The sequence below is a fragment of the Ptychodera flava genome, chromosome 1 (assembly GCF_041260155.1).
Source record: "Ptychodera flava strain L36383 chromosome 1, AS_Pfla_20210202, whole genome shotgun sequence".
Lineage (NCBI taxonomy): Eukaryota > Metazoa > Hemichordata > Enteropneusta > Ptychoderidae > Ptychodera > Ptychodera flava.
In genome coordinates this window covers 38,188,209-38,300,581 of record NC_091928.1, presented here as the reverse complement: position 1 = coordinate 38,300,581, position 112,373 = coordinate 38,188,209, and the positions used below count along the sequence as shown (strand labels likewise).

The window sequence follows — 112,373 nt, the reverse complement described above, 5'->3', positions numbered from 1 at the left end:
AACACATAAACACCCATATATATATATATATATATATATATATATATATATATATATATATATATATATATACACTGCCACCTTTCTTACACTTTAATATGCAAATGTCTTTCAAGTATAAATAAGCCTTGACGTTGTTTTGAAACAATACCCACACTTTGACCATTCGACTTCTGGGTTCGAAGGAAAGCGGGGCAGTTTCCTGCTCGCCTTTTCTGTAAGTTGGCGCCAATTTTTATTTTTTACTTTTACACGTTTTCCAGTCTCTGTATGATTCAATCTATTTTAGCATGTGTATTTTACTTTAAGTTTGTCGTTGTTATTTTATTTCAGATTGTTTTAACCTTGATAAAGTGGGATTACTCCCGCGAAACGTCGGTGTAATAAATTTTATAAATGAAGAGCTTGGTGTCATATATATATATATATATATATATATATATATATATATATATATATATATATATATATATATATATTATATATATATATAATATTATTTCAAGTACAAGGTAACGATATCTGATGTTAGAACTTTGTAAATGAGGGAATTTTATGATGACGACGATCTGTATCGAGTATTTTAATTCGGTTAGAAGACATCTGGATGATTCCGAAACACATTTACCGTATTTTACGCTGTACTATGTGTACTTTACTGGGATACATTTTGCTCCAATATTATCCAAGTAACTTTTGTTTGGAATTTTGGAATTTGTTTTGAAACTCAATATACTTGTATATTTGAATATGATGTTTATATCCCGTTTTGTGTTTTTAATGCGCACTTCCAAGACAAGAAGTTGACCTTTTTAAGCTAACAATCTCCAGTGTTAATAATCTCAGAACCGTCGTAAAAAATATATATTTTGCAAAAGCCTAGTTAATAAGGAAAAATTTTGGTTACCATAGTGTCATTATTGTTTATATATTATATAAACCTTTTAAAAATCGGTTTTCCCTGTGTTTAATTTCAGTGTTTAGAGATATATGGCTGAAATTTGTGTGAGGGCAAGCTGTCCGAAGGCTCTTCCAAAGTGTGTCTCAGAATTTTTTAAACCTCGTTTAACAATTTTATGCCAAAACACTTCCAGAGCGGTGAATTTAACCCTAGTTGATTTCTTTAAAATTGTGCTCCGAAAAAGCTAAGCAAGATATAAAAAATCTGAGACAAACTTTGAAAGAGCGTTGTGACAGCTTGCATTCCAGCAAGTTTGAATCAGATATTTTGAAGTATTGAGACAAAACATAGGGAAAACCGATTTTTGAAAGGTTGTGAAAATTACCTGTCACATGATAGTTATGTAAACAATGGTGACTCTGTGGTTACCAAAATGTTTCCCTATATCTATGCTTTCATAAAATGAATAGTTTACGAGGGTTCTGAGCTTATTAACCACCAGAGAATTGTTAGATTAAAAAGGTCAGTTTCTGTCTTGAAATATTAATTATATTTCGATGAGTACTGGTGAATAATATATCGAGACAACGGCCTTTGTGCCTGCAAATTGGAATAAAAATACATGTACACTCAATGAGAAACAAATATATTTTACTTTTAATCTGGTAGCAACTGTGTGTGATTGTTTGCAATATAAACAAATGAGGGGCATTTATGCAAGAGGATACCTGACTGACAAAAATTTGCATAAATCTCATTAAGGTTATACGTACGTCAAATGCAATCGTTACGTACATGTTTGGTTATTCTTTTTTCAGGGGGATATTTTAGACCAATCTCTCTCATAAGTGATGAAACTCAGAATAGAAATCGAGTCTCACTGCAAACGATTCTACTAGGGCCGAAAGCAGGTCATCTCAATTAAATGTCCGAGTTATTACGAATCAATGTTTTAGCTCCTCCCCTCTTCGCTTTTCACCAAAAACGTGTTTTTTTTTGTTTTTGTTTTTTGTTTTTTTTTATTGGTTTCACGACGAGTTTGTATGAGCTCTGGACGACAAAATTCTCTGTCTGTCTGTCTGTCTGTCTGTCTGTCTGTCTGTCTCTCTCTCTCTCTCTCTCTCTCTCTCTCTCTCTCTCTCTCTCTCTCTCTCTCTCTCTCTCTCTCTCTGGGTGTGTTTGGCCCTACAGCAACTGCATTCAAAAGGTTGTTGGAAGTGGTAAACACATGCCCATCGAATAAAGATACGAAAGTTAAGAAATGTTGTTTATTTCATAAATGGATAAATGAATAGTAGAACTAGTCAAACTGTTTCCTGTGAAGCTACTTCTAAAAACGGACATTGCTTGAAATATTTGGTACATTGTGATGGGAAGAAGTTGTTGCTTCCGTGCTTGAACAATCTCAACTTCGCGCAATCATTGAATACCGTGCACGTATAGCAAGCGAGGCGTGCTTCCCTCACATAAATCATGACACATATAGGTCCAACATTGCCATTGGTGTTCGAGGATGGATGTATTCAAGCTTGCCATGACATCGTCACCTCCGATTAGTTACATAAGTAAACAAATAAGAATCATCTTCTCCACGATTTGAATTCACATACCAAATATACCAACCATTCCGTTGGACACAAATGCTGTTTTAAATTCACATGAATAGTGCAGTACATGGCGGCTAAGGGAACGTTGCAGAAAAGCTCATAGTCCATTCTACCCCTGACCGGTTCGAACTTGTGACCCATGTTATCTCGACCCTTCAACCCTGGTCGTTTCGCACCCCATCCCTTCACAGATTTCCTTCTGTATCAAAGAGACAAACTTTTATCATTGTCTAGTAAGCACGTCACCCATTTTGTTCGATGCTCACAGAGCTCAGAAGGGCTTTACTGAAATCGAATAAGGCCATTTACAGAAAATTCTTAGTCTGCCGTCCTTGGAAAAAGGGAAAAAAGCAAGCCAGCCGGGGAAAACACAGGCAAAAAACATATTAAGTGCATTGTTATAAACTCAATAAGCTCAATTTTTATTTGGTTTCGGTTGGAAAAATAATATTTTTGTTTGTAATAGAGCTAAGATTGTTGTTGGTTTCTTAGTTTTCTCTGAAAGCCTACCAGCACGCGGACGGCAAACAAAGAATTTTATTTAAAGCGCCAGACACCGCAAACACACTACTCTGACCTGCAGTTCAGGCCGGCTTAGCCCAGTCCCAGAGACGCGGCGGTGCATAGTATAAATGCGTTATACCATGGACAGGCCAATCGTTGCCGCGTAAGAGCAGGCGCTAGGCAATAGTAAATGTATTTTGAGTATCACTTCGGTTGAAATTGTTTCTAGCACGAAGAGTTATCACAGAAAGAATTTCTCCCGGTCGAGACGCAAAATATATATAATGTACTGCCACACAACAAGAAAAAATGTAACGAAGTCTTTTCCATGTGACCACGGTACCGAGGTCAAGGTTACAACAACCTGCTTCAAAGGGGTTCTTATTACTTGGATTGAAAGAACAGAGGTCAAAGTGACCTACTACCGTTACCGAATAATCCTGTACTGAATAACTATAACATCATGAAGAACCGGCTGTACACGGTGAATATAGCTTACATAACAATAAGGATTCATTATTATATTAACAGTAGCAATTGTAAATTTCCCGCTGGACTCTTTTTTATTTCTTTTGGACCGCATATTAAATGAAGATGAGCACGGCCTATGAACGACCACGCAATGCTTTCTACAGTCGACTTAAAGAAACTGAACTCTCCGTAAGAGAATACAACCCCCGTTGACGACGACCGACTCCTGGGGTACGGTGCAATTCAACCACACACCAGCTTATCATTTCCATAGAGGCCATCCACAATAGCCAATCAGTACATTTTATTCGCACATACTCAGTCCCTCAACTACGGTGTCTTGTTCGGGGTGGGACCAAACACCCTGATTCAATGACAATGAAAAGGTACTCAATAAAGTTGCCACTCGCAGTCGCAGCGAATGAATGAATGAATGCTTTTACTAAACGTTGTGAAGTACTATTGAAAAGATCCTATTTCAGGCGCTGAATCAAACACTGCAGTAATTTCGATGCGATTTTCAGAGCACCTGTGGAAAGAAAAAACTGGTCCGGTTTCATGGTAAAATTTACTGTAATCTGTGTAGCTTTTAAGATTTTGTAGTTTTCATATCTACATATATCCTTCAAAACGTATAATTACATGTAGATTTTCTGCATCGAGGAAAAATAGCTTGCGAAAAGACTACAAGTTACCTACCTTTGAAATAAGAATCTTAGGGACTGGTCAGTTTCTTAGGCTTGGGGAGCGGTGGATTATTTTTTGCCGACGTCAAAAAGTGGCTGATCCCCTATTTCAAATTTTGAAAACAGGATGACCCCCCATTCCAAATTTTAAAAACCCTTTTATTGGAACTTCTCTTCGCTATGACCTTATGGTAAACCCACAGTCCAACATTTCATAGTCAACTAAGCTCTTTGTTTCTTTTTGAAAACATTTTGATTTGTAATCTTTAAACGCAAAAGTCCCCTACAAAAGGGGGATTTATAATAAGACTATGCAGATGTGAAAAAGCCACGCTATGGGTAAGACGCAAACGATTTGCTCTGAAATTTCCAAAAATTCGACGTGTGAACGGCGTTAATTTCCGTCCAATCTCATACATGATACCTGTGAATGTATACCCACAGGCGGCCCAGTCACTATTAATAAGCTTGATTTTTAGTTTTTCTCACTGTTTTCTCTATCAATTCCTCTCCTTTTCTTTATGCTCTGACTGATCGGAGTAAATAAAATAAATGGCTATGTAACCTAAGGGAGCATTCGTTATTTACGGGGAGGGGGGTTGGTGGAAATCAGGGGGGGTGACTTTTACAAAACCGCTTTTTAGGGGGGGGGGTCAAATTTTACAATCAATGATTGAAGGGGGGGGGTCAAATTTTACAAAGGTTTGTATTGAGTTATGGAAAACAAAATTGACTTTGGAATTTCACCAAAATGTTGCTGTGTAACCGATGTTTCGAGACGGCAGAATAATAACCGACCAAAGCGCAGCCAAATTTATTTCTCTAGCAGCGCAAACAAGTCCGAGACTGGCGTTAACCTCTCTAGAGCAGCAACAGAGCATGTAGCCCTGAGTACAGGTCTGTGTGTTCTTGGCGTATACGGCCTCCATCACAGCCCTGCAACGGTCTGTGGAGATAACTGGGGCCTCTGAAGCGAGATTCAAAATGGGGATCTCCATGGGTAAACAACTTGTCGAGTACGTTATGTTTCAGAAAATGAGCGGTTTTGGACGTTAGGAGAAGTCAATCGCATCTTTTCTGGGATTGGTTAGGAGGTAAAGGTAGGCAGGGAAAGGATTTTGCCCCAATAGAGCAGAATTTTGGCCAAAAAGACCCTTTAGTCTTCATTGCGGTCCAGATTCAGGCCGCAGAGACGTCAAGTCTGTTCAAAGACCATTGCAGGGCTTTGGTAGAGGCCATATAATGCTGGGAACACACGGGCACACACCTGTACGCAGGGCTACACAGCATGGGGCATGAAATGAGGAACCGACACACAGTCATATAATGTAACAAACAACTTCTGTACATATATTGTGTCAAATATCGGGGTCTACATATAAAATAGTAAAACCGTACTTCAAAACTATAAATATTACTCCATGGTAACAGTAACCGTACTGATCGACCTCCCGACGGCAGGAGTCGAACACACTTTCAGAACAAAACTCTGTTCAAACCCTTTCTAAATGTTTAACAATTTCTATGGAAAACTTAACGTTACCGCAGAGGTACCTCAGACTTGACCATGCGGCTGGGAAACACAAATAGTTCACACGCGACTTTAACTAATGTTCGATGGTGAGCACAATTGTAAGTCCCGTGTAATGTCTGCACATGAAAGTCGGCGACAACACACGCAATTCACTGCTAAGCAGCGTCCAGTTCAGCTACCACGGGAGCAGCCATCTTAGATCTTTTGTTTACTTCCGGTCGGGACATGCCGAACTAATCTGAAATTTTCCTCTGCTAACTCCGCGCATCGACAAAAGTTCAGTGGAACGGTCCATAAATAATGTTCTCATGACAATCTCAGACATCTGACTGAACTCATAAACGGAATAAAGTTCACAGTTAACACACAATTTGCTGCAGAAAGATCAGCTTTCAACTTGTGGTGATATTATCATCTTAGCATGCCAGTGCGTATATTGCAAATATACGGCACGGCTTTCACTTGTGTGAGCAATGTTCGTTCCATCGACTAAAGTAGAGGATGGCGTAGGGTTTAAATAAACAGTCCGATCCGCATAAAATTCGATCTCTGCCACTCACCAGTTTCTTTACATATCTGCTGACTTGAGTAAGACTCAAAATAGAGAAATATCTGATTTAAAAAGCACACGCTGACACTCAAACCTTCCAGTGCCAGTGCAGCATGCAACGGAAAACACTCTCTGGAAAGTTCCCGTCTTGGACTCCCTAGGTATACAGTGATAACACACAAGAACTCCCAGGCAAAATAGAAAATACACAGGTCCTCCATACATAATCTATGAGAAGCTATGAATAATTCCTTTTAAATACAAAACTAGCTAAATCTGTGTATTTATAGACTCTTGATTATTGATATTAATGTACTTGATCAGACTAGGGTAGTTACCAGTGCATGTGTGAGCAAGAAATTTGATTTTGGAATTTCACCGAATTGTTAATTCACTATCTTGTCAGAGGAAACTATGAATATTTTTTTTTCCATTACAAACTAGTTAAATCTGTGTATTTATGTACGCTTGATTATTGATATTAATTTACTTGATTAGACTAGGGTGGTAACAAGTGGATGTTTGTGCAAGAAATTTGATTTTGGAATGTCACCGAAATGTTGATTCACAATCTTGTCTATATGGAAACTATGAATAATTTTTTTCCAATATAAAACTAGGTAAATCTGTGTATTTATGAACTCTTGATTATTGATATTAGTGTACTTGATTAGACTAGAGCGATTACAAGTTCATGTGTGTGCAAAAAATTTGATTTTGGCATTTCACCAAAAATGTTGATTCTCTAGTATGTGAGGAAACTTTTTCAGCCCGGGGCCACGGGGTGCGAAGGGTTAATGAATCAAATCTGATGAAATTTTTTTTCATGGGGGGGGGGTCACATTTTACAATTGATGAATTGAGGGGGGGTCAAATGTTAGAAATTTGATTTGGAGGGGGGGCGCTTTTTACGTTTCATTTGTCGCTCAAATTCCACCAACCCCCCCCTCCCCGTAAATAACGAATGCTCCCTAACCTAGCCTCTTGACTGTTTATTCATTTTACACCCCATTACAAGGACGCTTATCTCTCATATACACATCTTGTAATTAATTAGTCAACACAACTAATTATGCTAATTCGTGGATATATCAGGGATTTTATGGGTTGGTCAACATCGCGAAAGATAGGAAAGGTTACTAACTCCTTTTTCATTTACATCTCTATCTTTGCAATGTTGACCAACCCTTGATAACTCTAACTGGGGCTCGTAACGTTTTAGATCAGTTTTACTCAAAATTTCTGCACCCTTTTCTGTGATTTGTTTCGAAATACCTAAATTTACACTGACAATACCAATGGGTGAAGATTTGTTTTGCAAATTCACAAAGTTTTTGTTTCCATGCGTCTTATAGCTGGTTGCAAGCTGCGTGTAACCCGACGTTTTTTTACCGGTGACCGGCTATTATCTACATCACTGCCTACACAAAAAGCCATAAAGCTACAAACAGTAGAAGGTTCTAACTTACGATTGCTTACGATCACAATCTGCTGCCGTCCTTAGAGACTATAATCTATTTGCTAGACTTTCCCCATATTGTTTTTGTCTGATGTGCGCGCTTGTATCGAGCACGAGACGCTCAGGGCTAGATTTGATCTCAATACAGTGTCCGAGGAAATTTTCTCCTGAACTAAGTTTTCTATCTTCCTTTCGAAGCTCGTAATATGTCCATTTCAACTTCCATCACAGCGCCTTCACATTTAAATCACCCGCTGCTGTTGTGAGAAAGTATCCGTTCCGTGTTGAAAGCCAGGGTTGAAACCCGGGAGTTGAAAACCGGGTCCCGTTTGAAATCGCAACAGAATATGCACACATCTACTTAGACGCAAAAAGGTTAGCAGAAATTCAGAGATGTATTGAAAGCCATGCATCGTTGCTGTTTATTGAGTAAATTGTATGATGGAAATTCGTCTCCGAACTCGGCGATACGTTAGCGGCCATTCTGTTTCGCAACTTCCTATATTTCTATTGCATACCAAAGCAGTCATCGCTGTCTATCGAACCGCAAACGACTGTGATTAAAATTCGGTAAATTTTCGATGGGATTCGAACGCACAAAGTACGGCATACAGTCACCTTAGTGGCGAAGAAATCACAGTCGAGGAAGGTCTGTCGGCCAGACCACAGCCCCTCGGCCACTCCACAAACCCTAGTTATAAGGTAGGCTCGAATTGTGTGAACCCTGCACACTTAATATTCAGGCAGAGGTAATAATCGATAGGCCCTTGTGTAAAATATAGTTTATGTTTCTCTGATAAGCCAACGACTAAGCAAGTGTTTAACCATCCCGCCCAGTGTTAGACAACAACCAACGTCACTACGACATTGCCTATTTGCGCCCACGGCGCTGGACTTTGCCCTTTAAGTCTATAATTTGTCAAATCATGTATTGACTTATCTTAGTGAACTGGGAGATATTCCTATGGAACCGTTTCCTTTTCCCTATTCTATTTTTGACTTAAAAGACATATACACCTAGTCTCGGCCTCCCCATGCTTGTTTAATTAGCTTACCTGCACGTTCTATACAGTCGCCCTTGCCCTTACAAGGTTCAAGGATATCAGGAGCACAGGCTGAATATTCAAGTGGGTTTGTTTTTTATGACCAGATAAAATTTATATACCTAGAGAAGATAAAGACCTTGACAGTTGCACGGACACAAAATTATCAAAATTAAGAAAGACACAAAATTAAGGACACAAAATTAAGAAGCTATCACGCTGTTAATGCCGAAAGAATGGCACTTTCTCTTCTGCGCTAGATTTGCTGGGCTCCTATTCCGAGGAACAACCTGTAGTTTGCGCTGATTCACGTTTACGCCACCCCAAGGGTAGAATGATCGCGGTTGGTGTGACTCATAGCTACAGTTGTCGCACGTTTAGAAATCTTACAGAAATTAAGTTTTCTATAGGCAAATATAGTTCGTTATTAATCACTAGTAGCCTTGGGGTCGTCACAGTAAGATATATATGATAGTTAGCATTTTACTACATTACGTATGGATAGAGGCGAGCTCTTAAGTTCACCTTAAAAGGTACTTTCACTTCACACAAGAATAAGTCCGCAGGCTAATTCGTTTTGCAAGTTTTCACAGTAACAGCAAAGACACGATAACTATAAGTGAACTAAATTACCATGGAGACCAAGCGCAAAGGAAGGCGCCGCCGTCGCGTCGTTTTATTTTGTAGTGACATTATCTTATTTTGTAGTGTCATTGTCTTTCCATGGGCAGCAAAAGAGCCGGAAAAAACAGAAACTGTAGCTAGAGGTGTTGTGAGCGTACGTACACGTTTCTGAGAATTTTCAAATGAAATAAAAGTACACAAAGCTGTTCGCAACTGTAAAAGTCCTTGCGCTGCAAAGCAAAATTTCCATAATCACCCTTTTCTACCTGTCCACCTGCTTCCATGTCCGTACGATGGAAACTCCTGGTCGACCCCTCTCACATAAAATACCTTCTACCTCAGTGCCGTTTTCCGACTATACATAAGTTCCCAACAGCACTCACTTAATTTGTCCTAAATTTAGGTTAAGCTAAGCAGACACCCGAGTACGCCCCAACCGCTGATTGTGAAAGTTGCTCACCCAACTATACGAATAACAAATTCCTGTTTACATCATTGCTGGTTGTCCACGTCGTTGTAATATTTACGTATCAATTCAGCAGTGATCGGGCCAGTGGATGTCAGATTTGTGATGCCCATAGTTTGGACATTAAATAATCTCCAAAATCCAGGAAATGACGCCATTTTCGCCGAGACTTCAAATAGCCACAATACTCCCGAGAATACTACCGCGATGTGTTCAGAGATTGGCCGCTTCGTTGTTGGTCGTCAGGGTGGTTTTGATCAGGAAGTGAAAACGAAAGAGAAAAGGGACATGACGACTTACAGAAACATAGGTAAAGTGCGGGCCACCATCAATTATTACGCCCAAGCGTCTTTGTAAGTTGTATTCAAGATGCTCGAATAAACTTTATATTTAATTATTCAATATAGCTGCCAAGAAACCTCTTAAGGCGTTTTAGCTGCGAGGAATGGCCTGCAAATATGAGTGTCGTTGAACTTAAGACTATTAAGACATAAAATAAAACCCTGTTGTACAAGCGATCAATAACTTTCACTTCAGGAATAAAAGAAAAAGGATCATGTCCAAATAGTAATTGCCAACGAGTACTTTACGGACGTTCGCTTTGATATTCAGAACTGACCAATCACTTGCGGTTGCATGTGAAATGCAAAAAATGGTTCAAACTCTATTGTTAGAGCTTTGTATTGTTGGGATACTTTTCTTGGAATCTGATTGGCCCTGGCAACCTGTCAACCTGTCCAGAGTGATAGTGACTTGCGATTGGTCAATTCCATGCGGCACATGAATGTACCCTACCCTTTTATTGCAGGATACTCTGCAAGTTTTCTACAGAATCAGCGACACTTTAAGACAGCCACTGCAAGTTGGTCTCCGTCACCCTTGTGTCCATCTCGAACTCAAAAGGTAAAAGTCTTCTATGTCTATTTTATCATTTTGCAGGCAATTCACCTTATTTGCTTGTCTGTGTGTTTGTTAACTGTTTTTCATAACATAGTGAGTAAAAATCCTCTTATCGACTCCAACCTTTTTTGCTTCTTTGCGTAAGCCTTTGTACAGAGCGATGCATTATGAAAATATCATTTGTCATAACATTATCATTCCTTTGAGGAGATCAACTGGTCGAAAAAAACTTTTCTAGGTGCGCTCTTTTGCAAGATGGTTTTCCTGTTCATATGGATATTTTTGCAGAGGTACAGGTTGTATCCTTGTTCTCCAACAGTGACGTGGCGTGACACGGCATTGTGTAATGCCCGTCAAATTAGATACAAATTATCAATCGGAACATGTAAAGAACGTTTCATATTGTTTTCATGTGAAGCAAGGGGAAAATTTCATTTGTTTTTACGTTATTATCGAAGATTTTAATTTTTCTATGTATCCATACGCTAACAAGGAAATTACGATCATTTTATTCAGAGATGGGCAACGCAACCAGCAAGGCGATCCCCAGGAGACGTGTGGTGGACCACGATCCAAGTCTCCCAACACATCGGAAAGTAGCAATTGTTGGTATTGGCTGCCGCTATGCCAACGGCATTGATGACGCTCAAAAGTTTTGGAAGATGTTGGTGGATGGTATGGACTGTACGTCACCGCCTCCTGATGACAGGTCAGTAGATAACTACCATTTCGTGTTACAATCAGACAGTTATTTTACCCCAACGTACAAACAGGAATATGTTGCCGCCAGCCCGCCGCCTCAACCAGTTATAAAGCCAAAGATAGGGGAGGGTAAAACTTAATGTAACAGCCGATTATTTGCTAAACGAGGAGGTTAATAATCAATGTAACAGCTGGGTGAAAGGCGGTTCTCCTGGGTGGACCACAGGGTATTGCAAGCAATATTCGTCTAGATTTTATGAATATGATCAATAAATGTCATGTATTAATTTTTTTATTATTGACGCCTTACCTCTGTCTAGTGTGTGTCTATTACTTTACCCTAGCGATATTTGTGTAGTATTTCAAAGAAAACAGTCCATATTTGTTAATTGTCCCCCATCCCCTTAATTGATTTATTCTGCCAATCACCAACGAGGGGGCTTATCGCCCAGACCAAATAACTCGTTAGCCGTTCATAAGGTCGGTCTACTACATTATGAGCTGCTAACAAGTTATTTGTAAGGGCGATAAGCCCCCTCGCTGGTGATTGGCAGAACAAATAAATGAAGGGGATTAGGGAGGGCAATTGACAGATATGGACTGTTTTCTTTGAAGTACTATACAGAGATAGCTAGGGTAAAATGATAGGCACTCACTAGAAACAGTTAAGGCTTGTATAGTGAAAAAAGTTTAATACATGACATTTATTGACCATATATTCATAACTTCTTGACGAATAATTGCTCGCAATACCCTGTGGGCGGATCGGGCTGCTGCAATTTACTGCAATTCGAAGCGTCACTTTAAGCTGATACGAAAACGGCTGAAAACAGACTCTATGCCCCGGGCTCTATGCCGCATCTGTTCTCCGCATTCTACCTGCTAAAATGTGTGCGGAAGAGGACTTGAGTCCAATTTACAGAATCGATAGAATGATCTTTCGTTATCAAAATTGGTAGACTTCATGATACATCGACAGGTACTGAAAGACCTGCCGTAAAAACTTCATGGTCTTAAAGGAGAAAAAGCTTGACCCGCAGTACAGGATAATAATCCACCAACCTTCCTGCGTCTACGCTGAACCACAATCTGACCCACAGTTAGTATATAGTATATGGTATTAAAGTTTACGTACATTGTTATTCAGTCTGCTTTTGTCCAAAAAGTCTCGATTGTGAAGGCATACTTGTAAATATCTGAAATTACTCCGAGATGAAATATGATATCTTTTTTCTATCTCTGTGCAACTATTTTAATAGTCCTCACCTACTAAGGCATGGAAAGTGAGGGGTTAGGGTTGTGGCATTCGGCCATTGAAAAATTAGTTTTCAACTGCATGACTCATAAAATGCTCGCGGGCCGAGTACGCATGGTCGTCACACCCCTAAGGAATGCGGATGTTGAAATAACAAACCGGACTTTCTCTTTGTTGTGGCTGTGCACAGTCAGTGTGGGAGAGAAAGCCGCATATAAATGCGGGCTTTGATTGATAACGTCTGGTTCAATTGTTCTAAAGTAGTACCTATGAATGGCCCTCCTTACACCAAACACGAGCTAAAATGGTTGAAAAGAGAATGGAAATTGATTAAACTGATAAGGAGTAGACAGTAAATATGTTTGGCGGATCTAAGGTGCTTTTGTTGCTTCGTAACTGATACTCTTTATCTTGATCTTGAAAGGCAATCGATTTTTGCCATTCTGTGAACCATATCAACACAACGAACTTTCAAAGTCACACTCACAAGGTGCATAATTAAGAGTGGGTGTACGAACTACAAACACTTCAAAGAAATGATGAAAGATCAACATATTTCATTTTAAAGCATTGGTTACTTGTTATAAATTCAACATAAAGTTTGCACTAGGCGAAATCTAGCAAACACTTCAAACTTAACAGTAAATGTGACGCTTAATTTTGATGTGTAAAGTACACTTCGCTTAACATTTTCCCCAATTCAAAATTCGCAATGGGTCCATTTTTCAAGCGCGTTATAGCGCATCTAAACATCTTTGATGAGAAATAATTTTAAGGTAGTATACGCCTCGAAAGTTTTCGACTGTTTCTTGTTTATTCAGCTTTTCACGACACAGTATCTTTCTGCCAAATCAAAAAAAAAAAAAAAAACAAAAAAAAACCAGCGAGAACAGTTAACGTGTTTCGCCATGCCATTCAGGTGCATTTCGGTAATATGTGCACCCAGATATTTGCTCTCTGAATTTAAAAAATTCCCTGAAAAGCTGTTTCGACCAATTCAAACCTGTTGGGAAAATCTTGCTTTGTCGAAATCGATTATGTGATTTCTCCCCAACAGTTAACAGCACCAGGCCTGGCCGTCTGTTACATCTGAACCTGGAGGTAGAATGTACAGCAGGAACTGACATTATGAATCTCGAATCTTTAAATACTTTCTAGTTCACTACCTGTTGAAGTTCATTTTAAAGCTCTTCGAGTACTAAGAAAGATGTACACTGTCATAAACAAGTGGTGTCATATGTCATTCGGATGGAGTACGCTCTTTCACAACTAAATTCACCTCATACGACGTTTTAGCGACGAAGTTACGTAACTGAGGAAGCTAATAAAGTGGACGAGGCAAAAGTGACGTCACATCCGTCAACAGCTTCCGTAAAACTAGTTTGTCACACCACGTGATCACACTGTGCTACGTATATTAACTACCAACATGAAATTACCTCGAGAAGGAAACGCGAGATAGTTGTGTACATAAAATAATAATAAAATGGAAGTTAGAGCGTACTTGTGTGTGTATTGGCCTACATGGAAATGTGATAGACAATCATGCATGTACGTTAGAACGTCTATGCTCGATCAATTTCGAATTGATTTTGTCGTCAGTGTAGGAGACAGGTTCAGCCAACAAACAATGCACTTTTAAAGGGGTCTTTACTATGATAAGATATATTGTGCATGACAAGTAATGTGAACTGTCTAATTTTAAGTCATGAGGGTAATTAAATAGCTGTTCATAATTTGCTCTCCCACTGAAAAGTTTTCGACTTGCCCTCCCACACTCAAACTTCATTTTTACCCTCTCCCCACTTATTTTTGCCTGTTTTCTCTCCCCACGGTCAATTTTTGAAGCTCCCTTGCCCTGTGGCGGAGAAAAACTTGCCGATTTCCCCTGCCCTGCAAAAAATCCCCCCCCCCATTTTGTTATTCAATTTCCCCTGCAGACATGGAGCTACCAAACCCTGTGATGAAAAAACCTGTCGATTTTCCCCTGTCCTGTGAGAAAATTTCCCCTGAAAACACCATGGCTCAACTTCCCCTGGCCTGTTTTAAAATAACTCCCCTCTCCTCATTTTTCGCAAAGCCCTGTCCCTGGGACAACCAACCGATATCTGCCCTGCCCATCAAAAAAACTAAACTTTGCTCCCCTACCACCTAATTTAAAAATATGTCCCCTACCCAAGCAATATTATAATTTCCCCTGCCCTCAAATATTGCTCCTGGAATAGCTTTTTTGATGAATAGCTCCGTTGGCTGCACCTGAGTAGACCTATGAAAACTATCGATCTTGCATTTGTGGTGAGGAAGTCCTTTCTGGGATACAGATACCGTGCACCGTGCAGGTCAAACCCGGAGGTCGAAGCAAATGCGATAGACAATGCTCGATCAATTTTGAAGCTTTTTGTCCTGTCAGTGTAAATTACGAGATTGGTGGACATGTGAAAACTACTGATCTTGCGTTTGTGGTGAGAATATCTTCTCGGGGATATAGTTACCGTGCACCATGCAGGTAGAACTCGGAGATCGACACCTGCTGGCCTGCCGACTGCGTACCGTTACGGTGCTTGAAAATGCGATAGACTATCGACTAGACCCTCCACAGAATGATGTATTTACGTTAGAAAGTCCATGATATATCAATTTTGAAGTTTGTTGTCGCGTCAATGAAAATTACGAGATTTCTGGACATGTGAAAACTATTGATCTTGCGTTTTAAGGACCGTGGTTTGTGGTTAGAATACCGTCGCGGGGATATAGATACCGTGCACCGTGCAGGTCGAAGCCCCACCGGCCGGCCGACTGCTGCATAGGTTACGCTGCTACAATCGTAACGTCAAAAAATGGCTGTTTATTTTGATCCATTTGTCATGAAAATGCATACAGAGATCATACAGTGTGTCACACTCTGACAGGAGTATTCATGTTGTTTGAGAAAAATTGTCCAATAAAGGCAAACAAATTTTGTGTTTGAAACTTTATAGTTAATGCGACGTATTAATCACAATATTTCAATATCACAAAACAACGTTGTGATCATCGCGGTCCAGCTGTTATGAGTAAGCATGTGTACTTGGCTGGGCCCGATCGAGTTCCGCAAAAAATCAATTCACTGTCATGGACAAGCTAAAGTGACGTCTTTCATCAATATATCAATATCCAAAGAAAATCAAGGCTATCAATGACAGGAATAAAGTTTGTATCCCTGCCGCTAAGTGCACTGAAGAGCAACAGTGTTATCAATGACACTATTTTTCGTGAAACAAGATTGATTGTTTGAAGACCTGTGTAATGTTCTTGGTGACTGCCCCCCATGCCTTGTTGCCGAGTTACTGTCAAGGGCGCAGTTATTTCGAACATTCCAGCCTGACATCACGCGCCACGCGGGTCCTCCATTTTGCCTTAAATGTTGGCAAAAGGGCTGGTGCATACCCAGTTCTACCGCTGGTTGCGCTGCAAACGAAAGTCAGGTTTGGTCAGGTATGGGCTATTGTAACCATGGCTATCATTGGTCAATAGTACGAGTGCAGTGATTGTGTTAAAATTTATTTCAAAATTGAAGCTACCTTCGAATTTAGATTTTTGTATATACATGGAGTCATTTTATCACCATGCTTTCCCAAACCAAGCATTCCATTTCGTCATTGAATGAAAAAACGAAAAGTCATTTATTTTTTAGTCATTGCCGTACATGCCAAAGGTCACCATGGTTACCAGGTTATGTCTGAGAAAAAAATCAATGATGATAATCGTCATTTCACCGCTAAATACCATCATAGAAGAACAGAGTCGAAGACTTAAAAGTGAAGTCGTGCAAACAACTTCAACGTTCGATTAAAGTCCCTGTATCCATAGATGGACTGTGGTTCGATGTTTCATTATCTAATGTCCGAGCTTGCCACTGTACAGATGTGCTGATCACATGATCTTGTCAGGCGACTGAGCTCATTAATATGCAGTAAAATTCTGAATGAAACTTTAGCCCATACCTGACACTATTTTCGTTAGCAGTGGAGCCAGCGGTAGAAATGGGCCTGAGAACTAGACTAGGCGTATACCTGACCCATTAACACAGCACAGCCAGTGTAGAAAGGGTGCAGGGAACCAGACCAGTCAAAATGTTCTACAAATTGATAAATTGATTCCCATTTCTTTCCTATAAGGTTTGACACTTCTTACTTCTTGTATCCTGGTGGACCGACCAACAAAGTCGCCGGCAAAATGTACAACCAGCGCGGTGGCTATCTGAAGTACGATGTCTATTCATTTGATAGGCAGTTTTTCAAGATTCCTCCAGGTAGGACGAGTTTTCGAACTGTCGTCTATTTGTCATATTTGTCAGCCTAATCGCATCCTGCGCTGTTTATATTTAACACGGGAGTTGTTCAATTCTATACTTTAAAAAGAATTGCAAAGCATAGCAATAAACAAGTCTGAGATGTGTATTTTCCATGTGCATGCCTTAAATCTATACCAACAGCCAGTTAGTAGTTCACTATCATGATGGCCAATTTCTAAAAAGTCTACAAAGGATGGTATTTTCCTTTCGTTGTCAATTCCCCTTTATGACTTGCAGTCTAGGCATACCTTCAAGTTTAAGCCGGCGAATAACCACTATATATCAGAGTATGTTTCTCTGGTGCAGAAACTTGTTGACGAGTCTCAAAACTATTGAATGTATTCTCAGCTGGCATGATCATTATCTTTGTTGTAGATGAGGCAGAATATATGGATCCCCAGGTACGCCTGCTTCTTGAGGTTGTCTTCGAAGGTTTGGAAGATGCTGGATTACCGCCCTCACACGTTCGAGGTTCCAACACCGGTGTCTATGTGGGCCTTACAGCAAGTGAATATGCAACCCTGGCATCCTACCCTCCTGGCAACGTCAGTCAATATTCAAACTCTGGTGCGAACTCATGCATGGCTTCCAATAGAATATCATATGAGTTCGATTTGAAAGGTCCTAGCTACACGATTGATACGGCGTGCTCATCTTCTCTCTATTCCATACACCAAGCATGTGAAGCTATCAGAAATGGTGACTGTGAGATGGCTGTTGCAGGGGGTGCCAACCTTCTACTCCTGCCGGACACGAGTATTGGTTTTTGTCAGGCTGGAATGCTGTCTCCTGATGGGAAGTGTAAAAGTTTTGATGCCTCCGCAGATGGTTACTCAAGAAGTGAAGGTGCTGGTGTCGTGATCCTGAAACCTCTGGCAAAAGCGGTAGAAGATGGCGATCAGATCTATGCGGTGGTTCGTGGGGGTGCTCTCACTAATGACGGTCGTACACCTGGAATTGCCAATCCAAGCTATGAAGCCCAGCTTGATCTTGTTGATAGGGCATACAAACATGCCCAAGTTAGCCCTCATGATGTCCAATATGTAGAGGCTCATGGTACTGGTACTCAAGTGGGCGACACTACAGAAGCTAATGCTCTTGGAGAGGGAATGGCACGAATGAGACCAAAGCAAAAGAAACCACTGTACATAGGATCAGTCAAGTCAAACTTCGGTCACACTGAAGGGGCAGCTGGTGTTGCTGGGGTGATAAAGATAGCCCTGTGCCTAAAGAAGAAAAAGATTCCCAGAGTTGTGCATTTCCAAGAAGGAAACCCTAACATCGACTTCAAGAAAAATGGTGTAGAAGTACCGGATAGACTGACTGCCTGGCCACAAGTCAGCAAAAGGATAGCTGGTTGCAGTTCATTTGGTTTTGGGGGTGCAAATGCACACATCGTTCTCGAAGAATTCATTTCATCTGATGCTGTCTGCAAAAACGTCGAGATGGAAGTTCAAAGAGAGTTTGCAGAAATTTCAGCACAAATAAACCAAAAAAGCAACATAGACCCCTTTCCAACGCTTTTGATGACATCTGCAGCAACTAAAGAAGGACTTCAGAGACGCATATCTGATTGGATTACCTATTTGGAAAATGACATCGGAGAAGATTTTCAAGAGTTTGCCAATGCCGTGTACACATCAGCCCTGAAAACGCAACACCACAGCCACCGCTGTGCTGTCATTTGTCGGAGAAAGGAAGAGGCTATCAGTGAGTTGAAGGGAAAACTGGAAGGCAGGCCATCAGAAAATTACATTGAGAGCACAGCACGGGACTCTTATCAGTCGCATCTGGTCTTCGTGTTCTCTGGTATGGGTACACAATGGTGGGGTATGACGAGACAGCTGATGATCACTGTTTCATCATTCAGGGAGACTATGAAGGTAACTAATATACTGATTTAACGACAAAGGGTCAATGCTAAGTACGAATCCTCGTCCATTGCAAGCAGTGAATTGTCTTGCAATTCTCTCCATATATGTCTTCATCACTTTTACCATCTATTACAGGTTTTAAGTTAAAGTTTAAAAAAATCCAATCTAATGTTTAGAAAAAAGTGTTAAAGTGCTTTAGCCAATGTGATTACCATTTAACTCTTTGTCTTGCACAGAAAATCGACAAAATTCTTAGAAAGTGTGGTGCAAAGTGGTCCCTGGTAAAGCTGTTGACGGATGAAACAGATAAGGATCTTATAAATAAGACAGGTAAGATTGAAGTTTATTTTCAAACATTGATCTATTGAATTTAAGTGTGCAGCTTGAAGAAAGACACACTACTTTCTGTTCAAACACATTCGGAAGTGAAGTCAGGAAAATTTATTAAAAGGTTTTCGCAACTAAATGCTCCAAATACGAGTGCCAGTTGACTAATTATTTGTTTTTGTTCTGGTTTGCTTGCGCAGAAATTGCGCAGCCATCAATTTGTGCTGTACAGATCGGACTGGTTGAATTATGGAGATTATGTGGAGTTAATCCACATGCCATCGTTGGTCACAGTGTCGGCGAAGTCGCAGCAGCATACACAGCTGGTTTACTGACCCTAGAAGATGCAGTTCGTGTCATTTACAACAGAGGGCGTCAACTAAGGCATACAAGCGGATCGGGTACGATGCTGGCAGTGTTACACCCTGTTGAAGAAGTGAAGATGAAGTTGGAGAAAAGTTCCCTGCAACACACTCTTGACGTAGCTGCCATTAACAGCCCAACACAAATAGTCTTGTCTGGTGAGACATCTGTCATACAGGCTTTCTCTTCCACTCTCAAACAAGAAAATATCAAAAACGTTGTTCTCAAAGTCAACAATGCATTCCATAGCTATCAGCAAGAAGCTATTAAATCTTGGTTTCTAAAGAAAGTCAGGTTTCTTTCAGAGTCAGCTGAGAATGCACAATCAAAATACGGTCCAACAATTCCCATGATGTCCACAGTCACCAACGAATTTATTACAAGGAAAGATGCTTTAGATCCAAACTACTGGTACCGTAATATAAGACAACAAGTAAAGTTTATGCCAGCTGTTCAAAACTTATTAGCAGAGGGATACACTAACTTCCTTGAAATTAGCCCCAACCCAGCACTCAAACCAGCATTGAATGATATATTTGCCGCAAATACATCTCGTCATTCCAAGCCATTCACCACACATTCCCTAAAACGACCACGTGACATCAACACACTGTCTGATGATCTGAAAGATCTTATGCAGTCCTTTGGTAAGCTTTATGTCGAAGGCTGTCAGGTAGACTTAGAAAGTTTGTTCAGTATTGGTCAGTACAAAAAATGTCCCATACCATCCTATCCATGGCAACGTGTAAAGTGTTCATGCGAAACTCCAAGTAGCAGAGATTTGTATAGATTCCCTATGGAGAACCATGCCTTGCTTGGTAAAAGACAGGAATTGTCCCATCTTCTAAACTCTCACTCATCAGTCTGGAAATCCGATATTTCCACTGTCACAATTCCATGGCTGAAGGACCATGTGGTACAAGGAAATGTCATTGTACCAGCTGCTGCATATGTGGAAACAGCTCTTGCTGCAGCTCGAGAATTTTACCCATCTGAAGGAGATATAATACTTAAGAATCTCCAGTTCGAGCGTTTTCTGTTTGCCCCTGATTCTGCCATAGCCACCACAGCACTTGAAACAACAGTACAGGAAGAAGATGGAGAGCGCAAAAAGCTTTTCCTACGAAGTAAGGATGCAAACAGTGGATTATGGGTACAACATTCTACCATGGAGATTTGCTCATCTTCAAACACTGATGAAACCATCATCAACACATTTAAGCCAGAATCCACACTCAATATTGAAAGCATTGAGAAGAAGTTCAACATGGTGTTGCAAACTGAAGACTTCTTCAAGTTAGCAGAAGAGTGTGGTTTTAAATTAGGTAGTTCATTCCAATGTACCACAAAGTTTCAATTCAGTAGTGATAGTGCTGAAAGTATTGTCTTTTCTGAAATGTCTCAAGAAGTACAACGAGAATCAAGAAGGTACATTTTTCATCCGGCTTTTCTGGATGCAATTTTCCAAGGATATGCTGTCCTGAAGTACTTCATCACAAAAAGAAATGCAGAAGCTGCTAACTTGCCATTCAACCTCCAATTTGGTGTGCCAAGTTCGATGAAAGAAATGGTTCTGAAAGGACGGGCACCAAGAAGTGTGGTTTTCTACATCGAATTGACGCAAACTGGTGATGAATTCCTCGCTGATGTAAGTGTTGCAAACGCAAAAACCATGGAAATCTTTTGTGAGATGAAAGGTTTCAAGTTTGCAGAAATACGGTCATCTTCTGACAAACAACTGCTGTGGTATACCGAATGGGATAAAATCTCAACTATTTCAAGTGATGGGCAATACACTCAAGACATGGCAATGCAAAAAAGTTCAAAATTGAGAAAATATCTTATCATTGGAGATGAAACAAATTTCGCATCACATTTCAGATCAAAACTCGATGAAAACGGAGACGAAAACATAGGCATTTCATGCAAATCGCCTACAAATAAATCATGGAAAGCAGAATTTGAAGAAGTCTGCAAGATGTATGGTCCAACTGACATTGTATTTGCTGCGGCACTGACAGGAAATCATGATGCAGAATCTCTTCTTGAGTGGAACACATTTGAAGAAACACAAGGTGTCTGCGGCATTCTGTGTGTCAGTGCATATAATTCACTCACCACTGTCTATAAAGAAAGCTATCCAAACCTATGGTTGATTACCCAAGGGGCTCTTGCGGCTACTGATCTAGAGGAAACACAACCAGCTATGACAGGAGTCACTGCTGTGGGTTCAACAATTCTGCATGAGAATCCAGAGTTTCCTGTCTACATGGTAGATTTGCCTCTGAATCACGATAGTTCAGATTTGGCCATATCCGCCTTCCATTTCCTTTGTAAACCTTTATTGTATGAAAATCAGATCGCCTTAAGACCTTGTGGACACGATGAAGGGGCTTTCCATATGTATGCACCACGCATCAAAGTACAGCCCATGACAAGTTACCACGGAAGTGTCAAAACCCAGGCTTGGAAGCTTGTGGACAATGGAGACACATCATGGAAGATCAAAACACACAAATATGAATACAAAGGAAGACTTCCTGAAGGAAAAGTCGAAGTGGAGGTCATATGTTACATGCCCCTTCTAAACAAGGGTGAAAACAATGAAAGCACAGAAAGTGTCATGTTCATCTTTTCTGGAAGAGTATATGGAAGTGATTTAATGTGGGGCATCCTTCAAGAAGGTGATTTGGTGGTTGGCGTGAGTCACAGTGAACTGACATCAACTACATTGATAGATGCAAACTTCCTCTGCAAAATACCAGAGGCTATTTCAGCAGCTGAAGCTATTACAGCTACAGTCCATTTGCTTGGTCCATTCATAAATATTACAGATGCACCAGACATGGAGGGTGGCCTGAGAGTGCTAGTGTACGTAGATGACACTAATGACACTGTAGGTGAAGCAACTGTAAACTTAGCAAGGTCACTGAGATTAAAAACGCAAACGGTAATGCTTGACTCAAAAGGAGGAGAAAACAAGTCAACAAGTGATTATCACTCTGGCAGTGAAAGATCCAGTCCTATGAGTGAAATGGATGACGAGTATGACGTGATCATTTTCACTGATGCCACAACGGTGAAAAAGAATGAGTTACAAAAGCTATGTTCTAAACTTAAGCCAATGGGAAAAATTGTATTTTTGAAGAGTGAGATGATAAGTGAGAAAACCAGATCTGCACTTCCTCCACTTGCAAATGTGGCTGTCACAAATTCACACACAGTAATGGCAAACCTAGCTTCCTCACGTTTCTTTCAACAGAAAACCACAGAGTTGCTACAGACTCTTTCAAAATCTTCAGAAGACTTTCGCAAAGTCCTAGAGAGGCTCACTGATAAGAATCACATGTCAGAGATTTCGAAACAACGAAGTATCAAATTGAATGAGACAATTGTCACCGTGAACAAAGAAGAGTTCTCAATTCCCATTGACTTTGAAAGTACTGATTTCATCGCAAATGAAAATGCATCATATATTGTAACTGGTGGTACTAAAGGATTCGGTTGTGAGATGATTGATTGGCTGGTAAAATGTGGGGCAAAACATGTCATTATCTTTTCCAGAAACAAGAACCCAGAAGAAGAAGTCCAAAAGCGGTTCACAAAACTGAGACGTTCTGGTGCCAGTATCGAGGTCATGCAGGTGGACGTTTCAAGTTATGACCAGGTTGAAAGAGCATTAAGGAAAATCAAGTCGGATGATGCTACACCACCAGTTGAAGGCATATTTCACTGTGCAGTAGTGTACGCAGACACATTGCTACCGGCATTGAAACCACAAATTTGGAATGATGTTATAGCCGTTAAGGGTTACGGCGCCCTCGTGCTTCATAAACTGACTGTGCAAATGGAATTTCCCATCAAACACTTTGTCCTGCTCTCTTCTATTGTCGCGCTTCTCGGCAATGCGGGACAAGCAAACTATTGCTCAGCTAATAGATATCTTGTCAGTTTGGCTGAGTTGAGGAGAAGTCAGGGTCTTCCTGCTACGGTTCTTTATGGTGGCGTGATAAACAGCACAGGTTTTGCTGTAAGACAGGGCTATGTGAAATTGTGGGAAGATAAAGGGGTGAAAAGTGTCAGTCCCTCTCAACTTCTAGCTGTATTGGGTACAATGTTGACAGCTGATTGCCAGGCACTCGGTCTTACAGCAACATACAACAAAGAGAAATACTTCAGCAAAAATAAACATCTGATTTTGACACACGCCCGAAATGGAGAGGGGCGATTTTCTATATTCAAGGCTCTATTCGCTCTAAAAGAGTTAAATTTGTACTCTCAGGATGATACATTTGCCAACAAACTGCGCTCAGAAGAACCATCAAAGGCACTTGCTGTGATTGAAGATGATCTCTGCAATTCCCTGAAGAAGATTCTCGGCATTGGTGACGAGATTCCAAGAAATTCGTCACCTTTTGCTTTGGGAATCAATTCCCAGAAGTCATCCGAGTTTAGCTTTCTGATTGAAGAGAATTTCGATGTTTTGATTCCACCAGTTGATTTCCTTAATGACCAAGTGACTATCATCAGCCTCAGCGAAATTGTCTATCGAAAGTTGATGAGCAAAGGCAAAGATCAGTCAATAGCGGAGTTGCCAACTACTGAGAAGCAAGGACCATCACTTCTTGTGATCAAAGGCCCAACAGAGGATTACAAAGTGCAACTTGTATGCTTTCCACCTAATGGAGGGGGACTGTCACTTTATCACAACTGGCATGGACCCTTGAACAAACAAGGGGTACAGACTATTGTAGTTCAGCTTCCAGGTTGGGAGGGAAGGGAGAAAGAAAAGCCTCTTGGTCAGTTACGGGATATTGTATCTCTTGTTGCTGAAGAATTGAAGCCAATCCTCATGCAAGGCAGGTTTGCCTTTTATGGTCATAGTATGGGTGGCTTGATTGCGTTTGAAGTGGCTCACTATCTGTTGGAAAAGTATGGTATCTGCCCGGCTCATCTTTATGTTGGTGGATGGTATGCGCCATCAATGTCATATCCCTATCCTAATGACTACAATGTTCCGATGTCCGTGTTACGTACAACGACAAATGTACCAAACACTTTGAAAGAGTACGGGGCAGACTTTAAATTCATTGAGAACGATGTCCTCAATAATCCAGCCGTACTGGCAAGACTCCTTCCCTGTGTTGAGGTCGGCTTAGACATTTGCAAAATGTATCAGGGTAGTAAAACGACACAATTACCCTGTGATCTCACTGTGTTTACTGGCAAGAAAGACGAGTATGTAAAACAGGACATGGTGGAAGGCTGGAGAAAGGAAATCTTCAAGCTAGCAAAGTTCAAACGAGTTGTTGTTTCAGGTCGGCATCTTTTCCTTGCCACCTGTTCACAGACAATAATCAAGGAAATATTGAGTTCTCTTCCCGTTTCTTTCAATGGTGTGGTGGCAGAAAAAAGCCTAACATTGAAATCAGGAAAAGTTGATATGGGGGTCCAAGTAGGAGAAACCTTTGTCAATGGCAGTCTCAGCCAATTTTACTGAACATAGCGCTTGAATGTCAAACGGAATTGAAGATTCAGCGGAAACCATAAACTTATTCAACAGATTTGTTCCCCTGGCAGGTAAAGGCAAAGTCAACCTTCCAATAAGAAATATCGTGAAAAAGATATAAAGTACAACTGTTTGCAGCCAATTTTCATTGATAACGAAATTACTAATCTTATAATACTACAAATAACAATGTATTAAATGATGACTAACGAGTAAATTGTCCAACAAAAGAAGTACCATATAAAGTATTTGCAAACTTCAATTTTGAGATCAATAGATACAAGAAACCTGGTATTTGGATGTTATATCAAAGGAAACATTTAATCGTTTTTTATATAATCATGAATATCATCTCAAGTACTTTGGTGAGAAACGGTCCATATAATGTATGGGAGCAGAAAAAACGACATTAAAAATTTTCAGCTGATATGCAGCTGGCTCGGAATGTTATATCTAATTGGTAGATTGTCACTATTCACAGCAACTTAGGGAGTCTATTGTGTATAACTCAATAATTACGGTAAGATGCACCAAACCAATGGGATAACAGCAACCGAGATGCTGCTCATAAGCCTAGAACTTTTGTCACATTCATACGAATCAACCTTCAAGGTGCTTTTTGACACAAACATTTACGGGTGGAGGAAGTAAGTGTCTTATTAAGCAGATTTATGGCTAATTTTTTATAAGATTCGATAAAACATACAGTGTAGGAATTATGGCTACGATATGCTAAGCACCATGCCCTTTGTATCCTTTATCTTGTGCACGTCATGGCATGATTAAGGTTATTCTCTTTAACAAAAGCTTTCATTTTGTTGAATATATAAAGGAAATTTCAGATGGAAATAAACGATATATAATGCACAATATATTTTGATACTGCTAAACCTGCTTTGCTAAATAACAGGACCAACAAATCATTTATCGCATATCAATGTTGGAATGCTTTTTTGACATTGGGCAATGTTACTGGGAACATTCTACTCGTTTCTCTTGCAAAAATGTTTTCGCATACTCACTGCAGATGTATCCTAAAGACAGTTATCCTTATACGCATCAAACGTTTCCTACTGTTAAAGGTTGTCTGCGCCTCGAAAGTGAAAGACTTAAACTTTTGCTCAAACTTTCCTTATGGAATCTTTCAACCATTCTCTTTCAAAATCAAGAATAAAAATGAAGGGTCACGGTGCCTTCTTTCGTCACAGAAACAAATGACCCACGATATTTAAAATTAAAAATGGCCACCATCCCTGTGTTTACTCTTGAGAAATATAAAATTTTCGAATTTCGAAAAACTAAGCCTGTGAAAAGTTTTCTTACACCAAGAGCTTTAAAATTAAACCCCACAAGTGGTATATCTGAAAAAAAAAATTTCAAAAGTTTGAGAGTCCCAATGTCTTTCCACGAGGTGCATTCTACCTTAATTGGTTATGAAGTCCAAATGTGTTATACGCTGTCCCTTTATGAAGCCTATTTCATTCAAAGCAGTTCACCAAAACGAGACTACAGTATGTATTTAGCTAAATGTATTGCATTGCACATTTGAATTAATCCAGATTCTACTAAGAAATAATAGGATAGGTCAATACAATGCATCAGGATTTGTTAAACACAATGTCAGACTAACACTAAACCTGTATGTTTTCCAGTTTTTGTTTATTAATAGTTCCGTGATCAACAACGAAAATTGTCTTTGATGTGGTTTATAAGAACTGCTTCTTTTGAGCTTGAGGATCCTATCACAATTCAAGCCTCGAATCTATTGTTATATATACTTGAAGAAAGTGTACAAAAATAACCTGTTATATTTCCGTAGATTTGAGCAGATTTGTCATTTTGTTGATTTCCCTCTATTATGTGCAAGTTTGCAAGGGATTCACTTTTTGTGCATCTTGTACTCAATTCCTATTTAGTTACCAAGTTTTTAAAAATATTTCTATACTATTTCAGAGCTAATTTCAATCCATTTAATCATTGTTTTCTCATTATCCATGTTCCTGTGGATTTTCATATCACAGAATGCAGCAATATTTACATAGGCACTTTGTTTACTCGATAAAATTGTAACTTTTCAGTTGGTAGCTGCGTCAGGGTTTTCACTTTTTAGGGCATCTCCTGCTACGCTAAATGTCTCAAACATTAACATCTGTTCAAAGTAATCACCTTCTACCTTATACTAACCTTTTGAGTGCAAGAGTAAACTTTGGCTGCCTTTATGGAATTATATTGCCAACAACTTTTTTCAGATGTAGACATTTTTTCCAGATTTTCCCCAAAATTTTCGGTCAAAAATTGCAGGAAATGTCAAGTTATGGCCATTACGGCCAAAACTATAAAATAAAATACATCATATTAATAGACATTGGTAAAATGTTACACTGACATTTTGGTGGGAAAAATTACAACACTAAAAGGGGTGAATTACAAAGTTTTTCAATGCTATGGGTGAATTACAAAATTTTTCAATGCTATAGAGCAGAAGAGTGAAATATCGGAGCCAATTTAGCGTTCCATGTTAGTGCACATCATCAATAGTGTCAATTTGGTCACATTTTGCGTATATTGGTTGGACACAAATGTGGATATCTTTTTTGGTTGTTGAAAGGTTGATTTTACAACAAAACATCAATAATATAATTTTCAGCACATCAAGTATGTTGAATTTCCAGTGTATATATCATTGTATAGCATCTTAAATGTAACTACTTCACAGACAGACAGACAGACAGACAGACAGACAGACAGACAGACAGACACATACACACAAGCATGCAAGTGTATATGCATTCATGCATTTGTACACAATTACAAATGCAGATTTTACAAAACGTTATTGGAGTTTTCCTCCCTTTCAACACAACTGCTTCTTCTGTGGTGAATATTGAATTATATATCTTTTTGTATACACAATTACCCTGTTACATAACTTGTGGGTGTTGATTTGATGTCAATAAAATTACATTTACAATAAACAATTATTTGATGTGTGAATTTGGCTCAATATAAGGGTATCGGCAATCTTTCAGGATAAGATATTAAATTAAGAAACGGGGTTGGCCTGCGGTGAAGAGTTACACGGGTGAAGGATTTCATGATCCTTGGACCTGAAATTAGTTTGCTGGCTTCAGTCGATGTCATCCTCTGAAACTCAGTTCAGCACCGTATAATGAGGCCGAACAAATTAACCTTTTATGGTGTATGTGTATTTCCGGCCATCATCAAAGGAAGTACGATAACCGCTTTGACATGCAAAAAAAACCCGTTCTTTTTTACCTATAGCATGCAGCAAAGGCGTATTCTTTATACCGATTGGTCTCCGATGCAGGGGGATCATGCATCGTTTTCCCAGATGATCAAATTAGTATAATATCAACTCAGTGAAACACTGGAAAGAACCCTTGGAAATGAAAATGAAAATACAAAAAAAAAAGTATTTTGTTCATTTCATGATATACTTCATATCAAGCCAAGAAGCATTAAAAATAATAACTAAAGTGACTTCCAGTATCAGGGGATGACTTCCTTGGGAATATAATGGAGCAAGACCAACTGTCCCCAAACTTTAAAAATGGCTCATTTGATATGGAAAAGACTCCAAATGTCACCAAACGGCCTCAACATTCTTAGCTAAAAGTAATTTAAATAACAATTGCTCACAGCGCCCTCACAGCGCATTATAAATAACCATTACCGCCAATTTTGAATTGCCACTTTCCATCTGCGCCACACATAAACGGTAAGAATTGTCATATTCTATATCCTTTGTAACTTTCTAATTTACTCAGCCTATAAAGTCCGTTTAGCATTTAATTAGGATCAACACTATCCTTACACTGTTCTGTATTTGTCTGTTTTCTCCCTTGTAGACATCTTCAACCTGATGAAGTCCTACTTTTAGGACGAAACGTTGTATCAAAATTACCAACAGAATAAACAGAAAATATGCAAGCAGATCAGTAGACGTGTGCAATTTTATTCATCCGCTATTACCAAACCACGCTACGAACAATACTGGGAGCTATCTGTACATCTCTAGTATACGTATATATAAAAATATATATATATATATATTATATATATATATATATATATATATATATATATATATATATATATACATATATATATTTTCTTTTAAGTAGAGTTTATTCAAATCTGCAAAATTTTCCAATACGAGTTTGAAGTAACAGCATCAATAAGAAATGCTGAATACAATGCATATAAATTATCAGAAAAAGTCAAAGTTCATCGGTAAGGCATTCACTTCTCTTGTTTCCAGTGAAAGAAAGAGATTAAGACCACTCATTATCTTCGACTTGGACTATCCGTAAGAATTTGTCTTGAAAATCTCTGGTATTCTCATTCTTACATGACAGTATCAAAATGAAAAAAGCTTCATATTACCCTTGATTCTTTAGGCAACTCCTAATCATTGCATTATGTCTTTTCCTCAAATAGCGCTTAAAAAATCTTCAATTTTCATGTCATTCTTTATAGCTTGAATACAGGTTAATTCTTCAATTAACAATCTCCATACATTACTTTCGTTTATAATTCTTGCTTTGTAAACACAAAATGTTGCCACAATTACTATTAAATTAAGTAGTTCAAGTCTGTCGTATTCCAGCATGTATCCACATAAAACATGCTTCCACATCAACTTTATATTGGTATTATACACTCTGTTAATCAAGTCATTCAACCTTCTCCAAAACTGTCTTATAACAGGACAATAAAACAGAAAGTGTGAACAGTCCTCAATACACTTGCATGTTTTACATTCTGGATGCTCCACTTTCCTCCATTTCCAGAGATTTAATCCATGTGGAATTCTGTCATATAACAGGAAATAATTAAATTGGGCAATTTTTTTAACTAGCATGTTTTTTTACTTTTAACGTCATTATTGAAGACCAGTTTATGCCAGCAATCTCGCACCTATTTGCCCAAATCGTCGGCACATACGATTTTACTGCTACTTTGCGAACAAAATTCCAGTAAAAATCTTTACATGAGAACATACTTATGTCTTTATATCTTCCCATATAGTCTTTCATCATTGTTGGCCCTTAACCCGATAAACACAGAGATAATTCTTTGCCAACATCATACACCTCTTCCATTCATATGGTATGGAGTTTTTCAGTGTTACGTACTGCATTATCCACTTTCTCTTGTTTTTTAATTTTTCTAGTAAATAACTTTGCTTAATAAAATTACCATTTTGAAACAAATCTGAAACATACAGAATATCGCTAGTAATCCATTCAGGAAAGAACAAAGATCTATTATATTATATATATATATATATATATATATATATATATATATATATTATATATATTATATATTATATATATATATATATATATTAAAAGTTCCTCTCTATATACATTTCCCATCTGTTCTAACTCTGAAAGAAGCGTGATTCTGTAAATTAATTTTTTACATTTGGCGCCTCGTACATGGACAGGCCAATTGTTGCGGCGTAAGAGCAGGCGCTAGGCAATAATAAATGTATTTTGAGTAACACTTCGGTTGATATTGTTTGTAGCACGAAGGGTTATCACAGAAACAATTTCTCCCGGTCGAGACGCATAATATATAAAGTGCTGTCACACAACAAGAATAATGTAACGAAGTCGATTCGATGTGACCACGGTACCGAGGTCGAGGTGACGACAGCCTGCTTCAAAGGGGTTTCTCAATTACTTGAATTGAAAGAGCAGGGGTCAAAGTGACCTACTACCGTTACTGAATAACCCTTTTAACTTTAACGTCATGAAGAACCGGCTTTACACGGTGATAGCTTGCATAACAATAGCGGTTCAATTGTACATTTCCCGCTGGACTCTCTTTTTTATTTCTTTGGGAACACATGTTAAATGCAGATGAGCACGGACTATGAACGACCACGCAATGCTTTCTACAGTCGACATACAGAAAGTGAACTCTCTGCAAGGGAATACGACCCCTGTTAACGACGACCGACTCCTGGGGTACTGTGCAATTCAACCACACACCAGCTCATCATTTCCATACAGGCCATCCGCAATATACCCAATCGGTACATTTTATTCGCACATGCTCAGTCCCTCAACTACGGTCTCTTGTTCCGGGTGGGACCAAACACCCGGATTCAATAACAAAGAAAAGGACTCATATGAAGTTGCCCACTCGCAGTCGCAGCGAAACAATGAATGCTTGTATTAAGCGCTGAATCGCACTGCAGTCATTTCGATGCGATTTTCAAAGTACCTTTGAAAAGAAAACCCGACTCTGGTTTCATGGATAATTTTGCCGTAAATCTGTAGCTTTTAAGATTTTGCAGTTTTCATATCTGCATATGGCCTTCAAAACGTACATGTAGATTTTCTATGTCAGAGAAAAATAGTCTGGAAAGAGTACAAGTTGCCTTTGTTTTGAAATACGGATCTAGTGAAGTGGTCCCAGGGGTCTGAATGGAGGCAAACGACAGACCGAACGTCATCAAAGTTAAGTGGCAAGTAATGTGGACGTTTGTCATGGTGTACTATACAAAGAATAGGATATCCGGGTTCCTTGTATTGATCTTCGTCACATTCAGGTAGAAAAGTGTAATCAACATCTCAGGAGGTACAACCAATTGGTAAATTCAGTCAGTTTCACTAAAATGGTCACAAAACATAATGCATGTTTCATGTATACGCTGATTAATTGACCTTGAATTGACCTTCACCCTTGGTAATTTGAAGGGGGGGGGTGAAGATATTTGTAACTGCCCTAAAGCATGCAGATGCGAAACACATTGCCTTCCGCTGAATTGTGATGCCCACTGCGCCCCCCCCCCTCCGCCCGCTTCCCTCTACCCGCAATAATTAAAGCTCCCAACTGCCTCTCCCCATTGCTGACAGTTCCGTTTTGCCAACATACACATACCTATATGTTACTACTTATCAACCAAAGAAGGCATCATTGAAATAGGTAGATGGAGAGGAAATCCATGGGGCGGTGGTTTGGGTACTAAACTCACTTTTAACCCTTTCACCCCCAGTTCCCTGTATACAGGTCCAACTTTACCATAGAAAACAATGGATTTGGGACAAACCATGGTGGTGAAAGGGTTAAAGGATGGCGAGTTCGAGCGAGGCACTTTACTTCCTCATTGCTCCATTGGGTGATAGGAAGCAGGTACCGCATCCTATAAACGGGCGTACGTTCTTTGGATGATGGATCTTTAAAAAAAAAAGACAATTAAAAAATGTAACCAAAGTGTGCCACGGCTAGTGATTTGTGTACGTAAAACAGCCAAGCATAAAACCAATTGCACACTGCCATAGACAAAAATTGCAAACGTTGAACAACAAAGATGTGAACTATGTCTGGAGCTGTTTTGCTCCCTTTATTACAAAACACCCCTCCCCCTCTCCCTACATTTTGTTTTTACGATTCCAACTGCCAGACATTTTATCCCCGCCTACTTGAAAATCTGAAATTTCTTTCCTGCCCAAAGTAAAAGTTTTAACCTTTTCTCTCTACCGACTGATTTTTTTAATTTCCCCCTTTCAGTACGAACAGTGTATTTGTATAATTAACACCTGTCAACATAAAATCACCTGATTAACTGTTGTTATGGCAGGCAGAGAAATTCAGTTCAGTGTGAGGTGTACATGGGAATTTGATTTTAAAGTGGCCCCTTCCTTTCGTGGTCAGCAGTTACGAGTCGCTGTTTCAGGTTGACGGCAAGCCATGCGAGTAAAACTACAAAACGCGGAATACTACTGTCGTCAATGAGAACGAGAGCTTGACCTTTGACCCGTAGTGTTTGCGCGTCTGCGTTATGAACTGAGTTTGAAAATATAGAGGGTGAATGTTGACATTTTGAAGAAAGTAACGCAATCGCGCAGAACGTGGGTGAGTGAAACTGCTAATGTGTGGAAATGTTTACTGGATGACGCACGCCCAATGAGCTGTTGTGAAAGATACAGTCTCCCTGAAGTATCCTTATTTTGAATTAAACATTTCTCCCAAAACCCCTTGTTTATTTATTTTATAAAACCCTGTGCTTTCAGGTGTTTGCACGGTACAAAATGATAGCTCGGTAGTGTCTCGTCTCAGCCATACATCATGATTGTATTTGTGTGCATTAATTATATATAAATTAATTATAAATTAGGCCGGACGATAAAGATATTGAATGTGTTGTTCCTAATTCAGAAATACAGTGCTAAGACAGCACATTCAAATTTGGTCCAATTTTAATGTAAATGGTCTTGTGAAGTAGTGAAATAACGAAATTTGCCACTGTCTTGACTTCTAGTCTTGATCTCCGGGTGTGAAAATGGCCAAATGGTGTCACGTATGTGTACTATGTTACATCATAGCCCATATGAAACAGTGAAACCGAGATAAAATGACCTGCATGAATCAGTGCTGTTGGCGTTGGTCTCTGTGCCACCTTTCTTCGTAACCATGTCACTCAAAGCCATAATCACCCATTATATTCATCTCATTATTTCACTGATACCCATTAGTGAGTGTTTAACACATTTTCGTCTCCAATGCCCGACTAAGACGCAGGCATTTCCGACGAAAACTGGTCAATGCATTTCCAAGGTCGTCGCTTGGCCCCAATCTTGCATTTGGGGGGGGGGGGCTGAGAGAGAGAGAGAGAGAGAGAGAGAGAGAGAGAGAGAGAGAGAGAGAGAGAGAGAGAGAGAGAGAGAGAGAGAGAGAGAGAGAGGGAGGCAGGCAGGCAGAGAAACAAACAGACTAGTACACAATTGTAGGGACAAGCTTGTCCATGGGATTTTCGTTTTCCGATTTATCAATTTTAAGCATCCAAACATTTTACAACATTCATTATTGCTTAGTACATTGCTAGTACAAAATGCAACTATTTGTGTCCTGAGTACACCTTGCATCGGCACTTCCCTTCGTCCATGACCTTATGGTAAACCCACAGTCCAATATTTCATCGTCAACTGAGCCCTTGGTTTCTTTTTGAAAACATTTACTTTTATAATCTTTAAGTCTATAATTTGTCATTCGAAGGTCATATCATGTATTGACTCGAGAGACATTCCTACGGAACCATTTTGTCTTCGCTAAATCTATTTTTGACTTGAGAGACATAACCACCTGCTCTCAACCTCCGCATGCTTGTTTAAATACCATCGCCCTTGCCCTTACAAGTTTCAAGGATATCAGAACCACACGTTGGATATTCAAATGTGTTTGTTTTTTATGATCGGATAACATTTGTTCACAGACATTAGATAAGAACCTCGGCAGTTGCACGGCATCGCAAGAAGCTATCACACTGTCTAAGTGCCGAGAGAAGGGAGCTTTCCCTTCCGCGCTAGATTTGCTGGGCTCGTATTCCAGGGAACAAGTTGTAGCTCGCGCTGATTCACGTTTACGCAACCCCCTAGGGTAGAATGATCGCGGTTGATGTGACTCATAATTACAGTTGTCGCATGTTTAGAAATTTTACAAAAATGAAGTTTTATATAAGCAAATTCAGTTCCTTATTAATCACTAGTAGCCTAGGGGGTCGTTATAATTAGATGTATCTGATAGTGAGTATATATATATATATATATATATATATATATATATATATATATATATATATATATATATATATATATATATATATACTAGTATGAATTGAGGTGAGCTCTTGAGTTCATCTTGAAGGGTCTATTCTACTTAATAAATACCCATGCCATGCACTTTCACTGCACATAAGAAGAAATCCATATCCTAATTCATTTTACAAGTTTCCACGGTAACAGCAAACACACGGTCCAGTGAAATAAATAAGCAGAAAGACCAATGGACAGTTTGCAGTGATTAAAACAGCAGAGTTATCGTAGCCGTTTCCCCATTGCCTTTCCACGGGGCAGCGCAGACAAGTCGAAATAAAGAAATTGTAGCTGGAGGTGTTTAAATGTACGTACATTCTTCGTAGAATTACAAATGAAATTTAATACACAAGAAACACCTTCTCTCTCCTGTCGGCACGAGGGAAACTCCTGGCCGACCCCTCTCGAGTCCCGACTATACATAAGTTCCCAACAGCTCTCACTTAATTTGTCCTAAATTTAGGTCAAGCTAAGCAGACACCCGAATACCACCTAGGGTTCCTGAGTTTCTACTTTTTTCCTTTCCAAAGTAATAGTACGCCCCGCCCGTTGCTTATGAAAATTGCTCTACCAATAACACGAGTAACAAATACCTGCCCATATCATTGCTGGCTGTGTCAACGTCGTTGTAATATTTACGTATCGATTCCAGCATTGATCGGGCCTGTGCATGTCAGTTTTATGATGCCCAGCAGTATTTGGACATAAAATTGACTCCAAAATCCAGGAAAACGACAGCTTTCGCTTTTTTTTTCGCCGAGACTTCAAATCGCCACAACACTCCCGACAATACTAAAGCGATTTATTTTTAGAGATTAGCCGCTTTCTTGTTCGTCGTCATGTTGGTTTTGATCAGGAAGTAAAAATGAAAGACAAAGGGGACATGACGACTTACAGAAACATTCCTACCGTGCAGTCCATCACAGATTCTTGACCTAAATGTATTTCTGTTGTCATCATAGGGACAAGTCTTCATGAGTTTCAGCCTTAAAAAGACGCAGAATTAGTAACGCAGATTATAAAGATGGTCTGTTGTGATAATTTTGTGTCCTGTCTTTCTTTGGATTGTAACTACATAAATTGTGTTTTACACCCTTCAATATTCATGTTGAAAGCGCGGTTTCCGTCGGAAATTCCACTAAAAAATGCACAGAAGATCGTTTTGACGCAACGAGGATGGCAGGACTGAATTCAGAGATGTACTGAAAGCCATCGATGCTGGTTTATTGAATAATTGTGGCTTTAATATTGTGGCTTTAATATTGTGGCTTTAAATACGACTCCGAAATCGGCGATAGGCGCTTATAGCGGCCGTTCCGTTTCCCAACTTCCTACTTTTCTAAGGCATACCATCAGCGGCCGGTCATTGTCATGTATCGAAGCACAAGCTACTGCGGTCAGTCCACGTATTGATATTTCCTGCACGCCCAGCCCAGACAACAATAGCAGTGGCGGTCACAGTACTCCAGGAGCACCGCCGGTGGCGCCCTACCGTCCTTGTAAGTTGTATTCAAGATGCTCGAATAAACTTTATATTTAATTGTTCGATATGGCTGCCAAGAAGCCTCCTAAGGCCTTTTAGCTGCGAGGAATGACCTGCAAATACGAGCGTGTGAGTGTCGTTGTACGTTGACTATGATCACATAAAACAAAACACTGCTCTACAAACGATCAATAACTTTCACTTCGCGGGGGAAAAATGAGAAAGGATCATGTCCAAATATAAGTTACCGACGAGTACTTTAGGGACTTTCCCTTTGATACCCCGAACCGACCAATAACTTGCGGTTGCATGTGAAATGCACAGACTGCTTCAAAAACTCTATTGTTGAAACTTTGTATGGATGGGATACGTTTCTCGGAATCTGATTGGCCCTAGCAACGACACGGTTGCGTGACGCAACTTGTCCAGAGTGATGGTGACCTGCGATTGGTCAATTCCATGCGACACATGCATGTATTCGACCCTTTTATTGCAAGATACTCTGCAATTTTCTCCAGAATCGACGACACTTCAAGACAGCCACTGCAAGTTGGTCTCCGTCACTCTTGTGTCCATCTCGAACTCAAAAGGTAAAATTTTCCCACGTCTTTTTTATCATTTTTGGAGACAAATCACCTTGTCTGCTTGTCTGTGTGTTTGTTTACTGCTTTTTTTCATAGCATATACATAAAAATAATCTTATCGGCTTCAACTTTAGTTTTTCCTTCTTTGCGTAAGCTGATAAACAGAGCGATGCATTATGAAAATTTCATTTGTTATAAAATTATCATTTCAGTGAGGAGATCAACTGATCGAAAAAACTTCTCTGGGCGCACTCTCGTTCGAGATTTTTTTTCTTCTTTATGTGGAGATTTGTATCCGTGTTCTCTGACAGTGACGTGACGTGAATTGACGTGACACTGCATCGTGTAATGTCTGTCAAAATAGACACAAATTATCTATCAAAACTTGTAAAGGACGATTCATATTGTTTCCCTCTGGAACCAAGTGAAGAATTTCATTTGTTTTTCGAGTTTCAATCGAAACTCTTAAATTTTTTTATGTATCCATGCGCTAACAAGGAAATTACTGTCATTTTATTCAGAGATGGGCAACGCAACCAGCAAGGCGATCCCAAAGAGACGTGTGGTGGACCACGATCCAAGTCTCCCAACACATCGCAAAGTTGCAATTGTTGGTATCGGCTGTCGCTATGCCAACGGCATTGATGACGCTCAGAAGTTTTGGAAGATGTTGGTGGATGGTATGGACTGTACGTCACCGCCTCCCGATGACAGGTCAGTAGATATCTACCATTTCGTGTTTACAATCAGCTCACAGTTATTGTACCCATACGTACAAACAGGAATATGTTGCAGCCCTGCCCACACACCCCCACCCCAGCCTCAAGCAGTTACAAAGCCAACATAACGTAGAGAGCGCATTTGAGATAGGGGAGGTTAGTAATCAATGTAACAGCCGATTATTTGCTAAAAAGGGAGGTTAGTACCTCAAGCAGTTACAAAGCCAACATAACGTAGAGGGCGCATTTGAGATATAGAGGAGGTTAGTAATCAATGTAACAGCCGATTATTTGCTAAAATGGGAGGTTAGTAATTAATGTAACAGCCTATTAAAGTTCGCTAAGGCGCTGTCCGTGGCGGATTGGAGCTGTGGAGATTTACTGCAATTGGCTGATAAAGCTGATATGAAAACGGTTGAAAACATGGCTCTGTGCCCCGGGCGCTCTCCCGCATCTCTGCTCTGCAATCTGGCTGCGAAAATGTGTGCGAAAGAGGCCTTTAGTCCAATTTACAGAATCGATGGAATGATCTTTCATCACAGGTAAAATGTGAATGTTTTATCATGGTCCCTCCGGACGGACCGTGGCTTTGTGAATCATCGAAAAGTACTGAAAACCCCGCTGTAAACGTCATGGTCATAAAGGAGGAATGGCAAATTGACTTTATCACCCGACAAAGAGCTAGTAAAGGACAATCATCCATCGTCCTCCCTGGGTCTGCGCTGAACCACAATCTGACACACAGTCAGTACGCGGCTGAGTTGAAGTAAATTTGTATTTGGCCTGTTTGTGTCCAAAATGTCTCGATTGTGAAGACATAATTGTTGAAATATTTGAAATTACTGCGAGGTGAAGTATGATATCACATTGTTTAGATCTTCCTGGGGGTTTGCAAAACATGCAAATGTTCAAAGTAGATTGCAAGGACTTAAATTTCACCACTAAATAAATAAATTTCACCACTAAATAAATGTACCACTTATGTACACAGATTTGCATTAAAAGTTCGCCAAAACAAGCGGTACTCGAAAACATTATATATGCGAGCAATTTGCGACAAGAAAAGGGCTCTGATATCTGGGCTCGTTTTCCACTTGGACGCAGTTCAACGATCGGCAATCTTTTGAAAACTTTTAAAAAATATCTTCTAAAACCTTCGGCCTCTGCAAGGGTAATTTTTTTTCTCTGTGCAACTATTTACATACTCCTTACCTGCTAAGGCGTGGAGAGTGAAAACCAAAAACCAAAAAACAGTGTATTGAAGGGTCAGGGTTGTATAGCTTTCGGCCATGAAAAGCTTAGTTTTCCGACAACTGCGTGACTCATAAGGGGCTCGCAGGTCGAGTACGCATGATCGTCGCGTCGCTGAGGAATGCGGATCTTGTTATAACAAAACCGGACTTTCTCTTTGTTGTGGCTGTGTACAGTCAGTGTGAGAGAGAACTAGAAAGCGGCGTATAAATGCGGGCTTTAGTCGATAATGTCTGGTCCGATTGTTCTAAAGTAGTACCGATGAATGGCCCTTCTTACACCGAAAGATGAACTAAAAATATGGTTGAAAAGACAATGGAAATCGATTAAACTCACAAGGAAATAGACAGTAAAAATGTTTACCGGATCTAGGGTGCTTTTGTTGCATTGTAATTGATACTCTTTGATTTGGTCTGGAAAATCCTGAATGCATCATGGGTAATCGATTTTTTTGCATTCTGTGAACCATATTATAGCAGTGAACTTCAAAGTCACACTCAGAAGACGCATAATTAAGAGTGGGTGTACGAACTACAAACACTACAACATTTCATAGAAATAATGAGAGATCAACGTATCTCATTTTTCAAGGATTGTTTACTCGTTATAAATTCAACATGAAATTTGCACAAGGCAATATCTATAGCAAACACATCAAAGTTTACAGCAAATGTGACTCTTAATTTCAATGTTTATAGCGTATCTGAATATCTTTGATAACAAACCATTTTAAGGTAGTATGCGCCTCGAAAGTGAAAGATTTAAACTTTTTCTCAAACTTTCATTGAGGAATATTTAAACCATACTCATCACCGTGCAAACTTTTGGTATCAGAGAAACAAATTACCCAAGATTTACTGATATTTGAAATTCAAATGGCCACCATCTCTGTGTTAACTCTATGGAGCAAAAAAATAAAAATTCCGATTTCGAAAAATTAAGACAGGGAACAGTTTTCTTACACCAAGAGCTTTAAAATGAACCCCCACAAGTGGTAGATCAGAAAAGAATTAAAAGGGTTTGATAGTCCGAATATACCTGTCCCCGGCGCGAATTCTACGTTAAATGTCCGTTTTGCTCCGGGCCGATCATATCCCTTCTTAATGTAAATAGTGTGTTATAATTTAGATTCGGACTGTTCATTTTTATTCTTTAAATTAAAAACTCGTCAGAAACTATTTGTTCTTTTTAAAGCGACATTTTGTCCATGAAAGAATGCGTTTATTAAACTTGACACCATTATTTTGTTGCTAATTTTGAAAAAAACTTGCTCAAAACTGTATTCCTTGTTGGAGGACTACAGTGGGCCGATTCAAATTATCCGACTTCCCCGGGACGAAGGGATTTTAAAAATTTACACCCAACCGATATAATCGCATTCTTCTTCCCCCTAACACTGAAAATGTTGTCGCTCATACTACACAGCCGATGCTATTACCACTTTCAATACATAACCAATGAATGGTCTATTTGCAAATTTGTAAGCTATCAAAAGACTAGTCATTGCGTAGTTTACATATTAATGTGAAAACGATAATAGATACAGGAACATCCGTTTCGGACGATTCTAGAACTAAATCCGCATACACATTGATATTGTCGGTGTTGTTTCGACATACTGAGTAATTTCGGTCTTTCAAAACAACAACAAAAACAAGATATTTAATGCCGTTAGGTGAGATTTATTCATGAATGACTGCAAGAAATCATGATATGACAATTGGGTTACGATGACATATGCAGAGAGAGAGAGAGAGAGAGAGAGAGAGAGAGAGAGAGAGAGAGAGAGAGAGAGAGAGAGAGAGAGAGAGAGAGAGACAGACAGAGAGAGAGAGAGAGAGAGAGAGACAGACAGACAGACAGACAGACAGACAGACGAGAGAGAGCAAAAGAAAAGTGTTGGAGTTGAAATGAAACATTTCAAATGTAAAACGTCTTAAGAGGAAAAGAAAAAATATAACATCTTAATAAAGGCAATTCCTAGGCTCTTGTTACAAACCCAATACAGATTCGTGACACTTGAGCTTAATTACATTGAAACAATTACTTTGTTCGATTTTAAATGCTACTCTATTGATCTTGAAATACATTTCATGACCCGAGCTTCGTTTTCCATTTTCTTTAGCGATCAGTACAATTGAACTTTTAATTTGGATTTCTAGCAAATCTGTCCACTCCTTATGTAGCAAGATAGGGTTCTTTATATTCTTTCCTGTGTGCCAATCTAACCCCACATTGTTACAACTCTTGTACTATAGGATTCCAGACAAATCCGTATACGATTATCGTGTATTTTTAGTTTTATTAAGCTTTTCACAACACAATATCCTTCTGACATCTTAACAAAACAGCTGTGAGAAAAGTTCATGTGTCGGCATGTCATTCAAGTCCATTCTCGAAAAATGTGCACCTGGGATAGATATTCGGTCTCTGAATTTACAATAACGTCCTTAAAAGCTGTTTTGACCATTTAAAACTTGTTGGGAAAATCTCGCTCTGTCGAAATCGATCATTTGCTTTCCCCCAAAAAGTGAACAGCGCCATCATGTTGTCTGTTACATCTTAACTTCAAGGTAGAATGTGCAGCGGGGACTGACATTCTGACTCGAATTTTTCAATACTTTCTGGTCTGCGGTTCTATTTGGGGCTCATTTTGAAGCTCCTCAAGTTAGACATATTTTCACTGTCATACTTAATCGATCATCGCAAATGTGGTTTTCCCTAGAGAGTTGACACTGGAAAAGCGGCAATTACAAATTTCATAAAATGTTAGGTGATTTGTTTCTCTACGAATACCCAGCTTTGCACTGTGATCTCGGATTTGTAATCTGAATTTAGTTTGAACGTTTCATAGAGGAAAATTTCAGCAACAGTATAATCCCGTTTTTTCGAGGCGCATACTACCGATATTAAATTATGGAACTTATATTTGAACTTTCCTGGTCCATTTAAGACGCTCGTTGTTTTGAAGTTTTCTCTGAAACAAAACTGAAAAACTTTATGACCTTTCAAAGAAAGCCATAAACAAAAAACTCATACCATATTAAAAATAATAGTTAGCAAGCCGTAACGGGAGAGTAGAGGTGCTAGATCTGTATTGTGAACGGTATTCCCTTGCTTCATGGACTTGTAGTTATGATTAATCTTTCACGTTTGTGACACTAAAAAGTAGCTTCAATTATATTAATCGTTTAATATTCCTGTATTAACTTTCAAAATCAACACGGCTACCAGTTATTTGTTCGATTTATATACTCGTACTGACCGAAATTTTTTTAAAGCTCTCTTAAAGTCTTTTTACTTTTTGTTAACTTTTCAAAACAAGCATTGACGTCACAATTAAATATGAATGCACCTCCATAAAGATGAATCGTAAATTCTGGGGTATTCTCACCCCTGTGACGCCAGCTTTACAGAATTCTCTTAATGACAGTAATACTATACACGTCAAAGGAGCATTGTAACGTTAATGGTGACATTACCTCTTTAATTAGCGAGACACGAATTTTGCGAAATTACTGAGTGTTAATGCATTGGGTAATGTCTACTTAGATGTTAGTAAGAGGCTTTTTTATGTCTACATCGCGACCTATATTGACATGTACTCAAGACTGAGTGGTATGTCTAAAAGCTATCATTAACGATAATTATAGCATTTTCAATGAAAGCAGGAAAAGTTGGGCGCGAATGTCTGTTATACACAGTCATGTTCTTCAACCTTTGAACCTTTCGAAAGAAAATTGATAAGCCTACCTTTCTTCTAGGGCATACAGTGTAGTCATGTAGTTTAGCCTAAACGCGTCAAAGAGCAAAGTATTTAGTAAAATTAATTGATTTAGTAATTGATTTACAGATTTAATAACTAACAAGTATCTTCAATTCGTTATGCGACAGAAATCGATATCAGCGATACCAATGCACACAGGGAAAAACAACGCCCCCTAGCAACGTAAAGTGTAATTTTCTGATGCAATCAATCGCATGTGAAAATTTCAACACGCGGCGACACATTTTTGTTGTTCCTTTTAAAGTTCTTCAAGCTGGAGATGACAGATAGATTACGTCTCTTTGCACAAAATGGTCTCTGTTACAGAAAAGTATGCAATTTGAAGACAGTCATGTTGATGGCGCTCTGACGTCACGCAGAGAAAGGAAATATTTGTTGGGCGAAGACATATTAGATTTCAGGAAATGCATCGCACTGATTGAATTACTTCTTGATTTCTGTTTGAAGATAATATGTGATCAAAGAGGGCGCTTGCCTCTCCATTTCAACAATCCATGCATCTATCCCTGTATGATATTTCAAAAGCGATTCACTCACTTACCCCTCTGTCTTCCCTCGTCAAAACTTTCTGCATATTGCTTGATTGTTTCCCATTTCTTTTCTATTAGGTTTGACACTTCTTACTTCGTGTATCCTGGTGGACCGACCAACAAAGTCGCCGGCAAAATGTACAACCAGCGCGGTGGCTATCTGAAGTACGATGTCTATTCGTTTGATAGGCAGTTCTTCAAGATTCCTCCAGGTAGGTCGAGTTTTCCAACTGCAGTCTATTTGTAACATTTGTCAGCCTGCTCGCATTCTGCGCTGGTTATGTTTTACACGGGAGTTGCTTCTATAGTTCAGAAAAAAATGCAAAGCATAGTAAGAAACAAGTTTGAGATGTGTATGTGCTTGTCTTGAATCTATAACAACAGCCAGTTAGTAGTTAATTAAGACGGCCAAGTTCTAAAAAAGTCTACGAAGGATGGCATCTCCCATTCATGATCACTTCCCTTTTATGACTCGCAGAGCAGTGTACGCATGCCTTAAACCAACAGATATCCACTATATATAAGAGTTTATAACACACCTCATCCGCAGTCTGTGTTCTAATTCGACAATTGATAGTGACATGGGATGCGTTCTTTTTGTGCTGATCCACGTAAACGACGTCATCAGGCATAATTTGTCGGAACTGTTGCCTGCCAAGCATCAGTTCCGAAAAATGATGCCCACTGACGTCAAAAAATTATTGGCGCATGCGCGAACTGGAATGTAAACAAAGATGTCGTCTGTGTCCGAGCGAAACGATATTCGAGAAATTTCTCGGTTTATCCTACTTTCTGAAGAAGAACTGAATGCTCTAGTTTCCAACAAGGACTCGAAACGAACGAAAATTATAATCAAAGGTGCATTGAACGTTTTGCAGAAGTATTGCAACCCTGTCGGGAAAAACTTTTTTTTGCCAAACCACTTCAACATATTACATCATTCATGCGACAAGTTTTGTGTATAGTACGTTCTTATTCATGGCTACGGATGAGGTGTGTTATAAAACACATATTGACTGGCCATGCGGGCGACAGCTAAGGCCTCGGGAAACAGTTTGTTTTTGGGTGACTCACAGTCCCTCGGGGTACAGACGTATGCTGTTGCCCTCATGGCCAGTCAATATGTGTATAATGTTTCATCCAGTGCACAAATATGTTAACCCTTCGAGTGCAGTAATTTTTTCCCACCAAAACTTTAGACCGACATTTTATCAATTTCGATGAATTTTCTGTAAGTTTTTGATAATTTCGGACCAAATGGGCATGACATTTCTTTGGCTACAGTTTTATATCAAAATTTTGGTAAAAATAAAAAAAAAATCATGTGGGTATATTTTATAAAGACGACAAAAATTGAATTTGGTGCTCAAAGGGTTAATGAGACTTAAAACTATTGAATGTATTCTTAGCTTAGTATTATCAATATCTTTATTGTAGATGAGGCAGAATATATGGATCCCCAGGTACGCCTGCTTCTTGAGGTTGTCTTCGAAGGTTTGGAAGATGCTGGATTACCGCCCTCACGCATTCGAGGTTCCAACACCGGTGTCTACGTGGGCCTTACAGCAAGTGAATATGCCTCGCTTGCATCCTACCCTCCCGGCAACGTCAGTCAATATTCAAACTCTGGTGTCAACTCATGCATGGCTTCCAATAGAATATCATATGAGTTCGACTTGAAAGGACCCAGCTACACGATTGATACGGCGTGTTCATCCTCTCTATACGCCATACATCAAGCGTGTGAAGCTATCAGAAATGGTGACTGTCATATGGCTGTTGCCGGGGGTTCCAATCTTCTACTCCTGCCGGACACGAGTATCGGTTTTTGTCAGGCCGGAATGCTGTCTCCTGATGGGAAGTGTAAAAGTTTCGATGCCAAAGCTGACGGTTACTCTAGAAGTGAAGGTGCTGGTGTTGTGATCCTGAAACCTCTTGCAAAAGCGGTAGAAGATGGCGATCAGATCTATGCAGTGGTTCGTGGAGGCGCTCTCACTAATGATGGTCGCACACCTGGAATTGCCAACCCCAGCTATGAAGCCCAGGTTGATCTTGTTGATAGAGCATACAAACATGCCCGGGTGAGCCCTCATGATGTACAATACGTAGAGGCTCATGGCACTGGTACTCAAGTGGGCGACACTACAGAAGCTAATGCCCTTGGAGAGGGAATGGCACGAATGAGACCAAAGCAAAAGAAACCACTGTACATAGGATCAGTCAAGTCAAACTTCGGTCACACTGAAGGAGCCGCTGGTGTTGCCGGGGTGATAAAGGTAGCCCTGTGCCTAAAGATGAAAAAGATTCCTAGAGTTGTACACTTCCAAGAAGGAAACCCTAACATCGACTTCAAGAAAAACGGCGTAGAAGTACCGGATAGACTGACCGCCTGGCCGCAAGTCAGCAAAAGGATAGCTGGTTGCAGTTCGTTTGGTTTTGGGGGTGCAAATGCACACATTGTTCTCGAAGAATTCATTTCATCTGATGCTGTCAGCGAGAACATCGAGATGGAAGTTAAAAGACAGTTTGCAGAAATTTCAGCGCAAATACACCAACAAAGCAACATAGACCCCTTTCCAATGCTTTTGGTGATGTCTGCAGCAACAAAGGAAGGACTCGAGAGACGCATATCTGATTGGATTTCCTATCTGGAAAATGACATCGGAGAAGATTTTCAAGAGTTTGCCAATGCCGCGTACACATCAGCCCTGAAAACGCAACACCACAGTCACCGCTGTGCTGTCATTTGTCGGAGGAAAGAAGAGGCTATCAGTGAGCTGAAGGGAAAACTGGAAGGCAAGCCATCAGAAAATTACATCGAGAGCACGGCACGTGACTCTAATCAGTCGCATCTGGTCTTCGTGTTCTCTGGTATGGGCACACAATGGTGGGGTATGACGAGACAGCTGATGAACACTGTTTCTTCATTCAGGGAGACTATGAAGGTAACTAATAAACTGATTTAACAACAAGGGTCAATGCTAGGTACGAATCCTCGTTCAATTCAAGCAGTGGATTGTCCTGCAATACTCTCAATATATGTATTCCTTTACTTTTGCCATCTGTTACAGTATTTAGAGTGAAAATTTAAAAAATCCAAATAGTCAAGGGCAGGTTTCTACTTGTAAAAATGTTTAGCAAAACGTGTTAAAGTGATTTAGCCAATGTGATGACCACGTGACTCTTTGTCTTGCACAGAAAATCGACAAAATTCTCAGAAAATGTGGTGCGAAGTGGTCCCTGGTAAAGCTGTTGACGGATGAAACTGACAAGGATCTTATAAATAAGACAGGTAGGATTGAAATCTATTTAAAACATTTGAATATATTGTACTACAAGCAGTCTATTGAACTTAAGTGTGAAGCTTGATGAAAAACTACTTTCTCTTCAAACACAATGGGAAGTGAAGTCAGTAAAAAATTTTAAAAATGTTTTAGCACACCAAATGCTCTCAATAAGAGAGCCAGTTGACTAATTCTTTGTTCTCGTTCTGGTTTGTTTGCGCAGAAATTGCGCAGCCATCAATTTGTGCTGTACAGATCGGACTGGTTGAACTATGGAGACTATGTGGAGTTAATCCACATGCCATCGTTGGTCACAGTGTTGGCGAAGTTGCAGCAGCATACACAGCTGGTTTACTGACCCTAGAAGATGCAGTTAGAGTCATTTACAACAGAGGGCGTCAACTTAGGCACACAAGCGGATCGGGTACGATGCTGGCAGTGTTACACCCTGTTGAAGAAGTGAAGATGAAGTTGGAGAAAAGTTCCCTGCAACACACTCTTGACGTAGCTGCCATTAACAGCCCAACACAAATAGTCTTGTCTGGTGAGACATCTGTCATACAGGCTTTCTCTTCCACTCTCAAACAAGAAAATATCAAAAACGTTGTTCTCAAAGTCAACAATGCATTCCATAGCTATCAGCAAGAGGTTGTTAAATCTGGGTTTCTCAAGAAAGTCAGGTTTCTTTCAGAGTCAGCTGAGAATGCACAATCAAAATACGGTCCCACAATTCCCATGATGTCCACAGTCACCAACGAATTCATTACAAGGAAAGACGCTTTAGATCCAAACTACTGGTACCGTAACATAAGACAACAAGTAAAGTTCTTGCCAGCTATTCAAAACTTACTAGCAGAGGGATACACTAACTTCCTTGAAATTAGCCCCAACCCAGCACTCAAACCAGCAATGAATGATATATTTGCCGCAAATAAGTCCCGTCATTCCAAGCCATTCACCACACATTCCCTAAAACGACCACGTGACATCAACACACTGTCTGACGATCTGACAGATCTTATGCAGTCCTTTGGTAAGCTTTATGTCGAAGGCTGTCAGGTAGACTTAGAAAGTTTGTTCAGTATTGGTCAGTACAAAAAATGTCCCATACCATCCTATCCATGGCAACGTGTTAAGTGTTCATGCGAAACCCCAAGTAGCAGAGATTTGTATAGATTCCCTATGGAGAACCATGCCTTGCTTGGTAAAAGACAGGAATTGTCCCATCTTCTCAATTCTCCCTCATCAGTCTGGAAATCTGAGATTTCCATTGTCACAATTCCATGGCTGAAGGACCATGTGGTACAAGGAAATGTCATTGTACCAGCTGCTGCATATGTGGAAACAGCTCTTGCTGCAGCTAGGGAGTTGGACCCATCTGACGCAGATATAATACTCAGGAATCTCTCGTTTGAGCGTTTTCTGTTTGCCCCCGATTCTGCCGTAGCCACAACAACAATTGAAACAACAGTACAGGAAGAAGACGGAGAGTACAAAAAGCTGTTCCTACGAAGTCAGGATGCAAACAATGCAGCATGGGTACAACATTCTACCATGGAGATTTGCTCATCTTCCAACACCGACGAAATCATCATCAACACAATTAAGCCAGAATCCACACTCAATATTGAAAGCATTGAGAAGAAATTCAACATGGTGTTGCAAACTGACGACTTCTTCAAGTTAGCAGCAGAGTGTGGTTTTAAATTAGGTAGTTCATTCCTATGTACCACAAAGGTTCATTTCAGTATTGATAGTGCTGAAAGTATCGTCTTTTCTGAAATGTCTGAAGAAGTACAACGGGAATCAAGCAGATACATTTTTCATCCCGCTTTTTTGGACGCAATTTTCCAAGGATATGCTGTTTTGAAGTACTTCATCACAAAACGAAATGCCGAGGCTGCTAACTTGCCATTCAACCCCCAATTTGGTGTGCCAAGTTCGATGAATGAAATGGTCCTGAAAGGACGAGCACCAAGAAGTGTGGTTTTCTACACCAAATTGACACAAGCTGGTGATGAATTCTTTGCTGACGTAACCGTGGCAAATGCAAAAACCATGGAAATCTTTTGTGAGATGAAAGGTTTCAAGTTTGCAGAAATACGGTCGTCTTCTGACAAACAACTGCTGTGGTATACCCAATGGGATAAAGTCTCAACTATTTCAAATGATGGGCAATACACTCATGACATGGAAACGCAAGAAAGTCCAAAATTAAGGAAGTATCTTATCATAGGAGATGAAACAAATTTCTCATCACATTTGAGATCAAAACTCGATGAAAACGGAGACGACAACATGGGCATTTCATGCAAATCACCTACGAACAAATCATGGGAAGCAGAATTTGAAGAAGTCTGCAACATGTATGGTCCCACTGACATCGTATTTGCTGCTCCGCTCACAGGAGAACATGATTCAGAATCTCTTCTGAAGTGGAGCACATTTGAGGAAACACAAGATGTCTGCGGCAGTTTGTGTGTGAGTGCATATAATTCACTCACCACTATTTACAAAGAAAGCTATCCAAACCTATGGTTGATTACCCAAGGGGCTCTTGCGGCTACTGATCTAGAGGAAACACAACCAGCTATGACAGGAGTCACAGCTGTGGGTTCAACAATAATGCATGAGAATCCAGAGTTTCCTGTCTACATGGTAGATTTGCCTCTGAATCACAATAGTTCAGATTTGGCCACATCCACTCTCCATTTCCTTTGTAAACCTTTATTGTATGAAAATCAGATCGCCTTAAGACCTTGTGGAGACGATGAAGGGGCTTTGCATGTGTATGCACCACGTATCCAAGTACAGCCCATGACAAGCTACCATGGAAGTATCAAAACCCAGGCGTGGAAGCTTGTGGACAATGGAGATACATCATGGAAGATCCAAACACACAAACATGAATACAAAGAAAGACTCCCTGAAGGAAAAGTCGAAGTGGAGGTCATATGTTACATGCCCCTTCTAAACAAGGGTGAAAACAATGAAAGCCCAGAAAGTGTCATGTTCATCTTTTCTGGAAGAGTACACGGGAGTGATTTAGTGTGGGGAACCCTTGAAGAAGGTGATTTGGTGGTTGGTGTGAGCCAAAGTGAACTGACGTCAACTACTTTGATCGATGCAAACTTCCTCTGCAAAATACCTGAGGCAATTTCAGCAGCTGAAGCAATTACAGCTGCAGTCCATTTGCTCGGTCCATTCATAAATATTACAGATGCATCAGACATGGATGGTTGCCTGAGAGTGCTAGTGTACGTGGATGACACTAGTGACACTCTAGGTGAAGCAACTGTAAACTTGGCAAGGTCACTGGGGTTAAAAACTCAAACAGTAATGCTTGACTCAAAAGGAGGGGAAAACCAGTCAACAAGTGATTATTACTCAGGCAGTGAAAGATCAAGTCCTATGAATGAAATGGATGACGAGTATGACGTGATCGTCTTCACTGATGCCACAACGGTGAAAAAGAATGAGTTACAAAAGCTGTGTTCTAAACTTAGACCAATGGGAAAAATTGTCTTTTTGAAGAATGAGATGATAAGTGAGAAAACCAGATCTGCACTTCCGCCACTTGCAAATGTAGCTATCACAAAGTCACACACAGTAATGGCAAACCTAGCTTCCTCACGTTTCTTTCGACAGAAAACCACAGAATTGCTACAGACTCTTTCAAATTCTCCAGATGACTTTTGCAAAGTCCTGGAGAAGCTCACTGATAAGACTCACATGTCAGAGATTTCGAAAGAAAGAAATATCAAATTGAATGAGACTATTGTCACCGTGGACGAAGAAGAGTTCTCAATTCCAATTGACTTTGAAAGTACTGATTTCATAGCAAATGAAAATGCATCATATATTGTGACTGGCGGTACAAAAGGATTTGGTTGTGAGATGATTGATTGGCTGGTAAAATGTGGGGCAAAACACGTCATTATCTTTTCTAGGAACAAGAACCCTGAAGAAGAAATCCAAAAGCGGTTCACAAAACTGAGACGTTCTGGTGCCAGTATTGAGGTCATGCAGGTGGACGTTTCAAGGTATGACCAGGTTGAAGGAGCATTAAGGAAGATCAAGTCGGATGATGCTATACCACCAGTTGAAGGCATATTTCACTGTGCAGTAGTGTACGCAGACACATTGCTACCGGCATTGAAACCACAAATTTGGAATGATGTGATAGCTGTTAAGGGTTATGGCGCCCTTGTGCTTCATAAACTGACTGTGCAGATGGAATTTCCCATCAAACACTTTGTCCTGCTCTCTTCCATTGTAGCGCTTCTTGGCAATGCGGGACAAGCAAACTATTGCTCAGCGAATAGATATCTTGCAAGTTTGGGAGAGCTAAGGAGAAGTCAGGGTCTTCCTGCTACCGTTCTTTATGGTGGTGTGATAAACAGCACAGGTTTTGCTGTAAGGCAGGGCTATGTGAAATTGTGGGAAGATAAAGGGGTGAAAAGTGTCAGTCCCGCTCAACTTCTAGCTGTATTGGGTACAATGTTGACAGCTGATTGCCAGGCACTCGGTCTTACATCAACATACAGCAAAGAGAAATACTTCAGCAAAAATAAACATCTGATTTTGACACACGCCCGAAGTGGAGAGGGGCGATTTTCTGTATTCAAGGCTCTATTCACACAAAAAGACAAATATCTGTACTCTCAGGATGATACATTTGCCAACAAACTGCGTTCAGAAGAACCATCAAAGGCACTTGCTATAATTGAAGATGATCTTTGCGATTCCCTGAAGAAGATTCTCGGCATTGGTGATGAGATTCCAAGAAACTCGTCACCTTTTGCTTTGGGAATCAATTCCCAGAAGTCATCAGAGTTTAGCTTTCTGATTGAAGAGCATTTCGATGTTTTGATTCCACCAGTTGATTTCCTTAATGACCAAGTGACTATCATCAGCCTCAGCGAAATTGTCTATCGAAAGCTGATGAGCAAAGGCAAAGATCAGTCAATAGCAGAGTTGCCAACTACTGAGAAGCAAGGACCATCACTTCTTGTGATCAAAGGCCCAACAGAGGATTACAAAGCGCAACTTGTATGTTTTCCACCTAATGGAGGAGGACTGTCACTTTATCACAACTGGCATGGCCCCTTGAACAAACAAGGGGTACAGACTATTGTGGTCCAACTTCCAGGTTGGGAGGGAAGGGAGAAAGAGAAGCCTCTTGGTCAGTTACGGGACATTGTATCTCTTGTGGCTGAAGAATTGAAGCCAATCCTCATACAAGGCAGGTTTGCCTTTTATGGTCATAGTATGGGTGGTTTGATTGCGTTTGAAGTGGCTCACTATCTGTTGGAAAAGTATGGTATCTGCCCGGCTCATCTTTATGTTGGTGGGTGGTATGCACCATCAATGTCATATCCCTATCCTAATGACTACAACGTTCCAATGTCTGTGTTACGTACAACGACAAATGTACCAAACACTCTGAAAGAGTATGGGGCAGACTTTAAATTCATTGACAATGACGTCCTCAATAATCCAGCCGTACTGGCAAGACTCCTTCCCTGTGTTGAAGTCGGCTTAGACATTTGCAAAATGTATCAGGGTAGTAAAACGACACAGTTACCCTGTGATCTTACCGTGTTTACTGGCAAGAAAGACGAGTATGTAAAACAGGACATGGTGGAAGGCTGGAGGAAGGAAATCTTCAAGCTTGCAAAGTTCAAACGAATTGTTGTTCCAGGTCGGCATCTTTTCCTTGCCACCTGTTCACAGACAATAATCAAGGAAATATTGAGTTCTCTTCCTGTTTCTTTCAATGGTGTGGTGGCAGAAAAAAGCCTAACATTGAAATCAGGAAAAGTTGATATGGGGGTCCAAGTAGGAGAAACCTTCGTCAATGGCAGTCTCAGCCAATTTTACTGAACATAGCGCTTGAATGTCAAACGGAATTGACGATTCAGCTAAAACCATCAACTTATAAAACAGATTTGTTCCCCTTGCTGCTAAAGGCAAATTCGATCGGCCAATTAGAAATATCGTGAAAAAGACATAAACTATAGCTTATTACTGCCAATTTTCATTTATGACGGAATTAATGATCGTTTAATACTACAAGTAGCAAAGTATTAAATGATGGCAAACTAGACCCGCATGATTTACGTCTAGTAAATTGTCCAACGTAAGAATTACCATATAAAGTATTTGCAAACTTCTATTTTGATATCAATAGATGCCAGAAACTTATCGTGTCCCTTTCCTTGTACTTTGATAAATTGATATACTAAGCCGGGCCAATGCTTGAGAATTATACACATTTTGAACCTTCGCATAAAAAGCCCTTTCATGTATCTCTTAATCTGATAATCAGGAATTTGAATAATATATCAATGGAAACATTTAATCATCATTTATGTAACCACGAATATCATTTACAATACTTTAGTGAGAAACGACCCATATTATGTATAGCAGTAGCAAAAACGACATTAGAATCTTTCAGCTGATATGCAGCTGGCTCAGAAGGTTATATCTGATTAGTCGAGTGTAACTATAGGCAGCAACTTAGGGAGCCTATTGCGTATAAATCAATGATGGTAAGATTCACCCAACCGATTGGATAACAGCTTCCGAGATGCTGCACCTTAGCCCAAAACTTTTGTCACATTCATTCAAATCAACCTTCAGGGTGTTTTATGAAACAAACATTTACAGGTAGCCTAGAGGAAATAAGTGTCTTATTATAAAGCAAGGAAATTCAAGACGGAAATTATTAAGAAATAAACGATATACAATGCACAATATATTTTATACTGCACAGTCAACTTTGCTAAACAACAGGACCAACAAATCATTTATCGCCAATCAATATTGGAATGCAGTGTTGACATTGGGCAATGTTACTGGGAACATCTAGCTCGTTACTTTTGCAAACACATTTTCGCATACTTTTTAATTGGCGATGTATCCCAAAGACAGTAATCCTCATCAAACCTTTCTGGTGTTTAACTCGTTATGAACTCCAAATGTGTCATACACTCTTTCGTTGTGAAGCTTATTTCAATCAAAGCAGGTCACCAAAATGAGATTACAGTGTATATTAGATGAATGTATTGCATTGCACATTTGAATTAATCCAGATTCTACGAAGAAATAATAGGATAGTTAAATACAATGCACCAGAATTTGCTCAGTACAATGTCAGATTCACACTAAACTTGTATGTTTTCAAGTTTTGGTTTATTAATAGTTCCATGATTTAACAACAGAAAATGTCTTTGATATGGTTCATATTTCAATATATAAGAACTGTTTCTTTTGAGAGTGAAGATCCCATCACAATACAAGCCTTGAAGAATTTGTTCAAAAATAACCAGTTATGTTTCCGTAGATAATAGCAGGCTTGTTGATTTCCCTCTATCAAGGGGTTTACTTTGTGTGCGTCTGGTATTCAATCACCATTTAGTTGCCAAGGATTTAAATACTTCTATACTATTTAAGATCTAGTTTCAATTGATTTAATCATTGTTTTTCACCTTAGCATGAACAATATGCGTTTGAAATTTCCCCATTTATTGTACATGATGTTTCCTAATGATCTCTGAGTTTCCATTTCTGTACTGCTTTCTAGTCGTAAATCACAATAAGAGACAAATGTACAGAGAACCAATAGCAATACTATGGCCAGTTATTACCTTACAGGATTAAACTTTGATCCGGTTAATCAGCTGGAAATCACATGTTTCATTAATACTATAGAACACGTTTTACCCACCTACTGAAACTTTCACTTCTGTCGAGACGAAGAGGATTTTTCAATCTTCTAAAACTGATAAATCCATTTTTAATTGATTGATGTGCTTTGTGGATTTTCATATCTTAGAATATACAGCAGTATTTACTCAGGCACTTTATTCACTCGATAAAGATGCAGCTTTTTAGTTGGCAGATTGGTCAGGGTTTTCACTTTTTAGGGCATCTCCTGCTACGCTAAATGTCTGAACTATCACGTGTTAACCCTTTGAGTGCCAAAGTCAACATTTTGTTGCCTTTATACAATATAATGCCAAGAACGTTTTTCAGATGTCGACATTTTTTCAGATTTTCCCAAAGATTTTGGTCAAAAATTGTAGCAAGTGAAAAGTTATGGCCATTTGGTCCAGAACTACCATATAAAATACAGCAAGTTAATGAAAATTCGCAAAATGTTACACTGAACTTTGTGAGAAAAATTACAAATTTGGGATAATTTGATGGTGAAGTAATGTTGGTTTGATCAGCAAATGTTAGCTCATCTGCTTTTCTTTTAAAGTTTCACACTTGTCTTTATGAGTAATTTGTAATATTGTAACATTCAGCTATAGGGCACCTAACACTTTTGAGAAATCTGAAAAATGTAAAGATGCAATTATCCCAAAGTAGTTTCAATCGTGTTAGCACTAAAAGGGTTAACTTGAATTATAAAGTTTGTCAATGCTATATAGATGAAGAGTGAAATATCGGCGCCAACGAATTCGAAGCGTTGCATGTGAATGCTTATCATCATAGTGTCAATTTTAGTCAGATTTCTCGTATGGTGATTGAACATAAATACAGGTATCTTTTTTGGTTGATGAAAGGTTGATTTTTCGTCAAAACTATCGACAATATGATATCAGGTATTTTGAATTTCCATTGTATATATCATTATATAGCATTCTAAATGTAACTATATCCTACACAAACATACGGACAGACAGATAGACAGACAGACAGACAGACACATACACATACGCACACAACCACGAACATGTATATGTATTTATCCATGTCTACACAAATACAAATGCAGATTTTACAAAACTTTACTTTGGGTTAACATCCCTTTCAAGAAAAAATTGTTTCCTCTACGGTGAATAATGCGGTGAACATTGAAAAATATCTTTTTCGTATACATATTGACTCTGTAACATAAATTGTGGATGTGGATTTGATGTCAATAAAATTATACTCAGAGTGAACAATTATTCGAAGTGTGAATGTGGTTTAATGTAAGGGAATCGGTGATCATATTTCCGGATAAGATATTAAATGAGAGAGTGTGCCGAAGGCATGGGAGTCCTGCTGTGAAGAGTTGTATGCATGAAGGATTTCATAATCCTTGGGCCTGAAATAAGTTCGCTGGCTTCAGTCGATGTCATCCTCTGAAACTCAGTTCAGCACCGTATGATAAGGCCGAGCAAATTAACCTGTTGTGACTTATTTCCGACCATCATCAATGGAAATACAATGACCGCTTTGATATGCAATAAAACCTTCTTTTCGACCCAATAGCAATGGCGTATTGTTTACCTATCGGTCTCCGATGCATGGGAGATCATGCATAGTTTTCCAAGATGATCAAATCAGTATGATATCAACTCAGTTAAAGATTGAAAAGAACCCAAGGAAATGAGAATCAAAATACAAAAATAGTGTATTTTCGTCCATTCCATGATATACTTCATATCATGCCAAGAAGCATAACAAATAATAATTTAGGTGACTTCAAGTATCACTGGATGACTCACAGAGAGAATGGAGCAAAACCAACGGTCCCGAAACGCAAAAGACGCTTTATTTAATATGGAAAAGACGCCATTTAGTGAATGAAAGAGAATTAAAAACCTTTAAATTCACTGATTACTAAAATGTTAGATTAGTGAGTACTTTTAATTATAAAGTTGGATGAATACGTCTCTTTTCACATAATTCTTTTTGGGAAAAAAATATCTTCATTATTGGATTTCGGAAAGAAGTTGATGAAAAAATGTATTAATTTATTAAGGAAAGAGTAACCCGTACTCATATGCCTTAAAAATCACAGCACTGGGCTAAGATTTTCAAAATGACAAATATGTTGATTTTGATGAGGTAAGCGAAAGATACAGCCTTGGACAGATGCCGTCCTGACATTTTCGTTTTGGCAGAATAAGCATGAATATGTCAACCCTTCACTCACGCTGATCTCAAAAAGTTATTTTCTGCGTTTTTGAGTCGATCTGTTTGCAGAATGATCATACGCTGTAGAGCCACATTATTTAATCAGGTATGTAAAAACAGCTAGGGACAGTTTTGAGGGCGCTGTTGACCTCTATTTAAGGACATTTTGTGAAATTCAAACTTGATAATTCGGTGTTATTAAAGGATGAAAGTTCACTGCGACTATCAAATCAAGTACGGAAAGCTGACATGACGTGTTGCATATTGATAATATTGATTGAATATTACGCTAGACAATTTATATCACGTCCTCGTTCCGTTAAAAGGACAGGAGTAATTTGATCGACTGGACAAGCCACTCCAAGAAGTGGTGGCGCTATACCATCCAATGATCTGGTCGGGTCAATTGAACCCACTGGAGAGTTAGTACCCAAAACGACGATCACGAGAGTGAATGCAAATTGTGAATTCCTGGCTACACTTTGCCAGATAGTGGAAAACTGAGCACGGTTACCTACTGAAAAAAAATCATAAAAAAACAAACAAGGCATATATGACCTACATGCTACCTATAAAGTTTTTACAAAATTGTCAATACTGGAAGGTGGATTTATTCCATCAAATTTTAATCTCTGAAATTTTGGGTGTTATAGTGGCAAATTTGGAGAAACATTCTTCATTTGAATGATCTTCACTGTTCATAAATTTTACTTTTGTGTCTTTTTGTACGGTGAGAATGTGAACATTCATTCACTGCACGAACTTGAAATGAATGGTTCAGGATATCGATCGTAAGTGAGAACTCTAATCCCTTATTTTACATTTTATTATGTTGAAATATTCAGTATTCAGCCTATCAGTACAATCTACATACGTGTTCAGTACACTTATATTGCTGTCAGTTGCATTTTATGTACATTTAAATATACATGTGGATGTAACGCGTGATTGAACCTTCTCCTAACACTGCCATGTCAATATCATTACCTGTTCTGGGTTATTTTCATGAGCTCTTGACTTATTGTCACTAGGCGAGGAGGTAACAAACGTAGTTATTATATAATAATGGCAAAGTTGACGTCAAAGTGAATGATCATTGTAACAGTGGGACAAAACAATATTGATAGGGGTGTCGTCTGCCTTCTGAACAACACGATATAGGGTATCTGACAGATTGGCACTAGCACTGCAGGATTTTTGGGCCTCTTTTTGTTCTAAGCGTAGCCGTCCTAATTAATTATTTATGAGCCCACTACGGTAGCGACGGGCTGTCTCAAAGATAGTGTTGAAAACTTTGCGTATATATTGAAATACTGACGGATGTTGTATGAATGACGAAACAAGTGATCTGCCATTTCGCAAAATTTTGCACTTTTTAAAAAAAACTTGAAAACTTTATATTTCACTGCACGCGGGGACAAGGATAGTTAGCAAACATGCACCAGTTGATCTCAATAGCAAACAGCCGCCAAAGTCTCTGACATCACAAAGGCCCTCTACTTTTTGTTATGGAAGTGACGCCAAGGTATTCAGAAAATATTGTGTGCTTTACAATTCTCTCATGCCACAAATCTTTGACTGACTCACAAGCAGCTTCTGCGCATATCATTTGCATGGAGTATCACAGATTCTAGCGAGGTTCAATTATATTATTGCGAATAAAAGGCTAGCTCTCATTTGATTAGGAAAGAGAAGATTCCAGAGGCAAATTTTTTGAAACCAGTTTTTTCACACAATATCAACATCAGTCTAAGAATGTCTACACTTATGTTGTGAAGAAGTTTTGTCTCAAAGCTTTCAGAGTTCAGTACCGTATGAATACATAAACTTCCGGAATTAATACGTGGATACTGTATTGTTATTGTTGCCGTTCTTGTCCGTGTCGATAACAATGATGATGGTTGTTGCGATGACAACGACGACAAAGATTGTACATCCGCTAATTTTGGTCTGAAGTATTACTTAACATAGTGTGGGCCTTGTTGGATTTGAAGATTTAACGCGTTGATGTTAGATTATTCCTTTATTTTACCTCTCCCCTACAAATATGTCACCTTGTATTCTGAAAACGAAACAATTATCTTGTCTGCGATGGTACATTCTTATTCTTTTCCACAAAATTGTACATCTCTCTCTCTCTCTCTCTCTCTCTCTCTCTCTCTCTCTCTCTCTCTCTCTCTGGTAAATGCAAAGAGCCCTATCAAAGAGCGCCCTCAATGTCAGCAGCGAGCAGTGCTGCATTTTTCTCAGTCAGGTCACTCTCAGGTCATGAAGTCATGTTCTCAGTGTTCGGTACGTGCACATTAGCTTTCTCTTGCAGTCGTGCGTCTTGATATCATCGGTGAAAGGTAACATCGTCAGGGTTCACTCAAGTCGTTGTAAGCCGCCGTAGATCGCACGTAGACGCCACTTTCGCTATGCCTGACCGACGCAAGCCTGCTGTTGTATAAGAACAAAAGAGACACGTGTATCTACGTGAGGCGAAGGACTAGAAGACGATGGCAGCCAACGACAAGTCCTATCAAAGTGTGGAAGACGGTGATCGCGAACCTGGAGAAACCGACCCACTCATAGGCGCCGATCAGGGTGGAAGTTCGAGTTCGCAGCCACCGAACAAGTGTTCGTGCACGTCAAAAGGATGCTTTGTAACAAAACGTTGGTGTATTTTCCTCGCATTTCTGTCTGTGACCATAATCGTGGCGACGATGTTGTTCACCTACTTTCCAACCCGCAGGCATTTCATCGAAACCTACGGTCTACCGCCGAGGCCGGACGCAAAGCCGAGGGAAGCGTTTCACGGACGGCTGCCACAGACTTTAAAACCAGTCAACTACAACATTCGAGTCACCCCGTATTTGGATGCAGAAGATGGCGACAGGAGATTCACCTTTGACGGGGAGGTTACGATAATAATGGATTGCATCGTAACAACGAAGGTCATAACTTTGCACATTTTGAATTTGAACATAGACTTCAGATCTGTTGTCGTCAAAAATGTCACTGACGACACTGACATGCCCATCGCAGCAATGTCAACCGATCCAAAATACGATTTCTTTATTGTGCACGTCGACCGCTTTTTGACGTCGGGACATCAGTTTTCTATATCGATGCGGTACATCGGCTCACTGAACGGTGTTGATGACAGCGGTAGGCTGGTTGGCTTCTACTCCAGTTCCTATGAAGTCGAGGGTGAAGTGAGGTGAGATGTTGTACTCAGTTTTGATCTGTTTTGATCTGTTATCAGAACATTAAACTTCATTGCTTGTTCACAATGCTCAATAGGTCAGATTGTGAGCCGACATCCTAAAAACACAATTCAGCTTGTGCCGTGTTTGTCGTCACGCCGTCGCGTCGCTGTGCAGTCAAAGAGATGCATGGCATTTGCGAGTGGACCTGCGGATTGGCCCAATTGTTCTAATCGGACGAAACTTTGCAGGGAATTAACGTCATTCAAGGACGTGCTATGGCACAGTCACAAACAATTCCTATTCACCTTTCAGACAAATACATCAGAAAATGTTTCTCAGTTCATTTTCGACATCAACGTGGTTATAACTAGTGATTTTAAGGAGAGTTCCTATCAGGCGCCCCCTCCCTCCAATTATTTTTTCTTAGGTAGGATATACAACACTTTAAGGTATGCTATTAAAACCTAAAACTAACCCTAACCCTAAACCTCTTCGAAAGTTTTATTTGATGTTCTTCTTCTATAATGAGTAAAGTGATTTCTAAGTATGAGGGGGCCTAAAGGAACTCTTGCCGATTTCAATTTATGCTACCGTCACATAGTATATCCGTTCTGAAATCTTTGCCCTCTGCCATAATAGACCATAAAATAACAGAAATAAAATTTGTCTGACAATTTTTTTTTTTCATCACTGTCATGTAGGTACATAGCTTCAACACAGTTAGCTTTGACCAGCGCCAGACGTGTGTTCCCATCATTTGATGAGCCAGCCCTTAAAGCAACATTTGATGTCGCAGTCACCCATCGGCCCAAGAGATCAGCACTTTCGAACATGCCAAACATCAGAAATGTGACTCATGGTGAATGGATCACGGCATATTTTGACACGACCCTTGTCATGTCGCCATATCTGGTTGCTGTCGTTGTGTCAGACTTTGAATGTAAAGAAACAATTACCCAACGAGGGACACAGGTAAGCTGGTAAGGTATTTGAGAGAAACACAGGGTACAGAAGCTTGTTTTTTTGTTTGTTTGTTTGTTTATATTTGTGTATGACAAAGTAAAAAAAAACACCAAATGATAGATATTCATTGGATACATTCATTTGTATATGCAAAACAAAATGAAAAAATACACACCTCTTGGTCTTTTTCTTTGTTGTCAATGAATATATACAAACAAACAAACAAACAAACAAGGAGGCTTAAGTCCCTTAAAGCCAGGGCTATATACTGATACAAGTCTGTCAATCAAATTTATAGTAATAATCAGTCTCATATGCTTTGTCATAGACATTTATAATATTTATAAGCAAATCCATTCAGTAATCCAGTATTGTGTGTTGTCCAGCCATAGTATCAACACAAGTCCAGTGCGCTTGCCGTCTAGTTTGCTAGTTCTGTAGTCTAGTTTTTGCAAGTCGTACAAGCTTGTTTGATATCTTTGCAGTAGTTCTGCAATCTAGTTTTGCGAGTCCTGTAGTCAAGCTTAATTGCTTGCCCATCCAGCAGTCTAATTTGCCAGTCTCATACTCTAGTTTACTGGTCCTTTTAGTCTAGAATACAGTAATATAATCTAGTTTGCTTATACCACAGTCTAGCGAGCTTGTTCCACAGTCTAGTTTGCTAGTCTAGTTTGCTAGTCGTACAGGCTAGTTTGCTTGTCTAGTTTGCTAGTCCTGCAGTCTAGTTTGCAAGTCTACTTTGCTAGTCCTGCAGTCTAATTTGCTAGTCCTGCAGTCTACTTTGCTAGTCTACTTTGCTAGTCCTGCAGTCTACTTTGCTAGTCCTGCAGGCTATTTTGCTTCACAGTTCCACAGTCTAGTTTGCTAGTCGTACAGGCTAGTTTGCTTGTCTAGTTTGCTAGTCCTGCAGTCTAGTTTGCAAGTCTACTTTGCTAGTCCTGCAGTCTAGTTTGCTAATCTAGTTTGCAAGTCCTACAGTCTAGTTTGCTAGTTTTGCATACATCTTTCATCATTGATCCAACCACACTAGACATTTACTGGACTTGTGAACCTGTGAGGAATGGCAAAGTCACTTAATTGTCAGGGAACCTCCAAAGATTTGCTGATCTCATACAGTATACCATATACCAGTATTCTGGTATCAACAATATTCATTTGTTTCTTACTATGTTCTGACAGTTCAGAGTGTGGTCAGCTGCTGATAAACTCAACGCCACAGTGTACGCCCTTGACTTTGGAAGTAAGAGTTTGACCTACTTTGAGGAGATGTGGCAAATCCCTGATCCAATGCCTAAAGTAGGTCAGTTTCAATAAAATGATATTCCTGATAATATTTTGAATTCCCACCAAGAGGTGTCGGTTATGTGAGCCTTGCCTGAAAAACAGTCAAAGATGGAAATTATGGCTTTCTTCTGAACACCCATTGCAAATAGAAAACGAAAATTTCACATACCAGTAAATTTTTAAAAATTGATAAATTGCATAAATTGATTGGTATACTGCTTTTGACGAAAATTCAAAAACCATGTAGATTGACTAAAAGTGTTCAAAAATATCAAAAAAGTTGGAGGGCAATGTTTTGTTGTCACTTTGACTGTTTATGAGTAAGCGGTAAAATACATGTAAGAGAGCTCAGCAGATCCATTCATCTGACCTGGACAACTGAGAGCGCTCTTGCTGAGAATAGCAAATTTGCAAAACACTTCAAACCCTGATGTCAAAATGACTTCAGCTCGTATACACTTAGGCTAGTGCAGATGAATTGTTTACAAGTACTGTGTTATGACAAACAGGAACACACACAGCAGATGTGCATGACACTAGCACTCAGGGACGGATGCTCCTGAGGGGGGATGTGCTCACCCCATCAATTCAAAATACAGCATCATGCTTTGGTCCGCACCTGCATTCTTCTATGATGAATGGCCTAGAGGGGCTATACAGTATTTACAGCACAGATGTAAACATATTCTCATTGACTTTCACTCTAGATATGGTGTCTATACCAGTGATGGACAGCTTTGGTGCAGTTGCCAACTGGGGTTTGACAACGTATCATGAAGACAGAGTACTGGTACGTGAAAGTATAGATCCGCCGTCTCAGAGACAAGCAGTAGCTCTGGTCGTAGCCCATGAATTGAGTCATATTGTAAGTATGCAATCAACTCTGGAAATCTTAAAGCCCCAATAGCTGCTAATTTTATGCATTATTTTCATGATTTTATTTTCAAACCAGAATTGGTTCGTTTAAATCTACTTGCTGAAGGACGTGTATTGAAGTATCACTGCTCGCTGATTTGGACCATGCCTACACGTTTTCACAGGTTTAATAATAAATGGGTGCCACACCCATAAAATGGCGCCCCCACGGGAAAATACAAAAAACAGTATTTTCCTGCTCAAATACATCGCGATCATAACAGAAACAAGTATGATGCCATTTACTTGAATGCATCACATGGTGGCTAACATTTTGTTGTTGAAATCTTTATTTTCTTTGTCATATGACAAGTTTTTGAAAATGGCGGGAAATCTAACATGAAGTTCAAACCTTTGCATTTACATGCCACTCATGACACTCATGGCAGCGTTATACACTTTTTCAGTTTCTAATGGGTCTTATTCAAAGAAACCTCTTGGGAAACTAAGGATATTTTGAGATCGGTTTATTAAACATTTGCAGCTATTGGGGCTTTAATTGTTTTTTTATTCACACTGCTTCCTCATACATGCCAAACAATAAACAAGTAAAATGGAGGATGGGAAGGCATACAAACAAGAGGCAGTATCTATACAGGGTACACGTCTCTGCTAGAAAGAAAAACAGCGCAGTCATTTGTTCAAAACACAAATTTTTTGAAATATTCAAGTTTCTCATATTGATGTTGATAGTTGATTGATTTTGATCATTTTTCTCAGCCTTTCAGCTAATATTATCTGCATTCTACAGGATATTGCCAAAAAATATTTGAAATCTTCGAAAATATTTTGCAGAAACATATAGATTTCTCATATTTTTCCGGTGTAATTCTACATTTTCTTTCTGTTGATTTTCTGTCTTTCCCTCTTGAAAGAAGATGACTGATCTCTGTCATTTCTGTCAGAGTTTCATTTTAATGAATTTTGTAATGTGTATTATACACTTCTTTCAAACTTTTAGAGTGACCATGTCTTTGTTCACTTGTAACAAAAGACCCAAAATTTGGGTCTGTACAGTGCTTGTTAATTACCAATGGACGTCATCACTCAGAAATTGCCATCAAAACTCAAATTATTGTGATATCAGCTTAATAGAATACTTGTTAATTGTCATATCATGATTACTCTATAATGTACAATAACGTACGTAATAGCGTACCCACTCCTGGCCCATAATGGATGAAAGCAAACTTTGCATGACATAATGTACGAGGCAAAGCTGAGTGCATTGTGGAGTGCAAGGTTCGCTGGATTCCATTATGGGCCGGGAGGGGTGGCATTATTGCTATTATTTTACAGATTTGGTGATGCCAGTGAATTTGTAGGTGTAGAAAACATCTTGGATGATGGATAATGATGGATAATCGGATACATTATCAGTATATAATTTGGGGGGGGGTGACGTCACGAAATGAACTGGTATTGACTAAGCTATAATATGATACTTGTCATTGCCATTACGTTGCAGTGGTTTGGAAATCTGGTCACTTGTTCCTGGTGGAATGATGCGTGGCTGAATGAAGGTTTCGGCAGATTCCTGGAGTATGTTGCCGTGGGTGACATGTACCCGGATTGGGAAATGGTATGTTTGGTTTTAAACTTGCATGCATTTTGTTTAATCAACCATCGCTGTTGTGTTTGTCACTTGATAAGTCAAAGAACACAGCAACCAACACTATCTTTATAACATACATGGATAGTTATGAACTCATTGATTGGTTTGACGTTTTGAATCAACAAGAGTAGTTCAGTGGACCATGATACATAATATATATGCTAATATGATTGTATAAATATCAGATGACCAGACTTTGTCTCTGTACCAGGCTTAGATTCACCCAGTAATATTTCCTGGGAACTGCCAAATACTTTTTCCGTCACTATAATGAATACCATTGGTGTGCGAATCCGTTTATTTGGTAATCCTGAGACCAGTATTATGATCAATTCTTGAACTCTCTCATCAGCAGACTTTGGTACATCAGATCGACATCATTCCCCCTTCACACAGGTCACAATGGACTTGTGAAGGGGTCAATACCAAAGGTCGACAATGTATTCATCTATATCGGTACATTCCTTATCATTTCAAGGTAGATTGGGCACAGGGGTTCAGTTTTCCAGACTTTCATATTTTCATAAAACTGTTCTGGTCTGTTGCTTATGTGCATTCAATCCCATTTTTTACGCCTGTAGGGTAAATGAAAATTTCACCATCTTGGTTTTGTGAAAATCAATTACTTTCAACCTGTTCACCCCTGATTCCCTATAAACTAGTCCACATTTCAATGGGTTTGGGTCAAACCATGGTGGTAAAAGGGTTGACAATCACCATTAACTCTGATTTGATTTGACTACATCAATATGAAATGACCTGTTCACTGGTTTTTGGTTTTTCAATTTGAAGGCACTAATTTCATACTATATCCCATTCCATCGATATTTTTGTTGCCAAAAACATACCCACTGTGGTTAATAGCTTGCGGAGCAGACATAAATGTAATTGATAACTCACAACCAGAACGGTTTGTCTTCCAACTTCTGAACTCTTTTGTGTTATTTCAAGAATTTCTTGAAATATCTGTGTGTCAGCTCAATTCCAGTGTATGAAATCCGAAAAATTTTCTCTAACAAGAGAGAATAATAAGGATCATTGACACGGAAATTTGTCCAGGAGGCAAACTGGTCACAAACTTCAATTTTCAGTATATCTAACCCTTTCACCCCCTTAACCCTATGTAGAGGTCCAACCTTGCATAGAAAACAATGGCATTGGGTTAAACCATGGTTGTGAACGGGTTAAATCACTATCTCTACAGGGTGAGCAGTTTTACCATGACAGAGTCACTCTATCTGCCTTGCTGGCTGATGGCACGTATGTTACCCATCCCACTGTCAGATCCGTCGGCTGGTATAATGATATCTTGGACCAGTTTGGAAAACAGTCGTATGAACGGGTAAGCTGTAAAAACAGGGTTAGTGATATATAGCGGGAATGTTGGATTTTTCTGTCTTTGCCTTTATTAGTGTCAGATTTTTCATTTGAAAACTACATTTTGTTGTACTAGTTTATACCAGCTCCAAATTGTATCAGATTTGCATGTGTATGAATATCCATATTAGGTAAAATGGGCGTTACATGTTTACCAGTGAAAATGTATGATAATTATGCATGCATTATGGTAAAAACTCAACCATCAAAATACATAGAGAGGGTATTTTCTATGATTACACCATCAGTCTGATGGTGTTGGGTCCTACATGTACATGTACTAACATGTGAAACACTTAATGTACTACATAGTGTATGATACACTCTACAACAGCAAATCTTGTAATATTGAACAGATGATAATGCCTGCAAATAAAGATTACCGGTGTTTTGTGACTTTTCTCTCATTCAATTGTCATGGTTATTCAAATACTAAAATAGAAATTTCTGGCGATCAGAGTCTGAAATCTCATTCTGAACATGGAGTACTTCTTCCTACAGGGATCTACAATGTTACTCATGATGAAGTCTTTTCTCGGAGAGGATGTGTTCTATGAAGGATTGGGAAACTATCTTGTAGAAAATCAGTACAGCGATGTTAACACAGATGATCTTTGGCATTATCTCACTCAGGTAAGAGAATTATCAACACAGTCATTTTGAAAACCATACTTCTTTCTTTCTGTGCATTTGATAACTTTTGTAGCTGCACTCGTACTTGCAATGTGTTTTGTGTTAGTTTTTCTTCATATAAAGTATTATATGTGACTGGTGATACAGTGTTTTGATACTTTGAAAGATAGAGGAGAAAGATAGAAATTTGCGAATGTTAAAAAAATTCAGTTTTTTTTTCTAAATGACTGTCAGAAATATGTATAAGCTTTTCTATCTAAAAATATGAAGAACCTTGTATTCAGGAAAAGAGGCAGATCTGTACAGAATAAGGGTCATTTCTGATGATGGTAGTGTTCAATTATTAATCTGTCAAAAATAAATATTTCTCCGAAAATTTGGATGAAATCTTGAAAATTTACCCAGTCCTCGTACAGCAATGAGGAAATTAATCTTTTGCTGCCACCAGTGTTCTTACTGGAACCACAAACATCACAACAAAGAACCCAATTATCAGATGCAGTAATAGCAACAGATGCACAAAGACAAAATTTGTCCAAATTTCTGTTGGCAAAACCAAATGTTGGGCACGCATTTATGTCAGAAACCCACAAATATATTATAATCAGTGCCATCAAAGGGAGAGTATGACGATTATCATCAAAATGGTGTTGGTGACAATATTATGATGATGATGATGATGATGATGATGATGATGATGATGATATAAATGATGTTGTGATGAGGGTGAAGGCATTTTTTCTTGAACATTACAGTTGAATTGTGGGATAGGATTACCCGGCGAGATTTCTGAGGTTTGAAAGAAAAAACAGAAACTCTTTGCATAATACCATGCCTTCCGATCACATTTTCCAGGCTGACATTGATAAAGGAAATCATAACATCAAAGAGATTATGGATCCATGGTTGTTGCAGCTGGGCTATCCTGTTGTCATGGTTACAAAGTCAGCCAATCAAATGACGGCAACTCAGGAGCACTTCCTACTTGACCCGAATGACACACCCTTGATACCAGGGGAGTACCCCTCAGGGTATGTGAGTATGCTAGTTATCATGGACATTTTAAGTCAGTGTTCCTGGAAAGTTGTGAGTTTTAGTGTACAGTATGCTTTAATAATCATCTTCATTTTAATAAAAAATGGAAACTTTATACAATGCCATACCTTGTTAACTTTATTGTAGTGGTGTTGTAATTTAGTTTGTGAACAGAACAAACTAGAAGTTCTAACAATTTTGAGTAAAGTTTTCACACTTCTAATTTCCATCTCCCTATTGTTTTTTGTTCAGCAGTATCCTTAGTTGACCTACGTGTATTGTAGATTCTGTCCTGTGTTTACATGAGGAGAAAAAAGTCAATGCAAAGTTTTTTTTTCTCAGATTTGCATATCATAATGAAGACAAGAATGATTCAAGACTGTTTGACTGACATGTACATGTAAGAATGTGAACTTATGAATATGCATTGCGTGAATAAATGTGTGGTCACATTGCTTAGCAATGACAGGTCATTGTAAGTTTTGAACATGAGATTGAGATCCATTGTTATATGTGTAGGAATGTAAGTCGAGTTCAATTACACATTGAAAAGATTTTCATTTTTGCTCAAATATGTCTTGAATATTCTGTTCTTCAGTCAATCAATATGCATGTTACACAATCATAGAAGTTTTTATGTAGGGTAACTGTTCTTTATTCATTGTAAATGTTGATTTTCCAGACCATGGTCCATACCTCTGACTTCCATCCATTCTGGTGAGTTTGATGCAAGCAGACCTGAGTTTCACTGGTTAAAATCCCAGTCAGGTGAGAATTACATGTACTTCACCGGTCCTTTCATTAGATACGTGTCAGAACAGCTCACGACTTAAAGGGTCGATATGAAGTCATATTACTGCTCATTCAGCATAATTTTATTCAACAGCACCGTGTTTTTTATAAATAATCTTGTGATTCTTAAATTGAAAATATTCCCAACTTTTTGGTTTTTTACTCTGAAAAAAGTGTCAGCAGTGCTTTGTGTATTGACAGTCATTGAACACAATTTACAAGAAAAAAATAACATCTTTTGATTGGTTCTCATTTAGCGACCTTTGACCTCACTGGTGCAGAAGAAAGCGATTGGCTGTTCGTAAATGTCAACCACACTGGCTTCTATCGTGTCAACTACGATGAAGACAACTGGAATAAACTAATCAATCAACTACTGACAGATCATCAAGTGTTTGGAACGCAAAACAGAGTCACGCTGGTCGACGACAGTCTAAATCTGGGCCAGGCTCAGAGACTGCAATACAACATTTCACTGCATCTCATGGAGTACATGAAGAGTGAAAGAGACCCTGCACCATGGATGGCCCTTGAGAATGCCATGGAGTACGCTGACAGAATGCTGAAGAGAACTTCACTGTATGGAGACTTTAGGGTAAGTCGTCTGTTTTGAAATATTAATACTTCCACAAACTGTTTCACATCTTTTTTTTCTTTTGATATTCTTTAGCGATGATGGTTATTTAGGTTTGTCATAGAAAGTAGCATGATGCATACAGCATCGTTGACTTCTGCCAAGAAATCTGACAAATTTTGCATTTTGTTCCCGTACTTACTGCTGCAGCTTGTAGTTGGAGGTGCTGACATGAATTTGCCTGTATTTCACTAAAACATTTATTCCTACAATTATTGAAACATTTTTTGTGAGTCTTGTGTTCATACTATCCCTAAGTCTTGCAAGAAGTTCCTGTAAATTTGTCTTCCTATGACTTAACTGGATCAACGGCACTCACACTATTTGCATCAGCCATTTCACGTTTGAGTCTCAGGTTGCCTGTGTTTGCTATGTGGTGGTGTTGATTTCTATACACCTGTATGATCAGTTTTCATTGAGTCAAATAACGTTTATTAATCCATTTCTATTTTATGTTACTTCAAGATATTTTTTTTACATTTCCTGTACAATATCATAAACATTTCACCTTTTGCTGATTGTCACTTTTTTCAGGAATTTATAAAATCTCAAGTTAGTCCTCTTTATGATGAGATGGGATGGAACCTAACGGCACTCAGCCATGTTGAATAGTAAGTAAACAAACAATAAATAAACAAATAAGTGAATGGATAATAAGTAATATAAATAAATGAATACAGTAAATGAATCAAAGAAATAATAATAAGCAAGGTATATATGCATAGATTGAGTGTAGAAAAGCCTTTTTAAATTACAGCTTCATTAAAGGGACAAAGTCGGCCATTTTTCATTAATTTTGTTTGATGCAAGATACTACTTATATTGTTTGACATGTTGAAAGATACTGAATAAATGAGTGACCGGTTTTAGACAAATTAAATGGAACCAGCGCAAAATAAATTAATGCTCATGACCATTAATTCATTTTCGCGATGGTTTTATGTATCGTTTGTAAAACCGGGGTCAAATATATAAATGGTCACCCATTCATTTAGTATCTGTCAACATGTCAAACAATATAAATAGTATCTCGTATGAAACAAAATTCATGAAAAAATGGCCGACTTTGTCCCTTTAAGTATTTGACGTGGATAGTGAAGGATGATTTACAGCGTGGCTTTGTCTATCGCCCTCTATTGACCATTTTTAAGAATTACTTTGTCACATATGAATGATGATGACTGGAGAAAGGTGACTGTGTACTGAAGAGAAATTCCAGCGGACTTTGTAGTTAATGCACCGATAGATTAACCTCTTATGTAGCAGTTTTGCACTCATTGGAATATTAATCCAGCTATAGCGGTGTGTAATCTCCATGCTGATTTAATTAAATATGTCATTTGTGACATATCGATGTTTTTCACCAAATGAAAGCTGCACTTCTACAGCATGTTGCCAAGGAAACAACTAATATGCAGCTCACAGTAATTGTATCTTCTCAGCCATTCATAAAGATTAATACAATCTGAGTGGGATTTCTCATCAAAAATATGCATGCCTTGTACACACATGGTAGATTATATTATAAATGCAGTTCCCACGACCCGAACATAACAACACTGTGTTCAAGGACAAATGTGAGAACATCTGTGCTGATTTGCTGTCTTCCTTCAGCAACTATCAATTTGCTTTCATATAAGCTGGAAATCAAATAATAGTATGTCTGCATTGCTTTTATTTCTACATGATCAGAAAAAACTTCAGAGCTTTGTTTCAATGATGAACTTACATTTCTTGGAGACAAAATTGAGTGCTTTTTGTCTACCGTTGATACTCACTTGCAGAGAAGACAATAGTATAACATTAGGATATTGCCAAAATGTACATTTTCAAAGAAACAATGCATTCAATACATTGCCACCCACCTTTGTTTTCCCGCCAACAAATATGTGACACTGCATTTTTCCCTGGCACAATTCCTTCACTTACAAAATTAGACATGGATTTAACTCAGAGTGTAATTTTTTCCCTTGTATAAGCCATGCAGCCATTGTTGGGATAAGACTTGCATGTCGCTATGGCAATGGACATTGCATCGACAAGGCAAGAGACGTGTTTGCTGATTGGTCACTCAATCCACAGTCAAACAGGTGAGATACATTCCTGTCCCTGGTCTTTTTAATGTTTGTTTTTCAATTTTGAACAAGAAGCAGCACTTTTTTTGTAGTCACTCGCTTCACACAATATTGACTGACACCAGACGAATGGAGAGCTTATCAACTGAGAATATATATGACAAGAAATTAAGACATGCAAACTGCAGCAGATGTCAGATGTACAATATTCTGCCACTTAGAGTGGCATTTTTGCTTTTTAACATCCTGAAAACATAATTTTTATACCTACCTTTTTGTATTACACCTTGAAATTGTGCATATTCAGTGTACCTTATGAGTTTTCTTTGGAGAAGTTTGTGATTTGATGGCCCAGGAAAATGCGCTTTGAAGATGAGCGTTTATCATCAACACTTAAATTCAGGGCTGTTGGGTGTGTGCAAAAGCCAGTGAGGGTTGTACTAAAGTTTGAAAGGTTTTACAGATGATTTCATCTCTTGCAGTCTGAATATAGACATCAGAGAGAGTGTAATCTGCACGGCTCTGATGTACGGAGACGAAGATGACTGGGACGCCGCACACAGCATTCTTGAGAATTCTCAAGATGAGAAACTGTCCACCGACATCCAGGCAGCTCTGGCCTGCAATCCAAGACCTTGGGTGTTAAAAGCATACATGATTCTATACTTAGACAGCGACCAAGCCATACGTGTTATCAGCCATGTCAGTAACACAACAGCTGTGGGCTTTCTCTTAGCGTGGGATTTTGCAACGGAGCATTTCGATGAACTTATCCAAATGTGAGTTCACCTGTATTTCAAATATATTTACATTTATCCTTGACTTCAAACAAGCTCTGTTAGTTTGAGTTATTACATGTCTCTGCCAATATATCTCTCTCAAGTATGAGATGGAATGTCTAATTTATGCTGATTTGTGTTAGACTCAACAGCTGCAGTGAACTTGTGACCTCATCCCATGTATGCATAAATTTAAATGTCATTAGTCTCATTCCGTGTTTGTTGATATCTATCTTCCAGGGATGAAACAGCTGCGTATGATTTGATGTGGCAGTTTACAAACACTATGAACACACAGGCTGATAAAGACAAGGTAAGCTTTGTGAAGAAATGTTGTCCTCCATTTACGTCAAAGAAGCACATTACATCAATATGCTGATAATGAAAGAATAACAGGAATTCTGAATAATTGTGAAGGCCTTTCACATTTCCAACTTTAGCAAACGTTACTGGATAAAATACATGAATGTACTTATGAACATTATTGCTGGTTTTAAGGTCAAGGGTCAAAGGTCATGAAGCAACACTGATTCACATATGGAAGAATATGCTGGTGCAATGGAAACTAAAAGTGTAATAAGTGTAATACTTAAATACCAATTATGTCTGTCTTTTAAAGCGGAGAGATGTATGAATTTCAGATTCTGCTCAGAAAACCTGTCAGTATAAATTCACAAGTCTGCTGTTTCATAAATTTTGTCAAATTATTTCATCATAGAATATAAATTGTTTTCATCTTTCTCTGTATCTCTGTATGTGCAGTATGATGACTTTGGCAGGAAGTACAATGACATGCCAGCTGATAGTGCCTTGGGTTTCTACACTGGTTTGAGAAAACTGAACACCAACATCCAGTGGATGGACAAGAACCTTCTGGATATACGTGCATTTCTCAAGAGCAGAGTCAATTGAAATTTCACAGTGTATTTTGCAGTGTCTGAGCCATAATCTATTTTCTATAATTTTACTGTATGAGTATACAACCAACCATAGAACTCTGGCAATGAACACCCATCTACCGTATAATTGTCTAATGCAAACATATCATACTAGTGTGTTGATATGAACTTCTGCCTGTAAAAGCTTGTACTAAACACTTACCCATTAAACTTCGTACCTTGAACATTTGTTCATAAAGCTGTGTATTCTGAACATCTACCCTAACGGGCACTCTGCAATGTGGGATTGCCATGACAGTAATTCTTACAATACAGCTATAGTTCCGTGTACAACCTGCAGAACTGTCACTATGTTAGGCGTTGGAATTTTCTGTATAATTTTTACTAGACAAATGTCATATAATCATGCCAATTTTAATTTTTCTGATGCTTTTGGTGATGCTAAATAACCAAAATAGTTGATGGGGAAATGCCACTCTCTGATTCCATTACATGAAAGTTTTTTCAACCCTTACATGCAAAAGTTTTACTCGCAAAATTAACTGTAAACCTCTCATTGATTTTCTCAGTAACAGTCAAATTTGCAGCTGTCTGCATGAATGTGATCTGTAAAAAAGTTCACGTACATAGACATTAACTGAAAATTATGCTTTGCTGTTTCCTTTTCCTTAGTTACAGTAGCTAGGGGAGTAAAGCAAAGCCAAAAGGGTGGTTACCATAGTTACAACTGACCTTGTAGTATTTATTAATAAATGTGAAGTACTACATTGAAATGGCAAGTGATTCCGCAATAACACTGATTGAAGGGAAATTCTAAACATGTTGTCTCAATAAACTGCCACAGTGACATTATTTGTGAGAAAGTTAATAAAATGATTTTGTTATATAACTTGAGAAACAAATTGTTGAACAAAAAATGTAAACCAGTCGTAGACATTTGGAAGGTTGACTAATTTATCCGTGTAATGATATGAATTGCATGAAACTTCAAGAGATTTCAAAAAGCAGTTTGCTAAAAACTTCTTTGCCTCTCTATTTACCTTCATGGTTTGGCCTGATTGTATGGTTTTCTGTGGTAAAGTTGGACTTTTCTACTTGGGAATGGGGTGGAAGGGATCAAGGATTGAAATCTGAAATTCAGAGTAATCAGCAAATTAACAAAAAATATTTTTGTACATAGAAGTCATTGAAATATTTATTGCTGCATTGTTAGTATGTACTCTTGTGCAAATGTTTATGCCAAGCTATGCCAGCAAGAGTGGTGATCATCGGACAGGGACAGCTGTTTGAATTAATCATTAGTAACCTAGGGGGTATGTGGTTTGTGTATTGTGCATTTAATCTATATGGTATCATACCAGTATGTTGATGTCGAGACATGAAAATAACCGTCCCATATTCACAATATACATGTAGCACAGTCAAAACAGGCACAAACAATTCCCTTTTTGATGCTTAACAGCAGAATTGTAATTTGATATTATGATATTTTAGCAAGAAACCACCTCAGCAATGGATATACAATGTACCACAAGATTTTGACCAGTTTGCTCCATATATGCACTTGCTATTGCTTGTGCACATATGTTATGAACTGGTCAAAGTCTCGTGGTATACCGTCGCTGGGTGTTGTTTATTGCTTAATTAATTAACCGGGAGAGTCACACTTATCGGGCATTAATCCCCAGCAACTGCGGGAATCATTTAGGGTTTAAACATTGTAATTTGGTATCTGACAATGCCAGTCAACCAATCTTTACTTCTGCTCGCAACTACGTGATAAAGTCCCTTGTCCATGGGAATATTCCATGCCAGCATATATTAAACAGTACTTTATATGTTAATTTATTTATTTACAAGATACAGTCTGCATTGAGAAATGCTGTAGGTTTTATGATATTATGAAGAATTTTGAATCCAGAATCTTTCAAGATATTGTATGGGTTGAGCTGTCAGTGAATACAAATTATGTGATTCAGACTATAAATCAAAATAGTTTTAGTTCTTATTGTTAAGTTAAATCACAGTATTTTAGGAAGCAATAAAGGCTTCATTGGTGCTAAATAGTTTTGTTTTAAATATATGATTCAGATTCAGACTCTTGCAAATTCCCGAATTTGAATTGGAATCTTCAAAAATCTCTGTATACTGGATAGCATATTGTACTTTCCAAGATCATACATTGGTGTTCAAAATGATTTGAGAGCAAGTAAAAATGTTCTGAAATGTTCCAATTTCTGAAATCCAAACTTGATCTCAGTCTCACAAAGAGATTCCGCTTTTGTATTTCAGCCAAGGCTTCTCACATCAAAGGCATTCAACCTTCTTCTAAGGCTAGATTCTTGCATAGCAATAGTTCTGTGTAAAGTTCCGTGTGAAATTTTCAATATCTTCCATTTATTGTTTGTTTAATATTTATGTACTGTAAGTTTGTATGACTAAGTCCCCGATTTTCGGTCATAACAAAGTCAGTGCATGTTGCTTGTTTCATCAAAGTAAAACGTACTATGCACAATAAAGTTATATATCTGTAGAGCAACAATTCATGCTACACCTACGGCTTAATTGAAGCTATGGCCCAGTAACTATTCTGATTTCCAGTTTATATTATGTTACAGTACTTTTTGTAATGTAAGTGAGTAACTGTAAAATGTTCTTTAGACCTTTTTGTAAGTCAGTGTACAACGCATTTACTCTCGGTGACAATTGTAGAGTATCAGTGTTTGTATGTGTTGCAGTTTTTGTAAACTTGTTTCTCAAACCATAGACCCTCGAGAAATTCTCAAGGGTCTATGCTCAAACAAAAAATAATTATTACGTCAAATGTATCAGCTGTTAAGGTGTTTATATTGTACAGATGGTTTGTATCTCATCCTTTGGTATATTTCTATTTTTCAGATAGATATATTTTTACATAGAGTAGTTAAATTATACGAAGCAGCCATTTAATATTGCTGACTGAGCATGTAATGCTAACAGTAGGACAGGCTGACAAATAAAAGAATGAAATCGGGGGGTTTTTTTGGGTATTTTCAGGTACTGCAAGTAAGTTAATAAAAGTCCTGACTTGTATGGAGTGTTAAACTCTTTATGTCCAAGAAATAAATTTCAGAAAATGCAAAGACAAAAGCGTTGTGAGCTTGACTTGTGCAACATCTGACATATGTCTCAAATTTATCATGAGTACATCGAGTTTGTGTATGAATAAGCGACTTCACTCGGCCATTCATTTCTGTCTTGTTTTAAGTTACCAGTTGTAATGCATCTTCTAATTTTCTGTCTCTAAACTTGTCCCGCATTTCTCGTTTTACTCAATACTATACTCCATCACACTATCCCGTACTCTTCATCTGACCAAAGAGGCTATCTTATTAGCTCACGTGTGTAAACACGTGGGCTAATGTCATAGCGATGTCTGTCTGTCTGTCCGTGTGTGTGTGTGTGTGTGTGTGTGTGTGTGTTAGTGTGTGTGTGTGTGTGTGTGTGTCTGTCTGTCTGTTTACACGATAACTCAAAAACGCCTGAACAGATTCAAGTCAGATTTGGTACACAGGTACCATATGCTACTTGCAAGAACTGATTAGATTTTGGTTAGTGTGGCTTGCATATTAATGAAGTTATGCAATATTGTTTTTTTTCCGTACAATGGTTTCCCTATGGAGACGGTAACGACAGTGTAGACATATATCAAGAAATACTGCACAAAATTTCATGAAACTTTTTACAGATGACAATCTAAGAACATTATGATGATACTGTGAGTGTCATGTCAATTATCTTCTCATTTGCATATTTAATGAACTTTTATTAGTGAGATAACCTCTAAAATTCCTGCACCAAACTTGATGATACTTGCAACAAATATTGATCTGATATATATCTAATTATATTTAGAAGCATTAGGCAGTGTCAAGTCAATAAATAGCTCATTTGCATATTTTATGAAGGTTTGTAATTAGTCATATAACTCCGATATAACTTCACCATATGTGATGAAATCTGCTGCAGATACTGATCCGACTGATATCTAACTGTAGTGTAAAGCATTTAGTAGTGTGAAATTAATTAAGGGTTCATATGCATATTAAATGGACTTTTTAATTACATATATAACTCTGAAATTACGGCAGCCAAGTCAGTGAAATTGGGTACAGATATTGTTTTTATAAATATCTAATTCTACTGAGAAGCATTTGGCAGTGATAAGTTAACGAATAGGTCATTTGCATATTTTATGAAGTTTTGTAATTAGTGATATAACTCCAAAATAACTGCACCAAATGTGATGAAATCTGCTGCAGATACTGATCCGACAGATATCTAATTGTGGTATAGAGCATTTAGTTGTGTGAAGTTAATTAAGGGTTCATTTGCATATTTAATGAACTTTGTAATTAGTGATATTACTCCAAAATTACAGCGTTAAATTTGATGAAACTTGCTACAGATGTTGATCTGATAAATATCCAATTGTACTGAGAAGCATTGAGCAGTGTCAAGTTAATAATTAATTTGCATATTAAATAAAGTTTTTTAATTAGTGATTAAACTCTTAGAGTACTGTGCGAAGTTGAAAAAAACCTGTCACATATAGTGATAACATATATCTTATTGTTCTGTGAAGCATACTACTATTAATGATTCTGTTGTAAAACACGTGAGCATATTCAGTTCATGTCTGGTTTATATCCTTGCATGTGTACAACCTATATTTTTTTTGTTTACCGCTGAAGATCACGGTGACTGCGCCCTCATTCGTCGAGTCATTTTTAACTTTCACCATAGGACACATACAATGCAAGGCATGCATGCACTGTATTCGTATCTGTTTACCCACTCCAGCTGGATAATTTTGCAGTACGTTTTACTGCGCATGCGCTTCGTCGTTTTCGGCATAGTAAAAAGTTGGGCCGGCAGGAAGATACACACGCTTACAAGGATTTGACTGACATATTGGAATTTGGAACAACAAAGGTATCACGCAAAGCAATACAAAGGAGTTTTTGCACCTAAAACTGCAATATCAATGCTTCCATATTTTATCCCTGTCTCATTTCGTGCTCGCATCACACCGTCTAAGTCACGATTTTACTGACAGAGGTTTATTTATCACATGGCGACCAGTTGCTTTCACTACCAAGGGCTTTGACCAGGTTTTAATATAAGAATAAAAATGCAACAATCATAGCATCACAGTAACCGTTCATTGTTGAAAACGTGAACCCAAATTGACGATGTCTGGCACAATAATATTTGCACCGAGGATTCATTACCTGTACGTTGATAAATTGAATATTCACATCAAAGCACATTTTGTCTATGTAATATGCGCATGTCGTTTCTACATTTCACTGTATCTGTTTAGCTCCCTAGAACTTTTCCTCGCTATGGCTTTGGCGTTCTATGATAATCTTGATTGATTGATATTCCTCTTCCAAGAATGAACACAACAATATTCGAATATTGTAGATCGTTTACCGCTGGAAAGAGCCTTACTTTTAACTGGGGCTGCCAGAAATAGAGCGAAGGAAATGGCAGGTTGCCTGGCAACGAGCAAACTTCGAGTGCCTGATTCAAGGCGTCAACCATATTCAGTTTCAAATTCCAGAAGAGAGTGACAGATTTAATAGGTTAGCATTGTCCCGGTTCCGCAAACTACGGGTCAAACATAAAGTTCAGTGAACGTACGGAGAGGCGAACTTTTCGGCCTTTTCTCAATTCAAGGAATTAATTGCGAGATTGGAGCGAGAAAGTGACGCTTTCTCGCAATCGGTGAGAACCTCTTGTTATTCTTACGGCTGTCAGTGAGACGATTTTGAATTCTCACCGGTGTGCAGTGAGAAATGCACTGCTTGTGAGAATCAACGATGGTAACAAATTCTCACCGTGACTGGTGATACTAGAAATTCTCACAATTATTTTTCCAACAGACGATATAATCTACAGGCCTATTTATGTGATAACGAAATCTTGAATCACGTTCAGGGCGTACAAATCTGCCTGATTCAGGTCGACTTTCGATGAACTGCTCAGAAAAGTCGATTTTTGTCCTGCCATTAGGATTTATTTCTCGAGTAACTCAGATTTTCTAACTGTCATTTGTCATTTAAAAGGACTAGTTCTTTATCAGTTTTATATCTGAACAAATAGAATAACATTTAAAGGGAGAACAAAAGACTATAATCGCACAAACAGTCAATATAAACAGCCGCTAATGCAAGAACCAGGGATTGAGAAACGCCCCTTTAATATCATGGTCTGTAGTTTTGTTGCTGTTCTTTCCAATGGTACGCGTACCCGGCTGTCATCTTCGATCAATGTGCCGGGGGAGAGGCTCACATAATTCTCGTTCATCTTTGTCAGCCGAAAATCGACGATTTGCTATTCGCGTCTTACTTGAATGTAATGTTTTAGGGTCTATGGTTTTTAGATTTTGAATGGTGTTAAAACACCGAAGGCCACCCGCGCTCTTGTTTGGTCACGTGACAGCTCAGCTTTCCTTGGGCGTAGGGTGAATACAGCGAGTGTCTTTAGAAATTTAAGGTCAGCAGTCTATTTGTGAAAGTTCACTGATCGTGTTTAGAATTCCAGGTCAATAGATTTTCTGGCAGTGAAAGGGATCCTTGAATTATAATACGGGTTGTCAGTCACTTCTGCATCGGACATGGCGAAAGAGGAAAAGTATCGGATCGCGCCAGAGAAAAATGGAATATTTGTCAAATATGCTGCTCTTGTCATCGCCGTTATATTGGTGCTAGTAGTCTTAGGTCTGGTTATAGTGATGGTGTATTTTCTTCACCCTGGATGGCCGTGCCCGACGACATCCACCGACCTTACTGATGGCCTGCCAGCAGCCTCGACGAGCGTTAGAAAACCATTTGACGGGCGACTGCCTGATGACTTAAAACCAATCAACTACAGAGTCAAGTTCACCCCGTATATGGACGAGGAGGACGGCGACAAGCGATACCTCATCGACGGCGAAGTCCAGATCACCGTGAACTGTGTCAAGTCGACCAACACCATCACCCTCCATGCGCTGAAACTAGATATCGACCGAGACACAGTAACAGTGAATGAAGTCAGTAGTGGGAGCAGCATTGACGTTAGGGACATCAGCGTTGACGAGGAATACGATTTCTTCATCATTAAAACAGCGACAACTTTGGAAAGTGGCAAGAAGTATTACATCGCCATGAACTATGTCGGGCAAATGAACAACACTGACTTAGTGGCGCTATTTCTGAATGTCTACGAGGAAAATGGCGAACCAAGGTGAGTACTAAAAGGGCGTGGACAAACACTCTGCCTTGATAATTATATTTTGACATTGAAGACGATTTATGCTCTGCTCGGTTTTATGTGAACATGTCATGTACATCTTCTTCCCATTGAAGTGTTCCAAATCAGGAAGATACCATCTGAATATTTGTGGAGGCTGTCGGCTCATTTCTGGGGTTTAATATCAAAAAATTATGATGAAACATATTGGAGCCGTATTCAAAGCGGTCTCTAGAATATTTCTTTTGCGGTAAAAAGTTAAATGGGGACAAATGAAAAGGAGAAGTCGACTTTACGGTATTATTCAGCTCAGAGGCATACATCGCCCGTACGATAATGCTGTTATTTATGAGAAACATCAATACATTCTACCTGTAACAAAGCGACGTTTAGGCGTAGTCTGTGTGGAGTGACTGTCCGGGTCTATGTCGGTAATGTAACTTTACAGCGAAAGCGTGATTTGAATAGCAAAAAGAAAAGGAAGTCGTGGTGTGAATGTAATTCTGAAACTTGTCTATTTTCGGTCTCTCAGCATCTTTGACCTTGTTTGTTGTCAACTTTATTTGATGTAGAATATCTCCCTAGGTGTGTCAATACATCGAGAGAATAGTGCCTCAAATGCGTGAGTGTGTGCGTGTGGGGTTGGGTTGGGTATAAGCGTTGGGTGTGGGAGGTGTCCACTCATACATATGCTGGAACTCATCAGTGTATGCTTGGTGCGCTTGTGGATAATGCGGCCGGTGCAGTCTCTTGGTCAGTTACCCCCCCCCCCCCCCAGCAACTGTAGCAACTGTGCAAGTACACATACCTGATCTATATATCATTGTTGTAAAATCTCTGTCATATTATTTCCTTTGAAATGCGTCTTTTCATTTGACTGGGTTTCCAGGTACTTGCTGGCCAGTCAACTCGAAGCTACGGACGGAAGGCGAGTTATGCCGTGTTTCGACGAGCCTGCCTTGAAAGCCACGTTTGACGTCATCATCAAGCACCGCACTAAGAGATCGGCTCTGTCTAACATGCCGAACATCAGAAACGAAACCGACGGAGATTGGAATACGGCGTATTTCAACACAACGCCGGTAATGCCACTCTATTTGCTGGCTGTGGTAGTCTCCGATTTTGTCTGCAAAGAAGCGACTACGAACCTTGGAGTCAAGGTAGGCCTATTTCCTTTAAAATATTGGGATGGAGTTTGTATGAAATTAGAAAATATTAATCTTAAATGTTTCTCATCTGTTGCTGTGTCTTAGAGTTAATGATTTAAGTTTGTCAAAACTTTTCGTTGATCGTTTTATGGTAATTTTCAGGGGAAAGTAAGTCAGTCATTGTCGAAATGGTTCGGACATAACTAAACCTTTGCGTGCGGTACATGTAATTAATGTCGTAGATAACCTATCGCTCTAGCACTGTCCAAATTTTTCCAAGGAATTTTGACATATCCATAACTTAATTCTTTTCTCCATCTTTAGTTTCGAGTTTGGGCTTCAGAAACTAACATCAATGCCACGGACTTCGCTCTGGATTTTGGCGTCAAGTCTTTGCAGCATTTCGAAGACTTGTTGCAGATTCCATATCCACTTCCAAAACTTGGTGAGCACGGAAACTGGAGACAGTATGACTTTGTGCCATTTTTGAGCCACAAACTACAAGGGTTTTTAAGCTAAATATTGGAAACAGAAGCGCGATATTTTCTCTAAGACTGTAATGTAGGATGGTGCTCGGGGGCAGATATTTGGATTGTTTATTTCTTGCAACACTTGATTGATTCTACATGCTCATTTTGGATCATTTTGCGCTCTTGAACCAACTAGACTTTTACTGTCTTGTTTTTTTTTTGTGAGAACCGAACATATTTTTTTCCCAAAAGAGTTAACAGTGAGATGCGGTCATTTTGAATTTCGAATTTCGCTAAATTTTCAACAATTAGTTTCCCTACTGAGTAGCAAAATTTGTCATATTACATTTGTCCCTAAGTTATCTTGCGGAAAGTTAAGAGTCTGGGCCTATAGGTTTCGAGGCTCGCATTTACGGCAGTAAAATATTAGAAATCAAAGTTGCATACCGTCTAAAAGTGTTTATTTTGGCGCGGAATCAATTGTCTATACTACGTACAGCCTCATTGCCTGTGCGTCATTTTTGTATTCTTTTCGCTAAGATGGTTTCGAGTCAAAAGTCAATTTTGTCAAAATAATCGCTGAATCATGGCAACAAAAACTTTTTCAAAAATTGGCGTACATCATCGATTTTATTGACTAGATATTTTCGACTTGCTAGCCACTGTGGCTGCTGCGGTACACCCCCGCCCAAAACAACAAAACCAAACGCAAAACAAAACAAAACAAAACAAAACAAAACAAAAAATGTGAATTAACATAAATACGATCGCTACAGGTTGAAATAGTGACATTTTCATTGACAATGCATGTAATAATGGGTATCAAAAACAACTCTTCGAAAATAGGATGTTCTTTATGGTAAGAAAAAGGGCACAGCAAACCGGGCTTTGAGACAGGCGGAAAATACGAGATAGCTATACTAGAATACATCACCCAATATTCGACGAGAACTTAAAACCATATAATTTTTATCTATGTCAACAGACATGGTGTCTCTGCCGGTATTCAACGACTATGGGGCGATGGAAAACTGGGGGTTGATCTTGTACAAACACGATTGGATTCTCTATGACGAAACGGTTCACCATCCACCAAGAGGTCAGCGTGTTGCCAGAATCATCGCCCATGAGCTGGCCCATATGGTGAGTCTAGCTCAGAAGTCAATCTCATCGCAAACAGATGTTTAATTAGTGGCGAATATTAAAGGGAAACAGTCGTCGGAACTACGCCTGTCGAGTTAATTGTTTACTGACAAAGTATTTCGTGGACGATATCTATGCACGTTTTAACTTTCATCGATCACCATCGCACCATGGATACAGTGTTTACATTGATCGGGTCCCATACTACCTTTGAGCGCAGTTCCGACGACTGTATCCCTTTAAGTACAATAAGACTCGAATAACAAATATAAACAGCTAACGGGAATAAATTATAGACACGCCAAGATTTGTTAATATTTTCATTGGCAACGAGGCAAGTTCAACATATATTTTTATTGCCTAAGTTACTATAACTAAAGAAAGAACCAGTCCGAGATCAAAATTCCAAAGAAACTAATATAATGGTGCAGAAAGCATGCGCTTTCGATGTCGTATCAGAACCATGAATTAACATGATTATTAAAATGTGCAGAATTTTTACAATAATTCAGACAAATCTTTTATTATGAGAAGTAAAGAGTAATATTTTCCAGCCTTACATCGTTTTTGATGTCGAATGAAACAAAAGTTCTACATTACTGTAACATTGAACTGCAAGTTGATACTAAGCCGCTCTTTCAATAACTATACAGTGGTTTGGTAACCTGGTTACGATGGCGTGGTGGAATGTTACCTGGTTGAATGAGGGTTTCGCAAGACACTTTGAGTTCATCGCTGTGGATGAAGTTCTGCCGGATTGGGACATCGTGAGTTGGAGGCATTTCATTTTTATTATCCCACGTTACTGTACTTTCGAGTACTAAAAGTTTCGAAATAACCTATATTTAATCGATTTACATAGTTTATGTCCTCTCCAGCACCTCAGTATTCAGCCTCTGAACTTACAACTTGTGTGTTAATGATAATAACATATTATTTTTGTTGCCCGGTAAATTCCACCAGTACTCCGCGCTGAAATTCCATGTTCTTGTGAAAATACCAATGCTATTTAATTGTTACTGAATACTCCGAGAATGCTTCATCAAAGGTAACTTCATTGATGTTTGAACCGTCAAGGCCATCGTTTAGGATACTGCACAAACGAGTTTGATTTACATAAATAACATCAAATTATCATTAAGATTGGCCCGAAGTTACATATTATACGACGTGTCGTATGTAACAGAAAACGACGCCCTCTTGTCTGGTTATATACCAGACACATAACGGTTTAGAATTGGGACACACTAACTTGTCAAAATAACTCTCTGTTCTCTATCAGTACGATCAGTTTTATCCGAGTGAAGTGACTTTCACGTCTATGGACAACGACGCAAGCAGTGAATCCCACCCTACGGTGCAGGCAGAAGTCGGATGGCTGTCCCAAATATGGACACAGTTCGACACAAGAGTCTACGAAAGGGTATGACCTTTGAACTGGATATTCGTTCCATCACTCAGAAACTGTCAGAAACAACAAGCTAAAATGTAAAATCGAATCGATTGATCCGTGTGCGATCTGTCACTTTCTGATAAGATTCGGCGACCTAAAACATATATGTGTTTTCTGTAATTAAAACCTCATGCTCCCTAACCTGTATTATTTTCGCATTTTCAAAAATCGCCCATGATTTTGCGAAATGTATCTGTTTGATTTGCCACACCCTGTAAGAATAAGAAATATTACAGTTCCCTACCGACTTATCCTATTTCCTGAGGAAGGGGCCGGCATTTTTCTTAAGAAAACACTCACTCTGAATTTCACACAGACATATTTTGGGATGATATTTTTTTAGAGGAGTTATCTTTATTTGCATATTCTGTACTTATCAGCCACACGTAGACAATCTTCACGTAATTACAAATTTTCACCATGATGTTCAAAAGCGCCGTGCAAATGACAGCAAAATGCGGGTTTTTTATGTGTTTATTGACTCATGTATCTATAGTTTATCAACTTATTTATTTGCCAGGGCTCACATATAATAAGTATGGTGCGTAGTTTCTTGGGAGACGATGTTGCCTTCGACGGTTTCATAGCCTATCAAAACAAACATAATTACAGCAATGCAGTGAGTGATGACCTTTGGACTGAACTCACTCAGGTAAGACAAACATAAATCATTGATTGTTGTAGATGAGAGAGAGAGAGAGAGAGAGAGAGAGAGAGAGAGAGAGAGAGAGAGAGAGAGGAGAGAGAGGTGACTGAACTAACACTTTGCTGCTAAAATATCAAAATGTATATAATTGGCTTTTCCTTGTTGAAGTTAATGGCATTAATTTATGCATGCACGTAGGTCCTAAAACTTGATTCATGTTTGCAAGTTTTCCCCCGAATAACGATGTACACAACTCTAGACAGATGACGTGAATTTCTGATTTGGCACAAAATTTGTCAATGCTTATCCTATAGATAGGAGTTTTCCTCAATAGAGGTGCAACTGTAATCGATGCCATGCCATTATTTCCGATTTAAGAGTGCAAAGGATGCTGGGAAGGGTCAAATCAACGTAGCAGACATCATGAACCCGTGGATAGTGCAACTAGGGTTTCCCGTGGTAACGGTGTCACGTGACGGTGTGGACAGAGCATCTGCTTCTCAAAGGCTGTTCAAACTTGACCCTGACGACGACATTCCCGGAGGCAACGAGTACGTACATATGTGATCATCGAAAAGTGTAATATAGTTTGCAGAAAATAAATTTATGATAACTCTACTTTTCTGGTGGTAAGGAATTATATACAGAAATGATATCCAAGATGGAAATAAAAAGAACATAGAAATACTTTATAATGCCTTTGAGAAATATTCAAAGAAAATAGCAGACTTTGGCAGGTTTTCTGGCGTTGGAGTTGTCGTCTGAGTCTCATTCAATTGTAATGTTACAATGTCAAAGCCATATGCCGATCAAATCTACTTTATAATTTTCTATCACCACAGATATTCTTGGTATATTCCATTGACGTTTGTGCACTCTGGAAACCAAGACGCTCCATCGATAACATGGTTGAACAAATCTGCAGGTATGTATAAGGAGTTTACTTCATTTTACTTCATATAGAACTACATTATTTTTATAGCACTCCGAGATTCATTTCAGAAGCGTTCATAATTGAGATGAATATTTATCTCTATCTTGAACGTACTCGCTTTGAAAGCGAGTTCGTTCAAGATGGAGAGCTTTTGACGTGTCTTCAGTTCAACACTTTGAGATCAATTTAATCTAATTTCCCTTTGCATTTCATAATCTGATTTTATTATGCTCCAGACAATACATTGACCCTGAATGGTGCCAGCGATGACGATTGGATCCTGGCCAACATAAACCACACTGGTTACTATCGTGTCAACTACGACGACGAAAACTGGAATAAGTTGATTAATCAGCTGAAGACAGACCACGAATCGATACCTGTCCGAAACAGAGCTGCTCTGATTGATGACGCTTTCAATCTCGCGAGATCCGGTGACGTAGACGCGGTATTGGCTTTGAGTGTTATTGGCTATCTCAGAGATGAGAAAGAGTATTCACCGTGGAATGCAGCAATCAGGAATTTACGTTATGTAAGGGATATGTTGGAGACATCGCCCTCATATGGAAACCTGCAGGTGCGAAATACAACAATTCTACAAGCAGACTAGAGACTAGGTCTATGCTAGTTTGTGACGTTATATCAAATTGTAGGACTATTGTCCAAGACGGCGGAGCAGAACATTTTATGTGATCGCATAAATTCTGAATTTAAGAGACATGCTCAATGAATCTTTGAGGGTTATCACGACATACAGTGATGTTATATGATAATGAAAAGGAAGAAAGGCGTTGACAAATTTCTCTACTTTAAATTTCTGACTTTGCCAAGCATTTGACAGGCTGGCATTTGCAAGTATCCGCATTCTAATAGTGGTTTTTTTCATTTTCAGCGCTACATTCGAGACTTAATCAAGCCGAGCTATGAAGATCTTGGTTGGGACTTCTCAAACGACGACACTCATCTAATATAGTTAGTACACATTTATAAAAAAGCTAAATATTTTGATGCCACGCATCTGAACAATCAAACAATTCTATGAAGGGTTAAAATCTACCAGTTAACTATGTGTTCTATGAAAAGATTTAAATAATAGATTCAAAACAGTACAAATGTTAGTAATGTAGCTTTCAAAATATGATATATAACATTTGAAGTCATCTTTCTAAACTCAATCATCACTGTTGTCATGGAGCTAGTTCTTAACACATAACTACTCCTTTCTTCCATCAGTTATTTGCGAATGGAATCTCTCAAGTTGTCCTGTGAATTGTACAACGAAGATTGTGTAGACGAAGCCAAGGGTCTCTATTCAAGATGGATGGAAGATCAAGACGCAAACAGGTAAATATAGAGAGTTGCTGTGATACCTAATATGGGTGTTGTATCAATGGAACATCTCAAAAGCAAACATATCATGGACCTGGATAATCTGTATTTTCAAATAAAGAATACACAAAACATTGCGAAAACTCTTGAGATTTTCAATCTACTGCAAATACTACAAAATACGCTCTACGTATTGTGGGATACTTGACATGGTGTTACGTCATGCACATAATGTCACGTACAACAAAATCGATACTTTTCTTACTACACGATAACTTTAATTCAAATACTCGGCAGTTACACCTTTCAATGGTAACATCTTGCACAGAATATCATACGCATCAACATCGATACTATTGTACCAGCTCGTGCATCTTAACAGTAAATAATTGAGAACACCATTATTTCATTTATCAAAGAGTTTTTTGGTACTTTTCATAATCCAGTATACGTGACGACATCCGGGCAACAGTGATGTGCACGGCGATCAAACATGGCGACTACGAAGAGTGGAAATTTGCATATGAGGCTTTCGCCAACACCTCGGACTATACATATGCACTACAGAGTGACATTGCATATGCTCTGGCCTGTACTCCAAGACTCTGGATTCTCAACATGTATTTAGCAGAATCACTGCAGCATTATAAGGACGTGTCTTCAATGAAAAGTGATGACGTCATAATGCCGACCGAGCTGACGACACAAGGACCGCCAAACGACTTCTACAGACTGTGCGGATTTGTCAGAGACCAATCACCGATAGGCTTTTTAACGACGTGGAAATTTATTTTGGATCACTTCGATGAATTGCGCTCTATGTAAGATGTCCTTTATTTACAACGCTACGACTTATTTAGGTTTAATCCTTTTTGGGTGCTTACAATTTGGTTGGATAAGGCAAAATATGTTTTCAAATCTGTCTGTTCGTTTATCGGCCTGTTCGTCTCAGTATATGTCTGTCAGCCTCTATATACTAATCCTTTCACTTCTGTCGGAGGATTGCAGGATGCATGAAACTACTTAAGTAACATATATATATATATTATATATATATATATATATATATATATATATATATATATATATATATATATATATATATATATATATATATATATATATATATATATATATATAAGGCCAAATGCATCTCAACATTCGATTTCAGTACACTATACACCAAAATTGAACATAAGGATCTACTGAAAGAATTGTACAACGTAGTTGACTTTGTATTTGAGGTGGAACTAAACGATATATTGATTTCTCTTCTTCTAAGGCATTTTGGCGCAAAGAGAAACAAAGCCTTTGTTTTTCTCAGGCATCACTAAAGTCTGCTATAAAACATCTCATACTTGAAAGCTATTTCCAGATAGGCAACATACTCCTTTTACAAAACACAGGCATTCCTATGGGTATTGATCCAGCACCATTTTGGGCAAATTTATATCTACACAGGCATGAGTATAGATTCATGTCAAAACTCATTCATACCGATATAGCTCGTGCTCGGAAATTTCATGGATGCGCACGATTCATCGATGACATATGTTTTCTAAATGATGGTGGAGAGTTTTGTAGATCATACGAGCAAATATATCCTGCACAGCTCACGTTGAAGTGTGAGCATAATGGACAACATGCTACATTTCTCGAATTGGACATATCTATAGTAGATGGAATATTCGTCTATAAACTCTTTGACAAGCGCGATGATTTCAAGTTTTCTATAGTGCGAATGCCAGATCGCGAAAGTAACATCCCTTCGTATATTTTTTATGGCACTGTATTGTCAGAATATCTTCGCATTGCTCGCGCAACACTTCTAATAGAAGATTTTCTTCCAAGAGTTGCCAGCCTGTACAACAGGATGTTGTCTCAAGGAGGACAACAACCTAAAATTATCAGACAGTTTCATAAGGCTATGTCAAGACATCCTCAACTTTTTGAAAAATTCAATGTAACACCGAAAGACATCATATATAACATCAGACTCAGAATAACTTAAGGTGTGGTGGTACCTGATCAGTACTGCTTGGGGAGCCAAGGCAGTTGACTGTATTGTTTTCAAATCCCCGAAACAGTCGCCTTGGTTAATAACTGATGAACACCTAGGAGATTTTGATGATGTTATTTCTTTGCTGTATATTAATTGTTATAAACTAATCCTGCTGATGTCATATCTTCATCATTCATATGACACAATCATAGAGAACCCATAATGATCTATTGCTTGCACTTGCATGACATTACTTTACATCATTGCTGTATTTATTTCCATCCGAGTGAATTTAAACTGTTCAACTACTTTTGACTATATATATATATATATATATATAATATATATATATATATATATATATATATATATATACTTTGTAACTTTTAACATTTTTAAGATTCTGAACAATTGTGTATCCTTCTAAGGTTAACACACAAGTAAAATTACATTTTTGCACCAGCTGGAGTGCTACACCAACAATAACAGATTTTGCTTCTTCTCACAGTGATGAAAACAAAGCCTTCAGTTTTGTTTGGGGTTTTGCCATGAAGATGAACACTGCTACTCAACAGATGGAGGTTTGTAATCAATTTATGAAGCACTAAGTTTTAGCCTTTTCGAAGGTTATTTACTCAATACAATGTATTGAATCTATGTGAGAGAATCATTTAGGATATTTTTCAAGAGACATGAAGAGGGAATTTAAGGTGCCATTTGTTACAATAGTTGGGAAAACTCGTTACTTTCCGGAAATAATCAGAACCAGTCGACATGGCTTACATATTCACTTGTCGTCTCCTGGTCGGCATATTCCACTATTAATCGTTTGTTCTTTTTACAGCTGGAGGACTTTGCCAGGAAATACAATGACATGCCAAATAGCCAGGTCACAGGGTTCTACAAGGCGTTAGGTCAAGTCAACGCTAATATTCAATGGATGGCGCGTAACTATAGGAAACTAGAGGAATGGCTACAGCAAAAGTAGAAACAACAGGAAAGTGAGAAAGAAGTGCAAATCGGTTACAGAGAGCATCATGCATGGATCTAGATAAGTCGTTTAGGATAGTTTTGCATTTACTCGGCAGGTGCATAATGATGCCGAAAATAAAGGCTATACTTCATATTTTATATTCAAGTTTATAAAAGGGGCACAATATCGCATTGAAGTCGATGTCGTTTGATAGACAACACAAAGATGGATATGGGTTCTCAGTTTCGTTAACCTTTACTGAACTTTGCGGCATTGAAGGTTTTGGGACAGTTGACATGACCAATGGTTTTTAAGCGTCAGCGTCAGGTGATATGTAACTTTATAAGCTTTGTTGGCTAGGACAAATAGCATATATATATATATATATATATATATATATATATATATATATATATATATATATATATATATATATATATATATATATATATATATATATATGCTAACAACCAAACAAATATGGTTTACCGCAAAGTTCCATTCTGATTACATTGCAATTAACGAGACAATGTTATTCAATAAATTGTTATTCATCAACTTACTCTGATGTCAATATTTTCAAATATTTGCAAACCAACAATGAATGTAATACTCAAATCTTTACAAAGTCTGCATATAACTAACTGGTTGAAGTAATGCAGAGTAACTTATCTCTGATCAGGGAAATGATTACTCTTAAAATCTTATGAATACCTCATTTCGAAGAAATCGGTCAACTAGAGGTCAAAATGTATCGAAACATTACTACATAATACAATAAATTGCACCTTTCGTCGAAGAAAGAGCAATACTACTATTGAAAAAGTTATTATCAATGATCTCAAACGAAACTTAGCGTACCAAAATACTCCCCAAAATATGAACACTGACATAGAAGCTAAAAAAAATCACAAAATCTTCAAAGAATGTACCACAATTAGCAAATTAAATAAACAAGGAAACGTACAAATTTCAGAATATTCTTATTATAATTGTTAGAAATATCTGTCTTATCTTGGTGATAGTTCAAAAATAACCAACCTACATCGCAGGCAACATGAATTTTATCAACAAACTCAGTGCCGTTCTAGGAACCACAATGTCATTACAACTAAAACAGCAGATGTGATGCCATGTACACAACAATCTTAGCGATCACCGCAGTTATTGTAGAACAGCAAAATAAAGCGGAATACATTTTTGGAAAGATTTCAGAGATATGTTTTTATAATCTTCGAGGGAACACGTGATCATTGTTCCGGTATTATAACAAACATTCATGACGTACATGAGACATTTAAACATTGATCACTTGTAAGTCCACACAAATATCGCCACTTGACCTTGTTATTTTATATTGGTCTAAGGTACATTAATGAGAACTCTATACACTGTATTATAGACCGCAAAACCAGGCAATGGACACATTTGAATATCTTCCAAAAACCTTGTGTCACCTCAAAAATACGTGTGTGTCTTGTATTGCCGGAAGTCGCAAAATATCGATGTTTTCATCTTCGGCGTTAGCGATGATTAAACTGTCGAGCTTGTGTATCTCTTCGTACGTTCCCTCTATTCTTGCCAGTATAATCTCCAGTATGAACAGTTGTTCGGGTCGCCCTGAAACGCAGACATTGTGGATTCGGCTTTCTTGAGTTGGTTTGTTACTACTCGTGATCTCTTTAGGTTGGTCGTAGCTTGGGTTCCCTCTGCCTGATCTGACTTCGACTTTGCCTCCTTCTTTGAACTCATCCTGGTCTCGGCAACAAAAACAACTTTTGAGTTCAAGTGATGGAGACAGAGACGGCGGCTTTATTTCTTCACACTTTATTACCAGACACCTACGTCAAGTTGAACCAATGCTATACTAACATAAGCTTAATGTATCAGTGGGTGGGATAAGTGAGGACCGGCTCCAGTGGTGAACGATGTGGTACACTATACTGTACACGAACATATACCAAAGTAAAGTGACTAATTCAGGCTGTGATATAGCCGGTTTTGGCTAAGAAGTGTCTTTGACTTTGATTGGTTGGGGATGAATCACGTCAGAAAGAATCAAAACTATGTGTCAACACAGGATATAAGGAAGAAACTGACAAGGTGATAACACGTCTTCATTGGCAAGGAATTAAGCTGAAGTAGCTATCTTTGAGGAACGTTTCTCAACACAAGTAGGATAAAACAATCTACATTATACATCGTTCAGAAACAAAATGAGCAGCGCAAAAAAAAACAGGATATAGGAATGGGCACACTGGTAGATATGAGAATTGGAACTGAACAACTCAATAGACACCGACGCACTCTCCATGCGTATTCAATGATTTACAAAAGAATCGCAAATGTACTTAAATATACTTATTCTAAAATCCTTTTAGAAGAATAATATATAATTCAATCAGGCATTTCTACAGGAGGTTATATGATAAATTTGAATAATGTGATCAATAGAGCATTTGATAAAAAGACTAAATATTCAGTGTTTCTTAACGCTCGTCAGGTTAATCACAAAGTAAAGTTTACCTGCATATCTGAAATCTATCTCAGAAATAGCATAGCCCATAATATTGCCAGAGAGACACGATAAACAAAGCATTCATCACGACTTAAATTCATCACACCACAATGCCCACTCCCTATATATTAAAAAGTACTTGCATTGATATAAAATATATAATTGAATCAACATACATATTCCCCACCTTTTTTTGGTTCGTATATATTTCAAATTTTAACTAATCCGTCATTTCGTCGGTACCAATCAATCTTGTCCCTATGTTAATTGAACGATAACCTTTACTTCGACATAGTGAACGGGTCTTAAGACGATGGTCCCCTTTGTCAGAGTTACACTGTTAGCAGTTCCCTTACTCACATAAAGAAGCGTTCATTACTACGAAATACTCAGAAACATAACTAAGGTCAATATCCTCGAGTACATAATCCCATGTACTCATATTCATTGTCAATATCGTTTTTGCAGGTTATCAATGTAGTCACTCTTTGAGGGTCAAAATGTGCATCGTTTCACTTCAGGGGTACCCGAACTGTAATCCTTGCATGGTACAGTTGGCTCCATCACAACCAAATCGTTTTTTCAGGAGGATACTCTGCAAATAAAATTGATATAATTGTGAGTGAGACAATGCCACTAATGCATGGTTAATATCATCGGGTAACGCTGTAGTTTTGCGTAAAATTACGGTGCTCATGACAGGGCCTATAGAAATTTTTCTTAATTGCATTTAGTCGGTGCTTTTTTCGTTCGACAAAATCACGCATCGATTAAAGATAGCAAGACGCAATCCATGTGTTGTATCAAACGCCCATAGCGGAATTGAACTATTGAAAGTATATCGGGAAACGAATAAGTCCTGATATAGAACTCACTTCTGAAAGCAGTTTGAGTTGGGAGGGGAGCAAATCGGTATTTGTTAACAAGTATTATTTTATAACCTTGACTTACTTTCTGCCAAGTCCATGCTGTCATTTGCTACCTTTTCAAACATATCATTCAGATTTGTGGATGTTATCTCGTTCCGGTACTCTAGGGATTTGTCGTTTTCACCTCGGTCATGGTAAAGCACAGCCAAGTAATAAACAGCTAGTAGAAAATACAAAATTGAATTAGTCGACGATGAAAAAAATAATCCTTTGAACGCAAAAATCCATCCGTCCATCCGTCCGTCCCCTCCTTCTCCCCCTCAATTCGTGCGTCTGTAAGTCCATGCCTCCACCTACCCGTCCACCTACACGTCCATCAATCCGTCCGTCCATCCAAAGATTCCGATCCCATCCCATCGATATCGCATTCACCCCTCCAACCTCCCCTCCCTCCTTCCCTCCCTTCCTCCATACATACATCCATATTTTATACATAGATACATAGAGACACAGATACACAGATACACAGATAGATACATAGAGACACAGATACACCATACATACATACATACATACATACATACATACATACACACATACACACATACGTACATACGTACATACATACATACATACATACATACATACATACATACATACATACATACACACATACACACACACATACATACATACATACATACATACATACATACATACATACATACATACATACATACATTTTTTAATTTAACTAGGCTTCAGCATCTTCTTCAATGGCCAAATGATAAGTGCATAACAATACAAAATATGCAAATAGTGTGTGGAGTACAGTGAAAATTAGTTTACTTGCTCAATGCTACTGTTAATAAACTAAGAAGAAAGTCAAAAAAATTCCTGAACAATGATTAAAAATTGTTGCTCACCAAGTTGATAGGAGTCAATATCATGTGGCATCCGATCCTTTTTCATGTTGTATGCTTTTATAAGCAACCCCTCAGCCTTATCGGGCTGTCGATCCTCACAATCACAGATGAGATAATTCCTGGCCAGGTTTGTCATACCAACTGCAATTGCCACTGATTCGTTGATGTCGTATTTGCGCTGCCAGTATCGTTTTCTCATATCAACAGAGTCTTGGAGATATGTCTGTGCTCTCTTATAGTCTCCAACATCCTGGTAGAAACGCCCCAGTTGCTGTTTCGCTTTTAGATAGATTAGCATAACATTCAACGTTTGAGCGTATGAAATGATAAAGGCTTAAATGTCTTAAACTTGATGACATTTATGTACTCGCTAATATATATATATATATATATATATATATATATATAATAATATATTATATATATATATATATATATATATATATATATATATATATATATGATATCCTCTGGCTGATGTAATGTCGAATGAACTAAAGTGTACATTCCTAGGAATAATAATATCATAATAAAACAAAAGTATTGTATGTACGTATATATGTATGTATACAACAATTGTGACCAAAGGCGACTTTACATACCATTTGCGATAGTTTCGTTGTCTTCATCTTTTGCCATGATGGTTTCCTTTTTGTTCAACGTTTCCCTTAGGAGTTCTTCTATTTCTTTGCGTTTGGTCTCATCGCACATGTACTCGTGATTGTTTTGCTGAACCCTTCCAAGGCTTTGCATTGCTGGAAGATCGAGGACAAATTTTTGGAAATTTCAAAGAAATATTGTGTCCTTAATCCTGGTACCCTCTATGTTCATTAAAATGACAAAACCAACTTGTAAAATAATCAAGTAAGAATTCTTACCCGAAGCCAATTCGAATGTATCTGGCCCGGATAGTTTTCTGTAGAGCTTAATACTCAGTTGTAGGTTCTCTTCAGCGACTTTGATGAGACCTAATTCGTAGTTGACATTTCCAAGGTTATACATCTCTGCAAATGGAAAAAATATAATGCAGAACCTCCCTTCAGCACACGATTTTACTAGTTACAATGTGTTCGAAATTAAGATACTCCATAAAGTTCAGGTTAAGTTCACTTCACAATTATTTTTTATTGCTTGCCAGGCAATAAAGAGTCAATGTCGTCTACAGTCTAAAACGATGCTTGTTCATGAACTTTGCAGTTATAAATACAATTTGAAGACAATTAACATTTTTTATTTCTTTTGGTGTTACTAACTTACAACACAAAAGTGTTATTAAAATCGGTTTATAATGAATATTCTATAATGTGCAGAGTAATTAAAATTATTGTACTTGTTTTGTCGTAAGCAAGATTGGAAAGAAATATATACTAAACTATGTTTATTTTTTATTGTGACATATGGAATAAAGATATTTTAGCCATAAGTAAAACCAAACCTATGATATACGGTATTCTTAATTATTCTGATTACTTTTGTCTCTCTGCATATGTTACTCCATCACGACATGTTGTTAAAACACTGAATAACCTATAAGAATATTACCGTCTCTTCGACTTCTTTGCTAATCGGATGAACACAAAGGAACAATTAAATGTTTGATCAAGGATTTGTGAATGAAGGACGAAGCCTAGTAATTGAAAAAAATTTAAGGTAGCATGCGCCTCGATGATGAAAGACTTCAACTTTTGCTCAAACTTCCCTCAACGAATTTTTCTTCAGCCATTTTCTTTCAAAAACAAAAAGCATAATCGGGGTTTGGGTCTGTCACAGTGCACATTTTGGTTCTAGAGAAACACAAAACCCAAAATATACCGACATTTGAAATTCATAACAGACACAATCCCTGCTTTAACTCTATAAAAACAAAACTATTTTCGATTCTTGTTAAATCAAGACGATGAAATTACAATTTTTCTTGTACGCAGACCTTCAAAACAAGCCTCTTTAAGTGGTGAATCAGAAAAAATTCAAACTTTGAGAGTTTGAATATCTTTTCTTCAGGTGCAGTCTACCTTGAACTTTATGATGCACTGGTCATTACTCATTTCGATATCGTATCAGTTTGTCATTACTGCACAGTTATATTGTCCTACCTCTGGCTAATTCTGTCTCCAACTTTGGGTCACGCCAATTACTCAATCTTGCCATTACGTTATACAGCACTTTTGCATCGTCGGCAAATCCCATTCGACGAAGGTATGTCGCAACAGGTGAAAATAAAGCGTGGGTGTTATCAATGCCGTTTACAACCGATGAGCATCCAATTTGTCTAGCTAGGGCAAGAGCATGTGAAGCTATAACTGAATTACTCTTCCGCACTGACTCTGCGTAGAGAACCTCGATTTGGTCAGCATAAACGTCTTCAAACTTAGGAAACAGTCTTTCCAGCATAGCCAATACAGTGTTTATACTTCGAGCCTTCTGCTGTTCGGTTGCTAATTTGAAAATCACCAGCTGAACGAGATGGTGGACGGCAAATGAACCAAGACGCGTGAAATCGTGTTTGTTGGTAAAGATGCCATTGGATTCTTGTCGAGTGAGCGGTGAGGCAAAAGAGTGCTTTCTCAACTCATCAAACAACTCCATGATGCGGGAATAGATGGAAGAGGGATCTGCGTACTTGCTTCTGCTGTCACGTTTTAGTAGGTGATCTTTAAGCTTTCCAGGCTGTATATGGTTGGCCCCGTCTACTAACACTGCAGTGTTAATATTGGTGGACAGGCAGCAGCAAAGCCGGAGAAACTCCGCTGCTGTATCATTGCTATTACAGAGACGTTCATAGTTCAGTTTCCATGTCGTGAATACATCTCCCTTATAGGGATCAGGCATTCGAGCAAACGCCTTGTCTTCCGTTTTGTCACAGGCAGCTCTGAAACGATTGATTTGTTGCTTTGTCATACAGATTGGTCTGTCGCTCAAGACTTTATCTGGCAGACTCTTCAATTGAAGTAGATCACCAATGACTGCCTGACAAAGAGTCGGTGCGAAAATGGAGTCCATCCCATTTGCCTTCAACCAACCTGCTATTGGGTCACTCACAATGCCACGCAGGACCTTAGTATTGCAGTCTTGGAAAAGCTGTTTGTATTCCTTCATCGTTACACCATAATTTACCATGTACATACAAGCCTGTCTCAGTGCTATCGGTAGACCGTGCAGAGCTTGGTCACTGACTAACCAAAGTAATGCCTCATGCTTTGTTTTATTGTCTTTCTCCATTATCTTTATGGCATCTCTCGCACCATCGATAGATGTTGGAATACATCCTGGTGTCGATGCTAACATACGAACAAAATATATGGCTGCATCGTCGTAAGACAAAGAATCAATCTGGGTATGGATGCGCTCACCATTATACCAGCCTTCCCAGCCACGGGCGGATCTCGTTGTTATCAATATGTGACCATTTAACAATGGAAGAGCCTCCGGGAATAGATAGCTGATAACGCCTGGGTCTTCGACATCATCGATCACGAGTAACCATTTGTCGTTTTGGCGAAGCCATGCGATAGCGTCTCGACGTATGTATTTTGGTGGCAGCTCATCGTCTTCACCAAAGCTTCCAGTTTTCTTAACAGAAAAAACATTCTGCAGTATTTTACACTGTACTTGCATAAGGGGGATACATATATGGTTTCCAATCATCAGCGCTTTCCATAAAACGTGTTCTTCAATTCAAAATATTTGCAATAAATGAGAAAGATCAAATAAATTCGTCTAATTTACAGTGAAAGCCGCAAGTAAGATTCATCCCTGGCATGTTGTTGATATTACCAGTAAATTAAGTCATTATTGTATATCCAACATAATCACGTATGCCTTTTATGTACAGAACTTGATGAGTTGAATGCAGAGGGTCATTCGATTTAACAATTGTTGAAATCATAAGTGCATACATGATCAATATTTACTGATAGCCCATTGACCATCTGCATTCAACTCATTCTGTACATGAAGGGATGCGTGATTATGTTGGACATACAATAATGACTTAATTTACTATCAACACCATATTATGTATGGTCATTCGACTTCAACTATTGTTGAAGTCATAAATGCATACATGATCAATATTTACTAATTGCCCATTGATGTAAAATATTTTGCAAAAATCCATATGATACAATATCATGAAAACTTAGTATTATGCAGATTCGTCAAGTGTTGGTTTAGGGTGCGTGTGGTCAAGTGAAGACTGCATCAACTAAGGTACTTTTCGATATGAATTGCTATCGTTGAAATTGTACTTCTTGCCCGAAGTAGATAAACAATATTATTAGACCGAAACTTAAATGTCAATCCAATGCATGACAGATAAACTAAAAAGTACTTTAAAACTTGAACTGAATGGATGTGAATGGTACCTTCAGCAACTCCTTGAGACCAAAGTCTAAGTACGTGTGTGATCTTCCATTCATGATGAATAGATGTCCATTGTATTTCTTCCAATTTTGCCAAATGTACTGGTTGATAATTTCAGTCTTTCCACATCCTCCAAGACCGTCAAAAATCTGTTGAAAAAATTGATACCAGAAAGAATTCTTCGTCACAAAGCAAAGGCATCCGACATCAAATTGTCAATGGGGGCATGACATAATCACTAATATACGATATTGCCTTTGACCAATATTACACAGAATATTGCAAGTAACACCGATTGATGATGGACGGAAAAATCTATAAAGAATTATTTCCTTTAACGTACAAAAACTAGATATGATTTGCCAAACACTGCTTAAATACTAATAAGAGGAGATAACAAAATGCATCACCGCATCATATTTGCATCAGACATAGGATTTGACAAAAATTCTATAATATTTCTCATACACTTCCTTTCAAATGCGATTGCTGTAGACACTCTGACAGACACACTTTTGCATTTAAGTAGTATGCGCCTCGAAAGTGAAAGACTTAAACTTTTGCTCAAACTTTCCTTAAGGTATTTTCAACTATTCTCTTTCAAAATCAAAAATAAAAATCGGGGTCATCGTGCAAATTATAGTACTAGAGAAACTGTTTTAGCTCTATGGAGAAAAATTATGATTCGAATTTAGAAAAGCTAAGCCGGTGAAACGTTTTCTCACACCAAAGGCTTTTACTTGAACCCCAACAAGCGGTATATAAACAAACAATTGGAAAAGTTTGAGGGTCCGGTTATCTGTCCCCAAGGCGCGGTCTATCTATGAAAGCCCAATATTCTCTGTCGACTGGTTTTTGATACTCTTATCTACAACGGCGATTGAAAGTATGATTTATCGAAACATACGGAAATGAAGTGATGAAGTATGGAGCAACATATGTTTGTCACCTCAATTAAAACCGGTCTCTTACGATTGTCCTGGTATCTGCTACAATGTTCGTTCCAATGAATTGTGATGTTCTGGAGAGCTTCTTGATGTTTAACTCCAGTAAAGAAGGGAGACGGCCGTCTAATTTCACGAGGACATTCAAAGTCTGGGACAAGAACAGACACGTAACTGTTATTAATTGGGTGGATGGCTGGGTAGGTAGGTGTGTAGGTGTAGTGCTTTCTTATGTTCAATTGAGTAGACATGTCCAGGTCATTGGTAATTTTTATCTAACTAAAGATAAAATTCACGTTGTGATATTCGAAAGTATGTAATATATGGTTCACGCGTATGTGGATCCGCCTACCGACTTTTCTCCTAATGAAGCAAATTATGGATCGGGCGTCGCATTAAATAAATACCCATGATTATTAATTTTGTAATGTATATATGTATAACCATGTGGTGTTAATAAGGTTAAGAGGTGATTTTTTCATTCATTTACACAATACATGTAGTTGTCGTTGGCCACTCTCTCTCTCTAGAAAGATCTGTATAAGATATGATTGACATTCTTACCATCGGAAAAAAGTATTACCAGATTGCCAATTGTGAGAGCTGCTATGATTTGCCATGATGCCATTGTTGCATCAGTGATGCTTAAACGGCCTATCCACGGAATGCTTAATGTATGTGGTTATGTGGTACAAATGATTGCTAAATATCAGTAGCCGTACATTGTTCAGTGGCAGTACTGGATTTTATTTCTAGTTATTTATTTCTGATAAGCTGCCAAGCCGTATAATTTTAATCAATAATGTAAGCTGCTATCGCTCCATTCTTACGGATTTATGCATTAAAGTAAATATCAAGATAAGCATGTAAATTTCATTGCCGTAGAGCGTTTCTTATCTAATATAAATCATCATAGTAATGTAGTATCATCATTATAGTAATGTAATCAAATATAGCAATATAGTAATCATTATAATAATGTACTATATTAATAATTATATTGAATAGCGTATTGATCTCTAATTTCCTTGCATTTAACTGTCCATGACACGAGGTACAAATCAGGTTGTCTCATTATGTTGTATAAAAGTCACCTGCTAATCTGTAGCTCTCATTGAAAAACATTCAAATGCTACTATTCCCATCATGGCATCAACTGTTGATGTGCCAACTCTAAGAGAAAACTTTTTTCCACTGGATGAATTCCTCCAACATCCCTTAGGAACTAATAGTCTAAATATTCCGAGACCAAAAACTTTGTTCAACATTCCAAATAGTTGCAGTAGAAGCCAATACCGGACGGACGTTTTCTTGTGTCAGTAAATAAAATAATTGATTGCTGTAGTGATTTGTTTCCCCTGTGTCATATAATAATGAACTAGCACAACCTGATACAAATTTAGACTTTATCTGATTAATATTCTGGTATTCTGGTCAATGATGATCGCGAGAGTAAGGCCTCTTAGCTTATTGTCTCACATATGGCGTTTGAATGTGCAAGTGACACAAACAAAATACTTGTAACCTTATATGACTATAAAATTGTCAAGGCAACAATTTATTTCAAAAAAGATGAACAGTGGATCTCTGTTGAACAGAAGTTGAATTATTGAGCGCATCTTCTAGTGTGACAATACTACTATTGAAGATTATATTTTCAGTCTGTTAATATTTGAGAGCATATTTACATAAAATATTGTTGCCATATATATGCATTTGTTGGCCCATACAAGTAGATCCCTCACATGCTTGTGTGATAAGTTAGGTCATATACCCAGTATGAAAAGCTCTTTCTATACCGTGTATCAGTATGAATATAATTGTAGTTGTGTCAACAATGAAATCAAGGTGAGTTTGTGATGCAGCATAATTAAAACAAGGATGAAGATATGACACAAGGAACAGATGATGTCAGAAAGTTAACATTTTGTTGCTACCTAGGAAATTTCTACTGCAATCAACATTTTCTCTGCTATATGCCCCTGGAGCTAAGTACAGTAGGATTTAGCTAAAGAAATATTATGTCTGTTTCAAGTAGAAGTGAACTTAGTGAATATACAGATACTTGATTACTTACTTTGTCCATGGTCTTTGTGATCAAAGTCTGTTGCACCGATTTCAATAACCTTGAATTAAACCATAAAAATGTTACTAACTCTAAGTGATAAATATTAATTTAAATACCTTACTTAAACAGTTTTTATTATTCTCATGTTATTAAATAGTATTTTGCTGCTGTCTCTCAGTAACTTCAAAAGCATTTTGATTCTCATTGTACACGTTTTACACTCATGTTTGAATTGAAATTTACCTTTGTGTCTTCTGAAACAACACTGCCATCTCTATCAATGCAGCCTACATCCTGTTCTTCAACGACATCACCATAGAATTTCACCGGTTGAATTCCTCCAACATCCCCTAAAAATAAATAGTCTAAATATTCTTAGACTAGAAACTTTGTTCCATATTCCAAAAAGTTGCAGTCAAATGTTATATCGGAAAAACAAAGTATTGTTCTGTTCAAGAAAATAAAATAATTGATTACCGTTGTGATGTCTGTCTCACCTGTGTCATATAACAATGAACTAGCACAAACTAATGCAAATTCAGACCATTGCCTGATTAATATTCTGGTATTCTAGTCCCTGATGAAGCGCTCATGAGATTTGAGGCCTCATAGTTTATATTCTCGTATATAGCGATTGAAAGTGAAAGCGACACAAAAACAACACTTGTAACCTTAGATGACTGTAAAATTCTCAAAGCAACAATTTATTTCCAAGACAATTAATAGTTGATCCCTGTTGAACAGAGGTTGGATTATTATTTTTGGATCTAGTGATTTACTTGCTGTGCATGAAAAGCGATGTCAGAGATTGATGTAATGTCATATTATTTCAACTTCAGATAATATCTGATGCAATACATTTTGTTGCATATATGAAATTCACTCATGACATCCTGCTTCGTATACATTATTTTATAGTTTAAATGGTAACCAATTACACAGGTTTCATTATCTTGACAATTCATGAATTTAGTGATGTATTGTACCATCCCACCAATCAAATAAAGTAATGGGGTCACAAAACTAGAGTTCTTATTTAAAACAGTTGGAAACTTTCCATTATTGTTTACATTGAAACCCATTAGCCTACCAAATTAAAAGTTCAATTCCTAGCTTAACTGCCTTATTTATATAAATGACATAACAGAGCCATAGTCTACTCACTTCTGACTATTTACTGATGCCGCTAAATGATCTTTTAAATGCTTAATAAAAACCTGTCGACAGTATCAAATTTTAATATAGAAATTCCCAACTCGTGTGAGACATTCCGTTTCAGCCCACTGGGAAGTGGGATTATTTTTCTCATGTCCAGTCAATATTTGGAAAAATTGACGTTTTCTTACTTACTTTCTCTTGTGTCTTTCAGATCAATATCTGTTTGACTAGTTTCAGTATCCTAAATGAAGAAGTAAAGACATCAATATTTTAATTGCTTACATACTGGTATTTCTAATTTACCAAAACAGATCTTTTATTCAATGGTTAAAACGAGTGAATCTCAGTTATTTTTAAGAATGTTTCGATTTTCATAAAACAACATTTTTCTCTTACATTTGATTTGAACTGTACCTTGCTATCTTTCGTGAAACCACTGTCATAGTAATCAAAAAACGTATCTCCATCATTATCTTCTTTAGCAAAAGCATTGGAGAATTTCACTGGTTGAACTCCACCGCCGTCTCCTGGAAGGACACAATTTGTATAAAGGGAGTCAGCAACAGGTGGTTGATTAATTCAAATATTTCATCAAAGTAGTAATGTATTGCACCATCCCACCAATCAAATAGAGTAATGGGATCACAAAACTAGAGTCCTTCTTTGCCACAGTTGCAAGTTGCGTCTATGCTCATAATGATTCACAAGCAGTCTGGTCCAGTATTGCATGTTTGTGAGAATTTAATGCTTCAAGTTTCCCGTAATAATATTTAAACCACTACTACATTATCATCGATAAAATTACCAATGGTGAAAATCGGCACATATACCGGATGCTATCTATTGAACTGGGGCAACATTATTGTCCACAGTTATGGCTATTCGAGATTAATACTTCTAAAGGCTTAACAAAACTTACTGTTAATGAAGAATAATTCAACCTCTTTAAACTTCTTTGTGTCATAAGTTGCTTTTAACTGCAGTTTGATCTCTGCTGCTGCAGCCATCTTTCTCATGTCATCTGTTATCAGAAGTGGTTCAAATGCTTTTGCTAGGCTTCCGGATCTACAAGTGTGCTTTAACTTGTAGAGAGTGTAAAGAGCAAGGAACCTGATCAAGATGCCCAAGGACTTTGCCACCAAACCTTTTAGATCCACATCATCAAGTATCTTTTTGCAGATTTCCTTAACTTCTTTGCAGCTGTCCTCGTCAGCCACCACTTCGTCCACTTTCCGTTTCAGTGCAGCCTTCAGTTTATCAATTGTTTTCTCTGCATGGTCTTGGCTAATTTGTGCTTGAGTGGTTTCTTCTCTTAGATGCTGTTGAAGAACGCTGTCATCCAACACTATCTGTACTTCTAGGATATCTGAGGAAGTAGAGATATGAAATTCAATTGTGATCAAAGCTTTTTAACAAATCAATGCAGTGACATCCTTATTTCACAAGATTGCGGACAATGTATCTATTACAATAATTATACAAAAAAATCAGCGATATTTTTCTGACGTGTCTTTTGCTACATGACGCGGTATAATTCTCAATATGACACTGACATTGATTGACACATAAAGCCAAATAATGACCCTTTTTGTCACCAACAGCCACTGGATATGTTTTCAATACAAAAATACCAAAGGGAATATTTAGTAAAGAAGGCAATGGTGAGGGCAATTATGTTTGCATGATTTACAAATACAACAAGAAACAAATTTTGTACAAATAAATTACTAAAGATCTACTTTTACCGACATTTTGTATCAGCGTATAATAAGCTTCTCTTACAGAACCTTCAATTTATTTTTTCAAATAATTTTGGCGGGGTCGCGTCAACATTGCAACTCTTTAAAAAATTGACCAACTAATCATTTGGAAAGGGGAGCATAAATAAATCTATAGATACCGAAAGTGCAACGGGAAAAACCCTTTTCATTCAAGTAAATTTAAGGGAAAGGAAAAAAACCAACCAAGATTTTACATCACATACAAGGAAAGTAAAAAGATTTAAATCTGCCAACGAAGGTGTATATTTTTTCACTTGTTCTGCATATCACTTAGCGTCTTATCACTGCTGTTGTGTCTCAGCTGGCAGAATACCTGGAAGCTGAAAAAATAATAATTTTTAACCTAAAGATTCCTAAAGTCACATCATATAATTTATATGTTTTAATTATAAGAAAATGCTGAAAAAAGACATAAATATGTATGATACCTTCAATAGCACTCTGTAGTCCATAATCTTTATTTGCATCCCTTGTTCCTCGCTTCACAGTACATGTTAACAGGGTTGTAAACCTGGCACAAGCTGTTGCTATGACTGCACTCTCTTCCAAGTCTTTTTTCAGAGCCTTTGCCTGCTTGAAAGCCACAGGTGCATTCTGTATGTGTTTTAGTATTCTGGAAGTCAGATTATTCTCTGCAGTTTGTGCTGATACAATACAGTTGGTAGCATGCTCCATGAAGTGTTTTTTGATGAAGTGAGCTAGATGAGAATCTTCATCAACAGCTGTTGGTAAACCAGATACCATTGCTTCCATGCCATAATAACTGTAATCTACATAGGATGGTACAGGCAGGCACAGGTGAGACTGTTGCAGAGATCTGACCAGATATTTTGCTGAATGTCCTGGATAAAGTATTGGCTTGATATGAGGACACTGCATTTTATGAGATAAATATTGCACTATTTTGTTGCCCGCTTGATCAGATACCCCCTGTATTTTCCATCGAGGAGGGTTTAATGCACCATGGCTTGCTTTCAAAAGATTGGCCGCAGTACCTATTGAAGCTGCCATAGTGTCACATCTTTCTATGGCTTTCTTTGTATCTATCTGACCACATGTCACTATATGGTGTTCTCCTATCTCTTTTTCTGTAGGTTCTTCCCACAAAGTACAGCTGATTGGTCTTGGGAGAATCTCCTCATGCGGTATTTCTGACAATATTTTACTATTGACCTCTGTACGGTATGCGTTCTGGAAATACTGGTGGATCTGAGGTCCAATGGAAAAGACAAGGTCTGCCTTGCTAGCCATAAGTAACATCTTCTCTTCAAATTCCACAAATCCAGGTTCTTCAACTTGAAGGCAGTTTGATTCAGGACATGCATGGTTGATGAGAACTAGCTTTGCACCAGGAAAAAGTTTTTCTCGGATATAAGCTGCTGCAAGTCCTGTTTTTGGAGCATATCCAATCACGTATTGGACATTTTCTATCTTTCCAAGGTAAGGGTAGTAACTTTCATGATTCACCAGCCACTCAAACTTGGAGGGTCGTCTTTTGCTTCAACCTCCTCCTTTCTTTGAGCTGGAAGTAAGGTTACACTACAGCTCTGAGCATCTTTCTTCTGGTCATCACTGATTTTGACGTCAACTACGGTAGAATAGGCTTTCAGAACTTCTCCTGCCTTGGCCTTCCTTTCACAGAAATCTTCGACAAGACTTCTGTGAAATCCTGTCAGACCCAGCTCATCTTTATCCCAGGCATGTGCAACAAACCCTGCTGCGGGTTTGGAAGGTATATGGTGAAGTTTGGCTTCAGGGAAAAGACTTCGGTGTATTACGCATGCAGCATTCTTTGTCTTTGTAGACAAACCAACCACATACCCAATAGTTTTCAGCTCCCTTAGTCCGGGGTAGTAGTTATTGTGATTGATAAGCCAATGTATTCCTGGTGGGTCTTCAAGGGGATCTATCAACTCGTTTCGTGAAGCAGTAATCAAAGTAACTCCATATCTTGCTGCCTCATTCTTTGTTTCTTCACTCACTTCAACATCAAGGAAAGTGCAGTAAACTGTAGGAATCTTACTGTTAGGAGTCGTATGTAATGTCGCCTTACAGAAATTACTGATCACTCTCCGGGTTGTTTTATCCCATATTGTTGAGATACACAGCACTTCCTCAGGACTCTGCATCTTTGCCCTGAATAAATAGCAACGGGATCAGCTGTAAATAACACATCATTTGTCTACATTTTAAACATTTGTTACGTGTTCGAAAACGAAAAAAGGTGAACTCAGCAGTTTCCGTGTAAAACAAAATTTATTACGAAAAACAAAATTAATTGCTAAGTCAGGGATAGAATACAAACTGTAAAAGTATACAGACTACTTATCTCAGCTGGGACGGCACAGCTCCAGTCTCAGAGTTGTAACAGTCAGTCGGATGAATGAACAGTCCTTTGGCTTGCAGGCTTGAAGTTGCACAAAGTCCACAGTATAAATCCAGCGTTGGCAGTGAAGGTCTTGAAAAGTCTTGAAAATAATACTGCTGGAGTTTCCAGAGTATTGAAGTAACACGTGAGAGACACGATCCCAAAAGTCTGACTGGAAGCTGTGCACGTCCCTATTTAACCCATGTGCTAACATAAGAGCATATAAGAACAATCTAGAACTTTTATTGACATGCTAATTACTGTTCTAAAATTATTTCTTACACAACTAATTACATTTCCAGAACATTCCAAACATGACTAACTGAATTCAAGGTTGTGAGTTCGTTAAGGGCAGTGACCTTGAGAATGTTCTAGACTAATTAGACTAACGTTATGAGTGTGGGGAAAATGACCTACATAAAACACCCCCTCTTCAAAAAAGAAATTTTTTCAAAGAAAAATCTTTCGTTTACAAATGTAATCTTAAAAGTGTGAACAACTATAACATTTGAAATACGAGAGAGACGCTCTGTAATTAAATTGTCTCTGCCTTTGATATGTCTAATATCAAGATTAAACTCCTGTAACATTAAACTCCATCTTAGCAATCTCTGATTTTTGCCTTTAAATTTCTGCAGTAAAACAAGAGGGTTGTGATCAATATAAACCACTATTGGCTGATTTGAAGAAGTAACATAAACTTCAAAATGCTGAAACTTCAAATGCTGTAAAGCTAAAATCAAAGATAAACACTCTTTTTCAATTGTACAGTATTTTCTCTGGGATTTGTTGAATTTGCGTGAAAAGTAGCAAAGAGGATGATGTATCCCATGAGTATCCTCTTGTAATTTTGTATTGGAAAACTTGAAAAGACACTGAATTTGGCATAAAGTATGCACGGCAAAGTCCAGTTACTTTTATTAAGTTCGATAAAGTCATTGTTCCGCAAATACTTGACTTCTTCCTGGAGATATTTCGCTTTCGCTGGATTCAGTCTGTATGGATGTTGTTCCACAGGATAACTGTCGCCGACATCTACGTTGTGCTAGATGATGTTTGTCTTCATTGGAATATCTTGGAACAGGTGTTTATATTCCTGGATCAGTTCTTTCACCTGTTGTTGTTGTGACGGCTGGAGGTGTGCCAACTTTGTAGACTCAAGATTCTCCAGGATTTCTGAATTCTGAAGTTTGACCGAGCCCAGCTTTGAATTTAGAGTATTTTCACTCAAGTCAATTTCAGTATCGCTATCTTCATAATATTTTGAACTGACTGCACTGACAGGCTATGTTATAGTAGGATTATTCCTACCGAAATATGGCTTAAGCATATTTATGTGGCATAGCTGTTTTTGTTTTCGCCTGTCAGGTGTTATTATGATGTAATTTAAATCGCTCAATTTCTTATCAATTAGATATGGCCCAAAGTAACGAGCATGGAGTGGTTTGCCAGGAACCGGAAGAAGAACAAGAACTTTTTGATCTGGTTCAAACTTCCGTTTTGAGGTGTTTTTATCGTATTTGATTTTCATTGACTGCTGAGATGACTCAAGGTTTTCTCTGGCTAATTCACATGCCTTAGAGAGTTTTGTACGAAAATCTGACACATATTGTAAAATATTCAGACAATCATCATCATCTGATAGGAATTTCTCTTTGAAGAGCTTAAGTGGGCCACGGACTGTATGTCCAAATACAAGCTCAAATGGGCTAAAACCAAGAGACTCTTTAATTGACTCTCTAACAGCAAAGAGCAGAAAATGAATTCCTTCATCCCACTGCCTCTCTGTGTCAAAACAAGGTCTTATCATGTTTTTCAAAGTTTGATGAAATCGCTCAAGAGCACCCTGACTTTCTGGATGATAGGCGGATGACCTATACTGTTTAATGCCTAGCTGATCCATTACTTGTTGAAAAATTCCAGACATAAAGTTGAAGCCTGGTTTAGACTGGACACATTTAGGGAGGCCAAATAAAGTGAAAAATTTGACTAAAGATTTCACTATTATAGTCTGTGGGCCGACCCGGTCTATCGTTTCAAAAATGTTTCATTATTGAGAGAACTTCTTTTTATCAACTCCATTCATAAATCCTAGCTTAGGAGCTACAGAAAAGTCATTTTCAATCCCGTTTGCTGGGCGTTGCGCTAAATTTGACCGAAAAGTCTCAAAAACGAAGCAGATGCAAATAGGGGTAAAAGGTCAGGAGCTTTGTGCCCGATAGTAACAAACGTTCTCATTGGCGGCTGCGGCAACATTCCCTGCACATGGTCCAATCAAACAATGCGTTATATAGTCGCACAAAATGGCCGCCCCTGTTGATATGCAGTGTGTATGCCACGTCGTGAAGACGAAAAGAAAGGAGCCTATTTGTTCCTTCACAGATAAATCATGGGCTAAATTGCTTCAATGTACTGAAGTATGGAAGGATTCTGATGTTTGGAGCAGGAAATAGCGTTGCAGGTAAGCGCTGAATGCCGAGATCGGGCGGGCTTTCACCGTGTATGCTATCAGCGTTTCACAGATAAACACCGGCTTACTCAGGCACGGACACGCAAAGAGAAAGGTACTCTGCGAAAAATGCTTTTAACAAGCAAATCAAGTGAGCCGACAGAACTTGATAACGATGGTCAATGCCATGTTTCTCCTAAAAAGCGACACCTTCGATCCAACCCTACTTCCACCTCCATATCGGCAGCAAAACGCCGAAGTATACATGTGTTACCACCGATATGCATTTTGTGCAGACGTCGGAAACAAAGACGTGATCCGATAACAAGAAAGAAGTTAACTGAAAAACTTACGTCATGTGAAACTGACGGACGTACATTAATTAAAGCCGCCGAATATAGGAAAGATGAGAAACTTTTGATTCAACTCAGAGGTCAAGACTTAGTGAGTATTGAAGTGAAGTATCACAGATCATGTTACAAAAGTTATACCAGATGCGTAACTAACACGTACCAGAAAAAAGCAGAGGAAGACAGCAGTATCATGTACGCGCCATCCTTTAAGAAATTTTGCGATGAAGTTATACAGAAGAGAATTATCGAGGGCAGGGAGTGCATTTCAATGGACGTGATGAGAAATATGTTCATTAAAATGATCAATGATGATGAAGACATAGATGCATCCACGTATAAAAACTCGTCACTGAAAAGAAGACTGCAAACAAGGTTTGGTGACAAACTTGTGTTTATTCGACCTAAGTATCGGCAATGCGAAGTACTGATGGCAACAAGGGAAGATTCTGCTGCAGATTTTCATATCTTGAATATTACCAATACAGATTCTGAAAGTGAAGAGAGTGGAAATGAAATGGAATCACAGTCGATGACAACAAGCTATGATAACAGCCAAGATGAAAGGCTTGAGATGATTCACACTGCAATGAATATTCGAGGTATTCTTGATGAAACAGAAGGCGTTCATAACTGGCCTCCAAGGGAAGAAGACCTTACAATACAGCAAAGTAGAAGTATTGTGCCAACAAAGCTGTTCAATTTCCTAGCTTGGTGTACTGGCACATCACAGGACTTTCTTACAAGTGAACGTGTGGATGTCCCAGCAGATGTAGAAAGCAAATTGTTATCGATATGTCAGGATTTAGTATCATTGTCATCTCGAGGACGGAAAGTCACCCCAAAACACTTGTCCCTTGGTATGGCAGTGCGTCACATGACAGGGTCTTCATCTTTGATAGGATTGCTGAATGGTTTGGGCCACTGTATTTCACATTCATCGGTTTTAGAGCATGACACAGCACTGGCTCTTCAACAACTTCACAGTGATGGTTTGCCACCAGGATTTTGTCAAGAAGTGTTTACCACCTTAGTTTGGGACAATAATGATTTTGGTGAAGAAACTCTAAGTGGTAAGTAGACTCAGATACACATACTGTAGTTAGCTTTTTATTTTTAAAGGTTTTGATTTTATGACAAGACACCATGGAAAAAATTTAAAAAAATGACTTTGAAAAGTATTGATGTCCTGTTACTTTTTGTAGTTTTACTACAAGGAGATAATTGCACACTTATATTGTAATTTTTTACAATATTTTTTTTCATTCATTGTAGGAAAAGGTACAACTCATAACACCAATGGAATCATAATTCAAAGGAACTCTGGAGATGAAGCTGATAGTACTGCTGTCAACCTTTCAACTGCAGTTGCCATTACAAAGTCAAAGCAAAGGACACTTACTGCTCCACCAAGCAACATTATTGAGTACCATGGTAAACCCCGCCATGGCCCTGCACCGTCAGGTTGTACATTGTGAAATACAATAATCATCACAGTCACCATGTATCATGATGTAATGGTCTTATATTACAGTTGTAAGTACTTTAAGTGCACACTCATTAATGAAATGTTGCCATTTATTGCACAAATTGCACTATGCCCTACTTGCCCTTCCCCTTCATCCGAAACCTTCATCATTTTACATCTATGCAGTTTACACAATACATAAACAATCAAACCAATTACTTTTCATATATACAGTGTCTTTTACCCCAATTTAATGATATCCCTTTAATAAACCCCAATATGCATTATCTTACTGTTTAATATTGTAATTGTATGAATACTTTGCATGTTAGTGTCCATTTTCTTATTGTAATATTTTCATAGAAGAGATAACATAAGTATTATTATTACAAATTTTCAAATTTCATTATAATCAGAAGATATAACATTGTTACTATCATACAAATAATATCCAGTTCAATACAACAATTTTTTTATGCTACTTGTAGGGTCAGATGCTGACTGCATGCTTCGAAGCAAGGACAGCGTGACTGATATCCCACTTACTAAAGACTTGGCATTTTGGATGTGCAAAACTGTGCAGGTTTGTATTGACTAATTCAGTCGGCAAAGTCTTCAATCCCTTAATTACACATGATTGTTGATATTTTTATTTCTACATTTTGTTTCTACTTTAAACAGTTGCACTTTGATTTTTTCATTTTTCGATTACTAGGTCGAGGAAGGTAATGTGACTTTGCCGGCATGGACTGGATTTAATCAGCAACTCTCAAGCAACATCATCCGGCCTGTCAGCAAAATTGGCTACCTACCAGTGATAGATGCCAGTCCAACAGACAAGTCCACAATAAACACAGTACTGAGTACAAGTGTTGATATCGCCAATAAACTCCGCCTGCAAAGTGTGGTACTTAATATGGATCTGGCAATTTATTCAAAGGCACAGGAAATCCGATGGCAGAATGAAGAGTACACACAACGCCTAATACTACGTCTTGGAGAATTTCACCAGCAATGTCAGTTCTTTCTGCAATAGGAAAGCGCTTCAGAGATGCTGGCTTGGAGGATATCATGATAGAGTCTGGTATTTTAGCCCAAGGTTCAGTCAATGGTGTAATGAGCGGACATCATTACAACCGAAGTGTTCGCTGCCATAAACTGGTTGCAGAGGCTATGCACCGTCTCCGCTTTAATGAATTCCTCGACAGCTTGACTGAAGAGGAACATTTACCGGTGATTGCT

General features: G+C 38.4%; 6 protein-coding genes across 7 annotated transcripts; 5 read left to right on the top strand and 1 right to left on the bottom strand.

Moving 5' to 3' along the window:
* Positions 1-10,624: 10,624 nt before the first annotated feature.
* On the top strand, positions 10,625-28,086 carry LOC139136722 (phenolphthiocerol/phthiocerol polyketide synthase subunit C-like). Its single transcript, XM_070704542.1, has 6 exons — positions 10,625-10,748; positions 11,262-11,454; positions 16,860-16,993; positions 17,411-18,918; positions 19,146-19,239; positions 19,437-28,086. The coding sequence occupies exons 2-6, from the start codon at positions 11,264-11,266 to the stop codon at positions 25,097-25,099; spliced, it is 7,590 nt and encodes a 2,529-aa protein (XP_070560643.1). The 5' UTR covers positions 10,625-10,748; positions 11,262-11,263; the 3' UTR covers positions 25,100-28,086.
* Positions 28,087-36,280: 8,194 nt separating this feature from the next.
* LOC139136714 (phenolphthiocerol/phthiocerol polyketide synthase subunit C-like) lies at positions 36,281-55,344 on the top strand. Its single transcript, XM_070704530.1, has 6 exons — positions 36,281-36,813; positions 37,329-37,521; positions 43,173-43,306; positions 44,532-46,039; positions 46,293-46,386; positions 46,602-55,344. The coding sequence occupies exons 1-6, from the start codon at positions 36,657-36,659 to the stop codon at positions 52,262-52,264; spliced, it is 7,749 nt and encodes a 2,582-aa protein (XP_070560631.1). The 5' UTR covers positions 36,281-36,656; the 3' UTR covers positions 52,265-55,344.
* Positions 55,345-58,562: 3,218 nt separating this feature from the next.
* Positions 58,563-75,620, top strand: LOC139136706 (aminopeptidase N-like). Its single transcript, XM_070704519.1, has 15 exons — positions 58,563-59,501; positions 60,192-60,462; positions 61,633-61,753; positions 62,445-62,602; positions 64,121-64,234; positions 65,472-65,609; positions 66,146-66,277; positions 67,133-67,308; positions 67,995-68,080; positions 68,362-68,699; positions 69,273-69,349; positions 70,718-70,828; positions 71,296-71,592; positions 71,833-71,905; positions 72,355-75,620. The coding sequence occupies exons 1-15, from the start codon at positions 58,798-58,800 to the stop codon at positions 72,502-72,504; spliced, it is 2,946 nt and encodes a 981-aa protein (XP_070560620.1). The 5' UTR covers positions 58,563-58,797; the 3' UTR covers positions 72,505-75,620.
* Positions 75,621-79,040: 3,420 nt separating this feature from the next.
* Positions 79,041-91,110, top strand: LOC139136701 (aminopeptidase N-like). The gene is made up of 16 exons (XM_070704506.1): positions 79,041-79,766; positions 80,662-80,932; positions 81,245-81,365; positions 82,376-82,533; positions 83,187-83,300; positions 83,816-83,956; positions 84,507-84,638; positions 85,011-85,183; positions 85,475-85,557; positions 85,803-86,143; positions 86,459-86,538; positions 86,800-86,910; positions 87,342-87,716; positions 89,406-89,478; positions 89,742-90,476; positions 90,533-91,110. Exons 1-15 carry the CDS (start codon positions 79,156-79,158, stop codon positions 89,883-89,885), a joined length of 2,928 nt encoding a protein of 975 aa, XP_070560607.1. The 5' UTR covers positions 79,041-79,155; the 3' UTR covers positions 89,886-90,476; positions 90,533-91,110.
* A 233-nt stretch (positions 91,111-91,343) lies between these two features.
* On the bottom strand, positions 91,344-106,625 carry LOC139144734 (uncharacterized). The gene is made up of 15 exons (XM_070715462.1): positions 106,035-106,625; positions 104,925-105,975; positions 103,635-104,081; positions 103,112-103,242; positions 102,908-102,956; positions 101,801-101,907; positions 101,567-101,615; positions 99,495-99,640; positions 98,548-98,694; positions 96,277-97,753; positions 95,062-95,187; positions 94,786-94,938; positions 94,184-94,462; positions 93,340-93,477; positions 91,344-92,983 (listed from the first exon to the last, which is right to left on the bottom strand). Exons 1-15 carry the CDS (start codon positions 106,623-106,625, stop codon positions 92,952-92,954), a joined length of 4,923 nt encoding a protein of 1,640 aa, XP_070571563.1. The 3' UTR covers positions 91,344-92,951.
* Positions 106,626-109,307: 2,682 nt separating this feature from the next.
* On the top strand, positions 109,308-112,134 carry LOC139136694 (uncharacterized). 2 transcript variants are annotated; one of them, XR_011553228.1, is made up of 4 exons: positions 109,308-110,736; positions 110,939-111,199; positions 111,620-111,714; positions 111,847-112,134. XR_011553228.1 is itself a non-coding variant. In XM_070704491.1 (2 exons), the coding sequence occupies exons 1-2, from the start codon at positions 109,443-109,445 to the stop codon at positions 111,139-111,141; spliced, it is 1,497 nt and encodes a 498-aa protein (XP_070560592.1). In that variant the 5' UTR covers positions 109,308-109,442; the 3' UTR covers positions 111,142-111,288. The 2 variants fall into 2 exon arrangements, 1 of the variants encoding a protein (XP_070560592.1); XM_070704491.1 differs by lacking the exons at positions 111,620-111,714; positions 111,847-112,134 and having other exon boundaries at positions 110,939-111,288.
* The last annotated feature ends 239 nt before the right edge of the window (positions 112,135-112,373 follow it).

What these genes read in the sequence shown, in the direction of transcription:
- LOC139144734 (XM_070715462.1), bottom strand. Translation starts at nt 106,625, where the DNA reads ATGCAGAGTCCTGAGGAAGTGCTGTGTATCTCAACAATATGGGATAAA. An exon ending in TGAATTATTCTTCATTAACA is followed by an intron (nt 103,243 to 103,634) that starts GTAAGTTTTGTT and finishes GTGTCCTTCCAG; the next exon opens with GAGACGGCGGTGGAGTTCAA. An exon ending in TTGTTTCAGAAGACACAAAG is followed by an intron (nt 101,616 to 101,800) that starts GTAAATTTCAAT and finishes GTTTAATTCAAG; the next exon opens with GTTATTGAAATCGGTGCAAC.
- LOC139136706 (XM_070704519.1), top strand. Translation starts at nt 58,798, where the DNA reads ATGGCAGCCAACGACAAGTCCTATCAAAGTGTGGAAGACGGTGATCGC. An exon ending in TTACCCAACGAGGGACACAG is followed by an intron (nt 60,463 to 61,632) that starts GTAAGCTGGTAA and finishes ATGTTCTGACAG; the next exon opens with TTCAGAGTGTGGTCAGCTGC. An exon ending in TTCGATGAACTTATCCAAAT is followed by an intron (nt 71,593 to 71,832) that starts GTGAGTTCACCT and finishes TCTATCTTCCAG; the next exon opens with GGATGAAACAGCTGCGTATG.
- LOC139136722 (XM_070704542.1), top strand. Translation starts at nt 11,264, where the DNA reads ATGGGCAACGCAACCAGCAAGGCGATCCCCAGGAGACGTGTGGTGGAC. An exon ending in CATTCAGGGAGACTATGAAG is followed by an intron (nt 18,919 to 19,145) that starts GTAACTAATATA and finishes TGTCTTGCACAG; the next exon opens with AAAATCGACAAAATTCTTAG. An exon ending in GGATCTTATAAATAAGACAG is followed by an intron (nt 19,240 to 19,436) that starts GTAAGATTGAAG and finishes TTGCTTGCGCAG; the next exon opens with AAATTGCGCAGCCATCAATT.
- LOC139136714 (XM_070704530.1), top strand. Translation starts at nt 36,657, where the DNA reads ATGGTGACCTGCGATTGGTCAATTCCATGCGACACATGCATGTATTCG. An exon ending in TCACCGCCTCCCGATGACAG is followed by an intron (nt 37,522 to 43,172) that starts GTCAGTAGATAT and finishes CTTTTCTATTAG; the next exon opens with GTTTGACACTTCTTACTTCG. An exon ending in CATTCAGGGAGACTATGAAG is followed by an intron (nt 46,040 to 46,292) that starts GTAACTAATAAA and finishes TGTCTTGCACAG; the next exon opens with AAAATCGACAAAATTCTCAG.
- LOC139136694 (XM_070704491.1), top strand. Translation starts at nt 109,443, where the DNA reads ATGCTTTTAACAAGCAAATCAAGTGAGCCGACAGAACTTGATAACGAT. An exon ending in TGGTGAAGAAACTCTAAGTG is followed by an intron (nt 110,737 to 110,938) that starts GTAAGTAGACTC and finishes CATTCATTGTAG; the next exon opens with GAAAAGGTACAACTCATAAC.
- LOC139136701 (XM_070704506.1), top strand. Translation starts at nt 79,156, where the DNA reads ATGGCGAAAGAGGAAAAGTATCGGATCGCGCCAGAGAAAAATGGAATA. An exon ending in GAGGAAAATGGCGAACCAAG is followed by an intron (nt 79,767 to 80,661) that starts GTGAGTACTAAA and finishes CTGGGTTTCCAG; the next exon opens with GTACTTGCTGGCCAGTCAAC. An exon ending in TTCTGCCGGATTGGGACATC is followed by an intron (nt 83,301 to 83,815) that starts GTGAGTTGGAGG and finishes GTTCTCTATCAG; the next exon opens with TACGATCAGTTTTATCCGAG.